This window comes from Lampetra fluviatilis, chromosome 4, assembly GCF_964198595.1.
Source record: "Lampetra fluviatilis chromosome 4, kcLamFluv1.1, whole genome shotgun sequence".
In the NCBI taxonomy this organism is placed as follows: Eukaryota; Metazoa; Chordata; class Hyperoartia; order Petromyzontiformes; family Petromyzontidae; genus Lampetra; species Lampetra fluviatilis.
The window spans coordinates 14,428,626-14,534,508 of NC_136278.1; the positions used below are offsets into that span (position 1 = coordinate 14,428,626).

The 105,883-nt window shown below is 51.6% G+C and overlaps 2 protein-coding genes across 4 annotated transcripts; both read left to right on the top strand.

The window, feature by feature from the left end:
* The first annotated feature begins 23,978 nt into the window (after positions 1-23,978).
* Positions 23,979-54,053, top strand: LOC144931592 (LETM1 domain-containing protein LETM2, mitochondrial-like). 2 transcript variants are annotated; one of them, XM_078855634.1, is made up of 12 exons: positions 23,979-24,258; positions 34,171-34,225; positions 34,813-35,008; positions 37,051-37,344; positions 37,544-37,687; positions 38,613-38,744; positions 40,532-40,735; positions 41,938-42,057; positions 44,478-44,612; positions 48,707-48,847; positions 49,949-50,053; positions 50,472-54,053. In XM_078855634.1, the coding sequence occupies exons 1-12, from the start codon at positions 24,189-24,191 to the stop codon at positions 50,508-50,510; spliced, it is 1,635 nt and encodes a 544-aa protein (XP_078711760.1). In that variant the 5' UTR covers positions 23,979-24,188; the 3' UTR covers positions 50,511-54,053. The 2 variants fall into 2 exon arrangements, with proteins under 2 accessions (XP_078711760.1, XP_078711761.1); XM_078855635.1 differs by lacking the exon at positions 34,171-34,225.
* Positions 54,054-56,221: 2,168 nt separating this feature from the next.
* INO80B (INO80 complex subunit B) lies at positions 56,222-90,504 on the top strand. 2 transcript variants are annotated; one of them, XM_078855638.1, is made up of 5 exons: positions 56,222-56,413; positions 73,892-73,989; positions 80,030-80,135; positions 88,408-88,565; positions 89,180-90,504. In XM_078855638.1, exons 1-5 carry the CDS (start codon positions 56,362-56,364, stop codon positions 89,675-89,677), a joined length of 912 nt encoding a protein of 303 aa, XP_078711764.1. In that variant the 5' UTR covers positions 56,222-56,361; the 3' UTR covers positions 89,678-90,504. The 2 variants fall into 2 exon arrangements, with proteins under 2 accessions (XP_078711764.1, XP_078711762.1); XM_078855636.1 differs by having other exon boundaries at positions 73,892-74,090; positions 80,047-80,135; positions 89,180-90,503.
* The last annotated feature ends 15,379 nt before the right edge of the window (positions 90,505-105,883 follow it).

Below are 105,883 nucleotides of genomic sequence, written 5' to 3' on the forward strand. Positions count from 1 at the left end.
TGACACAGACACACTGTGACACTCACTCACAGACACACTGTGACACTCACACAGACACACTGTGACACTCACTCACACACAGACACACTGTGACACTCACTCACACACAGACACTCTGTGACACACAGACACACTGTGACACTCACACACAGACACACTGTGACACTCACACAGACACACTGTAACACTGACACAGGCACACTGTGACACTCACTCACACACATACACACTGTGACACTCACACAGACACACTGACACAGACACACTGTGACACTCACACACAGACACACTGTGACACTCACACACAGACACACTGTGACACTCACACAGACACACTGACACAGACACACTGTGACACTCACTCACACACAGACACACTGTGACACTCACTCACACACAGACACACTGTGACACACAGACACACTGTGACACTCACTCACACACAGACACACTGTGACACTCACACAGACACACTGTAACACTGACACAGACACACTGTGACACTCACACACACAGACACACTGTGACACTCACACAGACACACTGACACAGACACACTGTGACACTCACTCACACACAGACACACTGTGACACTCACACAGACACACTGTGACACTCACACAGACACACTGACACAGACACACTGTGACACTCACTCACACACAGACACACTGTGACACTCACACACAGACACACTGTGACACTGACACAGACACACTGTGACACTGACACAGACACATTATGACACTCACTCACACACAGACACACTGTGACACTCACACAGACACACTGTGACACTGACACACTGTGACACTCACTCACACAGACACACCGTGAGACTGGCACACTGTGACACTCACACAGACACACACAGACACACTGTGACACTGACACAGACACACTGTGACACTCACTCACTCACAGACACACTGTGACACTCACACAGACACACTGTGACACTCACTCACACACAGACACACTGTGACACTCACTCACACACAGACACACTGTGACACACAGACACACTGTGACACTCACTCACACACAGACACACTGTGACACTCACACAGACACACTGTGACACTCACTCACACACAGACACACTGTGACACTCACTCACACACAGACACACTGTGACACACAAACACACTGTGACACTCACTCACACACAGACACACTGTGACACTCACACAGAAACACTTTAACACTGACACAGACACACTGTGACACTCACTCACACACAGACACACTGTGACACTCACACAGACACACTGTAACACTGCCACACACACTGTGACACTCAGACACACAGACACACCGTGAAACTGACACATACACTGTGATACTCACTCACACAGACACACCGTGAGACTGGCACACTGTGACACTCACACAGACACACTCACACAGACACACTGTGACACACTGACACACTGTGACACTCAGTGACACAGACACAGATTCGATGTAAAGCCATCGCAGACTTTTCGGGCAAGTGCCGTGGGAGACGAGCACCAGGCCAGTCCGCCTTTGTTAATATTGGTGATGTTTACACTCTCACACTGACACACTCGCATTGACACACACACAGTGACACACTCACACTGACACACACACAGTGACATACTCACACTGACACACTCTCATTGACAAAAAAGACAAATATCCCCCGTATAGCCTTAACAGACTGTAGGGGCAAGTGCTGTTAGCGAGCACCTATGAAGGCCGGAACGGTACACGAGGGGGTGGGTGGCCAGCACCACGCCCGACCGCCTTTGTCTCCCCAGTGGCGATGTTTACACACCGCACCAGGTACTCATTTAAGGCTGAGTCGACCTAGGGGAGGCCCAGGACCGGTTCAGATAATCGTCACTGGTATTTTGCCGTGAGCGGGAATCGAAGCCGGGTCGCCGGGTTCATAGTGCAGCGTGCTAACCGCTACACTACCGCTCCCCACACTCGCATTGACACACACAGTGACACACTCACACTGACACACTCACATTGACACACACAGTGACACACTCACACTGACACACTCACATTGACACACACAGTGACACACTCACACTGACACACTGACACACACACTGACACACTCGCATTGACACGCTCACACTGACACACACAGTGACACTTTAACACTGATACACTCACATTGACACACACAGTGACACACTCACACTGACACACTCATACACTCACATTGACACTCACACTGACACAACAACAACCGCCATTCGCCACTAAGTGGCGGTGACGTCACCACGACGCTTGTGCCAGGCCATGTGCACCTTGAGGCCACGTGAAGTGTCGACACTGACACACTCACATTGACACTCACACTGACACACTCGCACTGACACACACAGTGACACACTCACTCACATTGAGACACACACTGACACACGAATACGCACAACTCAATACACGAACACGACAGCCCCACTACAATCATACACATACTGCACACTCCAACACACTTGCACGGACTAAACACACAAACAATAAAACAACTCGTACTCTACAAAACGGCCGTCATTCGCCACTAGATGGCGATCACGTCACCACGGCGCTTGTGCCAGGCTGGGTGCACTTCGAGGTCAAGTAAAATGTGTAAGGCTCGCTCCTGGCACGGGGTCACGGGACAGACCCTGGTGCAATGGATTGACTCAGATGACCTGCAGATGCACCACCTGTGCTCACTACTGACACCTCGCTCCGTTTTATCCGCCAGGCGTTCCGCTCGTTGTTGTGAGCGTCGCTCCTCTGCCCTCCGTTATGATTGGAGGGCGACTGCCTCCAACTGACCAGAAGCGTCCTTCACGAGCCTCTTCCACAGAGGCCAATCTTGACAATGCTGGTACCAGTCATCAGCAAGTCTAATCAGCTCGACATCCTCACGCACCCACGTCAGCCCTTTTCTTCTCGAGCCCGTGCCACGTCTGTGTAGCCCCCTCGATCCGGCCAAACAGAAGCTGCTCGGCATGCAGTGGCTGGGCATGCGGGCTACATGACCCAGCCAACGCAGCCTCGGCTGCCAGAGGAACTGTGTCCAGATCTCTCAAGGTTCTGTGAGCTGCACTAGCTGCACAAGGGTAAAAACCTACTACTATATTCTGTGAGCTGCTCACATAATTCAGTCTGGTTAAGCCAAACCTGAATGTTTCGATTCGGCGCAAATGTGCATGCAAAGGGGCCATGTTTCAAGAGCATACACAGAGAGCATAACTTTGGCGGCGAAGACCCGGTGCTTCGTATGGATAGGGATGATAGCTTCCATAGAGTGTAACGCAGCCGATGGAAATATATCACTCGTCCGATTCGAAATGATACTTCTGCTGCCAAGATAGAACTCGCCATGAGTACACTGCCAAAGTTTGAGATCTCCTCCACTCAACAACTGCCTTATGCTCATGAAAAGTTGAGGTCGACCGTTCTCTGACACAAACTTCCCAGGATGTTTTGTTTTGGTGGGGCTGATGGTATACTGTTATGTATCAGCCTAAATTAACATGGTTGATCAGCAAGGAGTCATCTCTTAATTGCATCAATGAACATCCGATTGTATGTGTACCAGATGCAAATTCATCTGGTACAGCCATGGAAAGTCTCTCTAACTACATGAAAAATGAGAATGCCCAAAGATAAACAGCAAATCGTTGTGACTGTTGGCCATGCAGCTTTACACAAGCATCCCATCATCATGGTCATTAATGATTACGAACCAAGGTTCGGGGAGATGCCGAAGGCATACATTTCAAACCAAAGCCACACCCTCTTGATAGTGTCATATAGGCATTCACTAGGTCAGTAAAGCAGAGATCTAGGTCCTTTTGAAATTCCCTACACCTCTACTTTAGCAGACCGACAGAGATTACAGTGTATGCAGAGGACTGCCCTGACCTAAAACCACACTGGGGCTCAGACTTCTCAGCATGCCAAGACTGCAATGTTGAGTAATCCTTATAGAATCTTTCTCAGAAACTGAGGATGATCTGGTAGTTGTTCTCATCTATGTAGCCCCCTCTCTTCAAAAGGGGGACCCATCAGAGCATCCTTCCAATCATGTGGAACCCCTCGTGTGGAACAGACAGTTTAAATGATGGCTCAATCACCACATTTTCTCAGCAGTTTGCTTAGGTCATCTCTGCCCGCCACTTTACCTGGTCTTAGGATCTTGATCGCACCTCTTCAGCAAATGGCACATCAGCTAGCCACTCACAGGGGTTGGCTACATCCTCCAATATTCGAGACTGCAGCCCAAGCAATATCAGCACCACTTTCTTCATGATGTATCTGGGTGGAGATGTTTCCACATCCCCACAGCCACACAAAAATGCTCAATAAATCTGCAAACCTGTTCCTGGGGGTCAGAGATAAGATAACTGCTAATTCCATTCGGGATGGTAATAGGCCCTCTGAACTTTCGAGCAAATGCATGCTGCTTTTCTGATGTGGGATAGTTTTATTTAAGCAGAACACCTCCATCAGCTAAGGTTTCTGGGGAGATATGCATTTGATACCAAATGCAGTTATATCAGCTGCTTGGGCCACTATCCTAAATTCACCCATTTCCCTTTGGATCAAAATGATGTGGGGGGGCGATGGCAATATTTATAAAATAATTAATTATATTACCAAATTCTCACCAGAAACGTTCAATAGCTAACCGTGACCAGGCTATTGGAACCGAGGTGTACGTCCACCACCACCATGGAAAAACGGCAGGCACATCTTACAGGTGATAACCCCATGGTCAGTGGCAGATCAGCTCCGCGGTACGTCATGGTGTCAAGGACATGGGGCCTGAACTTCTGTTTTACTCTTGCACACCTGAGCACCCACAAATACCCTCTGAAACATAACTACACGCGCACACCATATCACAAAGCACACACACACATATCCACTTACATGAGCACACCCTCTTCCACACACGAGCACACAGACTTACCATCTTACAGACACATATCACAGACACATAGCAAAACGCCGTTCGATATCAAGTAGCTGAGACGTTTCCACGGCGCTTCTGCCAGAATCGGTGCACCTTGAGCCCACTTCAAATGTCAAAGGTCCACTGGCAGGAGGTCACGCGACAGACCCAGATGTTATAGGTTAACTGAAGTGACGAACAGACGCACCACCTGTGCCCCCGACTGTGCCACTTGCTGTGTTCACCACTGTGGCAACTCTCTGCCCTCCACTGTTGTTGCTGGATGGCGACTGCCCCCAAATGCCCAGCAGCAGCGTCCTTCACGAGCCTCGTCCACTGAGGCCGATCTTGACACCGCTGGTACTCAGCTCTTACAAACGAAACTTCTCACACGCAAACCCTCTTATAGACACAAGCACGAACGTACATCCTCTTACGCAAGCAAATACAAACACTGAAACACATTCAAGCCCTCGTACAAAGACACACTCACATACAACCACCCAGCCCCTCATATCCCGGCACGGGATATGAGGGGCTGGGTGGCCTGCACCACCCCCGAGCGCCTTTGTCTCCCTAATAGCGATGATTACACATAATACCATGTACACATTTAAGGCTGCGTGGACCTAAGAGAGGACCATTACCGGTTAAAATGTTCCCCACTGTTTATGGTCGTGAGCGGGAATTGAATTCGGGTGGCCCAGTTCGTAGCGCAGAGCGTGAACCACGACGCCACCGCTCCCCACATGCAAACCCTGTCACACACACTGTGACATATACCCAGACACGTACACACTCTGACACACGTGCACACCCTGACACACACACCCTGACACACGTACACACCTTGACACACAAACACACCCTGACACATGTACACACACTGACACACAAACACACCCTGTCACACATACTCTGACATATACCCAGTCACACGTACACACTCTAACACACGTACACACCCTGACACACACACTCTAACACACACACTCTGTCACACACTCTGTCATATACCCAGACACACGTACACACTCTGACACACAAACACACCCTGACACACACTCTGTCACACACCCTGACACCCGTACACCCCCTGTTACACACACACTGTCTGCATCACACACTCACACCCCCCCTGTCACAAACACTCACACACAACCTGTCACACACACTCACACGCACCCTGTCACACAAACTCACACCCCGTCTGCACCACACACTCACACACACCCTATCACACTCACACACACCCTGTCACACACACTCACACCACGTCTCCATCATACACACTCACACCCCGTCTGCACCACACACTCACACACACCCTGTCACACACACTCACACACACCGTCTGCACCACAGGCGCCACGCGCTGCTGGTACGCACGGGAAGGGCGATGTGAGAGGGAGCAGCCTCACAGACCACGGCCATCTTTCTGTCCCGCACTCGATGCAATTCAATGCACCAGCCACTCGTTTGGCTGAGTCTACCTAGACGAGGAGTAAACACGGGACATTCTCGTTACAACTACTGTGGATCGTTATGGAGAACTGATCCCAGTTCACGCGGACTGCAGGCAGAGCGTGAGGCTCTCCGACATTGCCACACGTGGGCCTGCCGTGCGGGGGGAGTGTGATGGTGGTGTGGGGGAAGTGTGATGGTGGTGTGGGGGGAGTGTGATGGTGTGGGGGGAGTGTGATGGTGGTGTGGGGGGAGTGTGATGGTGGTGTGGGGGGAGTGTGATGGTGTGGGGGGAGTGTGATGGTGTGGGGGGAGTGTGATGGTGGTGTGGGGGGAGTGTGATGGTGTGTGGGGGAGTGTGATGGTGGTGTGGGGGGAGTGTGATGCTGTGGGGGGAGTGTTGATGGTGTGGGAGGGAGTTATGGTGTGTGGGGGGAGTGTGATGGTGTGTGGGGGGAGTGTGATGGTGGTGTGGGGGGGAGTGTGGTGGTGTGGGGGGAGTGTGATGGTGTGGGGGGAGTGTGATGGTGTGGGGGGAGTGTGATGATGTGGGGGGGAGTGTGATGGTGTGGGGGGGAGTGTGATGGTGTGGGGGGAGTGTGGTGGTGTGGGGGGGAGTGTGATGGTGTGGGGGGGAGTGTGATGGTGTGGGGGGGAATGTGATGGTGTGGGGGGGAGTGTGATGGTGTGGGGGGAGTGTTATGGTGGGGGGGGAGTGTGATGGTGTGGGGGAGTGTGATGGTGTGGGGGGGAGTGTGATGGTGGTGTGGGGGGAGTGTGATGGTGGGGGGGGGGGAGTGTGATGGTGTGGGGGGGAGTGTGATGGTGTGAGGGGGAGTCTGATGGTGTGGGGGGGGGGGGAGTGTGATGGTGTGGGGGGGAGTGTGATGGTGGTGTGGAGGAGTGTGGTGCTGTGGGGGGGAGTATGATGGTTGTGTGGAGGGAGTATGATGGTGGTGTGGGGGAGTGTGATGGTGTGGGGGGAATGTGATGGGGAGGGGGGGTGGGAGTGTGATGGTGTGGGGGGGAGTGTGATGGTGTGGGGGGAGTGTGATGGTGTGGAGGGGAGTGTGATGGTGTGGGGGGGAGTGTGATGGGGAGGGGGGGGGGGTGATGGTGTGGGGGGGGGAGTGTGATGGTGTGGGGGGGGAGTGTGATGGTGTGGGGGGGGAGTGTGATGGTGTGGGGGGGAGTGTGATGGTGGTGTGGGGGGAGTGTGATGGTGTGGGGAGGGAGTGTGATGGTGTGGGGGAGTGTGGTGGTGTGGGGGGAGAGTGGTGGTGTGGGGGGAGTGTGATGTTGTGGGGGAGTGTGGTGGTGTGGGGGGAGTGTGATGGTGTGGAGAGAGTGTGATGGTGGTGTGGGGGGAGTGTGGTGGTGTGGGGGGAGTGTGATGGTGGTGTGGGGGGAGTGTGATGGTGTGGGGGGAGTGTGATGGTGTGGGGGGGAGTGATGGTGTGTGGGGGGAGTGTGATGGTGTGGGAGGGGAGTGTGGTGGTGTGGGGGGGAGTGTGATGGTGGTGTGGGGGGAGTGTGGTGGTGTGGGGGGGAGTGTGATGGTGGTGTGGGGGGAGTGTGGTGGTGTGGGGGGGAGTGTGATGGTGTGGGGGGAGTGTGATGGTGTGGGGGAGTGTGGTGGTGTGGGGGGAGTGTGGTGGTGTGGGGGGTAGTGTGATGTTGTGGGGGAGTATGGTGGTGTGGGGGGAGTGTGATGGTGTGGGGGGAGTGATGTGGTGTGGGGGGAGTGTGATGGTGGTGTGGGGGGAGTGTGGTGGTGTGGGGGGGAGTGTGATGGTGGTGTGGTGGTGTGGGGGGGAGTGTGATGGTGGTGTGGGGGGGAGTGTGATGGTGTGAGGGGAGTGTGATGGTGGTGTGGGGGGAGTGTGATGGTGTGGGGGGAGTGTGATGGTGGTGTGGGGGGAGTGTGATGGTGGTGTGGGGGGAGTGTGATGGTGTGTGGGGGAGTGTGATGGTGGTGTGGGGGGAGTGTGATGGTGGTGTGGGGGGAGTGTGATGGTGTGGGGGGAGTGTTGATGGTGTGGGAGGGAGTGATGGTGTGTGGGGGGAGTGTGATGGTGTGTGGGGGGAGTGTGATGGTGGTGTGGGGGGGAGTGTGGTCGTGTGGGGGGAGTGTGATGGTGTGGGGAGGAGTGTGATGGTGAGGGGGAGAGTGATGGTGTGTGGGGGGAGTGTGATGGTGGTGTGGGGGGGAGTGTGATGGTTGTGTGGGGCGAGTGTGATGGTGGTGTGGGGGAGTGTGATGGTGTGGGGGGATTGTGATGGTGGTGTGGGGGGAGGGTGATGGTGTGTGGGGGAGTGTGATGGTGGTGTGGGGGGAGTGTGATGGTGTGGGGGGGAGTGTGATGGTGGTGTAGGGGGGAGTGTGATGGTGTGGGGGGAGTGTGATGGTGTGGGGGGAGTGTGATGGTGGTGTGGGGGGAGTGTGATGGTGTGTGGGGGAGTGTGATGGTGGTGTGGGGGGAGTGTGATGCTGTGGGGGGAGTGTTGATGGTGTGGGAGGGAGTTATGGTGTGTGGGGGGAGTGTGATGGTGTGTGGGGGGAGTGTGATGGTGGTGTGGGGGGGAGTGTGGTGGTGTGGGGGGAGTGTGATGGTGTGGGGGGAGTGTGATGGTGTGGGGGGGAGTGTGATGGTGTGGGGGGGAGTGTGATGGTGTGGGGGGGAGTGTGATGGTGTGGGGGGAGTGTGGTGGTGTGGGGGGGGAGTGTGATGGTGTGGGGGGGAGTGTGATGGCGTGGGGGGGAATGTGATGGTGTGGGGGGGAGTGTGATGGTGTGGGTGTGGGGGGAGTGTGATGGTGGGCGGGGAGTGTGATGGTGTGGGGGGGAGTGTGATGGTGTGGGGGGGAGTGTGATGGTGGTGTGGGGGGAAGTGTGATGGTGTGGGGGGGAGTGTGATGGTGGTGTGGGGGGAGTGTGATGGTGGGGGGGGGGAGTGTGATGGTGTGGGGGGAAGTGTGATGGTGTGAGGGGGAGTCTGATGGTGTGGGGGGGGGGAGTGTGATGGTGTGGGGGGGAGTGAAATGGTGTGGGGGGGAGTGTGATGGTGGTGTGGGGGAGTGTGATGGTGTGGGGGGGAGTGTGATGGTGGTGTGGGGGGGGAGTATGATGGTTGTGTGGGGGGAGTATGATGGTGGTGTGGGGGAGTATGATGGTGTGGGGGGAGTGTGATGGGGAGGGGGGAGTGTGGTGGTGTGGGGGGGAGTGTGATGGTGTGGGGGGGAGTGTGATGGCGTGGGGGGGAATGTGATGGTGGTGTGGGGGGGAGTGTGATGGTGTGGGTGTGGGGGGAGTGTGATGGTGGGCGGGGAGTGTGATGGTGTGGGGGGAGTGTGATGGTGTGGGGGGGAGTGTGATGGTGGTGTGGGGGGGAGTGTGATGGTGTGGGGGGGAGTGTGATGGTGGTGTGGGGGGAGTGTGATGGTGGGGGGGGAGTGTGATGGTGTGGGGGAGTGTGATGGTGTGAGGGGGAGTCTGATGGTGTGGGGGGGGGAGTGTGATGGTGTGGGGGGGAGTGAAATGGTGTGGGGGGGAGTGTGATGGTGGTGTGGGTGAGTGTGATGGTGTGGGGGGGAGTGTGATGGTGGTGTGGGGGGGGAGTATGATGGTTGTGTGGGGGGAGTATGATGGTGGTGTGGGGGAGTATGATGGTGTGGGGGGAGTGTGATGGGGAGGGGGGGTGGGAGTGTGATGGTGTGGGGGGGAGTGTGATGGTGTGGGGGGGAGTGTGATGGTGGGGAAGGGGAGTGTGATGGTGTGGGGGGGAGTGTGATGGTGTGGAGGGAAGTGTGATGGTGTGGGGGGGGAGTGTGGTGGTGTGGGGGGGGGAGTGTGATGGTGGCGGGGGGGGAAGTGTGATGGTGTGGGGGGGGAGTGTGATGGTGTGGGGGGGGAGTGTGATGGTGGGGGGGGGGGAGTGTGATGGTGTGGGGGGGAGTGTGATGGTGGTGTGGGGGAAGTGTGATGGTGTGGGGGTGGAGTGTGATGGTGTGGGGGAGTGTGGTGGTGTGGGGGGAGTGTGGTGGTGTGGGGGAAAGTGTGATGGTGTGTGGTGGTGTGGGGGGAGTGTGATGGTGTGGGGCGAGTGTGATGGTGGTGTGGGGGGAGTGTGGTGGTGTGGGGGGAGTGTGATGGTGGTGTGGGGGGAGTGTGATGGTGTGGGAGGAGTGTGATGGTGTGGGGGAGTGTGATGGTGTGGGGGGAGTGATGGTGTGTGGGGGGAGTGTGATGGTGTGTGGGGGGAGTGTGGTGGTGTGGGGGGGAGTGTGATGGTGGTGTGGGGGGAGTGTGGTGGTGTGGGGGGGAGTGTGATGTTGGTGTGGGGGGAGTGTGGTGGTGTGGGAGGGAGTGTGATGGTGGTGTGGGGGGGAGTGTGATGGTGTGGGGGGAGTGTGATGGTTTGGGGGGAGTGTCATGGTGGTGTGGGGGGAGTGTGATGGTGTGTGGGGGAGTGTGATGGTGTGGGGGGAGTGTGATGGTGGTATGGGGGGGGAGTGTGATGGTGTGGGGGGGAGTGTGATGGTGGTGTGGGGGGAGTGTGATGGTGGGGGGGGAGTGTGATGGTGTGGGGGGGAGTGTGCTGGTGTGAGGGGGAGTCTGATGGTGTGGGGGGGGGGGAGTGTGATGGTGTGGGGGGGAGTGTAATGGTGTGGGGGGGAGTGTGATGGTGGTGTGGGGGAGTGTGATGGTGTGGGGGGGAGTGTGATGGTGGTGTGGGGGGGAGTATGATGGTTGTGTGGGGGGAGTATGATGGTGATGTGGGGGAGTGTGATGGTGTGGGGGGAGTGTGATGGGGAGGGGGGTGGGAGTGTGATGGTGTGGGGGGGAGTGTGATGGTGTGGGGGGAGTGTGATGGTGTGGAGGGGAGTGTGATGGTGTGGGGGGGAGTGTGATGGGGAGGGGGGGGGGTGATGTGTGGGGGGGGGGAGTGTGATGGTGTGGGGGGGAGTGTGATGGTGTGGGGGGGGTGAGTGTGATGGTGGGGGGGGGAGTGTGATGGTGTGGGGGGAAGTGTGATGGTGTGGGGGGGGAGTGTGATGGTGTGGGGGGGAGTGTGATGGTGTGGGGGGAAGTGTGATCGTGTGGGGGGGGGGAGTGTGGTGGTGTGGGGGAGAGTGTGATGGGGAGGGGGGGAGTGTGATGGTGTGGGGGGGGGGGGGTGAGTGTGATGGTGGGGGGGGGAGTGTGATGGTGTGGGGGGAAGTGTGATGGTGTGGGGGGGGAGTGTGATGGTGTGGGGGGAGTGTGATGGTGTGGGGGGATGTGTGATCGTGTGGGGGGGGGAGTGTGATGGTGGTGTGGGGGGGAGTGTGATGGTGTGGGGGGAGTGTGATGGTGTGGGGGGAGTGTGATGGTGGTGTGGGGGGAGTGTGATGGTGTGTGGGGGAGTGTGATGGTGTGGGGGGAATGTGATGGTGGTATGGGGGGGATTGTGATGGTGTGGGGGGGAGTGTGATGGTGGTGTGGGGGGAGTGTGATGGTGGGGGGGGAGTGTGATGGTGTGGGGGGGAGTGTGCTGGTGTGAGGGGGAGTCTGATGGTGTGGGGGGGGGAGTGTGATGGTGTGGGGGGGAGTGTAATGGTGTGGGGGGGAGTGTGATGGTGGTGTGGGGGAGTGTGATGGTGTGGGGGGGAGTGTGATGGTGGTGTGGGGGGGAGTATGATGGTTGTGTGGGGGGAGTATGATGGTGGTGTGGGGGAGTGTGATGGGGAGGGGGGTGGGAGTGTGATGGTGTGGGGGGGAGTGTGATGGTGTGGGGGGAGTGTGATGGTGTGGAGGGGAGTGTGATGGTGTGGGGGGGAGTGTGATGGGGAGGGGGGGGGTGATGTGTGGGGGGGGGAGTGTGATGGTGTGGGGGGGAGTGTGATGGTGTGGGGGGGGGGTGAGTGTGATGGTGGGGGGGGAGTGTGATGGTGTGGGGGGAAGTGTGATGGTGTGGGGGGGGAGTGTGATGGTGTGAGGGGGAGTGTGATGGTGTGGGGGGAAGTGTGATCGTGTGGGGGGGGGGAGTGTGGTGGTGTGGGGGAGAGTGTGATGGGGAGGGGGGGAGTGTGATTGTGTGGGGGGGGGGTGAGTGTGATGGTGGGGGGGGGAGTGTGATGGTGGCGGGGGGGGAATTATGATGGTGTGGGGGGGGAGTGTGATGGTGTGGGGGGGAAGTGTGTAAGGATGGGGGGCGGGAGTGTGATGGTGTGGGGGGGAGTGTGATGGTGGTGTGGGGGAAGTGTGATGGTGTGGGGGTGGAGTGTGATGGTGTGGGGGAGTGTGGTGGTGTGGGGGGAGTGTGGTGGTGTGGGGGAAAGTGTGATGGTGTGGGGGAGTGTGGTGGTGTGGGGGGAGTGTGATGGTGTGTGGGGGGAGTGTGATGGTGGTGTGGGGGGGAGTGTGGTCGTGTGGGGGGAGTGTGATGGTGTGGGGAGGAGTGTGATGGTGAGGGGGAGAGTGATGGTGTGTGGGGGGAGTGTGATGGTGGTGTGGGGGGGAGTGTGATGGTTGTGTGGGGCAAGTGTGATGGTGGTGTGGGGGAGTGTGATGGTGTGGGGGGATTGTGATGGTGGTGTGGGGGGAGGGTGATGGTGTGTGGGGGAGTGTGATGGTGGTGTGGGGGGAGTGTGATGGTGTGGGGGGGAGTGTGATGGTGGTGTAGGGGGGAGTGTGATGGTGTGGGGGGAGTGTGATGGTGTGGGGGGAGTGTGATGGTGGTGTGGGGGGAGTGTGATGGTGTGTGGGGGAGTGTGATGGTGGTGTGGGGGGAGTGTGATGCTGTGGGGGGAGTGTTGATGGTGTGGGAGGGAGTTATGGTGTGTGGGGGGAGTGTGATGGTGTGTGGGGGGAGTGTGATGGTGGTGTGGGGGGGAGTGTGGTGGTGTGGGGGGAGTGTGATGGTGTGGGGGGAGTGTGATGGTGTGGGGGGGAGTGTGATGGTGTGGGGGGGAGTGTGATGGTGTGGGGGGGAGTGTGATGGTGTGGGGGGAGTGTGGTGGTGTGGGGGGGAGTGTGATGGTGTGGGGGGGAGTGTGATGGCGTGGGGGGGAATGTGATGGTGTGGGGGGGAGTGTGATGGTGTGGGTGTGGGGGGAGTGTGATGGTGGGCGGGGAGTGTGATGGTGTGGGGGGAGAGTGATGGTGTGGGGGGGAGTGTGATGGTGGTGTGGGGGGAAGTGTGATGGTGTGGGGGGGAGTGTGATGGTGGTGTGGGGGGAGTGTGATGGTGGGGGGGGGAGTGTGATGGTGTGGGGGGAAGTGTGATGGTGTGAGGGGGAGTCTGATGGTGTGGGGGGGGGGAGTGTGATGGTGTGGGGGGGAGTGAAATGGTGTGGGGGGGAGTGTGATGGTGGTGTGGGGGAGTGTGATGGTGTGGGGGGGAGTGTGATGGTGGTGTGGGGGGGGAGTATGATGGTTGTGTGGGGGGAGTATGATGGTGGTGTGGGGGAGTATGATGGTGTGGGGGGAGTGTGATGGGGAGGGGGGAGTGTGGTGGTGTGGGGGGGAGTGTGATGGTGTGGGGGGGAGTGTGATGGCGTGGGGGGGAATGTGATGGTGGTGTGGGGGGGAGTGTGATGGTGTGGGTGTGGGGGGAGTGTGATGGTGGGCGGGGAGTGTGATGGTGTGGGGGGAGTGTGATGGTGTGGGGGGGAGTGTGATGGTGGTGTGGGGGGGAGTGTGATGGTGTGGGGGGGAGTGTGATGGTGGTGTGGGGGGAGTGTGATGGTGGGGGGGGAGTGTGATGGTGTGGGGGAGTGTGATGGTGTGAGGGGGAGTCTGATGGTGTGGGGGGGGGAGTGTGATGGTGTGGGGGGGAGTGAAATGGTGTGGGGGGGAGTGTGATGGTGGTGTGGGTGAGTGTGATGGTGTGGGGGGGAGTGTGATGGTGGTGTGGGGGGGGAGTATGATGGTTGTGTGGGGGGAGTATGATGGTGGTGTGGGGGAGTATGATGGTGTGGGGGGAGTGTGATGGGGAGGGGGGGTGGGAGTGTGATGGTGTGGGGGGGAGTGTGATGGTGTGGGGGGGAGTGTGATGGTGGGGAAGGGGAGTGTGATGGTGTGGGGGGGAGTGTGATGGTGTGGAGGGAAGTGTGATGGTGTGGGGGGGGAGTGTGGTGGTGTGGGGGAGAGTGTGATGGGGAGGGGGGGGGAGTGTGATGGTGGCGGGGGGGGAAGTGTGATGGTGTGGGGGGGGAGTGTGATGGTGTGGGGGGGGAGTGTGATGGTGGGGGGGGGGAGTGTGATGGTGTGGGGGGGAGTGTGATGGTGGTGTGGGGGAAGTGTGATGGTGTGGGGGTGGAGTGTGATGGTGTGGGGGAGTGTGGTGGTGTGGGGGGAGTGTGGTGGTGTGGGGGAAAGTGTGATGGTGTGTGGTGGTGTGGGGGGAGTGTGATGGTGTGGGGCGAGTGTGATGGTGGTGTGGGGGGAGTGTGGTGGTGTGGGGGGAGTGTGATGGTGGTGTGGGGGGAGTGTGATGGTGTGGGAGGAGTGTGATGGTGTGGGGGAGTGTGATGGTGTGGGGGGAGTGATGGTGTGTGGGGGGAGTGTGATGGTGTGTGGGGGGAGTGTGGTGGTGTGGGGGGGAGTGTGATGGTGGTGTGGGGGGAGTGTGGTGGTGTGGGGGGGAGTGTGATGTTGGTGTGGGGGGAGTGTGGTGGTGTGGGAGGGAGTGTGATGGTGGTGTGGGGGGGAGTGTGATGGTGTGGGGGGAGTGTGATGGTTTGGGGGGAGTGTCATGGTGGTGTGGGGGGAGTGTGATGGTGTGTGGGGGAGTGTGATGGTGTGGGGGGAGTGTGATGGTGGTATGGGGGGGGAGTGTGATGGTGTGGGGGGGAGTGTGATGGTGGTGTGGGGGGAGTGTGATGGTGGGGGGGGAGTGTGATGGTGTGGGGGGGAGTGTGCTGGTGTGAGGGGGAGTCTGATGGTGTGGGGGGGGGGAGTGTGATGGTGTGGGGGGGAGTGTAATGGTGTGGGGGGGAGTGTGATGGTGGTGTGGGGGAGTGTGATGGTGTGGGGGGGAGTGTGATGGTGGTGTGGGGGGGAGTATGATGGTTGTGTGGGGGGAGTATGATGGTGATGTGGGGGAGTGTGATGGTGTGGGGGGAGTGTGATGGGGAGGGGGGTGGGAGTGTGATGGTGTGGGGGGGAGTGTGATGGTGTGGGGGGAGTGTGATGGTGTGGAGGGGAGTGTGATGGTGTGGGGGGGAGTGTGATGGGGAGGGGGGGGGGTGATGTGTGGGGGGGGGGAGTGTGATGGTGTGGGGGGGAGTGTGATGGTGTGGGGGGGGTGAGTGTGATGGTGGGGGGGGGAGTGTGATGGTGTGGGGGGAAGTGTGATGGTGTGGGGGGGGAGTGTGATGGTGTGGGGGGGAGTGTGATGGTGTGGGGGGAAGTGTGATCGTGTGGGGGGGGGGAGTGTGGTGGTGTGGGGGAGAGTGTGATGGGGAGGGGGGGAGTGTGATGGTGTGGGGGGGGGGGGGTGAGTGTGATGGTGGGGGGGGGAGTGTGATGGTGTGGGGGGAAGTGTGATGGTGTGGGGGGGGAGTGTGATGGTGTGGGGGGAGTGTGATGGTGTGGGGGGATGTGTGATCGTGTGGGGGGGGGAGTGTGATGGTGGTGTGGGGGGGAGTGTGATGGTGTGGGGGGAGTGTGATGGTGTGGGGGGAGTGTGATGGTGGTGTGGGGGGAGTGTGATGGTGTGTGGGGGAGTGTGATGGTGTGGGGGGAATGTGATGGTGGTATGGGGGGGATTGTGATGGTGTGGGGGGGAGTGTGATGGTGGTGTGGGGGGAGTGTGATGGTGGGGGGGGAGTGTGATGGTGTGGGGGGGAGTGTGCTGGTGTGAGGGGGAGTCTGATGGTGTGGGGGGGGGAGTGTGATGGTGTGGGGGGGAGTGTAATGGTGTGGGGGGGAGTGTGATGGTGGTGTGGGGGAGTGTGATGGTGTGGGGGGGAGTGTGATGGTGGTGTGGGGGGGAGTATGATGGTTGTGTGGGGGGAGTATGATGGTGGTGTGGGGGAGTGTGATGGGGAGGGGGGTGGGAGTGTGATGGTGTGGGGGGGAGTGTGATGGTGTGGGGGGAGTGTGATGGTGTGGAGGGGAGTGTGATGGTGTGGGGGGGAGTGTGATGGGGAGGGGGGGGGTGATGTGTGGGGGGGGGAGTGTGATGGTGTGGGGGGGAGTGTGATGGTGTGGGGGGGGGGTGAGTGTGATGGTGGGGGGGGAGTGTGATGGTGTGGGGGGAAGTGTGATGGTGTGGGGGGGGAGTGTGATGGTGTGAGGGGGAGTGTGATGGTGTGGGGGGAAGTGTGATCGTGTGGGGGGGGGGAGTGTGGTGGTGTGGGGGAGAGTGTGATGGGGAGGGGGGGAGTGTGATTGTGTGGGGGGGGGGTGAGTGTGATGGTGGGGGGGGGAGTGTGATGGTGGCGGGGGGGGAATTATGATGGTGTGGGGGGGGAGTGTGATGGTGTGGGGGGGAAGTGTGTAAGGATGGGGGGCGGGAGTGTGATGGTGTGGGGGGGAGTGTGATGGTGGTGTGGGGGAAGTGTGATGGTGTGGGGGTGGAGTGTGATGGTGTGGGGGAGTGTGGTGGTGTGGGGGGAGTGTGGTGGTGTGGGGGAAAGTGTGATGGTGTGGGGGAGTGTGGTGGTGTGGGGGGAGTGTGATGGTGTGGGGCGAGTGTGATGGTGGTGTGGGGGGAGTGTGGTGGTGTGGGGGGAGTGTGATGGTGGTGTGGGGGGAGTGTGATGGTGTGGGGGGAGTGTGATGGTGTGGGGGGGAGTGATGGTGTGTGGGGGGAGTGTGATGGTGTGTGGGGGGAGTGTGGTGGTGTGGGGGGGAGTGTGATGGTGGTGTGGGGGGAGTGTGGTGGTGTGGGGGGGAGTGTGATGTTGGTGTGGGGGGAGTGTGGTGGTGTGGGAGGGAGTGTGATGGTGGTGTGGGGGGGAGTGTGATGGTGTGGGGGGAGTGTGATGGTGTGGGGGGAGTGTGATGGTGGTGTGGGGGGAGTGTGATGGTGTGTGGGGGAGTGTGATGGTGTGGGGGGAGTGTGATGGTGGTATGGGGGGGAGTGTGATGGTGTGGGGGGGAGTGTGATGGTGGTGTGGGGGGAGTGTGATGGTGGGGGGGGAGTGTGATGGTGTGGGGGGGAGTGTGCTGGTGTGAGGGGGAGTCTGATGGTGTGGGGGGGGGAGTGTGATGGTGTGGGGGGGAGTGTAATGGTGTGGGGGGGAGTGTGATGGTGGTGTGGGGGAGTGTGATGGTGTGGGGGGGAGTGTGATGGTGGTGTGGGGGGGAGTATGATGGTTGTGTGGGGGGAGTATGATGGTGGTGTGGGGGAGTGTGATGGTGTGGGGGGAGTGTGATGGGGAGGGGGGTGGGAGTGTGATGGTGTGGGGCGGAGTGTGATGGTGTGGGGGGAGTGTGATGGTGTGGAGGGGAGTGTGATGGTGTGGGGGGGAGTGTGATGGGGAGGGGGGGGTGATGTGTGGGGGGGGGAGTGTGATGGTGTGGGGGGGAGTGTGATGGTGTGGGGGGGGGGTGAGTGTGATGGTGGGGGGGGAGTGTGATGGTGTGGGGGGAAGTGTGATGGTGTGGGGGGGGAGTGTGATGGTGTGGGGGGGAGTGTGATGGTGTGGGGGGAAGTGTGATCGTGTGGGGGGGGGGGGAGTGTGGTGGTGTGGGGGAGAGTGTGATGGGGAGGGGGGGAGTGTGATGGTGTGGGGCGGAGTGTGATGGTGTGGGGGGGGAGTGTGATGGTGGGGGGGGGAGTGTGATGGTGTGGGGGGGGGAGTGTGATGGTGTGGGGGGGGGAGTGTGATGGTGTGGGGGGAAGTGTGATGGTGTGGGGGGGGAGTGTGATGGTGTGGGGGAGTGTGGTTGTGTGGGGGGAGTGTGGTGGTGTGGGGGGGGAGTGTGATGGTGTGGGGGAGTGTGGTGGTGTGGGGGGAGTGTGATGGTGTGGGGGGAGTGTGATGGTGGTGTGGGGGGAATGTGGTGGTGTGGGGGAGTGTGATGGTGGTGTGGGGGGAGTGTGATGGTGTGGGGGGAGTGTGATGGTGTGGGGGGGAGTGATGGTGTGTGGGGGGAGTGTGATGGTGTGTGGGGGGAGTGTGGTGGTGTGGGGGGGGAGTGTGATGGTGTGGGGGGGGGAGTGTGATGGTGTGGGGGGGAGTGTGATGGTGTGGGGGGAAGTGTGATCATGTGGGGGGGGGGGAGTGTGGTGGTGTGGGGGAGAGTGTGATGGGGAGGGGGCGAGTGTGATGGTGGCGGGGGGGGGGGGGGAGAGTGATGGGGAGGGGGGGCAGTGTGATGGTGTGGGGCGGAGTGTGATGGTGTGGGGGGGGAGTGTGATGGTGGGGGGGGGAGTGTGATGGTGTGGGGGGGGGAGTGTGATGGTGTGGGGGGAAGTGTGATGGTGTGGGGGGGGAGTGTGATGGTGTGGTGGAGTGTGGTTGTGTGGGGGGAGTGTGGTGGTGTGGGGGGGAGTGTGATGGTGTGGGGGAGTGTGGTGGTGTGGGGGGAGTGTGATGGTGTGGGGGGAGTGTGATGGTGGTGTGGGGGGAATGTGGTGGTGTGGGGGGGGGGAGTGTGATGGTGTGGGGGGGAGTGTAATGGTGTGGGGGGGAGTGTGATGATGGTGTCGGGGAGTGTGATGGTGTTGGCGGGAGTGTTATGGTGGTTTGGGGGGGAGTTTGATGGTTGTGTGGTTGGAGTGTGATGGTGGTGTGGGGGAGTGTGATGGTGTGGGGGGAGTGTGATGGGGAGGTGGGAGTGTGATGGTGTGGGGGGAAGTCTGATGGTGTGGGGGGAGTGTGATGGTGTGGAGGGGAGTGTGATGGTGTGGGGGGGAGTGTGATGGGGAAGGGGGGGGGTGATGGTGTGGGGGGGGGAGTGTGATGGTGTGGGGGGGAGTGTGATGGTGTGGGGGGGGAGAGTGTGATGGTGGGGGGGGGGAGTGTGATGGTGTGGGGGGAAGTGTGATGGTGTGGGGGGGAGTGTGATGGTGTGGGGGGGAGTGTGATGGTGTGGGGGGAAGTGTGATGGTGTGGGGGGGGGAGTGTGATGGTGTGGAGGAAAGTGTGATGGGGAGGGGGGGGGAGTGTGATGGTGGCGGGGGGGGGGGAGTGTGATGGGGAGGAATGTGATGGTGTGGGGGGGGAGTGTGATGGTGTGGGGGGGAGTGTGATGGTGTGGGGGGGGAGTGTGATGGTGGGGGGGAGTGTGATGGTGTGGGGGGGAGTGTGATGGTGTGGGGGGAAGTGTGATGGTGTGGGGGGGAGTGTGATGGTGTGGGGGAGAGTGTGATGGGGAGGGGGGGGAGTGTGATGGTGTGGGGGGAGTGTGATGGTGTGGGGGGGAGTGTGATGGTGTGGGGGGGAGTTGTGATGGTGGTGTGGGGCGAGTGTGATGGTGTGGGGGGGGGGAGTGTGATGGTGGTGTGGGGGGGGGGAGTGTGATGGTGTGGGGGGGGAGTTTGATGGTGTGGGGGGGGGGGAGTGTGATGGGGTGGGGGGGAGTGTGATGGTGTACGGGGAGTGTGATGGTGTGGGTGGGGGGAGTGTGATGGTGTAGGGGGGAGTGTGATGGTGTAGGGGGGAGTGTGATGGTGGGGGGGGGGGAGTGTGATGGTGGGGGGGGAGTGTGATGGGGGGGGGAGTGTAATGGTGGGGGGGGGAGTGTGATGGTTGTAGGGGGGAGTGTGATGGTGTGGGAGGGAGTGTGATGGTGTAGGTGGGAGTGTGATGGTGTGGGGGGGAGTGTGATGGTGGGGGGGGGGGGGAGTGTGATGGTGGGGGGGTGTAATGGTGGGGGGGGAGTGTGATGGTGTAGGGGGGAGTGTGATGGTGGGGGGGGAGTGTGATGGTGTGGGGGGGGGGGGAGTGTAATGGTGGGGGGGGAGTGTAATGGTGGGGGGGGAGTGTGATGGTGTGGGAGGGAGTGTGATGGTGTGGGGGGGGGGGAGTGTAATGGTGGGGGGGGAGTGTGATGGTGTGGGGGGAGTGTGATGGTGTGGGCGGGGGAGGGTGATGGTGTGGGGGGGGAGGGTGATGATGTGGGGGGAGTGTGATGGTGGAGGGGGGGGTGATGGGGAGGGGGGAGTGTGAAGGGGAGGGGGAGGGGGGAGTGTGAAGGGGCAGGGGGATTGTGAAGGGGATGGGAGAGTGTGAAGGGGAGGGGGGAGTGTGATGGGGAGGGGGGAGTGTGAAGGGGAGTGGGGAGTGTGAAGAGGAGGGGGGAGTGTGAAGGGGGAGCGTGAAGGGGCGGGGGGAGTGTGATGGGGAGGGGGGGAGTGTGAAGGGGAGGGGGGAGTGTGAAGGGGATGGGGGAGTGTGAAGGGGAGGGGGGAGTGTGAAGGGGCGGGGGAGTGTGAAGGCGCGGGGGGAGTGTGAAGGGGGTGGGAGAGGGGGGAGTGTGAAGGGGGAGGGAGGAATGTGAAGGGGCGAGGGGGGGGGTGTGAAGGGGGAGGGGGGAGAATGAAGGGGGAGGGGGGAGTGTGAAGGGGGAGTGTGAAGGGGGAGGGGAGAGTGTGAAGGGGGAGGGGGGAGTGTGAAGGGGGAGGGGGGAGTGTGAGGGGGAGGGGGGAGAATGAGGGGGGAGGGGGAGTGTGAGGGGGAGGGGGGAGTGTGAAGGGGGAGGGGGAGTGTGAAGGGGGAGTGTGAAGGGGGAGGGGGGGAGTGTGAAGTGGGAGGGGGGAGAATGAAGGGGGAGGGGGGAGTGTGAGGGGGAGGGGGGAGAATGAGGGGGGAGGGGGAGTGTGAGGGGGGAGTGTGAAGGGGGAGGGGGGAGTGTGAGGGGAAGGGGGGAGAATGAGGGGGGAGGGGGAGTGTGAGGGGGAGGGGGGAGTGTGAAGGGGGAGGGGGAGTGTGAAGGGGGAGGGGGGAGTGTGAAGGGGGAGGGGGGAGTGTGAAGGGGGAGGGGGGAGAATGAAGGGGGAGGGGGGAGTGTGAGGGGGAGAATGCAGTGTGAGGGGGGCGTGTGAAGGGGGAGAATGAAGGGGAAGGGGGAGTGTGAGGGGGAGGGGGGAGAATGAAGGGGGAGGGGGGAGTGTGAGGGGGAGGGGGGAGAATGCAGTGTGAGGGGGGAGTGTGAAGGGGGAGGGGGGAGTGTGAAGGGGGAGGGGGGGGTGTGAAGGGGGAGGGGGGAGAATGAAGGGGGAGTGTGAGGGGGAGGGGGGAGAATGAAGGGGGAGGGGGGAGTGTGAGGGGGAGGGGGGAGAATGAAGGGGGAGGGGGGAGTGTGAAGGGTGAGGGAGAGGGGGGAGTGTGAAGGGGGAAGGGGGAGTGTGAAGGGGCGGGGGGGGGGTGTGAAGGGGGAGGGGGGAGAATGAAGGGGGAGGGGGGAGTGTGAGGGGGATGGGGCAGAATGAAGGGGGAGGGGGGAGTGTGAAGGGGAGGGGGGAGTGACTGGCACTGATTTTGCATTCCCTCACCCTTAATGACGTCACTGCGGGGAAAGTTGTTTTGGGTCGTGACATCACGTGACGGCAAGTTGACGTGCGTGACGTCACACCAACAATCTGGCGCCGTGCCAGGTAACATGACATCATTGAGTCGTTACTCCCCAACCGCGCGAGTGACGTCACTTGGCCGCTCACGCGTACGGCGTCATCAGGAGAGGCGGAGTTTGGGTGAGGTGCGAGTGTGAGGGCTGGGGGAGCGTGAAGCACGCAGAGCGTGGTGAGTGCTGGTTGGGGAGACAGTGGTGAGCGAGTGGTGAGTGAGTGGTGGTGAGTGGTGGGTGGGGAGACAGTGGTGAGCGAGTGGTGAGTGAGTGGTGGTGAGTGGTGGGTGGGGAGACAGTGGTGAGCGAGTGGTGAGTGAGTGGTGGTGAGTGGTGGGTGGGGAGACAGTGGTGAGCGAGTGGTGAGTGAGTGGTGGTGAGTGGTGGGTGGGGAGACAGTGGTGAGCGAGTGGTGAGTGAGTGGTGGTGAGTGGTGGGTGGGGAGACAGTGGTGAGCGAGTGGTGAGTGAGTGGTGGTGAGTGCTGGTTGGGGAGACAGTGGTGAGCGAGTGGTGAGTGAGTGGTGGTGAGTGCTGGTTGGGGAGACAGTGGTGAGCGAGTGGTGAGTGAGTGGTGGTGAGTGGTGGGTGGGGAGACAGTGGTGAGCGAGTGGTGAGTGAGTGGTGGTGAGTGCTGGTTGGGGAGACAGTGGTGAGCGAGTGGTGAGTGAGTGGTGGTGAGTGCTGGGTGGGGAGACAGTGGTGAGCGAGTGGTGAGTGAGTGGTGGTGAGTGCTGGTTGGGGAGACAGTGGTGAGCGAGTGGTGAGTGAGTGGTGGTGAGTGCTGGTTGGGGAGACAGTGGTGAGCGAGTGGTGAGTGAGTGGTGGTGAGTGGTGGGTGGGGAGACAGTGGTGAGCGAGTGGTGAGTGAGTGGTGGTGAGTGCTGGTTGGGGAGACAGTGGTGAGCGAGTGGTGAGTGAGTGGTGGTGAGTGGTGGGTGGGGAGACAGTGGTGAGCGAGTGGTGAGTGAGTGGTGGTGAGTGCTGGTTGGGGAGACAGTGGTGAGCGAGTGGTGAGTGAGTGGTGGTGAGTGGTGGGTGGGGAGACAGTGGTGAGCGAGTGGTGAGTGAGTGGTGGTGAGTGCTGGTTGGGGAGACAGTGGTGAGCGAGTGGTGAGTGAGTGGTGGTGAGTGGTGGGTGGGGAGACAGTGGTGAGCGAGTGGTGAGTGAGTGGTGGTGAGTGCTGGTTGGGGAGACAGTGGTGAGCGAGTGGTGAGTGAGTGGTGGTGAGTGCTGGTTGGGGAGACAGTGGTGAGCGAGTGGTGAGTGAGTGGTGGTGAGTGGTGGGTGGGGAGACAGTGGTGAGCGAGTGGTGAGTGAGTGGTGGTGAGTGCTGGTTGGGGAGACAGTGGTGAGCGAGTGGTGAGTGAGTGGTGGTGAGTGGTGGGTGGGGAGACAGTGGTGAGCGAGTGGTGAGTGAGTGGTGGTGAGTGCTGGTTGGGGAGACAGTGGTGAGCGAGTGGTGAGTGAGTGGTGGTGAGTGGTGGGTGGGGAGACAGTGGTGAGCGAGTGGTGAGTGAGTGGTGGTGAGTGCTGGTTGGGGAGACAGTGGTGAGCGAGTGGTGAGTGAGTGGTGGTGAGTGGTGGGTGGGGAGACAGTGGTGAGCGAGTGGTGAGTGAGTGGTGGTGAGTGCTGGTTGGGGAGACAGTGGTGAGCGAGTGGTGAGTGAGTGGTGGTGAGTGCTGGTTGGGGAGACAGTGGTGAGCGAGTGGTGAGTGAGTGGTGGTGAGTGCTGGTTGGGGAGACAGTGGTGAGCGAGTGGTGAGTGAGTGGTGGTGAGTGGTGGGTGGGGAGACAGTGGTGAGCGAGTGGTGAGTGAGTGGTGGTGAGTGGTGGGTGGGGAGACAGTGGTGAGCGAGTGGTGAGTGAGTGGTGGTGAGTGCTGGTTGGGGAGACAGTGGTGAGCGAGTGGTGAGTGAGTGGTGGTGAGTGGTGGGTGGGGAGACAGTGGTGAGCGAGTGGTGAGTGAGTGGTGGTGAGTTGTGGGTGGGGAGACTGGTGAGCGACTGGTGAGTGAGTGGTGAGTGAGTGGTGGTGGTGGTGAGTGGTGGGTGGGGAGACAGTGGTGAGTGAGTGGTGAGTGGGCGAGTGTTTGTTGAGTGGTAGTGAATGAGTGTTGGTTGACTGGTAGTGGTGGTTGAGTGAGAGGAGGGTGAGTGAGTGGTGGTGGGGAGCGAGTGGTGAGCGAGTGGGTGGTGAGTAGTGAGTGAGTGGTGAGCGAGTGGTGGTGAGTGGTGAGTGAGTGGTGAGTGGTGTTTGGGTCCCACCACTCAGCGCCCATGTCCGTGGTGCTGTTAAGCGGCGCTCGGCCTCTGCGGAGGAAGTTCTTGGTGAGAGGAGGAGACCGAGGTGAGTAGCATCGCACACACAGCACACACACTGCTACACACAGCACACACTACTACACAGCACACACACTGCTACACACAGCACACACACTGCTACACACAGCACACACTACTACACACAGCACACAAACTGCTACACACAGCACACACACTACTACACACAGCACACACTACTACACACAGCACACACACTACTACCCACAGCACACACACTACTACACACAGCACACACACACTACACAGAGCACACACACTGCTACACACTGCTACACACAGCACACAAACTGCTACACACAGCACACAAACTGCTACACACAGCACACACACTACTACACACAGCACACACACTGCTACACACAGCACACATACACTACACACAGCACACACACTACTACACACAGCACACACACTGCTACACACAGCACAGACACTGCTACACACAGCACACACACTGCTACACACAGCACACACACTGCTACACACAGCACATATACTACTACACACAGCACATACACTGCTACACACAGCACACACACTGCTACACACAGCACACACTACTACACACAGCACACACACTTCTACACACAGCACATACACTCCTACACACAGCACATACACTCCTACACACAGCACATACACTACTACACACAGCACACACACTGCTACACACAGCACACACACTACTACACACAGCACACACATTACTACACACAGCACATACACTGCTACACACAGCACACACACTGCTACACACAGCACACACACTGCTACACACATCACACACACTGATACACACAGCACACACACTGCTACATACAGCACACACACTACTACACACAACACACACTGCTACACACAGCACACACACTACTAAACACAGCACACACACTACTACACACAGCACACACACTAGCACACACAGCACACACAGCACACACACACTACCACACACAGCACACTACTACACACAGCACAGACACTACTACACACAGCACACACACTACCACACACAGCACACTACTACACAGCACACACAGCACACACACTACTACACACAGCACACACAGCACACACACTACTACACACAGCACACACACTACTACACACAGCACACACACTACTACACACAGCACACACTACTACACACAGCACACATTACTACACACAGCACACTCTACTACGCACAGCACACACACAGCACACACATTACAACACACAGCAAACACAGCACACACATTACTACACACAGCACACACAGCACACACATTACTACACACAGCACACACAGTACACACACTACTACACAGCACACACACTACTACACACAGCACACACACTACTACACACATTACTACACACAGCACACACAGCACACACTACTACACACAGCACACACACTACTACACACAGCACACACACTACTACACACAGCACACACTACTACACACATTACTACACACAGCACACACAGCACACACTACTACACACAGCACACACACTACTACACACAGCACACACACACTACACACAGCACACACACTAATATACACAGCACACACACTAATATACACAGCACACACTACTACACACAGCACACACACTACTACACACAGGACACACACTACTACACATAGCACACACACTACACACACTACCACACACACTGCTACACCGCTAACACACTACTACACACGGCACACTACTACACACAGCACACACATTACTACACACAGCACACACAGCACACACACTACTACACACAGCACACACACTACTACACACAGCACACACACTACTAAACACAGCACACACACTACACACAGCACACACTACACACAGCACACACACTACACACAGCACACACTACTACACACAGCACACACAGTACACATAGCACACACACTGCTTAGCACACACACTGCTACACACAGCACACTACTTCACACAGCACACACACACTACACACAGCACACACACTGCTACACACAGCACACACACTGCTACACACAACACACACACTACTACACACAGCACACACTACTACACACATTACTACACACAGCACACACACACTACTACACACAGCACACACACACTACACACAGCACACACACTACTATACACAGCACACACTACTACACACATTACTACACACAGCACACACACACTACTACACACAGCACACACACACTACACACAGCACACACACTACTACACACAGCACACACTACTACACACATTACTACACACAGCACACACAGCACACACACTACTACACACAGCACACACACACTACACACAGCACACACACTACTATACACAGCACACACTACTACACACAGCACACACACTACTACACACAGGACACACACTACTACACACAGCACACACACTACACACACTACCACACACACTGCTACACAGCTAACACACTACTACACACGGCACACTACTACACACAGCACACACATTACTACACACAGCACACACAGCACACACACTACTACACACAGCACACACACTACTACACACAGCACACACACTACTACACACAGCACACACACTACTACACACAGCACACACTACTACGCACAGCACACACACTACACACAGCACACACACTACACACAGCACACACACTACACACAGCACACACTACTACACACAGCACACACAGTACACATAGCACACACACTGCTACACAGAAGAACACTACTACACACAGCACACACACACTACACACAGCACACACACTGCTACACACAGCACACACACAGCACACACACTGCTACACACAACACACACACTACTACACACAGCACACACACTACTACACACAGCACACACACTACTACACACAGCACACACACTACTACACAGCACAACAACAACATCCATTCGCCACTAAGTGGCAGTGACGTCATCACGACGCTTGTGCCAGGCTATGTGCACATTGAGGCCACGTGAAGTGTCGAACGCCCACTGGCAGGAGGTCACGGGGCAGATCCAGGTGCCACGGGTCGACTGACTGAGATGACCGAGATGAGTGGCTGATGCACCACCTGTGCCCCCTACTGTGCCAACTTGCTGTGCTTTAGCCACCCGGCGCTCCGCTCGTTGTTGTGAGCGTCGCTCCTCCGCCCTCCGTTGGTGTTGGAGGGCGACTGCCTCCAACTGCCCAGTAGCGTCCTTAATGAGCCTCCTCCACAGAGGCCGATCTTGACACCGCTGGTACCAGTCATCGGCAAGTCCACTCAGCTCCACATCCTCCTGTGCCACATCACTCCATCTCTTTTCTAGCCCGTGCCGCCCCAGGTTAACCCCCTCGATCCGGCCGAACAAAAGCTGTTTAGGCATGCGGTGACTGGGCATGAGGGCTACATGACCCAGCCAACGCAGCCTTGCCTGCCGGAGGAGCTCACCGATGGGACTTTGTCCAGATCTTTGAAAGATTTGTGAGCTCCTCACAGAATCCAGCTTGGTTAAACCCAGGATGGATCGTAGGCAGGCCAGCCTAAATGTTTCCAACCGGCAAAGATGCTCCATTAGGGGGGTCCACGTTTCGCAAGCGTAGAGAAGGGAGGGAATGACCGTGGCCGAGAAGACCTGAACCTTCGTGCGGAGCGACAGACCAGGTAGCTTCCACACAGCGTTACGCAACCGATGAAAATATATTGCCGCTCGACTGATTCGGAGTGAGACCTCTGCTGTTAAACTGGAGCCGGTCATAAGCACACTTCCCAGGTATGGGAAACTCTCCACTCTCTCCACAACTGCCCTATCACCAATTGGGAGTTGTGGGGGTGGAGTGTCCGATGGTACAAAATACCCAGGCAGGTGCTTAGTTTTGGTGGGGCTGATGGTAAGGCCCCACCTCTTAGTGGCAAGCTCCAGGTTCAACAGCAGCGCCTCCAACTCCTCCTCTGAGTGAGCAGCTATTACCAGATCATTGGCATACATAACACGGTTGAGCAATAGGGAGCCATCCCTTGACCGCACCCGGGCATCGATCAGCCTGCCATTGTATCTTTACCAGATGTAAATTCCTCCGGTACAGCTATTGAAGGCTTCACGAACCACGTGGTCAAAATAGATGTTAAATAATGTTGGAGCCAGAGGACATCCTTATCGCACCCCAAGGTGAGCAGGGAATGGCTCCGACTCCCGGCTACGTAGTTTTACCCGGGCCCGCTCACCAAAATGAAGGTCCTTAATGATCGTGAGCAGAGGATCAGGGACTCCGAAAGCACGAAGAACAACCCAGAGCCCAGGCCTGCTTATGGTATCATAGGCCTTGACCAGGTCAATAAAGCAGAGATGTAGGTCTTGTTGGAATTCCCTACACCTCTGCTGTAGCAGACGGACAGAAAATATGGCATCTGTACAGGACCCCCTTTCCTGAAACCGCATTGGGGCTCCGCAAGCCTCTCCTCAGTGTGCCTAGCAAGGCGATGTTGAATAATCCTTGCTAGGACCTTTCCCGGCACGCTGAGGAGTTAGATGCCCCTGTCATTGTTACAGTCTGTGCAGTCCCCCTTAAAGAGGGGACCACCAGGGCATCCTACCAATCCTGTGGAACCTGTCCAGTGGTCCAGACTGTTGTTATGATGTCATGTAGGGCAGTCTGTGAACAAACGCCATCCTCCCTCAGCATTTCGCTTGGGAGATCATCTCTACCTGGTGCCTTTCCTGATCTCAGGTTCTGGATTGCCTTCAGTACTTCCTCAACAGATGGCACCTCAGCCAGCCACTCACAGGAGGCGACTTCTTCCAATATTTGAGGCACCGCAGCCTCGGCAGGGTCATCTCCACTTTGTCCCACGTTTTCCAGGCTGAGGGATTTCCCCTCCCCCAGGACCTCACAGAAATGCTCAGCAAATCTGCAAAGCTGATTTTGGGGGTCAGAAATTGGATCACCGTTCTTTCCCCTAATGTTGGTAAAAGGTGTGGCATTGCAGGTTACTTTTTTGATGGAATTAAAGAGCAATTTGTGATCGCGGGCCATTGAGGCAGACTCCATCTCCTCAGCAACCCGCGACCACCACCCATCCTTGCAGCGCCTCACGACTCTCCGTACCTCCGAGCGAAGGCTGCGGTAAGCCTCCTCATTCTCCGACGTGGGATGCTGTAGCCGATGAGAGTGGGCCTGTCACATTTTCTCATCCAGCCTGAACACCTCCTCTGTCAGTGAGGGTCTCTCTGTCAGCCAGTCCTAAACCTCGTCCATTTCCCCTCGACATCAGGAGGAGTGTGGGATCATGCCAACCCCAGCCGCAAGCGATGATTAAATTCTTGCTTGTAACTTTCATCAGCTAGCTGAGACCAGGCCACCTTATGTTGGAATGGGGTCCTGGGTGTCCACCCACCACCGGAGTGGAAGAATGGCAGACGCATCTTAAAGATGACAAGTCGATGGTCAGTGGGCAGATCAGCTCCACAGTAGGTTCTGGTGTCACACACAGCACACACTACTCCATACACTACACACTCTACACACACAGCACACATTACACACACACTACACACAGCCCACACTACACATGCAATACACACTACACATGCAATACACACTACAAACATACACTAACACAGCACACACTGCAACACACAGCACACACTGCAACACACAGCACACCATGCAAACAAACATCATACATATAGAACACACACTGCACACAGCACACACCACACTATAGACACAGTACACATAACACCATGCATGGAGCATTAATGTCCTTTTCACACACGCAATGCACACTTCAGATACACTACACGCGTGGCACACATACATCACGTACACGCACATCACTGACAACACATACACGCACATCACATAATCACTTAACACATACGTTCATGCACATCAGACATTACTGACACACAAATTACATACAGACACACATCACGTGCATACGGCGGCATGGGCGCACATCGCCTAGAGACGAGACTAGACCGGGCTGTGTTGTGTAGCGAGAGAGATTGTATCAGCCCTGTCATGTGTACTCTTACTAGCATTGAGGGCCCCTTCTTCAGACAGACGCATCGCGTGCCATCCGCTCAGCTGCACTGTCACCGCAGAGTTCAATCAGGAGCCTGTGCTTTACCATCATCCACTGATGGGCGGCTCATTGCCATTGTGAAGTGTTGATCTGTGTGGAGTTAGTTATTGAGTCACAGCACGCTGGGTTGTTGTGATTGGGTACTGTTTAGGATCTGCGCAGATCTCAGGCTGTCTGCCAAGCTGGCCATCTCTCTACATCGTTTATGTGTTAAGGTCTCTGTCCGTTCATCTTTACACGTCATGTCTGTATATTACAAGCTTTGTAGTTCAGTCTGTGTTTCAGTTTGTCTATCTGTCTTCCAATCACTGACTTTTTTGTCATGTCATCTGTCTCTCAATTAGCCTCTATCTATTGTGGCTTTTGCTGGAGGGCGGCTGATGCCAGATACCAATGACATCATTCCTGTCTCTTCTATAGAGGCTTATATTGAAACCGCTGGTATCGGCCACTAGTAACTCCACTCAGCTCTTCATCTTCCTGCACCACATCAGCCCATACCTGTTTGGTCCCCTCTTCCAAACCAGAGTTGGCTGGGTATGCAGAGAAACCTACGAATGCAACTGTGTCCCTATCTTGCAAGTATGTGTGAGCTGCTCACAGAATTCAGAGTATATGAATGCAGGAAGGACTGTAGGCTGGCCAAACTTAATGTTTGCTACAGGCGCTCTTTTAAAATGGCCTACATTTCACGAGTGAAGACAAGAGGGAGGGCATGTTCGTGGCTGAGAAAACCCAGACGTTTATGTGGAGTGACAGGCTAGGAAGATTCTATAGAGTTTAATCGATTGAGGCTTCTGCCACCCAACCAAAGATGACCGTGAGCACATCGCCCGCCCAGGTACAGAAACTCCACCTACTCCACACCTACCCTATTACGTATGGAGAGGGGGAAGGTGGCGTATTTGGTAACACAGAGTACCTGGGTAAATGTGTTGTTTTGGAGTAGTTGCTCGAAAGGCCCTGACTCTACGTGACAAATTACACGTTCAGCAGTAAGGTCTCAGAATGTGAAGCAATTACTCGATGATCAGCATTCACGTCATGGTTGACCAGTGGGGCGCTATCCAAGACTAGAGAATCGGCCCTACTCTGCAGTTGACAGGAGTCGCGGATGACGGGAGTTTCAGTGTAATGGTAGAAACATCGATTGAAAACATTGATACCATATTCTTTGGGTCTTTCGGTAAAGTCACGGAGATGGTTCGAAGAAAATACCCTTTTCAGTGGATGCAACATTAAAAATAATTGAAAGATTTTAACGAATATAATAAAATCGTCAAATCACTTCTCTTGACTTCTCACACAGAGGCAGTTATTTTATTGATTTCTCATGGATGATGAGCTTATTTTACCTTAGACTGTCATTTTAAATCTGATTGAGTCAATCTCTAAACCAGAGTGCTGCTTTGGCCGTGTGATGGTATAATTACCGCTGACTGAATGACACTGAACGTAACGGCGATACTCCCTTGTAGCTCTTGATATTCCGAGTCTTAAACGTTTATCGCTCATCCTTCAATGATCTGTCACCACGTCAAACAGACTTGGGTAGCCGATATGTCCACCGCTTCACATGGATACTCGTGTACACAGAACACCCACGCAGAGGATTGTGGCCCAGTCTGAACCACAGTGGAGAAGAACGCTTATGTAAGGGACTGACGTGTGTGAGATTAAAGGTGAGCGGTGAGCATTATTAACAGTACATTTCTTTCTGTAAGAGCCTAGGAACCTCATTATTTGGTGTTAAATAATGCCCTCAGCAGTAGTTCAGAGGCAGACATTCCTTCAATATGAATTCCTTCAATAGGAATGTCTGTGGCACAGTGTTCCACATTCACGGTTTTACAATTAGCCATTGCACAATAACCAGGTCACAGAGTTCCAGTAATCTAAAGGATTTGAATGTCATTTCTCCCCTGTGGGTTTTTTTGTCGTGTGGCCGTGGTAGCAGTTGCATGCCGACGTTTTGTCATTTATTCAGGGCTGTCCTTGCTGATGGTGAGATGCTGCCCTGCATGTGATCATGTACCCATTTATCTGCAACCATTGTCGTGTAGAGGGCAGCGCGTTTATTGAGACACCGTCGTCATTGCGCACAATGTCCCAGTGATATTTGTCGCCGTGTGCAAGCCACTTGGAATTCACAGCTGTCAAGCAACGGGGCGGCAGTCATATCCGTTGGCGGCCCTGAGCCAGTGGTAGAAATTCTGCATTTTCATGGCAGGGGCCAGTTTCTTCAAAGGAATTGCCCTTTGACAGCCCACAAAGTAGTACCTATTTTATTGACCCTGGAAGCATGATTCGCAAGCTACTACTCATACCGAAATGAGTGAAAATTGATGAATCTAGATTCCCTGGAACCATAATGTGCGCGTTGACAAGGTTGGTTGGTTGAGCTAAGCCCAGTGATGAAGAACCATGTGTGGGAATGCATGGAGTTAAACATCTTCACAGATTACAGCAAAGCTCTTTGCATCTCATTGGATTCCATGTCCAATGAGATTATATGCATGAGTCGATTAGTTCGAAGACAAATGTTTCTTGTTCAGTCTCCGAGCGAGTGAAAATGCGATCAGATCGCTCCATTCGAATTTCAAATGTCACGGGTTCCAATTCGTGGTTGGGTCTGTGGAAGCTACTTAGACTGTCACTTCACACAAAGCTCCAGGTCATCTCGGACACAATGGGCACTTTTCTACGCTGACAATTTGTAGACCCATTTACAAAACACCTGCGTCAGTTTGAAACATTCCGACTGGCCTGCATATAATCCATCCTTGGTCTAGCTAGAGAGGATTGTGTGAGGAGCTTACAGATCCTTAAAATATCTGCATACAGTCCCGTCAGTGATCTTCTCCGGCATGTCTGGCTGCCCAAGGAGCTTCTGTCTTTTTTCTAAACTATTTTATTTACAAGGTGAAGCAGTGGATTATATCATCATTGTGGGCATTTACAGTAGCCAGATAATCTAAACGCATGTTTCTAAATATGGAGGGCAAGATTGGAAGACCCAGAGAAAATTTTACGCAATCACGGGGAGAGGGAACACGTAAACTCCAAATATATAGGCATCGCCAGGGTCGAACCCACAACCCCTTGCATACCAGGCGAGGGAGATAACATCTCGCCACCACGATGCCTCGGACAGATGTGGTCTAACAGCCATGGCTCGGGCTCGAGAAGAGATAGAGTGATGTGGTACAGGAGGATGCGGAACTGAGTGGACTTGCCGATGACTGGTACCAGTGGTGTCAAGATCGGCCTCTGTGAATTAGGCTCGTGAAGGACGATGCTGTTGGGCAGTTGGAGGCAACCATGCAGAATTCCAGGGATCTAAAGTACAGCAAGTAGGGAGAGTGGGGAGCACAGGTGGTTCATCTGCCAGTCATCTCGGTTAATCCAAAACACCTGCGCTTGCTCCGTGACCTGTCAGCGAGCTAACACTTCACGTGGACTCAGTGCACCTAGCCTGGCACAAATTATGATGACTCCACTGCCACTTTGCAAATGGATTTTGGTGTCATATACAGTACTCATGCATGTGGAATTATATGTTTGCATGTTCACCCCAGGGTCGTGTTGATTTTTCTCCGGGCCCTCCGGTTTTTCTCTCCACATTTAGAAACATGCATTTCGAGTATTTGGCTGCTGTAAATTTCCACATGATAAGCCACTTCGTCGAGCTATCATTTGTGGTGAGGTTGCTTCTGAAAAAGAGCTGTATTGCTCAGTGGTGTCTACGTGTGCGTGTGGCAGTGAGTGGCGTGCATCTGTTCACACGTGCATGCGTGGACACGAGAGGCGGCGGCTGAGTGCGTGCTGGGCGGCCGTGTGCCCCCCCCCCCCAGGGCTCCTGCCGTGGGATGGCTGTGCCGGCTGCGCCTCCTTGAGGATGTCATCCAGGTTGGTTGTTTTGCTCGCTCTGTCGATCAAATGAAAACATGGCTCAGTCAAGTGCACAGCAGTGCCGATTGCCTAAAGACTGTCCACTGCTGACCAGCAGCATGCTGCTCATGCAGATTGTGTGTGTGACCGACATGTGTATTGGCGACGTCAACGTGTGAGTGATGTGAATGTGTGCATGTGTTTATATGGGAGTGTGAATGATGTGCGTGTGTACGCGTGTGAATGTGTGCACGCATGTGAGTGTGATGTAAGTGTGTGTGTGCATGCATGTGAGTTTGAGAGATGAACGGGTACTGGACCTCCCCTAGGTTGACTCAGCCTCAATTGAGTACCTAGTGCAGTGTGTAAACATTGCCACAGACAAAGGCGGCCAGGCGTGGTGCTGGCCACCCACCTGGTCTTGTGCCAGACCGGTCTTTATAGGTGCTCGCTAACAGCACTTGGCCCGACATTTTGTTAAGGCTACATGGGGGTCTTTGTCTGTTGATGAGTGCGTGTGTGCACGCATGTGAGAGTGTGAGCGATGAGTGTGTGCGCACGCGTGTCGGCGAAGTAAACGTGCGGATGCTGCATGTGACGTGCAGGAGCTCGAGCCGCGTGAGCAGTGCCGCACTGCGCAAGGCCTCGCCGCTGCCGGCCATGGCTGTCTTCTGCGTGTCGGACGTGCGGTGGAGCGGCCCTGGGGGAGGCGGCCCTGCGATATGCGGCCTCGCTTCGGCGTGGGGCAGCCCCGGGACGATGCTCACCCTGGCACTGCCAAGCCAGGCTGGGGTCTATCAGGTGAGCGGCTTTTGTGGGTAGATGCCCCTGTGAGTGGCCAGTGGTGATGGCTTGCGGTTGAACAGGCTATAAACTCCGCCTTGGGTTTTCCAGTATCAGGTGATGTGTGCCATGTAGATGGATAGGTTAGTGACTGGAATGTGATGGCGGTGGCTTCATGAGCACTTGCTTCATCCACCAAACGAGAGCATATTCAGCCTGTGCAGCTTCCCAGGAGACTGGCTTGGTGGAAGCCCAGCACTGGTGCATTTTGATCGCATGTTGCTCACACTTTCCAGTTGCTACCGCAACTGAGACTGGAAACCCAAGACGAACTCTATTCCCTTCTCAGCATGAAGCCCTGAGCCGCGATTGGTTTTGATGGGTATATCGAAACCAATAGAATTTGAAACGCAAATACATTTCCATTAACCCTTCATCTGTCAGGACAGAAACAGGACAATGTAGACCAGGCCTCGTAGCATGCACATGATGTCTGTATTAGCCGCAAAACCTGTAGAATCTGTAATGTTTGAAAAACATGTAATACTTTTAGGATCTGTAATGTTCAGAACATCTGCATTGACATAATCTGTAATGAATGTGTAATATGAGGATGCACCCGGGGGTAACTGGGCGATGGTGATAGGCTCTACCGGCCTCAGCCCACAGCCAATGGGACGTTGAGCCAAGGGTGTAGCCCCGGGGCTGTATAGCAACATCTAGAAGGTTTCAGGGGAGAGGCTTATGATTGGCTGCGTGGCATCACGTGAGCCAGGTGATATAAGGGGCGGAGAGAGACAGTTTGTGGTCAGTGTGAAGAGCTTGGAGGAGAGACCACGTCTGGTGCCTCTGGCACACCAGCGGCCACGTGGCAGGCCGGAGGCTGTCTCCCGAACGCCGTTAGCCAGCGGTGTGAGGGAGCGAGGAAAGCGAGCGACGCCACGCACGAGAGGGAGTCACGGGAGTAACGGGAAAAAGGAACCCAGCGGTGTGAGAGAGAGAGAGAGAGCTGTGAACAAGGAAGAACGAATGAAGACAAGACAAGAAAATATGATATCGTCTGGAGTGGGTTTATTACAAATGTAATGTATGTAACTCCTGGAACGACTGATGTCTCTAACAGCTGTAATGCCCGGCAACATCAATGGCAATTGTCTTTGATGCCTGTCATGGCTTTAACAACCGAAATGCGTGTCACTTTAATGACTGTTACACTAACATCTGCAATGCACGTTACGCTTCAGACGTTCATGATGCCTGTAATGCCAGTTCTGTTTTTTTTTTAGCTCTGATTTTTATTTGGTTTATTTTGGTCTGATTTGTATTCATGTAATTGTTGTACAAGTTTTCATGTTATTGCTTGCAAATGAGAATCATCCTGGTCTGTTAATCTCTCACCGGTTAAACAAAATAAACTTGAAACTCAGCAAACTAAACTAACATACTATTGTTTATTTACCAGCTAAAGCCCACTGAGCTCTACAGTTCTTTTTAAATCCTTTATATTAAGTTCACTTGCTTGCTTGCTTGCGCGCTTACGACCGTGCAAATCTTTCAGTCGTTTTTTAACCCACTTCCCGTGATCCAATCGAGCTGACATTTTGCACACAGACTCGTTGTGAGTGACAATTTATTTTCGTGAAAAAAAATTCGAAAATTTTACACTTTTTAGGAAAAAATAAATGATATTTAATTACCAATTGCTTAATGGTGGCAGGCAATCATCTGACCCATAGGTGGCAGTCATCTCAAGCCAGAGGACGAGAGGACTCTAGCCGCCACGCATATAAAGGATTTATAGTGAAAAACTTTGTTTTTACGGGTTAATTTTTTCAGAGGTGACCAAGCTCGACAACATTTCTAGCAGCCAAATACTCTCAATAAATGTAGATTATAAATGTGGGGGGAAAAACCGGAGGACCTGGAGAAAAATCCACGCAACCATGGGGAGAACATGCAAACTCCAAATATACAGGTATCGTCAAGGTTGGGGTCGAACCCGCAACCTCCTGTATACCAGGCAAGGTAGTTAACGTCTCACCACCTTGGCGTTCCAACAGGCGTTGGTGCGAGGCGTGCACACCGCTCCGCCACGCCTGCTGCCGGAGCCGCCGGGCACCAAGGCCGGCCCAGGCGAGCAGAAGGCCGAAGCGCCGGCCGCGCCCGTGGCGCCTCCGCGGCAGCCGGGCCCGGCCGCGCTGACGAAGCTGCGCCACCTTGGGGCCCTCGTGGTTGCCGAGCTGCGGCACTACTACCACGGCTTCCGCCTGCTCGGCATCGACACGCGCGTCGCCGCACGCATGGTCTGGCAGATCCTGCACGGCAGCCAGCTCAACCGCAGGGAGCGCCGGCAGGTGGGACCTCCGCCAGCGCCTCCCTCCCTCGCACGCACGCTGCCGCGTGATGGGTGCAAGCGCCCAGCCGAGTGCCGCGGCGTTCCTGAATTTCCAATAGCGTCTTGGGTGTGCGCACAATTGGATGCATGTACCAATCTATTTTAGTTCATGGCTGGTCAAGACAAGCCCCGTGTTCTCACTATGTTCTGCCTGGCAGCTGCTGCGGACGTGTGCAGACCTCTTCCGCTTGCTGCCCTTCCTCGTGTTCATCATCGTGCCCTTCATGGAGTTCCTGCTACCCGTCTTCCTCAAGCTCTTCCCCAACATGCTGCCCTCCACGTTCGAGACCTTCTCCAAGAAGGTGGCACCCACACCCAGCTCCCCCCACTCACAGCTTTGACCCCCTCTCCCCCTGCTGCTGCTGTGGCCGCTGATCTGATAGCGTCCGCGCAGTAGGCCCTGTTAGGCCCCCTGAGATGACATTTAGCAAAACCACTTTATTTGGAGAGCCTGCTCACTAGACAGACATCGATGCCAGAACCTTCACCACTCACTTGTTTTTCTCAGATTTGTCGAACTTTCATGCTGTGGGAATCATGCTCGCATGAGATTAAGACATTTCTATTCGCAGATCTTATAACCAACAGCGTGATGTGGGCCTATGTCCTGCCCAAGATGCCACTAAACTCTTCTGTCCCTTCAGTAGCCTCAGTATGCCAAATAACTTTTTAAAACCAAATGCATCTTAGTGATTTTTCTGTTCAGTGATTCGTCAGGCAGGTGAACGTGGATGTTTACCCCGCTGTCTTTGCCGTGCCGGCTTGGCGAGCTTTCTACGTGGCAGCCATCTGGCCTCTGCCAGCCACTTTTACTTTTATCAGTTGAGAAATGATTAACATGTATTTTCATTGCGTCACATTCTTACACATCACAACATTGTTGTCTCTGTTTTTGTTGATTATGGTGGCATTGACCCTGACACTACTGGGTTAATGTTGGAGATGCTATCTGTTTTCTGAATCTCTTTTAATGATAACCATAATTGCAAACACTTCGGCAGGTTCCAATGAAAGTGAGAGGAGATTATCAGCGGCCCGATACCTCAGAGGCTCAGAACGCTGGGCTGGCACTACTAAGAATCTGGATATAAATCTGATCAACCGTGTGGGCTCTCAGGTGTCGGGAGTTGATTGACTCAGCTTTGTCACCAGTGACTTGGTACATTTGTGTGTTTTGTGTGTGCTTTGTGTGGCTTGGCGTGTAATGTGTGTCGTTGTTCCGTGCAGGAGGAGCGTCTGCAGCAGCAGCTGCGGGTGAAGCTGGAGATGGCGCGGTTCCTGCAGGACACAGTCGGGGAGATCGCCCTGCGCAACAAGGCCACCTCCTCCACCCAAGAGTTCTCCTCGTTCTTCCAGCGGGTAGGGAGTGAGAGAGTGAGCGTGTCCGTGAGAGTGCGAGGTTTTGACGCTATGGGCTCACGTGACACACGAGAACCCGTGGTAGAACGCTCCCTGTTGAAGTGAAACCCTTCAAGTGCCGAATCTTATTTTGTTAAGCCAGATGAGAACTCCAGAGACAAAAATATTCTCACTTGCAAGAGTGACTTGGAAGTTTACTCGCCAATTTGAACCCAGGTCGCCAGCTCCAAGGGCACCCATGTTATCCATTACACCACAAAGACTAATACATTCGTTAATTAATTAGCCCCCTCCTCTCACCTCATCTCACATCACCTCTGACCGCTCTGCTTCAGTAACCACTGCCTTCCAATCCCCCACACGTCCTGCTCATTGGGAGGGTCCATTTTTTTTAGTTGCTCGTGTTGTCTGAAACTAACATCTGGTTGTCCACACGGCTTCCTTCTCTCCCTGTTTCAGCCTCAACTCAAGGTCCAGTAAAAATTTTACTTAACTTTCGTGACTGAAGGAATTCATATTCTTGGTTCTTTCGGTAAAGTTACGTAGATAGAAAATAAAATAAAAATTACAATTAAAAAAATAAAAGCAAAAAAACCCACAACGTTTCGATCGCAACACAAGTGGTCTTCATCAGGCGGAGAGAAAAGAGGGGGCAAGCCTCCAAATGCAACTGCTTAAAAGGGCATCCAAGCGAGTGGGTGGGGGACGAGAGTTGCGAGGCAGCAGCAAGGAAAGCTGTGCTGCGTAACCAGCATGGGCGGGGCAACCAGTGCTGATGTCGGAGTAAAGCGCGAGAAGAAGGAGTAAAGCACGAGAAGTAGGAGTAAAGCGTGAGATAGAGGTGGAGCTGGAGGCGAGGACGACGATATCTTACCTCTTTTTTAATTGAGATAACTCAAAACGCACCTCCTTACTGATGTTGCCGACGGTACCTTCGCGCTTTTGAGGGTTGCAGCGATTTCAGATCTTGTCACGTCTGCAGCGATGTGTCCCAAACCCTTAAGAGCTACATCGACCTGGGCAATAATGTCATCCACTGGTATGTGTTTGGGAGTGACTGCGAAGTTCAAGCCTTTAGCCAAAACCGACTTTAGACCGTCGGAAATTGGGATATTACTCCGATTCATAACAACCTTGTCAACTTTTGATTGAAAGCTTTCGTGATTGCAGGGATTCATATTCTTGCTTCTTTCAGTAAAGTCACGTAGAAGGGAAACAATACAATAATTAAAATATAAAACCTTGTCAACGCCTAACTTTTAACGTGTGTATCTGATTTCTTCTTGGAAAGGAGGTTGAACTTAACGATTGCGCTTGGTGTCTGGATCGATCGTTCGGGGCTAGAGTATGGTTGACATTGTGTGTATGTGTATGTATGTGTCTGTGGCAGCTGTTGTATGTGTGCTGGCACTGCATGTATGCATGTTTGTGCCTGTGGAGTGGTAGTCTAGCGGTTTGCTCACTGCACTATGTACTCGGCCACTCGAGTTTGATTCCCCCTGGCAGTCAACACCACTATTATCTGAACCATTTCTGGGCTTCCCCTAGATCGACTCAGCCTCAAATTAATGCTTGGTGTGATGTGTAAACATCAGCACCAGGAAGACAAAGGGGCCGGGGGGGTGTGGTGCTGGCCACCCGCCCGTTCGTGCACCGTACCGGCCTTCATGTATTCTCGCTAACAGCCTGTTTGAGGCTATACGGACGGAATCGTTTGTCTTTATGGCAGATGCATGTGTGTTAATGGGTTTGTGTGTGTGCGTACTGGCCTGTTCTCGTGCTGCCAGGTGCGCAGCTCGGGTGCGCGCCCCAGCAACGCGGAGTTGGTTCACTTCTCACAGCTCTTTGAGGACGAGCTGACGCTGGACAGCCTGACGCGGCCCCAGCTCTCTGCGCTCTGCCGCCTCCTCGAGCTCAGGCCGATGGGCACCAACAACTTCCTGCGCTTCGAGCTGCGAATGAAGCTGCGCGCGGTCAAGGCTGACGACAGGGTACAGCAGCTACAGCAGCAGCAGCTCCGTTGGTGGTGGTGGTTGTTGTTTTTCCTACGGTACTGGCCACTACCATGCAGAAAGGCTGAGGCTGTTTTGAACAGGATCCTGCTAGGAGAGTTCCTGGATGTATGTTGAACTTCTTTCTCACCGTACGTAGCCAACTGATAATCGGAGGTGCGGGGGAAGGACAACTAACCAAACACAAAAAGCAGCTCGAAAGAAATGAGTTTTCAATCTAGATGATTTAAAAGTGCATAGCTCCAGTGGCTTCATAATATCGGAAGGAAAAGCGTTCCAGACGGCCGCAGAAGTGCATCTGAAAGCGTGCAATGCAGTGACCGTCTTGCAACAACGTGTTGATACATATGTTGGCCCCCTCCGTGTGACGTTGCTCGTGTTCTCTGCAGCGTAGTTGCGTGGAGGGTGTCATAGAGCTCCTTTTTCCGAAGCCCTAGATGTCGCATGTGAGGTGGTGCGATTTATTGGGTGCGATCCCATCCTATCAAGGACTCGCGATTGTATCGCTACCAATTGCACCATGCAGTTCCTCACGATGCGGATGCACACTTTGCACCTTGTTGAGCCCGGGCTTAAGTTTTGCAATGAGGTGTATTCCTCGTAAAACATTCATCTAATCAGTGAGCGAGTTAGACTCACGACCACATACTATGTATATGTGTGTGTAGGTGTCTGAGAGTGTAGGTGACCCTTCACGTGGCCTTAAAGTGTACATAGCCTGGCACAATCACCATGGTCACGTTACCGCCACTTACGGGCGAATAGTGGTTGTTGCGTGTGGGTGGGCGTGGTACTGGCCACCCACCCCCTCGTGTGCTGTGCCGGCCTTCATAGGTGCTCACTAACAGCCCTTGTCCAAGCAGTCTGTTAAGGCTATATAGGGGATATTTGTCTCTTGTCTTTGTATATGTCAACATCACCACCACAATCACCACCATCACTACCACCACCATCACTACCACCACCATCACTGCGATGGTAGTGTTGGTGGTTGTTGGTGTGTGTAGATGGGATGGTAGTATTGGTGTTTTTTGTTATAGTTGTTGGTGTGTGGGGATGTGGTGGTGGTATTATTGTTGGTTGTTGGTGTGTGTAGATGTTTTGGCGGTTGTTGGTAGTTGTTGGTACGTGTAGATGTGGTTGTACTGTTGGCGGTTGTTGGTGGCGATTGCTGAGTGTAGATGATCGCGCAGGAGGGAGTGGAGACCATGACTGTGGCCGAGCTCCAGGCCGCGTGCCGCACGCGCGGCATGAGGGCCCTGGGCGTCACCGAGCAGAGACTACGGGAACAGCTCAAGCAGGTGCCTCCGTCAACGCCTCCTTCACCATCAACAGTAGTGTCGATATAATCATTGTTATCATCGCTATCATCAATACCCTGTGATCAACGTTTTCTGTAAGTGGCTGGCACTAGGACTTTCAACGTGGACATCTGTGAGAAAGAGCTTTATAGCTCATGGGATTTCTCTCTCAGTTAGTAAACTCCAGGATATTGTATGTCAGGAATGACATCCTTCCCTTGGCTCGCTCCGCTGCTGGCCTACCACTACACTCTCTGATAGCTTCCCACCATACACTCTGCTAGCCTCTCCACTGCTAGCCTATTACTATACATTCTCGTAGCTTCCCACCGTACACTCTGCTAGCCTCTCCACTGCTAGCCTACCTATTACTATACACTCGGGTAGCTTCTCCACTGCTAGCTTCTCACGATATCTTCTGCTAGCTTCTCCACTGCTAGCCTTCCGCTATATAGTCTGCTAGCTTCTCTACTGCTAGCCTTCCGCCAGAACCGGCCCTAGACCTTTGGGGGCCCTAAGCAAAATTTGGTTGGAGGCCCCTTTGATGTATGATTTTTTTTCACCCACTAGCTAGCAGTGACTCTAGGGGGCCCTCTGCTGGCCACGGGGCCCTTTGCAATTGCAAGGGTCGCTTAGTGGCTGGGCCGGCTCTGCCTTCCGCTATATACTCTGCTAGCTTCTCTACTGCTAGCCTTCCGCTATATACTATGCTAGCTTCTCCACTGCTAGCCTTCCGCTATATACTCTGCTAGCTTCTCTACTGCTAGCCTTCCGCTATATACTCTGCTAGCTTCTCTACTGCTAGCCTTCCGCTATACTCTTTGCTAGCTTCTCTACTGCTAGCCTTCCGCTATACTCTCTGGTAGCTTCTCTACTGCTAGCCTTCTCACACTTAGGATCCCGCTAGCTTCTCTACTGCTAGCCTTTCTACCCTCGCCTTTCCAACCTCGCCCTTGCCTCCAGTCGAGGGTATTAGCCATCACCGCTGGAGAGGGCGAGGTGTGGAGAGCGGGGCCTTGGACTTCTCTTGTCTTTCCTCTTGTCTTCACTCCGACCAACTCCCCTACCTCTTTCCCATGCTCCCGTTTATATCCCCCTCCTTATTAACTCCTCATTAATTAAGCCGACGACCTCCCATCGCCTCAAGCCCGTGGCTTCCACCGCTATCGCCTCAACTCCCGTCAACCTGGCGCCTGTTCCGTGCCTGCATTTGCAGCCAGCCAATCACTGCTATGCATCTTAATTGGCCGTCTCCTTTCCGTTGCTCTCTCTCGCCACACATGTTCGCCCCATGCGACCTCACTGTTTGTACCTCGCACATGCGTGCACACCGGTTGCAAACCCCCGTGCGCGTTACTGCACTACATAAATATTCTGATTCGGATAGAGTGTGAGGTGCCCACACCCAAAAATCTGGAAAAAAAACCCGCAACGAGTGGTTACGCGGCCCAGTGGCACCGCGCGGGGTCGCCGCTTGTTGCAGAGGTTCATGGTTCCAATCTAGCGGCCTCCCTGATTAATACTGCTGCTGCGGGTGTATTCACTATGATATATTTACATGCCATCTGCTTCACAGTGGACGTTAAAGATCCCGTGATATCATTCGCAAGAGTAGGCTGTTGTGGGCCGGCGTCGGGGTGCAAATTTACCATCTTCGAAAATTACACCGCAAATTACTCAATTGGGATTATACACACAGCAATCATCACCCCCTACTGAAGACGAATGCCCCAGGGTCACTCCTGCAAATTAGACTCCTATCCTGGTCTCTTGAGTTCTTAGAGTTGGTTAAACAAAATAAACTTGAAACTCCTCCAGGGCTGCATTACATCACACAACAGCCCTGTCACATGACCCAATGCTACCATCTTCAATATCCCGAGATATCTGGACCTTTGCCCAGTAATGTGCGTGGGGCTCCTGTGGTGATGGTGGTGGTATTTCCCACGAGCGTACAGGTGGCTGCTGTCCGCAGCTTTGCATGGCCTGGCTGGCTGAATAAATGTTCCCTCTCACTATCTCGAAGGGTCGAAAACATGTAAGGATAACTTTGTGGGAAGTCAAAAGTGGCCATTATGTCCGAATATTGATTGTGAAGTTAATAAAAATTAATGACAGTGATGCTACTGATGAGAATGATGGTGACGACGCTGTAATGATGGGGATGATAGAGTGGTGTTAATTATGGTGATGGTGCTGCGGGTTGATATTTATAATGATAAAATGTTAAATAAGTTCGTTATAATGTTGTTGGCAGCATGCTGATGTTATTGTCAATGATGCTGGTGGTGCTGTGATGCTATTGATAGCGATGATGGCGATGATGGAGTTGTTTGTGATGCCATGTTACCATAACTGGATGGTCCTAATGACGATGTCGTTGGTGATGGTTTCGCTGCTGTGATGCATCCTGTGTGTAGTGGCTGGAGCTGCACCTCAACGATCAGATCCCATCTTCTCTGCTGCTCTTGTCACGCGCCATGTACCTGCCAGACACGCCAAGTGAGCTGCCCTGGAGCATCGCGCCTGCCCCCACCCCCATCCCTGGCATTGCGGTGAGCGCTGGAATCTTAATGCGATTTGACTCTTTGCCAGGCCTCAGCCTAGCTCTGTTGGTCACCGATATTATTTTTCTAACAGGCTGCATTCAAAAAGTCTGCGGAGAGAGACTGGGAACGGTGTCGGTATGAACGGCTTAGTGACTCAGATAATCACCAAACTGGACTGATTTAGAGTTGGCCGTGCATGGATTAAAGTCCTGAGATTGGTAAACAGGAGGGGGCACAAGAAAAGACAATGGATCAATGCAAGGGATTAGTATCGGATTGAAATGAGGGCTGGGCCATTTTTCATGGTAACTCGAGACAGGAGAGGTATTTGGAGGGATTAATTTTTAGTGAAAAGAGAGGTATGGCCAAAGAGAAAGCTGGGGAATGTGAGGAGATTGGAATTTGAGTTGCAGGGAAGTGTGAGGTTACATCATTAGCAACACTACTATGACTGCTACTACATTGTCGGATTTGATGAGAGATTGGGAGCAGTATGGAGCTGGTCATACCTGGAAAGGGATGACGGTGGTAGAGAGTGAGGGGAAGGGTCGACGTGCTGCATGCCCCGTTGTCGGCTGTGCCACGAGGTAAAGTAAACGAACCGCACCTCCGTTAAGTCTCTCCTCATAAACACAGCACTCGTTAATCCATCATGAGGTGGAATTAGAGTCAGGATTGCTAAGCACATAGCTGGCTTGCCAGATGTTGGCAAGAGCACTCCCATCTATAGAGTGGCGTTATGTTCAATGCATAAATATTGCATCTGAACTCAATGTGAATTGTCGTTTACTTTAACAATTTTATTGATATAGTTCTTTTTCAGAAACGACCTGGCTATCACAAATGATAGCTCAACAAAGTTGCTTATCATGTGGACATTTATTGCAGCAGCAAATACTCTCAACGCATGTTTCTAAATGTGGTGGGAACAACCAGAGGATTCGGAGAAAAATCCATGCTACTGCGGGGAGAACATGCAAACTCCAAATATACAGCAGGTGTCAGGGTTGCGGTTGAACCCTCGACCTCCTGTCTACCAGGCAAAGTTATTAACATATTACCACCCCGGTGCCCCTTAACTAGCATCCCTTCGCAGGGTGATGTCTCGATGATGGTTTGCAACTCCAAAATGTTAAATGTAGATGGCACTTTTGATTGAGTACAAGAATCATGGCACCATGTAATCTCGGGTGAGTGACAGTGGAGATACTCGTCACACTCAGAAGCGCAGCGGGACAGGTGGATGGCGGGCGAGAGACCAATACCAGCTCACTCAGTGGGTACCTCCAGTCGTAGAGGCACAAAGCGCCAGCAGCCACAATGACGATGAACATCAGCAGGTGGTAACCAGTACTAGCAAGCAGCAAGCAGAGCTGCTGGCGACGCGGCTGTCTCAGCTCTGCAGAGGTCGTGTTCATTCCGACTCATCTCATGTGCAGCGAGCGGCAGGAGCAGTCCTAGCGGTACTGCGGAATCTGTGTTCACCAAGGCGTAACTCTTCCACCCTCCATCCTTACAGGGTTGCAAGTAAATGACTTGACTCGAGGGTTAATCCCTTGGAATTAAAAGCTTTTGTATTGCTTTTTCTGTTTTCCAAGTAAAGTGCCGTTCTGGTCATTTAATCTTACAAGAGGTGATTTAACACGTAGGCTTTCGCGACCAATATTCATAATATAGGTTTTTGGGTCAATCCATTGAAATTTAGAGAAACAGAAATAACTTCAATCGCTCTGACAGCTACAGGCTTAGTGCGGCCTGGAAGCGTATTATCAAATAAATACAATTACAATTCCTTATAAGGGAAACAAATACCAATGAATAACAATTGAATGATTACCAATCTATATAATGACAATACCCCCCCCCTCCTTGCCTCGAATCACTGCACCAGATTGAATTGAAGTAAATGATGACGTCACCCTGAGGCTGCTCTATTTAAGACCGGAAGCAACAGGAGAGCTTCACCATTCTTGCCCGATGAAGCTGATTGTAATTATCAGCGAAACGTCGTTCCCAAATTTAAATTGCTGTTGATACTCTCTTCAGCACACCGGTGGGCTAAAGAAGTGAATTATTTTGTCCTTTGAAAACGTGACACATTTTTTACTGTTTGGCCGTGTCGGGGGGTGGAGGGTTACGACACATTTATAAATAACGCGATCTGACCCAAAAACCTTTATTATGAAGAGGTGATTTCACCGTAGCTGCTTCCGGAGGCACTGCGTCTCTTGGCTCTTACCTCGCCTGAAGTGCAAGTGTGCCGCTTCTTCTATCTATCTCTCTCTTCCTCGTCTGTAAATTACCAGACTCTTGAGCTGGCTCGCTCGAGCCATTATCCCACGGACTCTAGCGAGATGACATATGCGGGTGACATGCACGGGTGACTTGTACGGGTGACTTGCGTGGGTGACTTGCGGGGGTGACTTGCTTGGGGGAAATGCGCGGGGGAAATGCAGGGGTAGCAGGTGTGCGGGTGATATGCTGCTCTCCCCAATACCGTGTTGGAGTTGATCGCTCACAACCGTGTGTGCGTCCTTAATAAACACAATTTCCCCATTGGACACTATTGGGATGCCATAATTGGCAATCCACGTTCTGTTTTCTCAGCTGTGTCGCTCGCTGAGTGGCGCGAGGAAATATTTAAATAATAAGTTGCACAAATACTTATTTAACTACTTTAAAGTTGACGGATGGGAAAACGGAATAGCGCTGGCTCACCGTGGGGCTTACGGCGTGGTACCTGGCTACTTTTTTAAAATCTTAAACCCCACAGTTTGCAAGCCAAATCCTTCACCAGTGTGCGTCCACACAGAGACAGACAAACAGACGGACAGACAGACAAAAAATGACGTTTATAGGTAAGATGATCTCCTCACAGCCAATATGAATACGCTAACTCTTCATTGTTACTGTTGCCTTGTTGGAAATGCATACAGTGGCAAAGCCACATTCAAGACATGATGCTCAGATTTGGATTATTTCCCCTAAATTGACCTTGAGATTTCTTCTGTTTGGGTTGGTAATAGGCTGCATATTGATTGAGGCTCATGCCTCTGCCCAATTCCAATCAGGTCACATATTCGTGTGTCCTGGTCACGGAAAGTCTTCACCAGTTTTGACTCATCGCCTTAAAGATACCCACTTGACATTAGCCTGTGAATGTTGAAATCATATGTACTGTTGTCACCTTTCGTGACGATGCGTGTTCCCGTGTGTTGCCGTGTGTGTGTGCAGTGAAGCTCCTCTGATCCCAGAATCTGCTGCTCATAATCAGCCCCAATCGATACTCAGAAAGCCCTGTTTCATACAGATGGCTTCTTTTTATTCGTGGATAATGGGAGCCATCTGCATGTGGTGATAAATTTAGCCCATTATTTACGGAGATGAGTCACTCAGATGGAGTCTCCTGGAAGAGCTAAATTCACCCTATAATCTGGAAGTAGCAACTAATCGACTCAATTTGCATTGATCTGCATGGTGTTGCTGTGTGTGTGTCCGTCACTGTTACTGCTTGTGTCTCACTGCATCACTGCTTGTCTGTCACTGTCTGTGACAGACACTCAGTCGTGAGCGGGAGTGTAGCGGTTAGCGCGCTGCGCTATGAACCCGGTGGCCCGAGTGACGATTATCTGAACCGATCCTGGGCCTCCCCTAGGTCGACTCAGCTTACAATCAATACCTGGTGCAATGTCTAAACATCGCCACTAGGGAGACAAAGGCGACCGGGCATGGTGTTGGCCACCCACCCATTCGTGTGTTGTTCCGGCCTTCATAGGTGCCCGCTAACAGTACTTGCCCTAAATTGACCAACAGTCTGTTAAGGCTGTAAGGGGCATCTTTGCCTTTGTGTTCTTCTCCCTGTCGCTATGTGCGATACTACTACTGTATGCCTTTGTGTGACACTGTGCATCACAGTATGTCACTTTGTTTATGTATTTGCGTGCGTCACTTAGATTTAACAACACACAAAGGCGTACATTACAAAAGCTCTCAGCCTTATTCGGACCATCAGCTCAAGATAACTGAATGAGTGTGTCACTGTTGTTGATTTCTCTCCCCTTGTCTCTCTGTCCATGCTACTCATCGCGCTCCATATTCAGGGAGGCCAGGGGGCCATACTGTCAGCCTCCCAGCCCGGGAAGGCCCCGCCGGACCGTCAGGCCGGGCCGGAGGGGTCGCCGAGCCCATGCGCCACACCACCCGACCCGGCCGACCCGGCTGACCCGGTCACCCTACACACAGTGAGGGAACCCCCCCCCCACCACCACCCGCTCACCTCATCACAGTGAGCAGTGTGCATCAGCAGCGTGTCTGCTCCATGCCTCTCCACTGTACATTTCTGCTTGCATGCCTTTCTGCATTAAGTTACTGCCACAAAAGTGTGTACCACATTTTTCTCTGCTATGCATTTATTGTGCATGGCTCTGCCGCATGTCTCTCTGTTGCACATCTGCTGTGTGGCAGCTGCATTACCCTTACATTTATTGGCACCCACATGCCTATTGTCACTGGATCTGATCCCTGGCACTGGCCACTGCAGAGAAATCTTAATGGGTCTCAAATGGGCATCTCCACTCTGGCTGTAGTGTGTGTGACTCCTCCAGGAGATTATCCTTTTTTTCATCTTCGTGCCACAAACAGAGAAATCTGAACGATCCTCCACAAAATGTTTTTATTTACAGATGTTTCAACATAGTGGGTTCGGCTGAATTTCTAACAGCATGCGTTGCATCTTTTGACAGTTTATTTGGCCGCAAGTTCTGTATACTTTGGCGCATGCCAATAAATTATCGCATGTGCTCACGCTGACCACATATACGCCGCATCGAGGGTCTAATTGTTGGGAGAAAATCTCCCCCCTGAGGACGTTTCTCTTCTGGAGAGCACTTCGCAGGAGCCAGCTCAAGCACCCAGTCAGTGCTCCTGCTTCGACACTACTCTAGGAAGCGCCCTCCGAGCAGCCCCCAACATCAGCTTCAGTGGGATAACATGCAGCACACAAGCATGTGGTTCCCTGTGCGGGGAACCTGCTGTGCGAGGGGGGGAGGGGCGCAGCCGCAAAACGATTCCTCCCCGAGCAGAATCGGAATCAAAATCTTTATTAAGACTGGAGGAATCCGATAAGCTATGAAGCTCTTTTTCACAGATGTCCAGTGGGGGCAGAGAGCTAAGAGCACGCGATCTCCTTTGCGCACCACGGTGTCGGCAGCGTTGACAGGCGAGTCGATGGCGAGCGGTGAGAACGGCTCGGGCAGCTGATGTGCATGACATCCAACGCTCCGTGGAGAAGGAGAGATGACAGTACGGGGGATGTGTGTGTGTATGCTTGCTTGTCTTGTCAGGAGGAGCTACATGATGCCAATCCGCAGGGTAAGGGCAGCCCGTGCTCTGCGCTCCAGACGATGCAACCGGACGCAGAAAAGGGGGATGTGGAGGTGCCACAGCAGGTGGGCCAGACGGAGGGCATCGACACGCCCTGCACAGCACCTCAGCAGGTTTCCATGGTCGTGTGGAGCCGAGGGCCTATCTTGTTGTGGGAGCAAGGAGGGCATCTTCACCCTGCTTTTGGGGGCCGGGTCACAATGGGAGCAGCTGGGGGCAGTGCGAGCTGCGTAGCATCTGCGGGGTTGACCTCTCCAGCCTGCTTGCGCCATCTCCTGGGCGACCTGCAGAACAAAAATGTCTTTGCTTCCTGATGCGATACCGTTGATGTCGGTGAAATGCGAATGGGAGAAATGAACATTGCGAAACACGGGGCTGGGACGAGCTGGCCCAGAGAGGCCCACGCGGTGAAGACGTGCCCTCATGACCCCTGTGACCCCTCCCCGTGTTGAGCCACCCTGTCCCTTTCCTCTCATTATTCAGGCCAAACCCACACACAAGGTGGAGCAGAACGGATCGTAGTCACCTGGCCCGAGTTCAACCCCAGCTTTACTCGGACTCATCACATCAACTGCGACTTCTCTCCATGCAGCGCCCCACACTCACTCCACCCCCAGGTCTACCCCCAGGCCCACTTCCAGCTCCACTCCCAGCTCCACTCCACCCTCTCCATGAACTCAAACATTTCCATTCTGTTTCACTTGCTCAGCCGCACAATCTCCTCCCCTCCCGCTGCCCACCCTCGTTATTGCTATTTATGCTGCCGTGAAGGCACTTGTAGCATCTGAATGTCGACTGTAGAGTACTTAAGAAATTTCCTCAAGCTATGGACTTTTTCCTAAGTCACCCTACTCCAATCAGCATGTGTGTAGATTCATCAGCTGCTGCTGCAGCGTTTCTCTCGTCATTTGTGGAGTTCTAACACGGTCAAGCCGACACCAAGGCTGGGGCCGCTTGTGATTGGGTCCAGAGTTGGAGCAAGTGCAGCTCGGACAGCAGCTAGTGTGGAGTCACAGCAGCTGCTGCTGCTGCTGCAGAGTCACTGCAGCTGCGCTCATGCACGGTTGGGGTGCAGGGACAAAGACGCGAGCGTCTCGTGCCCTGGGCGTGTGCTGGGTCAGCCTGGGTGGGGCAGGTGCTGGTGCCCTCCTTGGGAGCTTGGCTTCCTCCTGTCGACCGAGGCATCGCGCTGATGAGCAGAGCCAGCTCAGCACACGTCACCCGCGTCGAGCGGTCAGTGGAAGGGTGGTCTGGACAATCCTTGCTTGACAACTGGTCAAATTGCCGCTATTTGCTGCAGATTTGCAAATTTTTATTGTGGAAATTGCATTTTTGCTAACAAGAATTCGAGGCTGACCTCCTGCAGAGTTCTTAGAAGGTATAAAAAAAATCTGGGATCTTTCTTTAAATAATACAAAAAAACTCAAGCAAGTCGGGGTGGAAATAGATATGGCAGCTATTTGGAAAATATTTAACAGTTTTATTTAAATGAGAATTTCTTTAAATACTAAAAAAACTTTCTTTTATCAGGTAAGGTGCACTGAGCTGTCTATCTTCAGATGCGACCTGGCCACAAATGATAAGTCAACGAAGTGGTTTATGTGGAAATTTATAGCAGCCAAATACTGTAAATGCGTGTTTCTCAATGTGGAGGGAAAAACCAGAGGACCTGGAGAAAAACACACGCAAACTTCAAATATACAGGCGTCAGGGTCGGTATCAAACCCACAACCTCCTGCATACCAGGCGAGAGAGTTAACATCTCGCCACCATGGCGCCCCATAAAATACATTAGGTAAACGTAGAGAGCACGGCGCTGTACGTAGCCAACCGTGCGAATTGGAGGTGCGGGAAAGGGCGATGGCACGGACGAGAGGAGTCTGGGAGTGCATCCAGGCCAGACTAGGCCTGTGCCACAGGTCTTTCTCCCTCCCACGCGCCGTGCGCTCCGGAACTCCAGTTTGGCCGGTAACCCACCGCCCCGGCTATCGCGTGAACGCGCTTTACTTGCACAGGTCGTCATCAGGACTGGCTCTCCTGGGAATTTCAATTCAAAGTTACCGTCTGGTGGTGGGCACAGCTCTGACGAAGCCACTGCCATCATATCCCACGTGTTAAATAGAAATAACCTGCGTGTTGACACCTGAACCTGCGAAAGCCGAGGGGGAGTGTGCCGGAGGCTTGAGGCACCCCGGGCTGCACCGGTGGCATTTATGATGCTGCTCGCGTTCACACGCGCGCTCTCTATGTATGAATGTTGTGTAGGCTTAATGTAAGAGTGTTTACATGTACATATGTATACTAATATTTACTGCAAAATGTGACGACTAATCAAAGCTTTGAGTATAGATTCGACTATATTTGGGTTTGGATTATGAATATTGGAGCCCATTCAGATTCATGTTGGATTACACTAGTCAATTCCTGGTCAATCCCAATAGTACAACTTGTATCCAGGAGTTTAATTTGACGTTTGCATCGTATTGCTCGATACGCACGACCAAGGCCATGTGAGGTGTGGAAGAACACATCCTAGACAGCGCATGGCAGCATCCACCCCTGGCACGGTGCCCCAAGCTCCCTTGCCCCCACCTTCGACTGTGAGAAGCCGGTGAATACGCACTTGGCCTCCTCCACCCAGCAGAGAATCTGACGGACAGGACTGACCAAAGGGAAATTGTGACTTTCTCAAAATGCAGCACTTTATTGCACCCTCTATGGTACAGGTATCTGAGCCCAGTGTCCTGGAGTAGTCGCTGATTAGACAGAGACGTCTTGTTTTATTGGTCCAGCCTGCAGGTGATCATCCCAGGGTACTATATTATAAGCCAGAGGCGATCGCTGGAGTGAAATGTATTTTTTTTTTTAGCATCGCACCAGGGAGAGTTGAGACTCCTCATTGCGTAACACAGGGTTACCCTGCCCTGCGCTTAGACACTTCACTGCCACCATAACCATATCATAAAGAATATTTTATTCTCGGCAAATCATTGTGTTCCACGAAGAACACATTTGCGATTTTCCTTGCTGCTACAGACAGGAGGACTTGCAGATGAGGTCAGTTTCTATTTTATGCAGTACATGTGTAGTGAGAACACATGTGTAGTGAGTCCAACTGAGTCGCAGACATTGTCTTGGGAGCAACACTTTATTTCACCAACTCAACACAACACAACTTACACTCGGGTGTTGAATCCCCATCTAGCCACGCTTCGGCAGAACTAGACACGGTTCGCTATCTCGGCCCGGACCACAAGTTGGTCCCGGACCGCGTGGCTAGAGGCTTCTTTAGCACGACGTGGATCTTCATCACCAGCAACACGAAGAAACTCGAGCTCCTCACGGGGCCCCGTGATATCGGCCTGGGCTGGGGCTGGCTCCGCCCCTCGCCCCGCCCACCTTCTAGATCTCTCGAACTCTTTCCCGAAGGCTCCTGAGAGCTCTTTTAGACCACGTGACCGCCCAGCGGCCCCCGTCCACCGGTGACCCCCCTCCAATATCATCCGGTCGCGTGTCGGCAGGTCAACCAGCGTATCATGCCCCAACGTAACCCTGGCTGGCTGACACTCCCTCACCGGGAGCCCGCACCGCACACTGTACGTGGTGCTTCCGCGCTGACCAGCGCTCACCCAAGTCCCGCTAGGGCTGGTGGTACTACGCCCAGTAAGCGGGCTACACATAATGCCAACACATTATCCGCCGTGACTTCGTAAGCCCGGCACCACACAGTGACAATCACAGTCACTACACATGTGTTAATAAATATACGTTTCTATTAAAATGTCAGCTTACAGGGATCTCTTAATGGTATAAACTAGTTTTGCATGTGTAACAAAGTGTGTTATTAACATTGATTGGGACATGGGAATGCGGCAAAGTCCCATGGAGGCTCTCCAGGCTGTTGTAAGGTTTTCCGCACAATGTGGCACTGAAATTGGTGCCATGAGCTGTCGATGTTATTTTCTACATCTTAAATCCTTTTTATTATGCTCACCTCTGTTCACTTGTAGTACTGTATTTAATTTCATACTTGTGCACCCAGTAAAACTAAATATCCATTTATTCAAGTACATTGTCTGTTCCCTTGAGTAAAATTGTTTCCTAAGGCTGCATTTTATACGTTTGTATTTTTCACTAATCAATCCTGCTTGTGCTGCTGCTGCTGCATAGGTTTTCATGGTTGCGCTGCAGAGCTTCCCGATGGGTTTTGCTATTGGGATGAAGACTCAGTGAAGAGGTCCTCTGAGGAACTCCTTCCCACAGTAGGGCCAACCACAGGGAATGATCTGGAATTGGCATGAGCTGGCTTCCTGACTGGGGTGCCACGGTGGCGAGATGTTAACTACCTCGCCTGGTATGCAGGAGGTCGCGCGTTCGATCCCGACCATGACGCCTGTGTATTTGGAGTTTGCATGTTCTCCCCGTGGCCGTGTGGATTTTTCTTCGGGTCCTCCGGTGATTCCCTCCACACTTAGAAACATGCGTTTAGAGTATTTGGCTGCTATAAATGTCCACATGATAAGCCACTTGGTTGAGCCATAATTTGTGGCCAGCTTGCTTCTGAAAAAGAGCTAAATAGCTCAGTGGGCATTACCTGGTAAAGTAAAAAATAGGTTTGGAGAGGTCTATCCTTGACACTGAGAACAAATCCATTCCTACTAAAACAAACCCGCTCAAAGATCTTCACTTGTTGCAGTTAATGTGAGAGCCGGCTTAGGATTTTACGTGGACCTTACAGATCAGATGGTGACATTTGAGACTGGATGTTTTCCCCTGCCGTACCAGCCTGTATAAAGTGCTGAAAGCAGGGGGAAGGGGAAATATTGAGAGACAAATCATATTCTTTGGGTCTTTTGGTAAAGTCACATAGATAGGTTCAAATAAAATAAACAAAAAGGTTTAAAATAGGCGAAGCCCAACTTGGGCAACGCCCATTTTAAATCTTTATAAACAGTTGCAGTTAGAGGCTTTACCCCCTTTTCTCTCCGCCTGATGACGACTGCTTGTTTTGCAATCGAAATGTCGTTTTTTGTTTATTTTATTTTTATTAATTTGAGCCTATCTACGTGACTTTACTGAAAGACCCAAGGAATGTGACTTCCTGCAGTCACGAAAGCTTTAAGTAAAGAAGAGACATCGATTGCAATCCATAGTCCAGATAGTGCAGATTCATCACATGGATGTAATAATCACCAATGAAGACGTGAAGGGAGGATTGGTTGATAATGTAGGTGCACCATTGGAACCTCATTTGCCAGTAGCAAAATATGATCATTGGTTTTTTACCCTTTTATCTGGCAACAAAACTGACACCTTTTTTTTTACGAGGAGTCATGTTTGCATAGACCACAATACCTACAGTCATAATGCAAACAAAAAACATAACTCTGATAATGTATGCGCTGTCCTTGAAATGTATTGGTCCACACCCGAGACAGCTTTCCTAGAGCCTAGTCTCACATGGTGTTGGACCAGATGACGCCAAAAGGCGCACAACTCAAAGACAATGCACCATCAGAGTATGAGAGCTCGGGGTAAGCATTTACACCATTGGAACCTCATTTGCCAGTAGCAAAATATGATAATTGTTTTTTTACCCTTTTATCTGGCAACAAAAAAAGGTGTCAGTTTTGTTGCCAGATAAAAGGGTAAAAAACCAATTATCAATGGAGGTGCAGTTTGTTAAATTAGACAGGGAGTTTGGATTCTTGAGAGGGTGGTCGTGGATGATGCAAGGAGAGACGACTGGGGGTGGTGGTGCCATCACATCCCAACACTCCGCCAGCGCAGCGAAAACCTAACTTTGTATATTTCTTTATCATTTATTATTGGGTGATGGGACCAGTATTCATGGGTGGGTGAAACTCGGAATCGGACCCGTAACTTTCATTTAGCTTTTATCGATTTAGCAGGATTATGATTTTAATGTCATGCAATTACTGTCTAGCAGGGCCTGTGAAGAGGTACAGGCCACCACTCGTTGTTAACAAAGGGAGTTAAGGGCTTTTATAACAACCTGGCGCTGCATTTCACAAACAGCGGAGTCGTATTACCAAGGGATGCATCCTCACTGTGATGCCAATCCACGGTGACGTCACACGACGCGTGACGTCAGGCGCCTGATGACGTCACGCCGCGGGAGCCGTCTGTCGCAGGCCGGTCACGCCGCGGTCGCATTTTAATGACGTCATGGCGGCTGTGTGGACTCGCACGTCACGTCCGCTTCCCGTCACGTGGTTTGTGTGCGGCGGCGGCGAGCGGAGAGAGCGGAGGGAGCGAGGCTGTCCAGGTGACCCGCGACTCCGCGGCCCCTTGACCTGGTGACCCCGTGTGACCCCGTGACCTGGTGACCCAGCGCTCTGGTGAGGTCGCCATGGGGAAGCGCAAGGAGATGAGCGCGGAGCTGGGAGGACTCGAGAGCGGCGGTGGGAGACCACACCGAGCCCAAAACACTCCACACTCACCCCACACTCACCCCGCACTCACCCCACACTCACCACTCACTCACCCCTCGCTCACCTCACACTCACCCCACACTCACACTCACCTCACACTCACTCCACGCTCACCCCCCACTCACCCACACTGAGCTCACACTCACCACGCACTCACCCCGCACTCACCCCACACTCACCCCCACGCTCACCCCCACGCTCACCCCACGCTCACCCCACGCTCACCCCTCACTCACCTCACACTCACCCTCCACTCACCCCACACTCACCCCACACTCATCCCACGCTCACCCTCCACTCACCCCACACTCAACCCACACTCACCTCACACTCACCTCACTCACTCCACACTCACCCCACTCACCCCGCACACTCACCTCACACTCACCCCGCACTCACCCCACACTCACCCCACACACTCACCCCGCACTCACCCCGCACTCACCCCCCACTCACCCTCTACTCACCCCGCACTCACCCTCCACTCATCCTCCACTCATCACACACTCACCCTCCACTCACCCCACACTCACCCCACGCTCACCCCACGCTCACCCCTCACTCACCTCACACTCACCCTCCACTCACCACACACTCACCCTCCACTCACCCCACGCTCACCCCACGCTCACCCCACACTCACCCCACACTCACCCCACTAACCCCACACTCACCCCCCACTCACCCCCACTCACCTCACCCCACACTCACCCCCCACTCACCCCTCACTCACCCCTCACTCACCCCACACCCACCCACACACCCACCCACACACTCACCCACACACTCACCCACACATTCACCCATACACTCACCCATACACTCACCCACACACTCGCCACGCACTCACCCCACACTCACCCCGCACTCACCCCTCACTCACCTCACACTCACCCTCCACTCACCTCACACTCACCCCCCACTCACCCCCCACTCACCCCACACTCACCCCACACTCACCCCACACACTCACCCCGCACTCACCCCGCACTCACCCTCTACTCACCCCGCACTCACCCTCCACTCACCACACACTCACCCTCCACTCACCCCACGCTCACCCCACGCTCACCCCACGCTCACCCCTCACTCACCTCACACTCACCCTCCACTCACCACACACTCACCCTCCACTCACCCCACGCTCACCCCACGCTCACCCCACGCTCACCTCACACTCACCACTCGCTCACCCCTCGCTCACCTCACACTCACCCCACACTCACACTCACCTCACACTCACTCCACGCTCACCCCACGCTCACCCCACGCTCACCCCTCACTCACCTCACACTCACCCTCCACTCACCACACACTCACCCTCCACTCACCCCACGCTCACCCCACGCTCACCCCACGCTCACCTCACACTCACCCCACACTCACCCCACACTCACCCCACACTCACCCCCCACTCACCTCACCCCACACTCACCCCCCACTCACCCCTCACTCACCCCACACCCACCCACACACCCACCCACACACTCACCCACACACTCACCCACACATTCACCCACACATTCACCCATACACTCACCCATACACTCACCCACACACTCACCCCGCACTCACCCTACACTCACCCTCACACTCACCCTCACACTCACCTCACACTCACTCCCCACTCACCCCCCACTCACCCCCCACTCACCCACACTGAGCCCACACTCACCACGCACTCACCCCACACTCACCCCGCACTCACCCTCCACTCACCCCGCATTCACCCCCCCCTCACCCCGCACTCACCCCGAACTCACCCCACATTCACCCCACACTCACCCCCACGCTCACCCCACGCTCACCCCTCACTCACCTCACACTCACCCTCCACTCACCACACACTCACCCTCCACTCACCCCACACTCACCCCACACTCACCTCACACTCACCCTCACACTCACCTCACACTCACTCCACACTCACCCCACTCACCCCGCACACTCACCCACACTCACCTCACACTCACCCCCCACTCACCCCCCACTCACCTCACGCTCACCTCACACTCACTCCACACTCACCCACACACTCACCCACACACTCACCTCGCACTCACCTCGCACTCACACTCACCCCCCACTCACCCCTCACTCACCCACACACTCACCCACACTCACCCCACACTGAGCTCACACTCACCCCACACTCACCCCACACTCACCCCACACTCACCCACACTCACCCCACACTGAGCTCACTTTCACCCCACACTCCACACTCACTCCACACTGAGCTCACACGCACCCAAAACTGAGTTCCCACTCACCCACACTCACCCTAAACTGAGTTCCCACTCACCCACACTCACCCACACTCACCCTAAACTGAGCTCACACTCACTTCCTACTCACCCCACGCTGAGCTTACACTCCCCCACTGTGTTTCACTCACTGTGTCCTGTAAGTGCGTGTTCTTTACGAATCGTGCACTGTGCCGTGCATTGTAATGTTCATAACAGGACTAGGTGGCTTCGTGTCACGATGGATACAAGCACCACATTTATTTTTTGGTCTTTTACATCCTTAGAATAGAAACATAGGTTAGGGACCCTTTTGAATGTTTGATCATATCTAAGATGACCACAATTGGAGTGCAAACAATCCCACGCTGTGTTTAAAGGAGGATGGATATGCCCTAGATGGTTTAACACGTCGGCTTTCGCGACCAATATGGGTTAGATCGCGTAAATATAAGCCACAACATTTACAATCTGAGTACGACGTTTCGCCAGTAATTACAACCAGCTTCATCAGGCGACAGCCAGATTTGTGGAGAAGTCCACCTGTTTCGTCACTTATATAGAGGCGTAGATCATTGGTGGCAAGGCGAGGTTTAAAAAATGAGGTTTGATAAGGTTTAAAGAAAAAAACCTCAATATCCCGAAGGGCCCGTTCGGGTGAGGTTTTGAGGTTTATTATGAAAAGACGCCATTTGGGAGCAGCAGGAGAAGGATGCCGGCGGGTTGACATTCATTAAGCTGATCAAGGGACGTGAGACACCTTTGCAGTATTGGCAGTCTGACGGCCTGGCCCAATCTTCAGAAGATCGGCGTCAAGCTGTTCACGATGGCGACATCCTTTGCAGCCTCGGAGCGCAACTTCTCAACTATGGGCTTCATACACAGCAAGCTCAGGAACAGCCTGGCGCCCAGTTCGGTGGAGGAGTTGGTCTACCTCAAGAGCAACTCTGCGGCGTTCGCCGAATGCAGTTCTATGTCCGAGGGCGACGACATGGACTCGTCGGAGGACTAGTACTGATCTGGGAGTATTGCGAATAAAACCACGAGGTGTTTTAGGTTTATTAAGGTTTGAACCTTTTAACCTCAAATTCGGATCTGAAAAAATTAGGGTTTTTCCACCCCTGGCGTAGATGTGGTGACCACACTTCTGCGCTCTTGCGCAATGTAGGGGGGGGATTGATTAACAAATGTACATTATGCATGTGCATTATGCGAGCCCTTTGATCCTGTCCTTCCTGTCTATTGTGTGTATAAAATAGCCGTACCAACGGTAATCCCCATTGAAGCATGGTGGCCTGTATAAGCATGCATTTAAACAATGTGTTATTTGATGATTCGCTTCCACGCAGCACTAAGTCGGTAGTTATCCGAACAATTCCAAGTATTTTATTTATTGCAATTTTCAATGATTCTCTAATTAGTCTTGGCCAGTAGTAGCTAGTTTTGCACAGAACTTCAACATTATCAAAACCAATTGAGTATCCTTGTTGGCACGCGTTTTCTGCTACTGCTGACAGTTGTTTTGGGGGGAGTATTTTATATTTCTCTTAGTCTCGTGCTGATGATTTATCCTGTTTGCCCAACATAGCATTTGCCACAAGTGCAGTTAATCTTGTGCACACCTTCTGTTGATGGCTTCGTGAATAATCTTTTGTACCAGATATTAATTTCTGTATTTTATGTACCGTGCCAAATCTGACAGGTGGACTTCTCCACAAATCTGGCTGTCGCTAATTGTAATTACCGTATTTTCCCCGCATATAGCCCCCATACGCATATAACCCGCAGACGCATATACCCCGCAAAAATAGCGTTTTGTGTAAAACAAATTTCAGATAGTCCGCATCGTCATATGCCCCGCATGCATTCATATATTTAACGTCATTACCGCAGCTTAATTCCATCATATTAATACAAAGTTTACATTTGTAATACATTCCACTATCAATTGTTAACATTAAAATAATAACCTGCACAAAGAAAACAAACTTACCGGAAACGAGTGAACTTAAAACAGTAAATAAGAAACAAAAGTAAATATCCAATTAATAAGTAACACATAACTGGTAGATAAGTAAGTAAGCGTACTGTTATAATTACCAGCATTCGACCTCATCTTATTACAGCTACTGGACCGGTAGTTACCCCTGTACAGTTTTAGCACTGGTAGATTGCGCACTGCGCAGACAATAGCGGCACTACGGTAACACCATTGCCTCCTGGCAACAAAGCCATTGGAAGTTTGAAACACAGCTCATGGTGGCGACTGTATAGTGCTCAGCCAATGGCAGCGGCCTAAGGGACTCAGCAATTATGATTCCGCGTATGGTAGACGCTTGTCCATTGCGCAATGTAAAAATTGTACTAACAATGCGAATCATTTAAAACGTGATAACATGTGCAATTTTAGTGTTAGTGGTTTATTCAGCAGTGCTTTAGTCAAAGGTAAGTGTTGCATAGTGGATAGTCCTGCCATGAAAAATTAAACGAGTTAAATATTTGTGGGATAGCCCGCACCTCCATATACCCCGCAGGGTCTTGTTTTGTTTGTAAAAAGTGAAGTGGTAAACCCCGCGGGTTATATGCGGGAAAATACGATACTGTCGTACTCAGATTGTAAATGTTGTGGCTTGGCTTTCCAACACACTGGTGTGCTGCACTAGTGACGAATTGGCATATTCTGTTTACGTGACAACCCTTACTAGTTGGCTGTGTCGGGTGGTGGCGGGTTTTAACTACACATTTATATATTTACGTGTTCTAACCCAAAAAACCTATGGATGCTCTAAATGGTTACAGAAAATTGATTCTGACATCCAGAAATTTGTAAACTATCACAAACTTTAACATTTGCATTCATAGTTTACATCCTCGTGAAATTTGCACGTGAAAAGTTTTCTAAAGCTCTCTTTTTCTCAGTGTTTTTTCATAGATTCCATACATTTGCATCTAGAAAGTAGTGAGCAATCCATCTTGCCTTTCCCACACAGTTGAAACTATTTCCTTAGCAAGAATACTTGGTCAGATCATTGCACGCCCAGGACACCTCTGCAATTTGACCCAACCAAAGCCCTCTGGAGAAGGAGCCAGCCGCTGGGACTCGGTGCTTGTGACCCAGATTCCATCCTGGTAGACAGCCCCGTCAAGCGTGTATGGGTCGAGCATCCTGAGTAGGTGGTAACTTGTCCACAGCTCGATTCTTCTGACAGAATAAATTCATTCCTCATTCCTCAATGAGAGTCTCATTCACAGGGGTGAGAGGACTTGCTTCGTCATACGTGACAACAGGAAGGCTTGCGAACTTTTTGACGTGATGAGAGTGTAAGTGTCGCTGTTCAAAGGGGTGACAAGGCCATGTGCACAAATGTCTCTGTAATCTATACATACGACTGCCAGGCTGGCCTTTTGCCCTTCAAAGAGGATGTTGTGTATCAACCAGAACATGTGTGGTACATAAGCAAGTCTCTGATCTTTGTTCTGTAACCCTGGAAGATATTCTCTTGGTGTTGTAAAAGCAGAAATTCCTAGCCATTCCAGAGGGGCCACGCGGATGGCTTCCAGTGGTTGGATTACAGTCAGGTCATGACATTTTCTTTCTAATGAGAATGGTTGGCGCATCTATGTCCACGATGCGTATTTGGACAGTTTCAGCTCCGTGCTCAAAAGCATGATATATGTGAACCACAATCCTCGTATGAGCTGCATGATTGACATCTCACATGGGGTTTGTTGTATATATTAGGTCTTGAAAAATACTAAAAATAAGAAAATTCAATGAAAATTAAAAATGTGTAATTTTACGAAATCATGCTAATTTACGTAATTATACAAATTATGCATTATGCTAATTAGGCTCTGCTTTGTCTAGGGTTGTATTATCAATCGGGATAATACAATGATTCTCGCTTTAACTTTTACTGATTATGCTTTAGTGTGTTTATTTCAGGTCGCAAAATTCAGATCTCACCGCAGGAAACAATTCTTATAATTAAGATTATTATGCATGAACTTAGGAAGGCACCACTCAGACTTCCGTGTTAAGCAACTTTAATATCTACAAACACTCTAACATGCGAACACTTATGCTCGGAATTGTCAACACGGTCCCCTTCGAGATGTCCTACTCATTGATCCGTACATTTAACCCTCAATTGTTACATTTGTTAAACTGGGTAACAGATCAATTGGCTAATTCCTCAGAGTCGAGTGAGCATACACGGTGATAGGAAAAAGTCCTTAATATTAATGTGACAATATTCATACGAACAGTAATAAAGAAACATGTGCCTAAAGCAAAAATAGTTTTGAATTAATGCATTGGTAAGATTATGCAATTAATGAAAACGAATGACTAAAATACTTCTAAACAATCGTATTCATGTAACTCGAAGGGCAGCAATGCTTTCCACGATCAGCTAATATTTAACGCACCACCTTGGAATGGCAACCCTTCTTGAAACACAATGATAACTCTTTGGAACAATCTTATTAGTCCCGATATGCGTGTTATGTGTGTGTGTCTTCTTTGCCACTGAATTAGCGGCTTACGCGGTACAGCATTCCTTGTACTGAAAATACCTTGGGTTCCCAGCAGGGCCGCTGGGACGGCGTGTGCGTGTGTGTGTATTGTACACACGGCGCTCTTGCCTGTGCCAACACTCTTCATCTTGGCGTTGCAGCTCTCTCCACTGCTGGTTGGTTGAGTTGGCGCGATGCTCGCCGTCGACGGTGTGCGATGATTCCGTCGTCAGATAGCGCTCGCAGCTCGTCCGCTGATCACCGTTCCTCACTCTTGTCTTGGTTCCCAGCTGGTGCTTGTCGGTGTGTGTGTGGGTCGAACCCACGGCGCTCTCGCCGGCACTCTTCTCTTCCTCACGAGCGGCTGGTCAGGCTCTTTCCACTGCTCCGTGCTCTCTCCGTGCTCTCTCCCTTTGCATGCAGCTGCCAGCTTCGCGCAGACACCCGGTGGTGCCTCTCCCACCCTTACTTCAGGGCTGCGCCTTGTCGTTGCTCAACTTTCGTGCTCTCTGCCCTTCTTCCAAGAGGGCTCCTGCTGTGAGCTGCTCATCGCTGGCTGGATCACTCACTCTCAAAACTTGTAAATTGTATTAGCACACCTCTTAAACAATTCTGATAGCTTCGTACAATACAACTTATCGCAATCCTTGATTCTGCAAGCAACTCAAAACATCAGGATAAATGTAGAATAAAACTTTCAGCGATACTCTGTCGGTCCATGCCGAACTCAGCTCTTAACAACACATTGTCCCTTCTCTCTGCGAGACACGACACCCATTGTTGATCTCGAGGCCATGCCCCGGAGCCTGCCCCCTGCAGACTGAGTTGCATTATCTGTGTCCTTGCTTATATGTGAAATTCTCCCACCTCGGCTCGCCTTCTCACAACGGACCGGAATTGCTTTGATTTCGCTCTCAGCCTGTGAGAACAGCTGTTTGTCCGGTGTATGTGTGTGTTCTAATTGTATTGAAGTAATCTAAGTCTCATCAAGGCCTGGTTCCTGTCCAGAGGCGTAGCTAGGATATTTTGCGCCCGGGGACGAACTATAAAATTGAAGCCCCCCCCCGTTTAATCACATTTTTCTATTACATCGAATAAGGAATAACAATTTAAATTTTAATGAAACATTGTATTTAAAGAAGCAAATTTATAGAAATTATATTACATGGCTCACTCAGTCACTGTCGTAGACTGGTTGACATAGTCTACAAAAGATGAATTTTTCTTGATTTCACTGTCGCAAACTGGTCAATCACGTAATCAAAATCAGTTTTTTCCAATGTTTCTCTTTCAACGCTAAGAAGAGCAAGATCGCTGAGACGATCTTGTCCCATTGAAGCACGCAAATACGACAAAATAAGTTTCAATTTGCTGAACGACCGCTCAGCTTGCAATTGAAACTGCTATTGTTAATACAATTTGCAGTGAAATTCGCAAATTCGGAAATGTCGTCTCCATAAAACACAATAAAACTAAGAAGATCTAAAAAAGTTTCTGGTAGGACTTCATTCCGGTTACTGAGCAGCATTTTGCAATCTCCAATTTCTGTGAAAAGTTCGTGGCCATTGATGTCGGTGTCATAGAAATTTCCAAAATCTGCAATTTCGGCGAATTGCATCGACATCTGTGTCGGATAGAAGAGTTTTGACGTCCAGCAGAAATCCATATTTTGTGTTCAGGTCTTTTAGTCGTAAAAACCGTGTTGACATCTCCTGTTGAAGTCGATAAAGTACGCTCTTCAGAACGCGCACAATTTCTTCTTCTGCTGAAAGTCCTGCATCTCTTGCCAGTTTTCCTGGCATCTTCTTCTGTCCACATCTATCCCCCAGGCTGTGCATCTTGTTTTGGCGTTTTCTACAGCAACTTGGCTCAAATCATCACGAAGCTTGACAAATTCATGCTCCAAAGATTCAAGATCAGTTGCTGCTTCCTTGAAGTTCATAGTAGGATCCTGTTGTATCTATGCCCCGTTTTCCAAAAATTTCTGTAAGCGCTTCTGAACACGATACATTTTTCCAAGAATGACATTCTAGAAATGTAATAAAACTATGAAGTTAAAATTTAATACGCATGCCTGTAACTGTTCTGCATCGCTTCTGGTTTCAGGCGTCTAGTTACGTCCTCCGATAATTTGTCTAGCAGCCATACTAGTTCATCCAGTCCTTCATAGATAGCTTTAACAGCTTCTGATCGTGCACTCCAGCATGTTTCAGACTCCCGCTTTACTGTGATGGGCACAGCTTTTTTTTAACTCTTCCCAACGAATTGTTGAACGAGAGAAAAACTAATATATACTTTTAACTGTTCCAAAAAATATGACGAAATGTGGATCCTGTTTAGCTGAGTGTACTCCTGCTAAGTTTAAGCTGTGGTTGTCACAGTTGACAAACAATGCTTTGTGATTTTTGTCACATTCGTTGTTGAAGGTCGGATATATGCCCAGTCATCACAGCAGCATTGTCATAACATTGTGCCCGACAGTCGGCTAGAGGTATGTTGTCAGATTTCAGTCTTTCGACGATGACTCTATCTAGGCTTGCTGCATCTTTTGCATGTATATCGATATAACCTAAAAAAAATTATTTGATAGTTACTTTTTTAGTTTGAAAATCCACATCCACAAATCTTATGACCTGAGAAAGCTGTTCCCGATGTCCTAGATCAGGAGTTGAGTCAAGTAAGATACTGTAGTACTTGTTTTTCCTGATATCACTCAACAATTGGTTCTTTACAGTCGACGCAAGTATGTGGATAAATTCATTCTGGATTTCCGGTGACAAATAAGAAACTGATCCCGGATTTTCTCCTGCGTGCTGTACGTGTTTTGCTAACAATGGGTCATACTGCGCAACGAGTTTGATCAGCGCGATCATTTTTCCAACATTTTTATCCTCATCCGCATTCAAATTTTCCTCATGGCCACGTAGTGCCAAATTTTGTGAAACCAGAAACTTAATACAGGTGAGTATTCTTTGCAATATATCTCGCCAACGTTGTTTTTCCAAATGAATCTGAGCTTGAACCACTGCGTCAATTCCAGTACCATCAATTATCCTTCGTTCGGCTTCCTTCCATGCAGTAAAAGCTGTGCGGTGGCTAGGATTGTTTTCATGAGAATTTAGTTTTTCTGGCTTTTTCCACTTGTTGAAACCGTTTGTTAACTCAAACGAAGCTCGTGAGTTTGAACTCGATGATGTAAATAATAGACAACAAAAACAGTAAGCAGCTCTATTGTTTGGTGAATATAATAGCCACGAACGATTCACTTCCTCTCCGTTCGCTAGTCGGCGTTTAAACCATGATGATGTAATTGAACGTGCGTGGGCTGCTCCGGCTGCTGCAGCCGCTTGGAGCGTGGTGTCACTAATAAGAACTAAACATAGGCCGTCGTAGTTTTTGCCACCAAAAAACAGGCCAGTGACTAAGGCTGAAAGACTGCGCCTGTCTGTTGTTTGGGACGTTCTTCCATGTAAGTTCTTAATAGGCGTGCGTACCAAAATGTAATTACATGAAATGTAGGCTGTGTGTATCGGCATATATAAACTTTTAGGTTGAGGTGTAGATTTGTGCAGTAGTTTCAGGCTGCCGCGCCCGCCGCAATAAGTTATAATGTAACGTTGTAAGCCTCATTTTGGCGCCCCTTTACCTTGGCGCCCGGGGACATATGTACCCCCCTGCCCCCCCTGGCTACGCCTCTGTTCCTGTCCCCTTCAACTGGGTTCCACCAATCCCTTTAGCCGAATCCCTGTTGACCAAGCTATAGAAGAAACGGTGAACAAAGACACCCAGACAGCTGGAGGGACAAAGGGATTCAGCTTGAAGCCAGGAGCTGTGACCAAATATTACCTAACAGCTGAGTACAGAATCATGTACCTCCGACAGCTGAGAGACCTGATAGGTCAAGGCAGGTCCAAACGGTCCCATCCAGATCTACAGGGTCCAAGGATCAGTCTCTCATTAACCTTCTAGAGAATAACTGGATCAATCCTATGTCCCCTGATGAGACAGATCTGGTTAGCCTCTCCACTGGCACCATGGCTCCACCTGATGTGACCAGGGATATCTTGAGAGCTCTTGAGATAGGAGAAGAGGCCTACCAGGTATTCAAGCAAACAAGGTTAGCTGAGGACCCACCATCTGTGAAATTCCACGACAAGATGACCAAGCAATGTCTGAAGACATTCTCCAATTTTGGCACAAAAACAGCACATGGAAAGAAAGCACAGAATGTGGTTCTGAAGGCAGATAGAAACCTGTTCAGCCACATGATTCTGGTGGCTGAAAGCAGGAAGGTGAATATGAAGGATGTCCTTGCCCACCTACTGGGCCCACTGCCATGGGCACTGGCAAATGCTGATGGGTCCCTACTTAAATCAAACAAGGCTGCACTTGCCAGAGAGCTTGAAAAGAATGTGTCTCCTGCAGAAGACATCCCAACCCCATCTACTTCCATCATTGATGGGATGAGCCTGGTCCAAAAAATGAATGACAACAACAAAACCTTTGCACAGGTGGCAGAGTCAGCCTTGACCCAGGTCAACCACGAGGGGGCACAGAGTGAGAGGATTGATGTTGTTTTTGATGTCTACCGACAGACTTCAATCAAAGATGCTGAACGACTGAACCAGGGTGCACACACCACTCTCCAGTACAAGAACCTTGCAGGGGAACACCACGTCCAGCAGTGGAGAAAATTCCTGTGCAGTCCCTCCAACAAGACCAGTCTCATCAAGTTTATGGTGGAAGAGTGAAAACTCCCATGATACAGAGAGATGCTGCATGGCAAGGTGTTGTACATGACCTGTGAGGTAACCTGCTACAAGTGGACAGAAGATGTGTGAGGAAGTAGCAGAGCTGCACTCCACGCATGATGAAGCTGACACCCGTCTGCTCCTGCATGCATTTCATGCAGCAAATGTGAGCTCAAATGCAGTTATCACTGCTGAGGACACTGATGTCATGGTGCTTTGTCTTGGCTTCCAGAAGGACATCACTTGTCCCATCTACCAGAAGTATGAGACACGATATTAGCAAACTGGCAAGGGCACTTGGAGACAGCATCTGTGTCAGCCTAATTGGCTTACACGCCTTCACAGGCTGTGACACTGTCAGTGCATTTGCTGGTCGAGGGAAGCTGAATGCCCTGAAGATGGTGAGAGAGGACACTTCCTGCCAAGAGACTTTTGGTCGACTGAGGCAGTTCTGGAATGTGAGTGATGAGATGTTCCAGAAAATTGAGCAGTTCACCTGTCGCATGTTTGTTGCTAATAGCAGCACTGGTGAGGTGAACGAACTGCGCTACCAGCTCTTCTGCACCAAAAGGGGAGAAGTCGAGTCCAGCCAGCTGCCACCATGTAGAACTCTCTTCATGCATGTTCAACGAACCAACTATCAGGCAGCAATCTGGAAGTGCTGTCTGCAGGCTAACCCTGTGGTGCCAAGCCCTACTGAGTATGGATGGACAGACGATGATGGCAAGCTGGCCATTTACTGGATGCGCTCCCCACCCGCACCAGATGTGGTCTTGGAACTGCGAGCATGCAAGTGTGTGGGTTCATGCAAAATGCCAAGCTCCACGTGCCTGTCAAATGGACTGACATGCACAGACATGTACAGGTTACAGACCTGCAGTAACCAAAAACTGCAGGATGATCCAGAACCTGACTTTGAACTCGGGGAGTCAGATGACGAGATAGATGAGCAATTTGATGAGTGACACAGGGTGGTGATTCTGATTGTATTAGTGTGGTAGTGGTTGTATACATTGATGCACAGTGTGGTCATTCTGGACTTGGTTACCCTTGTTAACACCATCTAAGTACACACAGAGCTTGATAACAATAACCTTAACATATATCCATCACTAACGATATTTATGGGATTACATGTATTATTGACTAAGTATGTGCAAATGTCAATGTTTATAATATTCAGGTAGTTCTTTACCTCACTATGGTATTCCTTATTACCCTGTGTTTTCATTGTGTATTGAAACCAATGAAGACCAGTTTGTGACCTAACTGGCTTTGGTCGAGGTAGTTTTTCAGTAATAATGCCCATTTCATCGTTCCGTACGCCTGTCATAGGGCGTGGGTATAAAAGTCACGGTAACTACAACTAAGCTGCCACTCCGCAAAGGTTATCATATCAGAATATGTCCCACACACATGGAGGATTACAAAAATCATGACTAGACTTTGCCACCTCAGGTGGTACCAATAAGTGATTTTATTTTTGTCTGGGCCCATGGACTCGCTGTTTGTACTTTTTATGGCATTTCCTACAGAATTTCATTAGCCCCCCCTGCACCGGGGTTTTTTATAATTAAATTTTATGACTACTTCCTCCAGCTGCCTTTTGTGTGGCGAAGCAAGAGGCAGCGGGGGTGTGAGGGGTGACCCGCCCTTTCGTGCCCCAGCTCTACATGCAGATCAAACTTAGAAAAAAAAATAGGCAGAATCATTCTTAATGTAATTTCTTGGAAAAAGGCATATATACAACAGGTTTATAGAACAAATGCATTTTACAGACTCCCCTTCTGTGATATACTGTATATGGCGTTGTCTGGTTATGTGGCAGCTGCATCCTTAGTTAGCCAATAACAGTAAATATACTCGTTCCATGGCAGTTTTGTTTCACCCGACACTTTCCTACACACACCTTTCCCCTATTTTATTTTATTATTTGGGTGAACTCTTTTAAACTGCCTGAAATATATAAGTATTCCACATGACGTCCACACTCTTGGCTTGCAGTAATTCCATCCCACATAAGGTACGAAAAACCTTATCTGCATAGTCATTGAATGGAAATGTGATTAACAATAACTGCACCATCCAACACTTAAGAATCAGAGGTGGTTCAGGATTTTTAATATTAGCCTTTCTCCTACACCAGTCTGATATTTAGTGTTGCGCCTTGAAACTCACGAAAGATCTCACTTTCCTTTATTTCAAAAGAGAACAGCTAATACGTTAATGGCAACAATGTGTTGAAGCATAAGCGTCCCTGGGAGAAAAATGTGCACAATCGTCAAGAAGGCCATGGCCTTAAAAAGAAAAAAATATTTAGCAGGCAACGTTTTGGGCAATGGTCCTTCACAGCATATAGAGAGGTCGGAGAGGTAGAGTGGATACGAGCTTTAGACAGCACTTTATATACCATCGGGTAGAATATACATTAAATTCTAAACATATTTCCTGATTTTGACATCATGCACTTTGTGTGCTCAATTCTCGTTTGGGTAGGATTCCAATTAGCATCATGCACTGAAAGGGAAGCTGGGACACGGATCCTGGAGGAGTGTCATGTTGGCATGTTAACATGTGGAAAATAAATCGCCACTTATCTGCTTTGTCCAGGGCCTTGCACGGGTGTCAATGCATCCCGACAACAGGCATGTGTTTCAAAACCGTCCAGCATTCTATTGTAGCCTCTATACATGAATATTAACATCTACATACAAAACCGCTTAATACGCACTCTTTAAATTACACATTACCTCTCAAAGCTGATCTACTTGGAGGGAGAGCCTTTCCATTATGGCGAAAGGTAAATGCTCAGCCCTGAATGTGCTTTCTTGCACCACTGCTGGTGAAAGGGGCCTCCACAGAGGGAGCTCCTAAGAGCCACTCTCCAGGATATTTCGCCTACTCTTCCATGCTGGCCGAGACATCTTGAAAGAGGCAGGAGTAACCACCGCTTTACCCCAGCACACTACTAACTCTGGCGAACCCATTTTTTGGGGTTTATTTTGTTTATCCAAAATTCCAGCTTCGTTGAGTCTGACTTTGAGAGGGGTAATCTAATATAGGCACCCCTACTTCAGTGTGCGACGTGCGTTTGGCATGCGTGCATTCGGCATCTGTATTGCAGTTTGTTGGGTTTAAACAAAACTAAAACTAAACTTTTGATTTTATCAGGTAAGGCCCCACAGAGCTATATAGCTCTTTTTCAGAAGCAACCTGGCCACAAATTATATCTCAATGAAGTGCCTTATGTGGAAATGTATAGCAGCCAAAATATGAAAAATGCATGTTTCTAAATGTGGAGGAAAAAATCGGAAGACCAGGAGAAAAATCCATGCAACCACAGGGAGAGAGACACGCACACTTCCAAATACAGGAGACCCGTGAATATCGCAGCAGTTACTTACTTGGAAGTGCCGCTAAAGCCAAAACCGCGATATTTAATACTTAAGCCTTACCTAAATAATGGGGTGGGGTACACGGCAACCTACATCGACACAGCACAATTTAAACAAGTACTGTATGCCAAATAAACAAAAAAACCAGAAAAACTCCACACAAGAAACATTCCCAGACAATAAATAGTAGTAAATACTGAATAATTACTGTACTTACCAATGATGATGAACCAACACAGATGTGTGTTTGTCCGCGAGTGCAACGGTTAGCGCTCTGCATGACGAACCTGGCGAACCGAGTTCGATTCCAGCTCACACCCAAAACCAGTGACAATTATCTGAATCGGTCCTGATAATTGTCATCCATAGGTCGACTCAGCCTCACATGAGTACCTGGTGCCATGTGTAAACATCACCACTGTGGAGACAAAGGCACCCGGGCTTCTTCTTAGCCCAGATTCAGTACAAGGTACAGTTAAATGGTGAGTGAGTGTAAAGTTAATGTCCCATCTTCTGTCTTCTTTCTTATCCGAAAAATACTTACAGTCCCACAAGGATGTGTTGAATAATAGGCTTGGTCCACTGCTGGAGCATGCTCACGGCCAGACTGCTCGCTGCTCGTTCACAGCTTTGTCTGTGCATCATACTCGATCCACAGCTAGAGTGCGTAAGTGGGCTGAGCAATGCCACCCCGCTGTAAGTGGTTCGCCTATGTTCCATCTTAGACCAGGAAAAGCGTTGGGCAGAGATGATCTCCCGGACTACCCTACATAATATCATCACAACAGTCTGGAACACAGGACAGGTTCCTTAGGATTGGAAGGATGCCCTGGTATTCTCCACCTTTAAGAAGGTAAACAACACAGATTGTACCAACTACAGGGGCATTTGCCTCCTCACTGTGCCAGGAAAGGTCCTGGCAAGGATTATTCAACATTGCCTTTCCAAGCACACTGAAGAGAGGCTTGCAGAGCCCCAATGTGATTTCAGACCAAGGCAGTCCTGCCTGGATACCATATTCTAGATCTGTCTGCTACAGCAGAGGTATAGGGAATTCTAACAAGACCTACATTTTTGCTTTATTGAGCTGGTCAAGACCTATAATACTATCAATAAGCCTGGGCTCTGGGATGTTTTAAGACCAGTGCTGACTCTCTGCTCACGATCATTAAGGACCTTCGTGATGGTGGGCAGGCCCAGGTGAAGCCACGTGGCCAGGATTCAGAGCCTTTTTCTGTTCACCTTGGGGTACGATAGGGATGGCCTCTGGCTCCTATATTATTTAACATTAAATTTAATCACGTAGTTCGAGAAGTTTTTCATGGCTGTTCTGGAGTAAAATCCATCTAGTACAGATACAATGGGAGGCTGATTGATGCCCGGGTGCGGTCGAGGGTTGGCTCCCTTTTGGTTAACTATGTTATGTATACTGATGATCTGGTGATTGCTTCTCACTCAGAGGAGGAGTTGGGGGCACTGCTGCTGAACCTGAAGCATGCAACTAAGAGGTGGAGTCTTACCATCAGCCCCACTAAGCACCTGCCTGGGTATTTTGTGCCAGCAAACACTCCACCCACTCAACCCATCATTGGTGATGGAGCAGTTGTGAAGAGAGTGGAGAGTTTTCAATACCTGGGCAGTGTGCTTATAACTAGTTCTGGTTTGACAGAAGAGGTCTCACTCCAAATCAGTTTGGCAGCATAATATTTTAATCGGCTGTTGTCATGCTGTGTGGAAGCTATCTGGTCTGTCACTCCACACAAAGCTTTGGGTTTACTCGGCCACGGTCATGCCGTCAATTCTCTGTGCTTGCGAAATGTGGACCCCTTTGATGGAACATCTTTGTTGGTTAGAAACATTCATGCTGGCCTGCCTACAATCCATCCTGGTTTAAACAGGCTGTATTGTGTGAAGAGCTCACAAATCCTTCTAAGATCTGGATGCATTCCCATCAGTGAGCTCCTCCGACGGACAAGGCTACAATGCCTAGGTCATGTAGCCTACATGCCCAGCCACGGCGTGCCCAAACGGCTTCTGTTTGGCCAGATAGAGGGGGCTAAACGGGCTCGATACATGCTAGAATAGAGATGGACTGAGGCGATTCAGGAGGAAGTCATGCTGAGTGGACTTGCTGAAGACTGGTACCAGCAGTGTTAAGATCGGCCTCTATAGAGGAGGCTCGTGAAGGACGCTAGTGGGCAGTTGGAAGCAGTTGCCCTCTAACAACAATGGATGGCAGAGGAGCGATGCTCATAACGAGTGTAGCACCGGGTGGCTAAAGTGCACAGTAGGGGACACGGTGGGTTGCAGGGGTGGTGCATCTGCCAGTCATCTCAGTCAACCCATGGCACCTGGGTCTGTCTCGTGACCTGTCAGCGAGCCTTCAACACTTCACATGGCCTCAAAGTGCACCTGGCCTGGCACAAGCGCTGTGGTGATGTCACCACCACTTAGTGGCGAATCGCGGCCGTTGTTGTTGGGAACTTGTTTTACGTGCTTCTGATTTGTACGGTGCATGTGCGGTCTGCGCGTGTGCAGGGCAGGCAGGCGGCAGCATTCATTTGTTGCACAAGAAAAAACACAAGAAGCACAAGAAGCACAAGCGCCGGCGAGACGGGGTCGGCGCCGAAGGGGAGGTGAGCTTCTCCTCGGAGACGCTTGAGTCAGACTCCACCACTGGGAAGCCCCAGCTGAAGCTGAAGATCAAGATCGGAGGCCACATGCTCAGTACCACCAGGTGTGCGGCTCAGGGCCACAACGCTCACTGGGGCACACTGCTCGTCCTCCCGACTCGGGGCGCTCCGGTTCGTGGCTGGTGGGCCACCCAGTGCTGGCCACTGCCAGTTCTTGTGATGCCATGGGGCAACACAAACAGCTGATGCAGTAGAACTACTGTCATCCTTTTGCAGGAAAACTCCTCTTATTCGTAACCCTATCTCGATTGAATACTCATTTCTTTCGAACTGCCTTTTGTGTTTAGTTTGTTGTCCTTCCCCCACATATCCAATTAGCACGGTTGGCTACGTACGGTGTGAAAGAGGTTCAACATACCTACATTACCTGTGGCTCTTTTTTATGAATAGCAGCTGCCGAGTTCATGAAAATTAATATTATCTGTGGCCCTATTTTTTCTTATCCGTGATTATCTGTGATTTTACCCATCATGCTTAGCGAAGCTGGTTTCTCATACAAAATGTTACGCAACTTGAGTTTTAACGTGAGCTTGGGAAAGGGGTCTTGAACCGGGGCGAGTAGGGACAGGCGCAGGCTCCTCGCTCGTGTCTCCGCCGCAGTGTACAGAACGCGGCTGGACGTGGCGTGATCCGGACACGCCACGACCCCATTGGGTGACTAGCAGCTTAGCCCCGCGTCCTTCCTTGCGTAGGTCGACGGCGCTAGCTGAGAGCACACGCACCGCTTTACAGTACAGTAGTTCCTCGGTTAACGTTTTTAATCCGTTCCACTAAGACTACTGTTAACCGAAATAGCTGTTAATTAAATTTACTTACTTTGAAAAAAAAGTCACTGAGTCTGCAAGAGAGCTGTTTCCACTGCCAAAACAGAAAACAATGTAAACACAGCCAGTCGAGGTCTAAATGCTCATTAATGGACGTCACTGATTGTCTGAGGGCATTGCTCAGCCCACTTACGAGCGCTCAGATTGGCCGAAATTGGCACCCACGTGCATCACGTAAACGTACCGTTAATATACATTTTTATATTCTTGATTCTTTCGGTAAAGTCATGTAGAAGGGAGATAATTATCATCACACCTGATGATGATTGCTTGTGTTGCAGTCAAAACGTCGTGAGAATTTATATTGTTTTATATTATTTTATTATCTCCCTTCTACGTGACTTTACCGAAAGAACCAAGAATATGAATCCCTGCAGTCACGAAAGCTTTAAATCAAAACATTTTTACGTTAGTCGAAACCATGGGGTCCGATGGGAGGCGAAACATGAACCAAAAAAACGTCAACCGATGTCACTGTTAACCGAGGGACTACTGTATGGGCAAGGTCGTGGGCTTTATTAGGCGGGGAAACCCAGAAGGGCCGGCTTGGTTAGGGGGATAGGAAGTAACTCTCACCCAAACTTGAGTTGAAGCTTTCGTGACTGCAGGAATTACTCTTTGGTTCTTTTGGTAAAGTCACGTAGAAAGAAAATAAATTAAATTAAATAATAGTATTCTATTATTTAAAATGAACCAAAGAGTAACTCTCACCCAGTTTAACATGACCAATAGGTTCGGATTTCAGGACACTGGTCTGTTCAAGAATAAGTCCACAACATTTACAATTTGAGTACGGTGTTTGCTGGTGAGTACAACCAGCTTCAGCAGCCGATTTGCCAGAATAGTGAAGGGGTCCTCCCGTTTCAGTCTTAAATAGAGTAAAGGTGATGTCATCATTTTGCACCTATCAGGTGCAGTTAGTCACAGTAAATAAACAAACAGTCGATTATGCATTTTCTCATATTAACATAATTCATTTTCATGTATGTGCCTACATTAACCCCCTGTGGTTTTCGCACGTGATAGGCTCAAAGTGATGACATCACCTTTACTCTATTTAACACCGAAACAGAAAGACTTGCGGAGCCAAGGACTGCTGCACCTGTGGCGTTGTGATAAGTTACGTGGTCGTGGAAAATTGTTGACGAGAGCGCCCCTAGTGGCGAAGTCGTCTTATGCAGCTTTTCCACAAGAAATGTATGTTCTTTAGACTGACCGAAACAGGAGGATTTCTACACAAATCTGGCAAATCGCTTTATATAGCCGGATGTAATTACCAGCGAAACGTCGTACTCAAATTGTATATGTTGGTTTACTCTCTAACACACCGCTGTGCTGAGGTAGTAACTCACGTTTTGTTAACATGACAAACCTTAATAATTGGCTGTGTCAGGTGGTGGTGAGTTAACGACATTTATATTGACGCGATCTAACCCACAAACCCTTTACTATGAATAACTCTCACCCAGTGTGCGCTACGCTTCACCCAACATTCCGCAGCACATTGCGCACACCACCCCTCCTCACTGCACCCACCGCGTAGTGCGTTGCCCACGTCACAAAACGCGTGCTGCAACCGCACGCTTGTCACCGTCGTGGAAGATTATGAGCCTTTGCGATGATGGATTCGTTACTCCGAGTCTGAGCTTATGCTTTCATGAAGATATGCGGCCCTTAACTCGGATGGCGGAGCCAGCATCCTAATCTGGCCTAATTATGCGTGAAACACACGATGGGCATAGGAGCACTGCCGAGTTAATCATTGTGCAGTTTGAGGCCATTGTGATCAAAGGAGTTTCGGAGCATCGGAGCTTGGCTCTCTCACCCACGTAAATTTTATGTGCAAATAATTTCACGGAATTTTCTGCCGATAATCCCGAAACAACAGGCTGACTGTGATGATCACACAAAGGCTTGCATCTCACAGATCTCCTCTGCACATCCATCCACTTCTGAGGCATGATTACCATATGAATAGGTGTGCCTTTGAATGGGATAATTAGCATACGTGTGTACCGTCCCTTAAAATGGGAAGAATTAACATATAAATAGACATGACATACACAGGACGCCCAAGCATTAATTTCTCATGGTCACCCAATAATGGAATGCACACCAGCAGAACCCTTTTACACAGACAGGAGCCCAACATATTCTTGGTTCTTTGGGTAAAGTCACTTTACCATACGTGACTTTACCAAAAGAACCAAGAATATGAATCCCTGCAGTCACGAAAGCTTTAAATAAAAATTTAGGAGCCCAACAGTTGCATCAAATTCAGACTAAACTGCTTGTTTACCACGCTAATGTGTGATTAACATGGAACACGCCACTATTTCGTATCGATACTTGTTTACTGTGAACGCAATGCAATTGTACATCGAGACATTATTTTTCACCAATACAGCCACACTCTTAATATTTAATCACACAATTGATGTCCAATCACGACAGAACACAGCACTTTTAAACATTTTTATGCTCAGACTCACGGAAAGTCTTCTCCTCTTGTCTTACAATGGCAGCAATATGGTTCAGGAGTAAAATGACAATGTTGAGGTCTGCTCACCAAGACAAAATGGCTTCACGAGATAATCTGGACCTTCTCGTTAAGTGTTCCTGTCTGACTTTAAACACGACTAACATCGTCATCTTGGCAAAATGGACATCGTCAATTTGAATCACAGAAACTCGGGCGAACGCAAATTCTCGATGCCTTACCAACCCGAGTGAGCTCTGTCAGCTTTGACCCTGAGGGCTCGGCCAACTCCATGCTAATGCCACGCAAACCACGGCAGCCGTGGTGACCTTCACCCAGCATCTAGCAGCCATCGACCACCACGCAAACCATTCCTCTTAGTACCTTTCACGCGACGGTCAATCAGATGGTGTATAGCAGATTGTATAATAATAAATAGTATAACAGTGTAATGTCTAATATCATGTATAAGGTAATATATAGTATCGTAATTGTATAGTGAATATACAGCAGTGTGGTATACAGTAGGGTGTGTAGAATAATACATAGTGTAATATTACAATGTTTAGTCTAAGGTATAGGGTAGTGTATAGTAACGCAGTGTATAATTCAATGTTGGGTTTGTCTATGGCAGTGTATAGTACGGGGTATATCCGTGTGATGTAAGAAAAAATAGGAAAAAAAAGTTTAGCTGGAGGCATATTATATTTTTTGTGACATAGAAGTGTAATGTATGACTTACTGTTAGTAGCTCAGCTTATTGGAGAGTATATTGAGTATATTGATTACATTGATGTATTTTATATTTTAGTTTTTTATCGGTTCACTATATGGTAGTCATTATATAGTGTAGCGTATACCCAGTTACTTAATGTTAATAGCTCAGCTTATTGGAGAGTATATTATGCACATTGATTATATTGATGTAGTTTATATTTTGGGTTTTTTCACATCGGTTTATTATATGGTAGTTGGGTAGTTGCAATTCTTTAGAAACTTATTTTTTGTTGCCCACACAATACACGAGCTTGATACGCGGTGGTTTGGCTGCTGCAGCTCCTTACGATTAAAATTTCCCTCCCTTTATCACTGCTAATCCTACATAATACACTGGCATAATATGACTTTGAGACCCCCCCACCCCCTACACATTCCACAAGGAGTGACTAATCCCATTTCTGCATTTTCCATCAATATGCTTAATTCCGCTGTTAATATGCAAATTCCTTTGTCAAGGCGCCCTTCCTCCCCTAACCCAGCTTAAATATACGCTGCCAAGCTTGGTGGTGTTCATTCAGACGCTGTCTTTCCGACAGCCCTGTTCTTCACCTGAGGACGGCTGCTTGCGTTGTGGCCGAAACGTCGTGAGAATTTTAATTTTATTATGTTTTATTTTTATTAATTTATTATTTCCCTTCTACTTGACTTTACCGAAAGAACCAATAAGAAAAAAATCAAACCATTCTAGTTTGTCCGTCCACCTAACGTGGCTCTTTATAACACACGGGTGATCGTCGGCGTCTTCAACAATGTCGACTGCGCAGCTTATCTCACTCTGTTGGCTCGTGAAGGAGCTGTGCAATCTGGAGGTCCTTGCCAGGGCTACAGACCAGGCCACATCATCGCTGTCATCATCATTATGAGCCATGGTCTCTCAACTGCTGGCCACTTCTTCATCACTAGTCATGGTCTGCCCACTACTGGCAACATGTTATCATCACGTGCACGATACTGGATAAACAGATGATTGTAGTGGCAGCACTCTAGAAAATAAAGCTCGTGATATTTCCACTGCACATAAATTTGTCCAGTTACCTGCAGGGTTATTTGCGGGTAACAGGCATTATGTTTTTACTCTTTGCGTTGCAATTTATTTTCGCGGATGAGTGGAGTCCGATAAATTAATCCTGTTACTCGTGAATAACCCCAGATATACAATAATGGTTGCCCATATCACCGTAGATGTGGGGGCAATAGTCTTGTAGTTGATAAATTGTCATTAGAAGAGGGTAGCATTCTCACTTTACTTCCAGTGTTTAGTGGGTAATGGATCACAAGCGATGGGAGTTGAGCTGCTGTGATGTTTAAACTGCTGTGTAGTGGTGCTAATGTGGTGTTGATGCTGTGTGTGTTGATGGAGCTGTGTGTGTTGATGCTGTGTGTGTTGATGATGCTGTGTGTGTTGATGTTGTGTGTGTTGATGCTGTGTGTGTTGATGCTGTGTGTGTTGATGGAGCTGTGTGTGTTGATGCTTTGTGTGTTGATGCTGTGTGTGATGATGCTGTGTGTGTTGACGGAGCTGTGTGTTGTTGATGCTGTGTGCGTTGATGATGCTGTGTGCGTTGATGATGCTGTGTGTTGATGCTGTGTGTTGATGCTGTGTGTGATGATGCTGTGTGTGTTGATGCTGTGTGTGTTGATGGAGCTGTGTGTGTTGATGCTGTGTGTGATGATGCTGTGTGTGTTGATGCTGTGTGTGTTGATGGAGCTGTGTGTGTTGATGCTTTGTGTGTTGATGCTGTGTGTGTTGATGATGCTGTGTGTGTTGATGCTGTGTGTGTTGATGCTGTGTGTGTTGATGCTGTGTGTGTTGATGCTGTGTGTGTTGATGCTGTGTGTGTTGATGCTGTGTGTGTTGATGATGCTGTGTGTGTTGATGATGCTGTGTGTGTTGATGGAGCTGTGTGTCCGTGCCAGTGTGCCTCAGTACGTTGTGGCTGCAGGAGCACCCACAGCTGCTGTCGGCACGGAAGATGAGGAAGAGGAGTCCTTCAACCCCTGGATTGGTGAGCAGGGCGTGGGTGGTTAGAATACTCAGGGTGCAAAGTGGGTTGCTTTCAGATGCACTTCTGCGGCCGTCTGGGACACTCTCCCTTCCGATATTAGAAAGCCACTGGAGCTTTGCACTTTTAAATGTAGATTGAAAACTCATTTCTTTAGAACTGCCTTTTGTCTTTAGTTTGTCCTTCCCCGCACCTCCGATTAGTGCAGTTGGCTATGTACGGTGCGAAAGAAATCATAAATAGATGATTGTGTACCTTAAAATCGTGTTTGTAATTTGGCGCCTTGTTGACAAATTGACACCGAGCCGGGTGACTGGGTGGTGGCTCGGGGGGCTGTTGTATCTAGATTGTGTTGCGATAAATAAATAAAGAATGTGGAAATTATGAAAAAACTTTTTATGAAATTATGCTAATTAGGCTAACATTCATAAAATAATCAAATGTGTGTGTAATGTTAATTGAGTGTAAGTGTAATGTGATTAATCGTATGTGTGATTAAATGTGTGTAATATGTTACGTGAAACACCTTATGCCAGAAAAAGTGTGTTGACCAGTGTTATTCATATGTTTGTGTTTTATTACCTATATAGGTAATTTTTTTGTCTGTCTGTGTGTCTGTCTGCGCGGGTACTTTGTGACGTTTTTAACCGACAAACTGTGGAGTTTAAACAGTTTAAAGTAGTTAAATTAGCAATTTGTTCCTTTTATAAACACAGGGCGGCGCCAGAGCACGCATCTGCGCATGCGCGAGCACGCATCTGCGCATGCGCGAGCACGCATCTGCGCATGCGCGAGCACGCATCTGCGCATGCGCGAGCACGCATCTGCGCATGCGCGAGCACGCATCTGCGCATGCGCGAGCACGCATCTGCGCATGCGCGAGCACGCATCTGCGCATGCGCGAGCACGCATCTGCGCATGCGCGAGCACGCATCTGCGCATGCGCGAGCACGCATCTGCGCATGCGCGAGCACCCATCTGCGCATGCGCGAGCACCCATCTGCGCATGCGCGAGAACGCTGACGCAGTGGGGGGGGGGGAATTTTCATTCACGTTCAAAATGCAACAAAAAAACACAATGCTGAGGTAATTCTTCAAAATGTGATGTGCACTTCTCCCCCCCCCCGCCACCCCAAAGTGTGCAGTTACTATTATAGAGTCCGTAGATACTACTACTACTATAGTCCGTAGATACTATTATAGTCCGTAGATACTACTACTGTAGTGCGGGCGAGGGGATGGTGGGAGGGTGGGGTAGTGGCCCAGCCCCAGCCAGCCAAAGCGCCACCTCGGCCGGCTGGGCAAGCTTGCACTCTTTTAAGTTAGTAGTTAACTGCTATAGAGCCGATAGATACTATTTGGTTCTTTCGGTAAAGTCACTTCGGTAGAAAAAATTATAGATCACGACGTTTCGATCACCACACAAGCAATCGTCCTCAGGTGGGATAGAGAAACAGGCTGCTGAAACAAGTCGTTATATATAGAGCTGGGAGGGGGGAGTTGCCGCATCGGGCAAGAGGGTGGGGGCTAGAGATTGTGCCTAAGCGAATGGGAAATCCAAAGATGGGAACCGAGATGGGGGGGGGGGAAAGGGGGGGGGGTGTGGTTGATGCGAGAGCCGAGGGGGTGGCCATTGTATTGTGAGAGATTAGCATGTCAATGTAAACGAACCAACGGCAACAGTGGCTGTTTTCGTGAGACATCCAGCTCGTTAGACAAACAAATGACACCACATCGAGGGAAGGAGATACACATACCGAGAGGCACACCCACGCACAGAGAGACAAACAAAGAGAGAAAGACACATTCAGAGGACACATCCAGACAGAGACACACAGAGAGAGAGAAAGACACAGAGAGAGACACAGAGAGAGACACATACAGAGACACATACAGAGACACAAAGAGGGACACACCCAGAGAGAGAGACACAATGAGACACAAGAGAGAGAGAGACATTTTGGGAGACAAACAGAGAGAGAGATACACAAACCGAGAGACACACACAAAGAGACACACAGAGAGAGACAAACACAACAACATCACAGCCAGTTGTAGTCTGCTAAAAAACGAGAGCCACCGCCACATCGAGGGAAAGGGGCAACATTGGCTTTGCTAGTGAGACATTTAGCCCGTTAATGTAAATACATTTAACTTGGTACCTTGGTCTTGGAAAAAAACAATGTCGTGTGAACCCACAGCGTCCATGCAGTGATCAGCTACGGCAGAGGTATTGGTTCTGCCGTGTTTGAAATCTGCCTTGTGTTCGCGAACACGGTCCGAGACATGTCGTTTAGTTTTCCCAATGTAACTGCTACCGCAGACAACTTAGTTTGTAGACACCAGGGTATTGCATGTCAGGAATCACATCTTTCACAGATGGGATCAGGTCACGGATTTTGTGTACTATGTTGAATCGAAACCTGAATCTTGTGTTTGTTCAAGATTTTGGAAATCTTTTTGGTTACCCCTGCTATGTATGGCAAGGTGATGGTTTTGATTGGGTCCTCAGATGGTACTCTACCCATGGTTGGGGATACAGCTTTGTGGATTGTGTGTGATCTTGAGGGCTTTGCATACCTGCTCAAGTTCACTGGATAAGTGGTGCTGTTCGGAAATGCAATGGGCCCTATGATGTAGTGTTTTGATGAGGGAATTCTTCTGGGCTGGATGGTGGTGGGAATCAGGCTTTAGATAGGAATCCGTGTGGGTGGCTTTCCTGTAGACTGTCCCAACGAGCCATCAGGTCTCTTCTCGATCAAAACATCCAGGAATGGTAGCTTGCCATCATTTTCCACTTCCATGGTGAATTTTATAGCTGGGTGTACGGAATTGGTGTGGTTGAAAAATTGGTTCAGTTGTTGTATATGTTGGTTATCAAAATTTGTTATGTTGTATGCGTGCGTGGGTGAAATTATTATGTTGTATATGTGGGTTATGAATATTCAGTGAAAATAATACTAATCAAATGAAATTTGGCCAAATGTGTAATTATCCGGAAATATGTTAATTTATGTAATTATGCACATTTAATTATGCCAATTCGAGAGGTAATCGTAGTAATTATGCGAGTGGGTGTAATTATGATAATGCAAGTCGTTATGATAACCAGACCCCGCCTCGGTGACGAGGGTGGGTTATCGATCGGAATAAGGCAATTAATCGTATGCAGTTATGCAGGTGTGGTGTAAGTATGCAAGATTAACTTAGATTAACTCGGCATCGTTGTCTAGGTTCGTCTCATTCTCGCTTTAACATTCCCAGAGTGGGTATTCGTGGTTATATTTTAGGTCCCCGGTTCACCCCGTTATCGCTTTAACATTTACTGAGTATGTATTAGTGTGTTTATTAAGGTCACCAAGTTCAGATCTCAACGCAGAAGCAGATCTCATGCATAGATTTCAGGAAAGAATCACACAACCACTTCTGTATTAATCAATTTATTACTAATTCAACCTCAACTATGATATAGTATGCGAACTCTCAATCCCGGAACGTCAACACGGCATCAATACAGTATCATCAACGATTGTCTGATTTCACTTTGACAACGGCACATGGATCCCGCATAACGCGATGGTTGTTAGTGAGAGAGAGAGTCGTTAATATATGCAAATACTATGCTAAGAAAAACCTTAACGTTAATGAATGATTATACTCAATATTGTTCACGCAGTACCGCACTCCTTATTGATCATACGCAACCCTTATCACGTTGTTAGCACCTTGGGTCACGGGACAGTTGAATATTCTGTAGAGGATGCGAGTACGTGCGGCGATTATGACTGAAAGATACTTGAAAGATTATACGGCGATAAAAAAAACACAATCAAAAACAGTTATTATTCTTAAAGGCACCAATCTCAACAGATACATCGGCAGGTTATCTGACAACAGAATGGCTCGGAGTAAGGGCCTGCGACGGTGCTCCTTTCCCGAAGATCGTTATCTTATACCAAGTTTACTAATTGGGGACCAGATCACCTGATAAGGATCTGGTGGGCCACCACTCCCCACGTGAGCGTGGCTCGGCGGAAGGAGGTGCCAAGAATCAATTTGTATTGATGGATCTGTTGGGAATTTATGCGATTAAGAGTACAGCCCACTAAATATTAAAGATAAAAATTACGAATACACTTATAAACGACGGATGGCCATCACTCGGTCTCGTTGTGATGCCTTCACAGCCACGGATGGCTTATGGGTTCGAGTGTGTTTGAGTGGTAAGAGTTGTCTTGAATAGTCAGTGTTCGGAGTCGGTTCTTTATGTCAAACAGACGCCTGGTGGTCGTGTGGTGAGGGGGCGGTGCGCGTCATACGTATCAGTCGCTCCCCTGTCACCGTGGTGAACTGGTTCGGATCTCCGTTGATACGCTGTCGCAGTTCGGAACCCGGTCGGTAGGTGGCGCCCACAGCTCGCTCGCAGCGTGCAGTGTTGGGTCGTCGACCAGGGTGAGCACGGAGCCTCGTCGCCAAACCGCGACCCTCCCCATTCCGGCGGCAGCAGAGACCTCCGACTCGGCAGAGGTTGACCCACGCAGGCCGAGTTGAGCTGTCAAGCGGGTCTTGCCCGCCTGCAGAGGAGATGGGGAGCCGCTTGAGTCGAGAGCCGGCTCCGGTGAGCCGATCGAACTCGGCTGAGTCCCAGACGAGCTGAAGAGTCGAGCCGACCCGCTGGTCGCAGCTCGCTCCTGAGTCGACCCTCCCGGTCGAGCTGGTTTCCAATGCTCAGGGTCCTTTCTTTTATGCCGAAAAATCCCTTTTGGATCCTGCCCACAAGGCGGGGTTTCTTTCGATTTTTGCTGTGTCAGGATCTGTCCGTAGGTAGGTGTGTCCATGTGTGTGTCCGTACGTCCGTATGTCCTTGTGTGCATCACCCACGGTATATTCCGTTGTCATACTCCCTCCATAAAATCCACGAGCAAACAATCAGATGTTACAAATTGCCTCACAGTCGTCTCTCTGTCTGGGTGCGATATTATCTCTTGTCTGGCCTTCTTCATGAACCAAAACACAGACGTTACAAATCGTCTCACAGGCGTCTTTGTCCGTGTTGCACGACCTGGAGGGAGGGGCAACACTCCCTCCGACCCTCACCGACGCACAAAGAAATGGTTAAAAAGTTTTAAGTTAACATTTGTCCCTTACCATTTCACAGTTATGATTCTGTATGTAACCTAAGGTCTGTCGTTTCCCATCGTGGTGCTTGACTCAAGTGGAGGTGTTTCCCCGAGCGTATACACTCCTATCCCGCGCTGCGGGGATACAAAGACGGCCGGGATCTCCCTTTCTCTCCGACCCTGGGTTTAACATCGCTCTTTTATTATGTATTTTATATTCGACCTGGTGGTGATTCATCCCGTTATCCTGGCTTTTCCATAAGTTTTACTTTTGTCTTTTCATGCATATGCTTATTATTATTAATTTATTTCCGATATCTTAGGTTAAGGGGTAAGTTTCTTGATCCTAGGAATTCGTATTCCTTGGTGTCTGCATGGGTATATAAGCGGAATATAGTTTACGGTGAATAGCGTTAACATTGATGTTATGTACGATATTATGTATTGTGATGTCTTTAACTTAACTTGTTTGTCAGGGCTTTACTGACATGAAGTTGCATTTCATAGCCCCGCAGTCTTTGCCCCACCCTATCTCTGCTCGCCGTTGTTGTTGCTGTCCAGCTGACGCCGTTAACTCAAGGCCTCATTAATTTCCGTCACTCCTTGTAGGTGAGGGCGGTTGAACCTTGGAGTCAGTTCTGGTTTTTGTCTGCCTGCTTCTTCTTGTGTCCCCTAACCCCGGGAGTTATTATTTCTACTTTTATGGCCTGTCGAAGCCCGACTCGCTGTTGCTGGGCTGGTGGGTCGCTGGGTTGGTGTCGTTCCCGGCTTTTTGCTTACGTTTGCAGTTCGCCGTGCTCTTAATTTCCTTCCCTCTTCAACCTTATATCGACTATTCGCTCCTGTCTGGGTGCGATTCAATTTTGACTTAGGAAGGTTCTGATTGTCATATGCTTCGGGTCGAGTTGTATAGATGGAAATAACATTTCATATTGACTTAATGATGGTGATGGTTCAGTAGGCGTAACTTGTGGCCTGGTTTAATTGGAGTGGGTGTGAATATCAATAACTTTAGCCTACCCTGTTGTTAAATTCCGACTTTAACGTTACTTTAATAGCAATACAGAATAACTGAGCTTTTTGTCTTAACTAGGCGAACGCGAACTTCTGGTGACCCCCGCAGCCTTGTTGTTCAGCTGAGTCTGCATCCTTGAGATATACAACACTCTTATTCGTCTCACTGTGGCCATCCAACCTTCTGCTCTGGGAGTGTTATTCTTAATTTCAGGTCAAAGGCCCCCTCACGTTCAGACGTGCAGGGTTGTTTAAATCAGCTCCCTCCCCTGTGCACACAGCCTTGAGCTGACCCACTTCGTTTGACCACTCACCCTGGATTTAATAATTTAATTCCTTGGCCTTTTGGGTTTATCTTTGCTCCCTCAGCTGCAGGAGGACAAGGCGTATTTCTACCTCCTCCCTGTGTGCACGTGTTCCAACTAGCTCGGAATCCCTAAACACACAATCAGTGATGATTCCTGGCTTTCTGTGGTTGTGATTTAGACAAAGGCGCCTCTGCTTCCTTCCATTGCCTTTGAGTTGACACTGCCCTATTATTCGCCCATGTGCTGAGGTCATAGAATTCGTTTTGACTTCAGTAATATTAACATTCAGTATTGGATTAGCAAATGGGCAATGGTTCATTGATGTAGCTCGCAGCCTGGTCTCCAATTTGAGCGAGCGCGAGGATCGATAATTTAGCCTACTCTGTTGTTGAATTTCGAATTTTGACGTTACTTTAAAACCATGCAGGATGGTTGGGCTTTTTGCCTTAACTATGTCTGGCTGACTCTCCCACTGTCTCTGCCGCCTGCACGGGTGACATGTGCCCGTTCATCAGGCCTTATCTTTCCTTGAAGCAAGGTTGCAAATTCTGCCATCCTAGCCCTCCTCCAGTTCATTACTTAACAACAACTGGTGTTTTGCAGTTTGCTGTGCTTTGGTGTGTTTTCATTCATTAAAAAAACAAGTAAAAAGATAATATATAAAAATATCATCAAACATTATTAATATCAATTTTGGAAGAAGGGTTAGTATACAACACAGTGCTGACAGGCCATGTGGCCAGATGACGAACGTGTCATCTACGTATCTCTTCCACAAGGAGGGACGTAGGGTGGATGTCTGGTTGGCATCTGTCTCAAATTTCTCCATGACAACATTCGCTACCACTGGCGATAAGGGAGAGCCCATTGGGGTACCCTAATTTTGGTTGTAGAATGTACCATTCCAGGTGAAGTAAGTGTTGGTAAGGCAGTGCTTCACCAAAGTTTGTACATCAGGATTCAGTCCCTGTTAGACCAAGTCTTCAATGATTGCAATGGTGCCAGGTACAGGTACCTTGGTGAACAGGGAGACTACATCGAAGATGACAAGCAATTCATCTGGAGACAGTGAGATGTCTTTGATTAGAGAAACCAAGTGAGCTGAGTTAAGTACAGCTGAGGTGGTCTTGCCCGTGAAAGGAAGCAGAGTCTCGGACAGAAATCGGGCCAGTTTGTAGGTGGATGAGTTAATGGTGGAGACTATAGGATGGAGCGGGGTACCATCTTTATGGATTTTTGGAAGGCCATAAAATCTGGGTGGTCTAGCAGCCGAAGGGTTTAGAGAGAGCTGCTTGGTCGGTTCGCTTAGAGAAGTCGAATTAGTGATGATATAGTTGGTTTTCGTGGCAAGGTGGTAGGTAGGATCTCTATTGATTTTGGTATAGCTGCCATCATTAAGAAGGTCCTCACTTAATTTAACTTTTCTTTATCTTGCAGGGTTACAATTTTTATGTGATGCAATTACAAACTCTATCTATCAGGGCCTGTGACGAAGTAAATTCTCATACTTCTAGCCATACAGCTCTGTATGACTGTTCAACTTCTTTCACACCGTACTTAGACAACCATGCTAATCATAGGTATGGGGGAAGGACAACAAACTAAACACAAAAAGCAGTTCTAAAGAAATTAGTTTTCAATTTAGAATGAGTTTTCAATTTAGCATTGGCGCATCAATGTTTAGAACGGTTGTTTTATGACGCTTTACGCTTGTGTGAGGGACTGCCATCGTCAATGCCTAGGAGGGGTAACCGGTGACCCGCGTGGTTATAGGGGAGTGCGGGCTCTGCGGGTTTGTCGCCAGCGGACGCTAAGCGCTGTGTGTGGCCCCAGACGACAGCGACGGGGACCCCCCAGCCCTGCCGGATGCTGAATCGGGACCCGAGGATGAGGAGGAGAAGCGCTGGCTCGACGCCCTGGAGCGCGGAGAGCTGGACGACAATGGGGAGCTCAAGAAGGAGGTGGACGAGTCCCTGCTGACGCCACGGCAGGTGAGCTCCCTGCCTTGGAATTCACCCTTGAGGCTTGGGAATGTCCCCCTGTCTCTGCATCTCAACCTGCATCTCCCTCTTTTAACAGATTGACAGCCAACGATGTGTAACCTTGCTGATAAAGATACCGACCCAGGGAGGGCACCGAACCCATACATCGTCCACTATCACCCAACTTATGTTACGTGGAATGCCAATTATTCACTATGAATGGCCCTTCTCATGAGTGCCTGTTATATATTTTAAAGTGACATTTTGTCAAGACATTGCCAATTGCATCTGAGCAAGCCCTTGTTCGAAAGTGCATTGACGCACAAGACAAAGATCCCCCGTATAGCCTTAACAGACTGTTGGGGAAGGTGCTGTTAGCGAGCACCTATGAAGGCCGGAACGGTACACGAAGGGGAGGGTGGCCACCACCACGTCCAGAACGCCTTTGTCTCCCCCGGTCCTGGAGGCCCAGGACCAGTTCCGAAAATCGCCACTGGTATTGGCCGTGAGCGGGAATTGAACTCGAGTCGCCGGGTTCATAGCGCAGCACACTAACAACTGCACTACCACTTCGCACGCACGTACTCGTGTGTGTGTGTGTGTGGTGTTTGTTTCGCGAGCAGCGCGCACTGCTGCACCGTGATGCGGCGCCCACCCAGCCGCTGCTGGAGCTGCCCATGGGCTACAAGGAGAAGGAGATGACGGCAGAGATGCTGATGAAGCGCGCGGAGCGGGCGCGCACGCGCCGCCTGCAGGCCGCGCGCAAGGCCGAGGAGAGTCGCAAGCAGACAATAGAGCGCCTCACCAAGACCGGCCGCGCCAAGTCCGGCGGCAAAGCCGGGGGCCGCGTGGGGGCGCTGGGCCGGCGGTGGCCCATGGCCCCCACCGTGCGCTACTCCAGCTCCGCCTCCGAGGGGACCACCGTCTCCTTCCCACCCGGCTTCCCGCTGCCGGCGCTGCTGGGTCCCGCACCGCCCCCTCCGCCCGCCCCCTCGCAGGCGCTGGACTGCGGCGTCCCCGGCTGCACCAACAGGAAGCGCTACAGCTGCGCTAAGACCGGCGTGCCGCTGTGCAGCCTCGAGTGCTACCGCAAGAACCTCGCGCTGCAGGCGAACTCGTAGCCGGGCTCCCATGGAGCGGTGGTGCGGAGAGATTTGCGAGCTCATCTCCGCATTCCCGACTGTTGTACATGGAGTGGACGATGCGATTAGAAATCTTCCTTTTTGACTGTTGCTGTACATATGAAGATAACATGGATTTTTAGCGGTCAGCGCCATGGTCAATTGTGCACATAGCGGCATTGTCACCTTCCCTGTGAGCGGCGTTACCTTATGTACTCCAGCGACAAGGAGCAACGTACAGCTGATACAGCATCCTTCAGGCATCCTCGCATTCCCGTGCAATGACAATAAACAACAAAATCTTCGGAACGCAACCAATTCAGTGATGACTGATGTCTCCATTGATTAATCAACCCACGTATTTTACGTCGAGGATGACAAGAATCACTTAATGGTACGAACTATGTGCCATTAAGTGAGGGTGAGGGTACGTTAGGGCACGTGATGCTGGTGGCTTGGTGTGATTGGCTACGAGTCTTGCTCAAGCGAATCCTTGCGTGGAGCAGCCTGACAAGACCTTAATGATGCCCGGATACGAGAGGGGCCTCCACTGCTTCTACTGAACTCGGCAATGGTGTTGATGCCTGGAATTCTGTATTCATTGTTGTCATGAATACATTTGAGTAAAAGCGGCTTGATTGTTCCGCGTGGCATGAAATGTTGACCTAACACAAAATTTGCTTTACATAATAAATGCGCATTGTTGCAGAAAGGCTTCACATAAAGACGTGTTTTTAATGATGAATGGACAGTGATGTAGTTCTGGAAGGTATCTTGTCATTTTATTGTATTTTATTTATTTGTCGAGGACTGTAGGGTATGATTTATTCATGATACACAATGACAGAAGCCAACATTATATTCCGGATTCTTTGATATCTCGCATGTACACAATGTTCAACCACTCACACACAGATTTTAATGCAAACAAGTCTTATTTATTTAAAAAAATGTGAGTACCAATCATCAAATATGCAACTGACATTTGGTCCAAAGAATACTTGATACTGTTCTACAAATGAAAACTTTGAAAACAGAAATGAATGGCATAACTCGGAATTTAGGTTAATAAGGCATCAATGCACACTGATAAATAAAGATAAGGCAAGCAACACAACAGAAGCAATCTGCTTTCAGTCTGTAGCAGACAGTCTCATGCTCGCGTTGAGTAGGTGACACGGCAGTCGTCGTGCAAACAGCGGAGACAGCGACCCAATGGTTGATGACGCAGCAGCAGCAGCAGCCAGGAGGTTGATGCAGCTGGTGACTTGTCAGCTGTGGTCAGGTCTTGACGACGTGTAGAATGATGATGTTCTTCAACATCTGTACCTTGGTAATAATTCACGGAGTTTTTACAGGCACTTTTCGTTGGGCTCGTGTCATCCATGGCGCGTGACCTTGTTCGGTGCAATGTTAACGTCTCTCCCTCTCCAAATTAATGCCTTTCTCGAGTAGGCAAATGTCTTCTCTCCTTAAATATTTCTTCTGCAACACTCAACGTGAGTTCCCTTAATCGCACTTGCCATATGTATTATTCAATCACTGAAAATCTGAAAATGTGCTTTTAGCATCTCCACTCTTTCAGCGCCATACAATACTTATTATTTAATTTAAATTATTCTCGCAAGTTCGTGTCTCGTGGTTTTCTTCCATCAATTACAAGACGTCCTCAATAGTCACCAGGTCCATAGATCTGTCTAGCCAAGGCCATAGCCATGGAATCAACATTGGGGGGGGAGCAAATCTTCTAGGGGGTCTGGGGGTCCCCCCTCCAGAAAAAAAAATCTCAATTTGAAAACTAATTTCCCGCCTAAAATATATCATATAAACTCTGCATCATTATTCTTCGCCAGTGTACATGAAAAACCCACGACCGACCGATGCAACCGTATGAACAAATATATATGGTAAAGAAAAATATGAATTTCGATTTAAAGCTTTCGTGACTGCAGGGATTCATCTTCTTCGTTCTTTCGGTAAAGTCACGTAGAAGGGAAATAATAAAATTAAATAAAAATAACTATTACTTTATTATGTTTTATTTTTATTATTTTATTATTTCCCTTCTACATGATTTTACCGAAAGAACCAAAAAAATATATGAATGTCAAGGTGTCTATGGCAGTATATAGTACGGGGTAGATCTTGTGATGCCGCTGCCACGAAGCCGTTCGGCAGGCGCCCAAACCCCCGACTTCGCCACCACCAAGCAACGGAGCCAACCCCGCGTCCCCCTCACCAATCCTCACACGAACACACCCGCACGCATTTCCCCCCCCCCCCATAGAGCTCCGAGGGGAGGTCACCTGGCCGACCGGTTTTTATCCGAGAAACCCTTATCGGGGTTAACTCTCACGGTTTCCGGCGATCAGGGAATTGGACGACCTCCCCCGTGCTACGTTGCGCCGCGGCGCTGCGACCAGCCGTAATATGGTGTGGTCGCGGCATGGGGCATTCGGCCACCGCGGTTGAGGTGCATTTTCCCCCCACACACACCCCCACGGGTCGACGGGGCAAGCAGGGGAGGGACGGGACAGCACGAATAGCGGGACCGCAGGAGCTGTTGCGCATAGTCATGGAGGGTTGGGATAATTACGCTTGAGCGCGCAGGCACCATTGTTAGGGGAGTTTAAGGATAAGGCTATTAGTATAAATAATTGGGAGAGGGGAGGCGCGCGAGGAGCCATGCACAGCTTCCCACGACGGGCCTTTGTGATGGACACCGCCGCATGAACCTCGGTGATGGGGGCCTGCGTGAGAAAAGGATTGATTGGAATTTGCGCCGTGCAGGTCGCTCATTGATTAGCGGAACAAAGGCACCGCGGAGCTGCCTGGCCCGGGCGAGGGGGGCGCGTGCCATTGTTTGGAGTTCACGCCGCGCGGACAAAGGATTAATTAGCATAGCGAAGGCGCACGGTGCGTGGGAAGGGGGTAGGGGTCCGGGAATCAGGATAAATGGGAAGCGCAAAGGGGAAATCGGACGGTTCTCTCCAGGCCAGCGGACCCGCAGCAGCTCCAGCCAGCGACCCGGACGTCCGTGCGACGCGTCGAGGTGCGCTGTTAGCACCGGGAGCAGCGAACCACCGCGGGCACCAAACAGTGAGTGGGGAGGTGAAGTAGGGTAGCGTAAGCCGATAAATAGGGAATAGGTACAGGTTTGGGTGGAATAGGCCAGCCTCGTCGACTCACTGATTCAACATCAATTCGCAGGTAGCATATAATAAATCATTAATAGCGAAGCGTGGTCTCGCGTGATCTTGTTGAGCAGTGTGTCGCGTGGGGAGCTGCGTGTGTGTACGTGCGACCACCCCGTGTGCGATACAGGTGCGCAATCATAACGCGAGTTGAGTTGGAGTGCGCGGAGCGGCGTGTGTGTGTGGGCGTGCGTACGTTCGCTCCGTGTGGGTTGCAGGCGCGCGATTAGGACAGGGAGGTATCGTAGTAGGGAGGGGCAGAATACTACTCGGTAATTAGCCATGCCGGCTACGCGGACCCGCGGGGGAGGGGAATCCTCGGGCGATGGTTCCCACGCCACGGGTGAGGAACCTAGCAGCGGGGGGGCGATTGATGATGCTAGCCCGGCCGTTAGCATTATCGAGGGAGGGATCTCGGGGGCTAGCGACCCTCACATATTGGTGTCAGAAACGGGACGATCCCCCGCACCCCCAAGGGAAAGAGGCCCCCCAACCCAGATTAAAATCAAATGCACATTTACGGGCAAAGGAATTCCAACATGGAAATCGTTTGCCCGCAGCGTCAGGGGGGCGAAAAAGGTTAATGGGTGGTCAGATGAGGAGGCGTTGCAGCAGTTAGAGCTACATTTAGATGGGCGGGCAGCTGACTTTGTGGAAGCTTTGCCCGCAAGCGCACAAAATCAGTGGGAAAAATTAATGTGCGAACTCGAACGACGCTTCGGCGCCTATGACGAGGAGGATGCGCAGACGGCCTTAGAGGCACGCCGCCGCCAACCCGGCGAAGATCTACGAGATTACGCCGAGGATGTGCGCATGTTGACCCAGCTCGCGTACCCAGAGTACGAGGCAAAAATAATTGAGGGCCTCGCCGCCGGTAAAATCCAGCGATATTTGGCACACACCCCGTGGTGGCAGCCAAATGTAGACGGTGCACGACTCTCCTTTAACACCCTCGTCGAGCGCGCGCGAAAATGCGAGAAACTCTCGGGTGAGCGCGCGCAGCCTCGAGGGAGGGGACGAGAGTGCGCCGTAGCGAGCCTACTCTCCGACGAGGAGGAAGAGCTCGCCATTGCAGTAAGGGGACGGGCAAGGGAGCCCCAGAGACCCAGCGAAACAACTCCGGGGTGGGTAGCTGGGTTACAGACCGGCATGGGAGATATTGCTAGCCAGGTACACCAAGTACGCGAGGAAGCAAATAAAAATGTGAAGACCCTCCAGTCTGAGATGGGTGAACTACGCTCGACAGTAGGGGGACTAGCCGGGAGGGTGTCCCAATTAGAGTCCGATGTGGGGCAACTGCGTACTGGGGGAGGGAGAGGGAGCGGACAGGGGACCCGCTACGGAACCGCCCCCCCTCCCCGGGCATGTTATATGTGCGACCGCCGAGGGCATCTAGTGAGAGACTGTCCTGAAATCACCCGAGCCTCGGCAGGCGCGGGGGTTAAACTCCAACGCCTCCTAGTGAGCGGACCAACTAGGGGTGCAATCGACGCGGTCCCGATACAAATAGACGGTAATGAGAATAATGGCGAGCGAGTGATCTCCACACAGGTTCCAGCAACAACGCCCACGGAAACGGTGACTCCTGGCGACTGGCTACGGGAGCTGGTGGCGGGGATCACGGGGGCCACGTCGCTGGTGGAAGGGGAGGTTAACGGAGTGCGTACCCGAATCCTGCTAGACACGGGGGCGGTGGCCTCGCTCGTGAGCGCAGCGCACTGCAGCGCGATCGGGGTCGACGTGCGTCACCTGCAGGCACCGGACCGCGCGCTGCACACGGCGAGCGGAGCCGGAATGGGGCTGCTGGGGAGAGCCACCCTAGAGGTCCGCATAGGCAGTCAGGTGTGCACCCAGGAGTTCTACGTGTCGAGTGCGTTGTGTCACGAGTGTATCGCAGGTACCGACCTCTTAGAACGGCTGGGACTCAACGTGCAACCCCGCCAGCGATGCGCCACCATGGAGAGCAACGGCGAGCGGATACCATTCTTGGGACGAGAACCGATGCGCCCCCGCTTCGCACCTGTGGCCGCTATCCTGGCGACGGCAGTCACCATCGGCCCGCTCACCGAGATGCTGGTGCCGGTGGCAACATTCCCCACCGACCCCGCGCTCCGACCATCAGGAGAGGTAATGCTAACTCCTCACCCGGAGTTGGCAAAACGGTATGGGATAGTGGGATCCGCCACGTTGGTAAACGCAGATGGGGACCGATTGTTTATGCGGATGTTTAACCCCCACAATACCCCAGCGATACTGCGACGGCGCACCCCGATAGCCACCGTACACCCCCTGCACGCACGCCACTCTAACGACTCGGTATTCGCACTCTGGGCGGAGGACCCCGGGCGTCCTGAGGGTGACCAGGACCTGGCCTGGCGAGTCGGCCCGACTCCCCGAGCCGAGGTCGTTCCCCTGCTCGACGCGTTACATGTACCATGGGCGGATTTACCTAAGGGAGAGGCCGATCGGCTGCGCGAGTTACTGCGGGAGTATGCCGACGTATTCAGTGAACACGACTCGGACGTGGGTCGGACCGATCTTGTTAAGCACCAAATTGACACCGGTGCAGCCCGACCCATCAAACTCCCTGCATACCGAGTGGGCGCACCCGAACGCACCCAGATCAAAGAGGCGGTTGGGGACATGCTTCGCGATAACATAATTCAGCCCTCGGCGAGCCCCTGGTCAGCCCCAGTGGTACTAGTAACGAAAAAGGATGGGTCAACCCGGTTCTGCGTCGATTACCGTAAACTGAACGCAGTCACGCTCGGCGACGCCTTCCCCATACCCCGCATCGACGACACTTTTGACAGCCTCGCCGGAGCGCGATATTTTTCCACCCTCGATCTCGCGTCCGGGTACTGGCAGGTGGAGATGGCGGAGGAGGATCGGCCGAAAACCGCATTCACCACCCCGATGGGACTATTCGAGTTTCGAGTACTCCCGTTCGGACTCACCAATGCACCCGCGACGTTCCAGCGGCTGATGGAGTTGGTGATGCGGGGTTTGCAATGGGAACAGTGCCTGATTTACTTGGACGATGTGATCGTGTTCAGTAGATCTTTGTCTGAGCATTGGTCCAGGCTACGAGAGGTGTTCCAGCGACTGCGAGCGGCTCATCTCAAGCTCAAGCCACGTAAGTGTTACATCGCACAACGCGAGGTGGGGTACCTCGGGCATCGCGTCAGCGAGGCAGGCGTGCGTACCGATCCGGAGAAGGTACGCGCCGTTGTGGAGTGGCCACGGCCAAGGAATCTGACGGAGATCAGATCATTTTTGGGGCTCGCCACCTATTATCGTCGATTTGTAAAGGGATTCAGCGAGATTGCACGCCCCCTCACCCAACTCACCTCCCCTAAGCACCCCTATCAGTGGACGGGGGCCTGCCAGACGGCCTTCACGACTCTCAAAGACCACCTCACCCACGCCCCCACCCTCGCTTTCCCCGATTTTACCACCGATTTTATTTTGGACACCGACGCCTGCAGCAGCGGGCTGGGCGCGGTGTTGTCACAGGTACAGGATGGGACAGAACGTGTCATCGCGTACGCCAGCCGGACCTTGAGTGGGGCCGAGCTGAACTATTGCGTGACCCGCCAAGAGTTGTACGCCGTGATTTTCGCATGCAAACAGTTCCGGCCGTATTTGTACGGCAGGAGATGTCGCGTACGCACCGACCATTATGCTTTGCAGTTCCTTCTTACATTCAAGGAGCCGCGGGGGCAGATGGCCCGGTGGTTGGCGCAGTTGCAGGAGTACAACCTGCAAATCGAGTATCGGGCTGGCCGGACGCATGCAAACGCGGACGCCTTGTCGAGGCGACCCACGGTGTACGCCGAGACAAGGGCGGAGGAGGCCTGCCCGTGTTTCACGGGGGGACGCTGCCGGCAGGCAACGGACCCCCGAGCGGCCGCGGCCACTGACCCCCCCCCAGCGAGAGAGAGTGCAGTGTGCGCCACAGAGACCCTCACAGGTGGCACCGAGGATCCCGTCGACCGCCCGGCAAGCGCGGGACCCGCGGCTCGGGACCCGATCGGACGGATCCAGGAGGACGTCGGCTGCGCCTTCCCGGGCCTGAACGACGAGCAGCTGAGACAGACCCAGCAGCGAGATCCCGATCTGGCGGCAGTGGAGGCGGCCCTGCGGGAGGAAAAGAGCGCCCTACCTGGACCCTGGAGCGGTTTGTATGCCCGGTTGTGTGTGCAGAACGGAGTGGTACGGGAGTTAACCGAGGCCGGCCAGCCGGGGTGCATCTGTGTTCCTGCCCAGGTGCGACCCCAGCTGCTACGGCTGGTGCATGACCACCCACTCGGGGGCCACGATGGGGAACGACGCACGCGAGAGACCCTGCGTCGCCAGTATCTCTGGCCCAAATTGGCACAAGACGTGGCGGCCTGGGTACAGGGCTGCCGCGCCTGTCAGCAGTGCGGGCCGAAACCGGCACGATACCAGGTACCCCTAAGGCCGTTCCGCGTCAGCCGCACGAATCAGCTGGTCGGGATCGATCTACAGGGGCCATTCCCACGATCCCATCGAGGCAACCGGTATATTCTAGTCGCAGTAGAGTATTTCACCCGCTACCCCGTGGCAGTGGCCATCCCTGATAAAACGGCCTTGGTGGTGGCCCGGGCATTCGTGGAACATTACGTACTCAAGCACGGGATCCCAGAACGAGTCCTCACCGACCAGGGTAGCGAGTTCGAGGCCGAGCTGTTCCAGGCACTGTGCCGAGAATTCGGAATCCAGAAGGACCGAACCACAGCGTACCACCCCCAGGCGAATGGTATGGTAGAACGCATGAATCAGACCCTAGCGGGGAAACTCAAACGTATGGCGGCTGCAAATCAACGGGATTGGGACGAACACCTCCCCTACGCACTTTTCGCCTACGCCACCACCGTACACACGTCGACGGGGCAAACCCCGTTTTTAATGATGTTCGGCCGTGAGTCTCGTTTACCCGCAGATCTGCTATTCGGCGTCCCTTCCCCCCAGCCGGAGGAGGGAAGCCGCCCCGTGGAACACCTGTTGGAGACCCTGCGAGAAGCCCGAGGCCGAGCATACCCGCAAGGGGAAGCCGCGCATCGGCGGCAGGAACAGGGCACCCGACCCCGCATGGAACCCCCCTTATTCCTGACAGGTGCTAAGGTGTGGCTACACACCCCTCGCGTCGGGGCCGGGCAGGTGGGGAAACTGACGACCTACTGGCGGGGACCCTGGACCGTGGTGCGGCAGATATCCCCCTAGACGGTACTAATCTATGGCGGGGAGAGGGATCGAGAGACGGTGGTCAACGTCCGCCGCTTAAAACCGTGGAAAGCGGCCCTGGCGAGAGAGGACCCCGTCACCCGAAGGCCCCGAAATCCCGGAGTACCCGCACCCCTCGTGTTGGGGGGCCTCGCACACTACATGGGCCCCGCCGGGCCCCCGAGACGCCCCGATCCAGTCCGGAGAAGACGCGGACGACGGCCACTAAACCCTTCCGCTGCTGAGTTTGTGCCCCAGCCCACAGGTGCCGGAGGACGGGGAGAGCCGCTGGAGTGGAGGAGGAGACCGCCGCAGGAGCTACAGAGGACGGAACCACCCGCCCCGAGGCCAGCCACCAGGTCCGGACGGATCCCCCGGACCCCGCAACGTTTCCTCGTGGGCGCGGCCCAAGCGAGGTGCTCCAGTCAACCCGGGACGGGGACTGGCACCTCGGGGGGCTATGTGATGCCGCCGCCACGAAGCCGTTCGGCAGGCGCCCAAACCCCCGACTTCGCCACCACCAAGCAACGGAGCCAACCCCGCGTCCCCCTCACCAATCCTCACACGAACACACCCGCACGCATTTCCCCCCCCCCCATAGAGCTCCGAGGGGAGGTCACCTGGCCGACCGGTTTTTATCCGAGAAACCCTTATCGGGGTTAACTCTCACGGTTTCCGGCGATCAGGGAATTGGACGACCTCCCCCGTGCTACGTTGCGCCGCGGCGCTGCGACCAGCCGTAATATGGTGTGGTCGCGGCATAGGGCATTCGGCCACCGCGGTTGAGGTGCATTTTCCCCCCACACACACCCCCACGGGTCGACGGGGCAAGCAGGGGAGGGACGGGACAGCACGAATAGCGGGACCGCAGGAGCTGTTGCGCATAGTCATGGAGGGTTGGGATAATTACGCTTGAGCGCGCAGGCACCATTGTTAGGGGAGTTTAAGGATAAGGCTATTAGTATAAATAATTGGGAGAGGGGAGGCGCGCGAGGAGCCATGCACAGCTTCCCACGACGGGCCTTTGTGATGGACACCGCCGCATGAACCTCGATGATGGGGGCCTGCGTGAGAAAAGGATTGATTGGAATTTGCGCCGTGCAGGTCGCTCATTGATTAGCGGAACAAAGGCACCGCGGAGCTGCCTGGCCCGGGCGAGGGGGGCGCGTGCCATTGTTTGGAGTTCACGCCGCGCGGACAAAGGATTAATTAGCATAGCGAAGGCGCACGGTGCGTGGGAAAGGGGTAGGGGTCCGGGAATCAGGATAAATGGGAAGCGCAAAGGGGAAATCGGACGGTTCTCTCCAGGCCAGCGGACCCGCAGCAGCTCCAGCCAGCGACCCGGACGTCCGTGCGACGCGTCGAGGTGCGCTGTTAGCACCGGGAGCAGCGAACCACCGCGGGCACCAAACAGTGAGTGGGGAGGTGAAGTAGGGTAGCGTAAGCCGATAAATAGGGAATAGGTACAGGTTTGGGTGGAATAGGCCAGCCTCGTCGACTCACTGATTCAACATCAATTCGCAGGTAGCATATAATAAATCATTAATAGCGAAGCGTGGTCTCGCGTGATCTTGTTGAGCAGTGTGTCGCGTGGGGAGCTGCGTGTGTGTACGTGCGACCACCCCGTGTGCGATACAGGTGCGCGATCATAACGCGAGTTGAGTTGGAGTGCGCGGAGCGGCGTGTGTGTGTGGGCGTGCGTACGTTCGCTCCGTGTGGGTTGCAGGCGCGCGATTAGGACAGGGAGGTATCGTAGTAGGGAGGGGCAGAATACTACTCGGTAATTAGCCATGCCGGCTACGCGGACCCGCGGGGGAGGGGAATCCTCGGGCGATGGTTCCCACGCCACGGGTGAGGAACCTAGCAGCGGGGGGGCGATTGATGATGCTAGCCCGGCCGTTAGCATTATCGAGGGAGGGATCTCGGGGGCTAGCGACCCTCACAATCTGTGTGATGTAAGGAAAAAGTTTAGCTGGAGGCATATTATATTTTTTGCGACATAGAATTGTAATGTATGACTTACTGTTACTAGCTCAGCTTATTGGAGAGTATATTTAGTATATTGATGATATTTGATGTAGTTTATATTTTAGTTTTTTACGTGGTGGTTTGGCTGCTACAGCTCCTTACTATTAAAATTCCTTCCCTTTATTACCTACCTCCTCCCTTTGTTGCTGCTAATCCTACATAATGCACGGGATAATATGACTTTGAGACCCCTCCCCCTCCTACGCATTCCACAAGTAGTGACTAATCCCATATCTGCATTTTCCATAAATATGCTAAATTCCTCTGTTGATATGCAAATTCCTTTGTCAAGGCGCTCTTCCCCCCCTAACCCAGCTTAAATATACGCTGCCAAGCTTGGCGGTGTTCATTCAGACGCTGTCTTTCCTACAGACCTGTTCTTCACCTGAGGACGGCTGCTTGCGTTGTGGCTGAAACGTCGTGAGAATTGTATTATTTTATTATGTTTTATTTTTATTATTTTATTATCTCCCTTCTACGTGACTTTACCGAAAGAACCAAGAAGATCAAGGGAGATAACAATGCTTTTCACGATCACCTAATAGCTAACGCACCACCTTGGGATGTCAACCCTTTTTGAAACACAAAAATACCTTTTTGGAACAATCTTATTCGTCCCAATATGTGTGTTATGTGTGTGTGTCTTCTTGCCAACTGTTGAATTAGCGGCTTACACGGTACAGCGTTTCTTGTACCGAAAGCACCTCAGGTTCCCAGCAGGGCCGCTGGTTACGGCGTGTGTGCGTGTGTGTTGAACAAACGGCACTCCCACCTGCGCCAACACTCTCTCTCTCTTGGCTGCGCCAGGCTCTCTCCGCTGCTGGGGTGGTTGTTGAGTCGTCGGTGCCCGTGCTGGCAGGGAAGATGGGTCCGGCTTCGTCTGCGTCGATGTGCGCGATGATCCCGTGGCCAGACTCTGTTGATCCTTGGAGATTCGGCGCCGCCCATCTCTTGGTGCTCTCCGCCCTTCTTCCAAAGTGGGCTCCTGTTGTGAGCTGCTTATCGCCGCTCCTCACTCCCAAAATGTTGTATATATGAGCCTTTTTCCAAAATTCATATTAAGAATAATTCGGCCAATATATATTTTTAATAAATAATGAAACCAAAACATGTAACCCTGCAGCACACTCACAAGCACCAAGCATCTGGAGGTCGTAAAATGCCATTAAATAATAAACTCCGGGGCAAGGGAAGGAGCCAGTCATAAAATCAGAACAACACACACGTCCCCCCTCCCCCTCCCCGGACGAGGGGTACCGAAACACGTTTTTTTTTGGTTAACTTTTTCATGTTTCTTCTAACAACGGTAAAAGTGAATAACTTAGCGACAAAGATTAAGTGAACATTATAGATCCTCACACTCACTCCAATTAAGAACCAGGCTACAATCTACATCAGTGGATTATTATTTCTAATTTATTAATTGAATACTAATGTTATCTATACCTTTAATTTTTTTTCTACACGACCTTACCAAAGCACAAAAGAGTGGATTCTGGGTCTGTTGGGATTTCTCTTTACTTGATACAGCAATCGTGCTGTGACGGTTCCACCTGAAGACGGAAGCTTGTGTTGCCTCCGAAACGTCGTGATTTATTATTTTATTTCTATTATTTCTTCTATTATTTTTTACCTACGTGACTTTACCGAAAAATCCTATGAGTATGGATTCTGGCAGTCAAGGATGTTCTTAAGCCAAAACGTAATCCTCCAACCTCGGGATATGAAAATCTAACTCAAAATAAAACACCGATCCCTGGCAACACAAACTTATAACAACGCTGAATAAAACCCTATGAAAATACGTGGCAATAACAATGCTAAATCATAAAACTTGAATAAACATAAACCCAATGAATAATTATGAAGTATTAGATTGAAGGTCATCCAGGAGGGATGAAACAAAATAGCCCAACCACACAGGACCAAAAAAAAATTTGTATTCCATAGAGAGAGAGCCTCCCAACCGCCTTTGTCTTCCCGCATCACGTGATAGCAAGATTTGCACACAGGCAAAGAACATCTCCCCATAAAATAAATCAAACCACGATGGAAATACTGTGAACATGGCTACAATATACTTTGAGTCACTTACAAAATCAAAACTACAAAGTAATACTATAAGAGGTAAAGTGAGTTTTATTTTAACTTCCAAACAGTAAAACAGGATAATTTGAAAAGCTTGTGTGAGACAAAGAATGTCACACCCACCGCAAGGGAAGGGGGGGAGCGGGGGAAGACGGGGAAACCCTCCTCCTTCCAGGTTAATTATTATAGAGGATGAAGGGGGCTGAAAGGACGCACGTGGAGGCAATCTGGGACAGCTGCTTCCATTGATGAACTTATATGACCTCAATAAAATCAGAACACACACATGGACACACGTGCAGCTGTTTCAACACAGGCGGGGAGCGAACACAATGCTTCCGGTCCTTTGTAAGAAGGCGTGCCAAGGGGAGAGATTTTTCAGATATAACCAGAGACTCGGCCTATACATTTCAGAAGCTTGCCAGCAGAAGAAGAATCCAGCAGAAGAAGACTCCGCAACACATCAAGGATGGCGAGGCTCGCTGAGTAGCGATGTGCTACCGAGTGCGAGTCCAGCATCATCAGAAGAAGTATCGCTCGAAAGTCATTCTGCTCTAGATTTGAGGCTTTCGTGACTGCAAGGATTCATACTCTTTAAGTTTTTTCGGTAAAGTCACGTAGGTAAAAAATGTAATAATAATAAAATAACAATAGAAATAAAATAATAAATCACGACGTTTCGGAGGCAACACAAGTCTCCGTCATCAGGTGGGACCGTCACAGCTAAATTTACTGTATCAAGTGAGGAAAAATCCAAGAGACAAGCTCTTAAATACAAGTTAAGGGAGAGGGGGGGGAGGGGCTTATCTGAATGTGGTAGCCAGGGAATGGCACGGTGGGGGGGCGGGGCTAAAAGAGAACAATGGTGCACATCGACTCAGGGTTGTGGCCGGTGTTAGCTGATAATACGCATAAAAGGAAGCAGTGAAGTTAAACGCTGGGGATGTCAACACTCAGTAAAGTACAATAGTACCTGTCAAATAAGATGGTACAAATATGAGTAGTTAAATCTTTTTTACATGGTTAATAACATCTTTCCAATGATTACTCAGTTTGTACCCATCATCACGGTTGAAGTTATGTCTGTGCTTGTATATCTGGATGGCTTCGTGTACAAACATTTGATGGTATCCAGAAGGTTTGCAGAGCACCTTGGTTTCGGAAAAGACAATATCATGAGAGCCCACAGCGTTGTAGCAATGATCAGCTCAATTTTGCCGTGTTTCAGATCTGACTTGTGCTCGCTTTTATGCTTATTATCAGCTAACACCGGCCACAACCCTGAGTCGATGTGCACCATTGTTCTCTTTAAGTCTCCCCCCCCCACCGTGCCATTCCCTGGCTACCACATTCAGATAAGCCCCCCCCTCCCCCTTAACTTGTATTTAAGAGCTTGTCTCTTGGATTTTTCATCACTTGATACAGTAAATTTAGCTGTGACGGTCCCACCTGATGACGGAGACTTGTGTTGCCTCCGAAACGTCATTTATTATTTTATTTCTATTATGATTTTTTTTTAAAATTTACCTACGTGACTTTTACCTAAAAACCTAAGAGTATCATTCTGCTCTGGGTACCGACTCCCACGAGCCACTGCAGTTCGAGTTGAGCTGACGAGAATTCCAGCAATCATCCTTGAGAAAGGGCGGAAAGCGCCAAACATCGACCAAGCCAGCATCACAGAGAACCAGCTCCATCAGACATTGGTGCCTGCCACCAGCGAACGAGAGCATCGTTCATCACCAGAGAACGCGGAGCCGGAGAGAGCGCACAGCCGCGCCGCCAGTGCCACCAAGCACAGGTGTCAGCTTGCCAGCGGACGAGCGACAAGAGCGACCAAGCATCTTCAAGGACAAGCATCGTGCCAACGCAGCTCATCCAACAACGGAGATAGCCAGCAGCTAACAGCAGACACGCCACGAGCGAGAGGGAGCTTCAAAGTCCCGCAAAATCTCATTAGCCCCCCCCCCCTGGGACCTGTTTTTTTATTACATTTTATGACTTCCTAAGCAGGTTTGTGAGCAATTATCCTCCAGCTCCCTTTTGTGTGGCGAAGCAGGAGGCGGGAGGGGGTGACACCCCTTTCCGTGCCCCAGCGCTACATCCCGATCAAACTTATAAAAAAAAGGCAGAATCACTCTTCATAAAAACATTTTGGAAAACGCACATAACATATACAACCCTCGTTCATGGTGGATTATAATTTGTGTCTCTCTCCGTGTCTGTGTTTGTCTCTCTGTGTTTGTCTCGCTCCGTGTCTGTGTTTGTCTCTCTGTGTCTCTCTGTATGTGTGTCTCCGAGCTTGCATTTACATACAGTTCTCACCTGATGATGGTTGCTTGTGTTGCAATCGAAGCGTCGTGATCTATTATTTATTTTTTATTTCTGCATGACTTTACCAAAAGAACCAAAGAGTAATTCCTGCAGTCACGAAAGCTTCAAATCAAGATTGAACCACCTCTATGGGGAGGATTTCCACACAACTCATACTTAACTTCAAATCTAGCAATCTTTAGACGAACGTGATCAACCAGGTAAAGTGTGAACTGTTGTGTTAGCCGACTCACTGTGTTGCATTACATTTCTAAGTTTACAAGGTTTGGTTTCTCAAACTTCCAATTTCTCTCCCCTGGCCGCAGACCCCCCCCCCCCCCCCTTGGTTCTTTATGCCCCCTGCTGCGGATCCCATCCCCTCCTTGTCTCTCATTGACATGATAATTTCTATTACAACAAAGGCTCATTCCTAGCAGCGGTTTCAGCCGCACCACCTCTACATAACAAAGGCTTAGTCCTAGCAGCGGCTTTAGCCGCACCAATTTCACAATAATAATTATATCCAGGGGCCTGCCTTGGCTCCTCCCACCCTCAACCAGTATATATGTAGAGGTGTTACGGGAGGGCAAACAAACACACTGGGCGTGGTTATGCCCGTACGCGAAGAGATGCTTACATCCACGTCAGCACCGTTTAGCCTGGGGGGCTAACACGGCGCTGGGATCCCCCACGGCCCCACCCCTCAGTGGGGGAGTTGCTATATAAGGCGGTGAGCCGGAGGGCTCGGGGTTCAGTGTTCAGCTTAAACCAGGGAAGGAAGAAGACCGGCTAGATTGGCCCTGGGACTCCCCTTGATCGCTGTCCTTCTCAGGACCGACCAGGGCAAGCCAGTGGCGTGGCCCCGAGAGCCCAGAGCCGATGTTCTTGTAAGAGCCGGTCTGGGGACTCAGGGTGCCGTAATCCCAGCTTAACCAGAGCTGGGTCAGCTAGCCTCCCCTAGCCCTGTAGTGGAGGACCTAGGAGTAGGCTAGCCGTGACAGAGATTGTGTGATCTCCCTGTTAGACGGGTGAAGGGGCCGATACCCCTTCGAGTGTTGTATATCTCGGCCTGTAATATACACTGGTTAACAAATAAGTGTGCCTCCGACTACGTCGTCCAAGTCTTCTGGAACCTACTACATATATACAAGGACGGTTTTCTTGGAATTTCTCTTACTTGATAGAGCAATCGTGCTGTGACGGTTCCACCTGAAGACGGAAGCTTGTGTTGCCTCCGAAACGTCGTGATTTTTATTTGATTTTTATTTTACTTTTATTAATTTTAATTTTTTACCTACGTGACTTTACCGAAACAACCTAAGAATATGAATCCTTG

Coding starts and splice junctions, on each gene's coding strand:
- LOC144931592 (XM_078855634.1), top strand. CDS start 24,189: ATGTCCGTGGTGCTGTTAAGCGGCGCTCGGCCTCTGCGGAGGAAGTTC. Junction 34,226..34,812: donor TCCTTGAGGATGTCATCCAG/GTTGGTTGTTTT, acceptor TGTGACGTGCAG/GAGCTCGAGCCGCGTGAGCA. Junction 40,736..41,937: donor CGGTCAAGGCTGACGACAGG/GTACAGCAGCTA, acceptor TGCTGAGTGTAG/ATGATCGCGCAGGAGGGAGT.
- INO80B (XM_078855636.1), top strand. CDS start 56,362: ATGGGGAAGCGCAAGGAGATGAGCGCGGAGCTGGGAGGACTCGAGAGC. Junction 56,414..73,891: donor GGGAGGACTCGAGAGCGGCG/GTGGGAGACCAC, acceptor GCGCGTGTGCAG/GGCAGGCAGGCGGCAGCATT. Junction 74,091..80,046: donor CACATGCTCAGTACCACCAG/GTGTGCGGCTCA, acceptor TGTCCGTGCCAG/TGTGCCTCAGTACGTTGTGG.